This window comes from Eleutherodactylus coqui, chromosome 4, assembly GCF_035609145.1.
Source record: "Eleutherodactylus coqui strain aEleCoq1 chromosome 4, aEleCoq1.hap1, whole genome shotgun sequence".
NCBI classification, from domain to species: domain Eukaryota; kingdom Metazoa; phylum Chordata; class Amphibia; order Anura; family Eleutherodactylidae; genus Eleutherodactylus; species Eleutherodactylus coqui.
In genome coordinates, this window is record NC_089840.1 from 93,796,751 (window position 1) to 93,940,929 (window position 144,179).

The window sequence follows — 144,179 nt, forward strand, 5'->3', positions numbered from 1 at the left end:
CCAGCGCTGACTCCCAGAGATGCGTGTGTTTATCAGGCCTAAACCAATCCGGCTGTTTACCACTCAGGGCATTATACGTCAGCGGACATCCAAAACAGGCAGTGTACAATGAGTTGTCCTCTTATACAGCCAGGATGCTTGGAAATGCCTTGTGCGCACTAGTGGTTCCAGGTAGCCAAACCGCTGATGCACACAATGAGAGGAGTAGTAGTCCTAGAAAGGACTGATGGGTTACAATTATTCGAATCCCGTGCCACCTCCGTCACAAATTTGTCAAGAGACACAAATGTGGGCATAAAGCAGATGCTAGTACTTTTAACCATCAGCACAATTCAACAACCCATTCTTAAACAAAAGATTGCCTTGAAGCAGGAGGTGTCGCAAAAGTTGCCACCACAGGTATACAGTGAACCTGTGAAAGTCTCATTAAATCAGTTACGGTTACTTTGATCGCTACGAGGTCAGCATGAACCATGAAGAAATTGCAGTGGGCAAAGCAGGACAATTCATTCTGTGTATGTGTCAGATAGATGAACCCCGCGCTGGGAAACCTTTGTGTACCCAGAGTATAGGCAAACCCCTGAAACATTTGTGTACCCAGAGTATAGGCAATGCCCTGAAGCATTTGTGAACCAAGAGTATAGCCGACTCCTGGAAAAAGTGGTGTACCAAGAGTATAGGTGAACCCCTGAAAAATTGGTGTACCAAAAGTACAGGTGTACCCCAGAAAAATTTGTTTACCCAGAGTGCAGTTGAAACCTAGAAACATTTTTTAAAGATAGAGCTTGTAGTTGCTTAATTTGCTAACAGAGCCTGGAGGCAGCCCTCCAAAAAAATTAGTTTTAACAGAGCCTTTTGGCCCTCTGAAAAATTGGCTGTTCAGCATGATTACATGCTGGTTTAGGAAGAGGAGGAGGAAGATCAGAGAGGGATAGACCAAGCTACTTCTCCCCTTTTTGGGGTGATAGAGGGTGCATGGTTCTTCTTTTCCAGCTTAAAGAATCTTTAGGTTCCGCTGCTTTTCACCAGTGGGGAATAAAAGTCAGGGGAAATCCAGCCTTTGTTCATCTTAATGAGTGTAAGCCTGTCGGCACTGTCAGTTGACAGGAAGGTACGCTTATCCGTGATGATCCCCCTCCAGCAGCACTAAACACCCTCTCTGATAAGACGCTAGCAGTAGGGCAGGCCAGCACCTCCAAGGCGTACAGCGCAAGTCCATGCCACCTGTCCAGCTTTGACACCCAATAGTTGTATAGAGCAGAGGGATCACGGAGGACGTTGGTACGGTCGGCTATGTACTCCCTGACCGTCTTTTTACAGTGTTCCCTCTGACTCAGCCTAGACTGTGGAGTGGTGACACAGTCTGGCTGGGGAGCCATAAAACTGGCAAAGGCCTTGGAGAGTGTTCCCCTGCCTGCACTGGATATGCTGGCTGATCCCCACGCCTCCCCTGCTAGTTGGCCCACTGAACTACATCCTCTACCGCTACTGTTGTCAAATGGGAACTTTATCATCAGCTTTTCCACAGGGCCTTGTGGTATTGCATCACTCTCGTACTCCTTTCCTCTTCGGGAATAAGAGTGGAAAGGTTCTCCTTATACCATGGGTCAAGAAGGCTGAACACCCAGTAATCCATGTTGGCCAGAATGCGTCTAACGCGAGGATCACGGGAAAGGCAGCTTAACATAAAGTTAGCCATGTGTGCCAGAGTCCCAGTACGCAACACATCGCTGTCCTCACTAGGAGCATGACTTTCATGCTCCCTCCTCTTCCTCTTCAGCCCATACACCCTGAACAGATGTGAGGGAAGTAGCATGGGTACCCTCTGCAGTGTGGGCAGCAGTCTCTTCCCCCTCCTCCTCCCCCTTCTCCTCCTCCAATACGCGCTGAGAGACAGGCGTGAGGGTGGTCTGGCTATCAAGCAACATATTGTCATCCCCCATCTCCTGTTCTAACCACAAAGCATCGGCCTTTATGCCTTGTAGCGAACTTCTCAGCAGGCAAAGCAGCGGGATGGTTATGCTAATAATGGCCACATCGCCGCTCACCATTTGTGTAGACTCCTCAAAGTTTGCTAGGACCTGACAGATATCTGCCATCCAAGCCCACTCCTCAGTAAAGAATTGCGGAGGCTGACTACCACTCCAATGGCCATGTTGCAGCTGGTATTCTACAATGGCTCTACGCTGCTCGTAAAGCATGGCCAACATGTGCAACGTAGAATTTCAGCGCGTGGGCACGTCGCACAACAGTCAGTGCATTGGCAGCTGGAAGTGATCTTGCAGTGTCCTGAGGGTGGCAGCATCTGTGGTGGACTTCTTGAAATGTGCGCACACGCAACACACCTTGCTGAGCAGGTCAGACAAATGGGGGTAGTTTTTCAGAAAGCGCTAAACCACAAGATTGAACACGTGGGCCAGGCATGGCACGTGTGTTAGTCTGCCAAGCTGCAGAAATGCCACCAGCTTACGCCCATTGTCACACACAACCATGCCTGGTTGGAGGTTCAGCGGCGAAAGCCACAGATCGGTCTGCTCCGTCAAACCCTGTAACAGCTCTTGGGTGGTGTGCCTCTTGTTTCCCAAGCTGAGTAGTTTCAGCCAGCCTGCTGACGCTTCCCCACTGCAGTGCTGCAGCGCTTCGAGCTACCGACTGCAGGCGACGTGCTCACATGTGGTAATTGAGAGGTGGAAGTGGTGGAGGAGGAGTGGTGGTGTTTGGAGGAGGTGGCATAATACGCTGGAGAATAGCGCCAATTCAAAGAGCCCCAGAGACTGGTGTATACTATACGCTCTCAACAGGCCCAGAAAAATGTATAAGTGTTGTTTACTGCTGTTGAATTACGCTAATGCACAGACCCCCAGAGACTGGTATATATTGTACGCTCTCCACAGGCACAGAAAAATTTAACAGTGTTTACTGCTGTTGAATAGCATCATTTCAAAGGGCCCCAGAGACTGGTGTATACTGTACACTCTCAACAGGCCCAGAAATATTTAAAAGTGTATACGGCTGTCGAATAGTGCCGATTCACATACCCCCAGAGACTGGTATATACTGTACGCTCTCAACAGGCCCAGAAAAATGTATAAGTGTTGTTTACTGCTGTTGAACTTGATCTGTCCGGTCAGATCGCGGTTGCTAGGCAGCCGGGGGCCTTCTGAAAGGCCCTATGGCTGTCTATGCAGAGCGCCTATCAAGCTGTGCGCTTGATGGGCACTCTGCATAGGCAGCCCTGGGGCCTTTCAGGAGATCCCCGGCTGCCTAGCAACTGCACAGTGTCCCGCTATCTCAGCGTGGGATGCTGTACGGGCCCCCTGAACGTCGGGTGCAGGCTGTTTCTTCCAGCGGGCACCCGGCGGCAGCAGTTCCGACGAGCCGCGCCGCTTGTCAGAACTGTTAACACTTTAAATACCGCTGTCAGAGCGGTATTTAAAGTGTTAACAGTTCAGCCGAGCGGTGCGGCTCGTCGGAACTGCTGCCGCCGGGTGCCCGCTGTAAGAACAGCCGGCACCCGACATTGTGTGGAGCAGGATCCACCCGCGATCCCGCTCCATACAAGCATTTGTTCGACTTGCGAACAAAATGGACTTGCGAACAGGCTCCTGGAACCGAACCTGTTCGCAAGTCGGGGACTACCTGTATACTGTATGCTCCTAACAGGCACAGAGAAATTTAAAAGTGTATTTTGCTGTTGAATAGTTCCAATTCACAGACCCCAGAGACAGGTGTAAACCGTACGATCTCAACAGGCACAGAAAAAATTTAGGAGTGTATACTGCTGTTGAATAGTGCTTCCAAGGTATGCCCAGGCTTCACAAATCCTGTAAGTAGATCTAGCTGTGGACTTGATATTGGTGCTGTTGTGACTATTAGTAGCTGATGGTGATGGTACAGTCCTTATGTTTTGTCTGTGACACCATACTCCCTGTCTTAGCATGGTGCTGCTTTGCAATGTCCATCTCTTCCTCATCACTTTGCGAGCTGCTATGGTGGCTCTTCCTGTCTGTCCATCTTAGATCAACTGCCTCATCATCTTCCACCTCCTCTTCCTCTTCATTGTCCTACTTCTCTTGAGTAGACTCTATGTCACAGTGTGCATCGGGAGTTGACACATCTGTTTCCACATCTCTCTGAGTGCACATTGCCTATGGAGGGTTGATTGCATGCATTAACCCACCCTCCTCTGCATCTTCAGAGGAAAAAAAGGTAGGGGGAGGAAAACATGAGTGCATTCAATGTTCTCCTTCTGGTTGTTTGGACTATTCTGTTGACATCCATGACACTGAATGATCAAACAGCTTCTCAGACTGATCCATGCTGACTGCTTTGGAGGGTACTGGGTATTTAGCATGAGGTGAAGTAGAGGTGGAATGGTCATGGCCGACTGCTGCAGACTGACTGCTGTGTGCATGTGACTGGGAGGATGAGGAGGTGGTTGTACTTGAGGCATGCTGTGTTATCCACTCTGTTCTGCATGCTGCGGATGTAACACATGGACAGAACCAATTCTCGGGAATGGCAAGTTCTCTGCTGGTATACAAGCTTTAATATCCAGCAGCAATATATCTTCCATGTAGATATATATATATATATATATATATAATTAGGCATATAAACATTATGTAGCCTCTCTGTCCTGTGCTCAATAATAAAATGGCTGCTGGTTACACTGTGCCTATTGTGAGACAGTGACCGGCAAAGTGCTGGAGGGCCGATACATTTCGCCTAGGATGCTCTCCTATGCGGCTTTAGGGAGCACTTGGGCAGATACGTGCCACCGAGCAGCCTGGGCTCGGTGGAGGAAGTCGGAAGCCGCATAATCCGGGCCGGTTTTTCCTGGAGTGGTCAAAGCAAAGGGTGGGATGGCCACTCCCACGTACCAGGTGAGGCTGGTACCAGGCCTTATAAAGCCTGGGCCTACAGGTCCTGGGAGGAAAGCTGATACCTCTACAGGTCTGAGAGCCTGGCTGGTTGTACGCAATAAGTATTTGTTTTGCAAGTGAGTAGACAGGGTTGATCTATGTCTAGTCAGTGCTCAGACGAGCAGGAGTTATTTTATGTTGGCCTGATATTAAGGCCTGTGTTTTTGCTTTGCTTGTACTGAAATAAACCCAGGCGAAGCCTGGGCCACAGACTGTATCCCGTATGTCACTGTCTCTGACTGCTTATGCCCAGGTTGCTACCGATCTTAACGTTAATCCCTCACACTATGTTAAAAGTAACTACAGACTTTTAATGAAACTGCTGCCCATATGCAAGATGGAGGACACATTTAGTGACATCAGCAAAGTGCCCTGGCTGTTTGGCTGAATACTGACCTTACAGCAGGCATTATGGGAAATTCTATTTTCCCACGAGTTTCACCAAAAATTGGTACGGATTTACCCGATTTGAGACAAGCAGCAGTACTTATAACTTTATCTGCACTTATTTGATTTTCAAGAAAAGTTCCAAAGCATATCTTTTAGGTATAAATTCAGTTCTGCTGTGGTTTTAAGGGGGCCTGTATATTAGACATCCACATAATCACCCCATTTTAAAAACTGCACCCCTCTATTTTAGAAACTAAAGAAAAACACAACTCAGTATTTATTATGCTAATTTTGCAGTTTATAGAAATATTCCATACAGTATATTACCTTTGTGTGCAACTTGACACATGCCTCAAAAAGAAGGAGCACCTTCTGCATTTTGGGGCTTTTTCATCAAAAAAGGCGTTGATTTAGGGATGCAGTGAGCATTTAGTGTCCAATATGTGCACAGCTTGTGCCATCAGAGATACACACATCACTGTTAAGAATATTCCCCTGGGTATGGCAATGCAATGTATGTGGACATGAACTGTTGTTTGAGCAAAGTCTATACTTTTGAAGCATGGACCTTGCTGGAATGGTTGTGGTTGACATGTTACCTTTGCATAGGTACCAGTAGAGTGGAAAACCCTGAGAAGTTACCCCAATGTTGAAAATTACATCTCTCAATGTATTAACAAAGTTTTTCAGAAATTAATGTACAGTGGTTAGTGCAAGGTTAAATTTGCAATTTTTCCACAAATATGCCAGTATGCTAGACCCAGCTTACACCACCGGAAGAAAAAAAAACTATAAATTTTTAAGCAGGCTGTCCTGGGATTACACTACCATATAAGTGGCCATTAAAAAAAGGTGTTGGCATACTACAAGGCAGGGATGAAGAATTCCTTTGCTGCATCTGTCACAGATGTTGCAGGTGCAGCAGGGAATTCTTTTTCCTCACGGGGATGAAGAAAACATCTGCCGCATGCGGCAGATGTGTTCTTCATCCATGCGGGGACACAGCAGCGGCGGATAGGTATATTTTTTTTTACACTAAAATTCTTGGTTTCCAGGGAAGAGCTTATATGTAAAGCTCTTCCCTGAAAAACAATTCAGGGGTTCCGGTAGACTATTGTCTTCAATGGAGTTGGCGGCAGCAGCCACAGCTCCATTGAAGACAATGTGTGCATTTCCTATGGTGCATGCATGTCCTATCTTTACAGGCACGCACCTGTAAAACACGGACATGTGAACACACCATAGGGAATACATTGGTTCTAATAGAAGAGTGTTTTTGTGCACACATATGCACACACAAAAACACGCTCATGTGAAGCCTCCCTTAGAAGGTAAAGAGCACCATTTGTTTTTTGGAGCCTAGACAATGCTTGATTGCTTACACTTATTAGGCTCTATTTTTCAGAGGTACCAGTATTGTGGAAATCCATTATATGTAACAGCATTTTAGAAAGTACACCCCTGAAGGCATTCAGGGATATAATAAATAGTTTTGTTTGGGGTTTACTGGTCTTTTAATTTATAATTCGAGGATATATTAAGCTGTGTAAAGTATATTAAGTTATAATAAGGGGATATAGTGATGTGATAGGTATATAAAAAAAATAATAATCCACGGTTGTATCATAGATTTTGAAGCAACATTTTATGTGAATGCTGTTTTTTCATGTCAGATAAAAAGGCACATACATTGGAAGAAAGCCCATTAGTGGCCATCATAAAAAGACATATGGGCAGTCACTAATGAATAATAGTTTTTTTCGGCATTAGAATTTTTTTGCTTAGCATTCGGCCATATTTACACAAACATATTATTCTTAATATTGAGACCTGAATAGGGTTTTCTGACCAAAGATATTAACCCTTTCCAATCCACTGTCTGACGTCTAAAGACATTCTGATTGAAGGCTGTACAGCTCCGATATCGGAAGACGTTCAGTAGGGTATTCTTACTGTATATTACTGGACGCTCTGTTGTCGGGGGCCTCACCAGCATGCCCCATACCGCAGTACAGGCTCTAGTCAGCAGATAGTGCCGTTGTATAATGGCAGAAAGAAAAAAAAACCGCTAGGAAACCCTGAATCCAAAATTGAATTGCAAAGGGTTAATATCAGAATTACAGGAAATACCATAGATATTCGACTGTGATCCTATCTATTCAGATAAAAGTAGATGTGGAGTCCTGGCCCTGCATATTTACTGCTTTTTCTATAAAAGTCTGTAGGAGTTCTGAAAACAAATGAGCAAGAGTCCCCGTCTGTTTTGGAAAATTCCATGGGCTTTTGCGGCTGCCATTGAGCATTGTATTGGCTTCAGACCCATTCTGATAAGTGGACATCCCAAAGGAAGGTAGAATATTTATCAAACATTAAATGGTATTAATTCTTGATATAATATGAGGGTATGACAACTGCAGCAGATTTCTGTTGCTAAATATTCAACATACTTTATTGTCACAATTAGCAAATATAAGGATTAGTAAAATTCTCTATATTTTCAAAGTCGTGAATAACTCGAAGTTTATTGTCCCAGTTCCAAGAACTGTTTAAAAGACAGATTTATGAGATAAATTGATTTGACAAAAGTAAGTGTGTATTTTCTCTTTCTGCATTAGATTGTCGGAATTATTCTTGATGGGCTGATTTCCTGTTACAAGGTTGTATCTTCTTTCTTTTTATGCTTTTAAAATCAAGGTCAAACAGTAGGCAAGAAGAGACCTTGAGAATGTCATTGACTGGAAAAGTATGGGCTCTCAAGCTACAGTACTAATTATTTACTGTTTATATTGTTACAGATATGAAAATAGATACAGGAGAAAGGAGATAAAATGTTTTCGGTGCATTGAACAGTCACTGCTACAAATATTATTTAGGCAGCATTCACACTTCTCTTATGGCTGTCAGCTCTTATTCCGTCACTCTGTTCCATTTTTGAAGTAGAGAAGTGGAATTAAAATGGAAATCAATGTTTTTCCTAATTTATTTCAATGGGTTTGTAAAAAAATGGAAAGCAAACACAAAAAGCTTTCAGTTTTGTTACTGCTCCATTCCATATTTTTAACAGAACACATAGCGCAGTCTGCAGCCTTATTTGTTCAGTTATAAAAACAGACCTCTAATGGAATGGAATCAAGCTGAAAGCTTTCCGTTTGCTTTCTTTTTTTTTTTAAACCATTGATATCAATGGAGAAACTATGGAAATGTTTATTTCCATCTTAATCTCCATTTCTCTGCTTCAAAAAAGGAACAAAGAGATGGAATTATAACTGGCAGCCATAACTGAGGTGTGAATGCATCCTTATTAGGGATAAGCGAGTATACTCGCTAAGGCACTACTCTCTCGAGTAATGTGCCTTAGTCGAGTATCTCCCCGCTCGTCCCGAAAGATTCGGGTGCCGCCGCGGGGCGGGGAGCTGCAGGGGAGAGCGGGGAGGAATGGAGGGGAGATCTCCCTCTCTCCCGCCCACTCTCCCCAACTCCCCGCCGCAACTCACCTGTCAGCTGCGGCGGCCCCCGAATCTTTAGGGACGAGCAGGGAGATACTTGGCTAAGGCACATTACTCGAGCGAGTAGTGCCTTAGCGAGTATACTCGCTCATCCCTAATCCTTATATAATACTTTAGGGAAGCAAATTTGAAAACAGTTTGATAATATAAAAGTAAACTCCAATGTCAAAGTGACCATTCACCCTTGACCACCAGTTTGTTTTTTTAACCCCTTAGTGACCATGCCTGTTTGCCCCTTAATGACCAGGCCAAAGTTTGTAAATCTAATATGTGTCACTTTAACATGGAATAACACTGTAAAGGTTTTGCATATCCAAGTGATTCTGCAATGTTTTGTCGCCACATATTGTAGTTCATTTAGGTGATAAAAATAGACTGATAGAATTTGTGCATATTTATTAAAAACGTCAAAATTGGGGAAATTTTGAAAAAATCATCATTTTTTCACATTTTCAACTGCAACATCTTAAATATGTGCAAACGTAATATAGAGATTTTTGATACGATATGTATTTCCATCTGTTTACTTCATTCTAGATGCACATTGGAAAAAACTTTTTTTTTAACCATTTAGCAGACATACAAATTTAACATTAATTATCAACATTTTGAGGAACACTTTGTTTTCCTGCACCAACCCAAGATTATAAAGGTGTCAGAATAATAGATACCCGCACAAATGACCCCATTTTTAAAAAAAAATACACTCCTCAATGTATCCACTGAGGGGTGTCATTAGTATTTTGACCCCACAGTTTCTGTTCAGGAATTAATGCAATTTAGAGGAGAAAAAAATAAAATTTCATATTTTTGCAAATATGTCATTTTAAAGACAGGAGTTTTTTTCTATAATGCACATGAAAATGAGGGTTTGCACCCCAAAAGGGATGCCTCTGTTTATCCTGTGTTCAGAAACATATCCATTAGGGACCTAATCTTCTGTTCGTATGCACAAAGGGGCCCAAAATGAAAGGAGTTATCGGTGGCTTTCAGAACAGACATTTTGCTTGAAGGCGGTTTAGGTCCCATTGCCTACTTGTATAGCCCTTGAGCGGCCAAAATGACAGAGAATCCCCACAAATGACCCCATTTTGGAAACTAGACACCTTAATGAATTTATCTGGGGGAAACTGCACATTTTGACCCCACATTTTTTGAATGAATCTAAGCAAAGCAGAAGGAAAAAAAATTAAGATTTTCATTTTTTTAGCAATTATGTAATTTTAAAAATAGGTTTTTTTGTACAGCACACATAAGAATGAAGACTTACAACTCAAAATGGATACCCCTCTTTGTCCCGTGTTCAGAAACATACCCATTGTGTCCCTAAACTTCTGTCTGGATGCACAACTAGGCCCAAACCAAAAGGAGCGTCAAACTTTAACTGTCTTTTAACTTTTACGTGACTGCCATTATCTGTTGGATAACGATGATCACGTGACCGGAGACCACTCACTGCAGCCCTCGAGTACTGTTTCAAGCTACCTTTAGTAGCCAAGAGCAAGGAGATCTTAAATTTCTGAGGCCCTTCTCAGCTTTTGCGCTGGCGTCTGCTATTCTGGCGACGCGCGCATGCGCCTAAGCTGGCGAAGGGTCCATGGTTAAGGATCCCATTGGGGGCATCGCTGCAGGCCTTAGCTGAGTAATTTCACCTCTGCTCAAGATTCAGATCCGTGATGGGAGGTGAAACTTTAGCTTTTTCTAACTTTTACGAGATTGCCGTTATCCATCGGCTAACGGTAATCACATGACCAAGAACCGTGTACTGCGGCCCCTCGTGAGATCTCCAGGCTCCCGGCTACATTTAGTAGCTATGTGTGGGGAGATTTTAAATTACCCTGGCGATTTGCGGCATTTGCGCATGCGTCCGCCATTTTGGTGATGGCCGCGTGTGCAAAAGCCTAGGTAAGGTCCGTGGATAAAACCGCGGGCCTTAGGTACCTAATTTTATCTTCCTTCATGGGTATGATCTGTAAGGGGAGATGAAACTAAAACTTTTTTTCTACACTTTTTAAAAACTTTTTTTTAACTTTTACATGATTGCTGTTATTGGGTAGCAGCAATCATGTGACCGTATACAGCATAGAGCTCACGGTGACAGCTCCCTGTTCTTGGCTACTTATAGCCGGGAGCAAGGAGTTTTAAAATTTCCCGAGCTCCTGGGCCCTGTGCGCGAGATACAATGACATCTGGCACGTATGCGCTAATGCCGGCGTCCGGTCCTGAATGCCGGGGGATATCGCAGAGGACAGGGGTGAGTATTTTCAGTTCCCCTTACGGATCAGATCTTTTATCTTTTATTTACATCTCCTTGACTTTAACACGATCGCCAATATCCAATGGATGACAGCTCCAGGATGTTGGCTACCTCCGATAACTTGCAACATGCAGCTGTCACGTTCACAGCCTACAGGGTTTTAATCCCTAGAGCACGCATGTTTTTACATCCTTGGTAGAGATGAGCGAGCATACTCGTCCGAGCTTGATGCTCGTTCGAGTATTAGGGTGCTCGAGATGCTCGTTACTCGAGACGAGCACCACGCGGTACTCGTCTTGATTAAACGAGCACTGACCATTGAATTCAATGGAGCCGGCAATACAGCCGGCTCCATTGAAAGCAATGGCCTGCCGGGGAGCGCGGGATGAATTGTCGGGAAGGGCTTAAATATATAAGCCCTTCCCTGCAATTCATCCAGAAATGTGTAAAAAAAAATATATATATATACTCACCTTGTCCCAGCAGAACGATGTTAGCCCATTGAATTCAATGGAGCCGGCAATACAGCCAGCTCCATTAAAACCAATGGGCTGCTGGCGATCGCGGGATGAATTGTCGGGAAGGGGGTTAAATATATAAGCCCTTCCCTGCAATTCATCCAGAAATGTGTAAAAAAAATATATATATATATACTCACCTGGTCCCGGCAGACGGAGTTCAGCGCGGCCAGCGGCAGTCCTCCTGAACTACTCTGAACAGCTGTGAGTAGTATTCAGCAGCCGGGGATTTAAAATCCCCGCCTGCTGAATGAGCTGCCTCTAATTGGTCACAGCCTGACCAATCAGAGGCAGATTCCACTCACACACCCATTCATGAATTTATGAATGGGTGTGTGACTGCGTCCTCTGATTGGCTCAGCGGGACCAATCAGATGAGAGGCAGCAGTCACTCACCCATTCATAAATTCACATGTGTAATTTGGCACAAGCATTCTTTAGGTCGTAAATAGGTAAAGTAAAGGACTCGCAACTTGATTATTTAATGCTAAGTGCAAAAGCAAGTGACCCCCTATGTTATGTTAGGTGAAATTTGGCACAACCATTCTTTAAATCCTAAGTTGGAAAAGTAAAGGGGTTGCAATTTGATAACTCAATTCTGAGTGCAAAAGTAAGTGACCCCCAATGTTATGTGCCTAATCTAATTCGCTAACTTCCCGATGTCGTACAAACTTGAAATTTGGCACAACCATTCTTTAGGTTATAAATGCGAAACGTAAAGGGGTTGCAACTTGACTTTTCAATTCTGAGTGCAAAAGTAAGTGATCCCCTATGTAATATAACTGATAACACACATCTGAACTGCACAAACATGAAATTTGCCACAGCCATTCTTTACATCCTAATAGGAAAAGTAAAGGAGTTGCAACTAAAATATTCAATTTTAAGTGGGAAAAACTGTAAAAATCTGTGATATATGACATAGTTATTTTCTCAGAAACCATAAAGCCTAGGGGAAATGATTTGTTGTATACTGCAAAGAATCTACCTCAGCTCTATGTGTATACACTGAGGAGAATCTAACACTCTTCTATGTGTATATACTGAGGAGAATTTAACACTCCTCTATGTGTATATACTAAGGAGAATAGAATATAAGTGACCTATGTGTGTATATACCGAGGATAATATAACTGAGCTCTGTGTTTATATACTGAGAACAATCTAACTGACCACTATGTGCATATACTGAAATGCTGTAAAGTATATAAGGAAGTGGCCATGGACTACATGGATTAAGCATGCCTTTAAGGCTAAGAAGGACCTTCAACCTCCAGTCTGGGTTTAAATTTGAATAAAAAGGGGTGTTACCTTCAAGGGTAAAAAGTGAGGAGAGTGGGGGGTGAGTGGCACATTCTGAAGAGGGACATTGGTACATGCAGTCTGAGGAGAATCTAATGCTCCTCTATGTGTATACATATTTTATTCCTCGGCTCCTCTGAAGTAACCATGACTTCATAAAATTTTCAGTGTGAACAACAGATAAACACCTGTACCAAATTAATTCAGGCGAAGCCAGCTATATCAGCTAGTGTATCAATATACCCATACTAGGTATAGCAATTGGACATATTAGTTTCTGCTACTAAGCTCCAAATCCAAAGACTAGTATTATGTCCAGTGAATTTTCAGGCAATGATTCCATTGAGAGCATCATACACAATAATGTCTTCGCCCTTGAACTGCTAAAAATAAAGTAATGTCATTGCATAAATATGCTCACCCTAAAACTACTACTTTGTTGTTGTACCCTTTGACTTTATGACAGCATTCAGTCATTTGGGTAAGAGTCTATCAGCGTAGCATATCTTGACTTGGCAATCGTTACCCATTCTTCCTTGCAAAATTGCTATAAATCTGTTAGATTGTGGGGGCATCTCATGTGTACTTCCCTCTTCAGGTCAGCCAAGAGATCTTCAATGTGAGGATTTAGGTCTAATTCTGACTGGAGCATTCCAAAACTTTGATCTTCTTCTGGCAAAATCATTCTCTTGTTGATTTGGAGGTATGATTTGGGTCATTGTCATGCTAATAGGTGAAATACTTCTTCATCTTCAGCTTTTTTAGAGGCCTAAAGGATTTGTGCCAAAATAGACTGATATTTGAAACTGTTCATAATTCCCTCTACCTTGGAAAAGTGCTGGTTCCATCAGCATAAAAATAGCTCCAACACATAATGCTGCCTCCAACATGCTTCTTTGTGGGTATAGTTTTCTTTTGGTGATGCACAATGTTGACTTTGTGCCAAAAATACCCTTTGGGATTATAGTAAAAAAGTTCAACCTTGGTTTCACCAGACCATAACATGTTCTCCCACTGTAGTGGATATCCGCCATATATATATATATTTAGAACAGTGGACATACATTTCATGTGTAGTGGACAGGAGACCTGTTTTCATAAAAGTTAGGCATTTTGTATACCAATGGCAGTATTATTCCATTTTGTTTTCTCTTCTACAAATATAGATATATTCTTCATGTATCCAATATATCTACTTCCTCATATATCATGAAACTTTCCGCTTACTAAACTCCTATAGGTACAAGCAGAAGCTAGCATTTAGCAAGAACGCTCTAGTTCCCGATTCTTAGTAACTTTAGCAGGGGTAAAATCAGACACAAGTAACCGCAGTCTGAAGCGCTACCGCAATAATAACCCACGCAGTTTTACTGGAAACTTAAGCAAATAATATGGGAAATTTATGCAATTAATAGTTCAAGCTGTAACCTCCAATCATATTGGTTCATCCACACGTGGGGTGCAAGACAACCCACTCATCTCGTCCTGCCCTCTCCGGACTGATATACCACGTGACGGGCAATAACAGATGACCGGATGATGGAAGAATTTCAAGATGCCTATCCAATAATTAAACAATACGTTGTATCTATGTAATCTTTGACCTGCCCAGATGGGCAGATATGTTAAACTCTTTATTTGTGGGCACACAGCCTCTTTTAAAGGAAGTAAGGAAGTTTTCATATGCTGAACTTGTGTCAGTGTGATTGCTTCAGGCTGTGTGCTCAGTCTCATAACAGTCCCATAACATTAATGCGGGAGGGTGTAAACACTCCTATTTGTAGGCCGTGGACCCACAAAGGATATCCACGACACCACATACTTTTGGTAGACTTGATGAAGGTTTTGGCAAAACATAGCTGGGCTTGGATGCTTTTCTTTGTTAGAAAAGGCTTTCATTTTACCACCCTACCCCATAGCTCAGACATATGAAGAATACAAGAGATGGCTGTCACATCCACTACACAACCAGTACTTGCCAGGAATTCCTGCAGCTCTTTTAATGTTGCTGTAGCCTTCTTGGCCACCTCCCAGACCCATTTCTTTCTGCTCTTTTATCACTTTTTGAGGGCCGTCCACTTTTTTATGACTATCCTCACTGTATTCCATAGTATATGTAATGTCTTGGAAATTTTTGGTACCCTTCTCTTGACTGATACCTTTCAATAATCAGATTCCTTTGACGTGCTGTAAGCTCTTCATGGACCATGGTTTTTGCTGAAAATGCAACTAAGAAAATGTCAGAAAAAGCCCTACTAGAATAGCCGAGCTTTATATGGGGAAAATAAGAATCATTTTAAATAATGGCAGCTGTGTACTGACTAATTGCAGCTAATGACCACAGTCACATACCTAAATATAAGAGGGTGTCCACACTTATTCAACCACATTATTTTTGTTTTGTTCTTTTCATTTTTCCACCCTAAAAGATTTCAGTTTGTTTTTCAATGGAATTGTACAGATAATGGGTCACATTGAAGATGGAAATTATTCATATTTGTCAGATTTTTTAACATGACAAAAACATGGAATTTTAACAGGGGCATGTAGACTTTTTATATCCACTGTATGCGAAGTATTGACCACACAGCTATCCTTGGCTGTCCATATGGCCTGTAATTTGCCCTCTTTATGTACTCAGCATCTGCAAGCCTAGTTGTGGATTAGTGATTGGGGATAAAGCTAAAGATAAAGGAGGTGAGTAAACAGTTGGATACCAGATACTTGACTTATTCACTTCGATAGACCATCAGGGATCTTACTTTTAACATATTACATACTAATAACCAGCCAAAAAGTATCACATACTTTGGAAGTTTACTTCTAAGGATAAGCCCCCAAAATCAGTGGTATAATTAGAATATGCTACCTGTTGGGTTTGCAATGCAGTGTTCCATAATTTTGTTGGCATTTTTGTCAACAGCACCAGTTTGGATACTCATATGGCTATTGCAGGCTCATTTGGAATTGGACAGAGATAGGAGATAAGTATGGGCATTTTAAGGGGCACTCTCATACACAGCCAGCTGCTATGTATTGTGTGTTCTGACATCTTTCTATAGAAGCCAGCATCAGACCACATTGACTAGCCTTGACTCTTCACATGCATAAGTGACCACACCTCTGTCACCAAATAACTGGTTGTCCTTCCCTGGACTGCTTTTAGTATTTTGGTAGTTACCAAACATGGCATGTCAGTGCTTCCAAAACATCAATTACAAGAACTGACTATGCACTTACCTAATACACAATTTATTTTGTAAGAATAGGTCATGCGGTCATGTATAGGAGAATAGGAGGATAGATTTCAAAGCAGCAGATGGCATGTTTTTTAAATGTAAATTAATGTACATTGCAATGATAGATGAGCAAATGCTTGATGATTTCTAGTAATAGAAGCCATTTTTTGCCCTTTTAGTACGTAACACACATTGGGGGAGGATAGAGTATCACTTAACATAATAACTAAGACTTTTTTGTTAAATGCAGCAAACATATGTAATATATTTGCAAACTGTTTATAATGTACTGTAAACATTTTCTGATTTAAAGAAATATTATATACTCAAATATGAAGAAAATGAAGTGTAAAAAGAGCTTAATATGCTTTTTCTTTAAAAAAAAGTATTCAAATAGTCATATAAAAGCATTAGAACAACTGGTGAAAGGTGGATTGCAACATTGTAAGGTCAGCAGCAAAAAAAAAGAAACATAAGCATACTGTAAAGCAAAAGGGTACAGGAATGCAAACAGCTGTCAGGTCATAGTGGGAACATTCAGAAAAATTTGGTAATTACCGAGTGAAAAGGGGTCCATGTAAAAAAAAGGACAATACACACTTTTTATATACAAAGTTGCTTTATACATATATATTTTTTTGCTTTAAGTAACAATTAGAACTGATATAATCACTAAATGTAAATAACATTCATCAATTGAGTTTAGTTCACATACTGGCTGAGGCATTCAGAGATCACCCATTTTTAGGGGGATACCTTGTATTTTTATATGACAGAGTGCAAATGGTGAGAGGAAGGAATGCCATTGTTTCTGAAATTTATCTGATCATCTCCTATTGTTATAAACAAGTTTTTCAAAGCATGGTTGTGTTGATCATGTTTTTCTCTGGGAAATGGGGGGGAACAGGGATGAGTTATTTATATCCTGGAAACTGCTAAGAAAAAGGTACTCCACAGGAATACTCTCTGGCGGTGCAACTGTGAGAGTGAGCGAAAGGGGTAAGTTCTAATGATAATGTCGACTAATACCATGTTTGAATACATATTCGTATGTACATACCCTGTTTCCCTGAAAATAAGACATACCCTGAAAATAAGACATAGCATGATTTTCCAGATTTTGTGAGGATGCAAAATGTTTTTTCAGGCTTTTTGAGGATGCTTGAAATATATGCCCTACTCCAAAATTAAGCCCTGCTAACAGTTAATTTAAAAAGTCAATTTAAATAGTGTCCAGGCAGCTATATATGTAAAAAAGTTAAACCTTTTTGAACAAACATTAATATAAGACACTGTCTTATTTTAGGGGAAACACGGTAATTGTTTTCTGACAACTTGTATGTAATGTTATGTTTATTGTCAAAATGATGTTTGTCTTGGGGACTGGCAGACCTTGGTTAGGGCCTGTCTCCTTAAAAAAAAGGTATGTGTTGGTGGAACTCGTTAGATGGGTGTAGCACGCAGGCATATAGATACTGTGCCATGGCACAGAAATATGGAGACTTCATGATACATGTAAATTAGTATTATTGGTATCTATATGGGTATACTAGAGCAGTGCAGTGTATACCGTCTGAGAGAGACCAAGGGGCCACAGTTGTGATAGAGGTTGTGGCTTGCAACTGAGACATACTGACAAGCCAGTGGAAATTGTGATAATTAGTCACTATCACTTGGAGCTGGACTCTAGTCAGAAAAGCTACATGAGAGGACCAGATCATAGCTGTTGTGAGGGAAACTTTAAGATTTCCTGTCCTTCATTTTATGTTTTGTAACCTGCTCTTCTTAAAGCTATTCACTGTCTTACTTTAGCTCATATTATTGTCCTGTTATAGGCATGCAAAGCCGTTTTTAAGACCATTTTACAGAAGTCTTATGAGAAATAGTTCCAATCAGCCTGAGAGAAGTCCTGCCTCTAACTAAAACGTCATTGTTCTTGTTGAGTTTTAATAACCAATGATAGTAAATAAATTATAATTATTACAAGTGATGCATCTTCTAGCCTAGTTTCAAATGTCTTTGTATATATACTTCTGCTTATTAAGTGAATAAACAGATGACTTCCAATCACATCTAATGTGTGTGATTTGTAAGCTTTTTCAATGCTTGAGCATAAACTATTAAATTGGATTTCTGAAAACATACTAATTAGCAAATAATCTCGCTGACAGTGTGATTAGGGATCACCTGCTAAAGATCAAGCAAAAGAGTTAAAGAAAAATGGTCCCCATTCACATTAGACTAAAGTTGATGGAAATGGACTATTTTAAGCAAAACGATTGCTTACCAGGTGAAATTTAACAATGAACAATCGTTTCAACCAACTGATGACAGACAGCATCGTCTGAAAAGAACACAGCAATGTTGGAAATTTATGTCCAACACTCAGGCCAAAATAGTTTTGTTCAGAAAAAGATATTTTGTGCACAAACTGTCTTCCATTCAAAGACAATTCTCTTTTTGTCTGTTGCTTGTTGTCATTGAACAGGTATTGCTTGTTTGGACGACTGTGATGGCCAATATGGACTAAGATGGCGTATGGCTGCATCTACAAAAAGAACATTCACTAGACTATTGTTTGTTTAATGATTGTTCAATGAACCTTTGTCTATCTAATACGTATGGCCAGCTTTATCTGGACTAGTGACTACAGCAGCACGGAGAATCAGAACAATTACAGCTTAGCTCTACCTTAATAGAAGTCTACAGACTGCATACTGGAGAAATAATTCAGGGCAGACTCCATTGGTAACCTTAATGGGACAGTGAGAATTGCAGTTGCTCTATTGAGTTGTTGCCCAGGAAGAATGTGTATGACTGTTCAAGTGTGTGCCATAGAAAAAAGAAAGTAATCATAAGCTTCTTGACTCATTTAGAAAACTAAAGATGTTCAGTTTGTTAAACTACAACTCATCTTGAACCATTCATGAAAAGGATTACATCCCTTGTTTTCTCTAAGACCTATACTAAGAGGCATACTTCTGAGCAGATGCGAACAGAGGCACCAACTACAGAACTTAACATATCAGTCACTTTCTTTTAAACATCTACTACTCAGATAAAACTACAATCTGCCTCGACTTATGTACACCTATTATATCCTTTACTCCGGATCCAATCCATTTTAAACAGGTAGATCCCTGTCAAAAGAAAGATATATGCAGCTTAAAATTATTAAATGAAGAAATAACTAAATGCACAAAGGTTTGGGGTTCTCTGAAAGTAAATGTTTTTGACTTCACTTTTATATTTAATTAGATTTTTTTTCGCTTTGATAGACTCCACATCAAATATCTAGATATGTTTTTAACTTTCTATTAGGTATATGACTGTATATTACTGGCTCATTGAGAAAACAAGTAATGAATATTTCAAGTATCTCCATAAAGACAACATTTTTGAAGCATGTTAAACATGTACATTAAGGCTTCCAATCACAGTCTGTAGTTTTTGTTACAATCTCTATTTCAGTAAGGGGGACAGACTGTTCATGTTGTGCTGCAATATTTGCCTGGAAAAGTGAAAAAAAACACATCATTTTAGTATATATATATCAGAAAATATGTGCATTATTTATCTACATGAAAATTCTTACCATTTTCCAAGTACACACAGCAAAGCCACAGCCATGCACAAAGTGAACTAGAGGCATATATTACATATAAGTATCAGTACATTTAAAAATATATATAAACTTGGTGTAACTGCCAGAATAAGGATAACATGTCATTTATATTGCAACAGGAATGTCATTAAAACAATTCTCCAACCAAAAAAGGCGAAATTGTGTTTTTTTTCCATTTCACCCAACTTAATAATCATTAAAGTTTTGCAATACAGTTTATGGTTAGAGATGAGCGAGCGTACTCATCGGAGCTTGATGCTCGTTCGAGTATTAGGGTACTCGAGATGCTCGTTACTCGAGACGAGCACCACGTGGTGTCCGAGTCACTTTCATTTTCTTCCCAGAAAATTTTGCGCAGTTTTCTGGCCAATAGAAACACAGGGAAGGCATTACAACTTCCTCCTTGAAGTCTTAGCCCTATCCCACCCCCCTGCAGTGAGTGGCTGGGGAGATCAGGTGACACCCGAGTATCTAAACTGGGGCCGGCCGCGGCTCGCCACAGATGCACGCTGAGAGACATTAGGGAAAGTGCCGTCCTGCTGTAGCTGCTATAGGGAGAGTGTTAGGCTGTTATCTCCGTCTTCAAGAACCCCAACGGTCCTTCTTAGGGCCACATCTGACTGAGTGCAGTACTGTTGAGGCTGCTTTTAGCAGTTTTGCAATTTTTTTTTTTTTGTATATCGGGCGTGCAGACCATAGCGTCCTCAGTCTGCAGTCATTTTACTGAGTACAGGGGCAGTACTGGTGAGGCAGGGACAGTGGTACAGGGAAAGAGATATACTGGCTATATAGGCAGTGGTCTTTTTCCAAAAAACTGGAAAAAAAAATCTTTGGGCTGCCTGTGACCGTGTTCAGTTTACTGCGTGTCTGCTGGGGGTAGTAGTCGCTCATTAATACCCTAGACTGCTACTACTACTGAAATGGAACTAATACTGTGCTCCCCATATACTGCTGCTTTGGAATTGTTACTGGGGCCTGTCGTGACTGCTACTATTACTGAAATGGAACTAATACTGTGCTCCCCCTATACTGCTGCTAGTGATATGTTACTGGGGCCTGTCTAGACTGCTAATACTACTGAAATGGAACTAATACTGTGCTCCCCCTATACTGCTGCTTTGGAATTGTTACTGGGGCATGTCTTGACTGCTACTATTACTGAAATGGGCGGTTGGGCAGCATGTTACCCAGGAGAAGTGGCAGCGGAGTGTCATGCAGGCAGTGATTGTGCTTTGTTGGAGGTAGTGTGGTGCTTAGCGAAGGTGTGCCTTGCTAATGAGGGTTTTTCAGAAGTAAAAATTGTTGGGAGGGGGGGGCCACTCTTGCCGCTATTGTGGCTTAATAGTGGGACCTGGGAACTTGAGATGCAGCCCAACATGTAGCCCCTCGCCTGCCCTATCCGTTTCTGTGTCGTTCCCATCACTTTCTTGAATTTCCCAGATTTTCATAAATGAAAACCATAGCGGAGCATAGGTCCCATACAAAAATGCTTGGGTCGCCCATTGACTTCAATGGGGTTCGTTACTCGAAACGAACCCTCGAGCATCGCGGGAAGTCTGACTTGAGTAACGAGCACCCGAGCATTTTGGTGCTCGCTCATCTCTATTTATGGTACATTAAATAGTACCATTAAAAAATAAACTCATCCAGCAAAACATATGACCTCATGCAGCTATGTTGCTGGAAGAATAAAAAAGTGATGTTTTGGTTTTTTTTAAAGTGAGGATGAAAAAAATGAAAATGAAAAATAGCTGCAGCAGGAAGGTTGTTATTCATTACCATTTTTTGCTACTATTTGCAACATGCAATTTAAAGAAAATTCTAACCTCAGATGTTTAATGTTTTACATGACTAATGTATAAGTTAAAGTACTTTTGTAGGCCTTAGTCAGACGGGCATTTTTTCGCGCGATTTGCGCATGCGCATGTGTCCGGCGATTTTTTAAAACCATTGCTTTGCAATGGTATCGGACACATGAGCGCTTTTTATGCGCTCGTCCGATAAATTATAGAACAGAAATCGCAGATCGCACCTATCTGCAATCTGCGATTCTTGTTCTCTTCTCTATATGCGCTCAATGGGGCCGGTGGCAGCAGCGCCGACCCCATTGAGAACATATAGAAGACAAATGATTCTTCTCTGCCACAGCTGTATCAGCTGTGGCAGAGAAGAACGATGTTTGCCCATTGAATTCAGTGGAGCCGGCAATACAGCCGGCTCCATTGAAAGCAATGGGCTGCCGGACAGCGCTGGATGAATTGTCGGGAAGGGCTTAAATATATAAGCCCTTCCCTGCAATTCATCCAGAAATGTGTTAAAATAAAAAAATATATATACTCACCTTGTCCCGGCAGACGGAGTTCAGAGCGACCGGCCAGCAGTGGGTGTGAAGGGGGTGTGACTCAGACTTGCCCTCTGATTGGCTCAGCGCTGAGCCAATCAGAGGCATGTCTGAATCCCACACATTCATGAATTCATGAATGGGTGTGAGTGGGACCTGCCTCTGATTGTCTCAGCGCTGAGCCAATCAGGGGGCAGGTCTGACTCACACCCCCTTCACACCCACTGCAGGCCGGCCGCTCTGAACTCCGTCTGCCGGGACAAGGTGAGTATATATATTTTTTTATTTTAACACATTTCTGGATAAATTGCAGGGAAGGGCTTATATATTTAAGCCCTTCCCGACAATTCATCCCACACTCGCCCGCAGCGCATTGCTTTCAAGGGAGCCGGCTGTATTGCCGGCTCCATTGAATGCAATGCGCTGGACAGCTCCGGCCCATTTCTAATGAAACACGGCTAGGAGCAGATTTTTGGGCGATTTTCGGGCACCGGTCATGCGATTTGTGGATGCGCATCCGTCATGCGATCCGCAAATCGCGCGAAAAAACGCCCGTCTGACTAAGGCCATAGTGTTACCTTTGTAGGAGTTCCTAAAGTATAATTCTTTAATGTTTTTTTTTTTTCTTTTTTATTTGGATTAACCATTGCTAGATGTCCAAAAAACTAGAGTAAGGCCTCATGTACATGACTGTTATAGAGTACCCAGAGAAGTGTGTGGCGCTCTAGCTGTAACTCCATATCCTTCTTATTTCATACAAAACCTAAATTTGAAAAAAACTGATGCCGCATCCATTGGATGTCATATTTATGGAGCTTCTATAAAAGAACATCTCCATACATATGGCACCTCACAGAACAATGTTCCAGACTTCATGTATTATCATTCAGGCCATATAGTTAGAATTGGCATTTCAAGGGGATATTCCCAGAATCATATCATGTGTAGTATTGTTTTCTCAAAATCAAATTGGCTTAGCCTGAACCGATATTTGAAGAAAATTGCTGGAAAATTAAATTTCCCATAATTTCTGCTGCAGAGGTCAGTGTGCGTCCAAAAAGGGAGCATTTCGAGCAGCCACCATGGTTGTATTCCCATGCAATTTGGGGGGCTTTGACTGCTTTGGATACCTTCTGGATGGCGATTTAGTGAACCCGATTTTAAGTCCAATTGACTTTAATGGGAGCAGGAATTGGATATCCCAAATCACAATGATTTTTGTGAAATTGGCCAAATACAGACACAAACTGATCATTCCACTAATCGTGTTTTCAGTGTCTCCTATTTGTGCAGCGTGCTATGTATTTTCATCTAATAGCAGTCAATAACAGACATATAAAACTGTATAGTTGTAGAGTTTCATATGTCTGGTCATATGTCTACAAGTATACTGGCAACTGTAGTTACAATGTAACCTAACAGGAATAAAAAATCTAATTAGCTAACCAAGTGTTATACATGCTTACAATATAGATAATTAATTTTAATATCTGTGTAAGGGTGGACACCCTCAAGCATTTTTTTTCTTGCACTGCGAGAGAGAGAGTGAAAACACTTGCCTCGCAGTGCAAAAAAAATGCTGCGATATTGCAAAATGCTTTCAATGTGGCCGGCAGCAGCAGCGCCAGCCCCATTGAAAGCATACCGCAGACTTTTGTCACAGCTGTCACTGTGGGCTTGAAATATAAGCCCTTCCCTGAAAATCATCCCTAGCTGGTGAAAAAAAAAATTATATACTCACCTCTCCTCGGTCTGGCTCCCCTGCACTGCTGTCAAGCTCTTTCAGCAGCCAGGGATTTAAAAATCCCCACCTCCTGAAAGGGCTGTGCTGATTGGCTGAGTGCTCAGCCAATTACAGGCAGCGCTTAGCCATTCATTGATAAATAGCTAAGTGCTGCATGTAATTGGCTGAGTGCTCAGCCAATAAGCACAGCCCTTTCAGCAGTGGGGATTTTTAAAGCCCTGCTGCTGAAAGAGATTCAGAGCAGTGTGGGGGAGCCAGCTGGAGGACGCACCTGAGCGGCGGAGAGGTGTGTATATATTATTTTTTTTTTTTACCAGCTAGGGATGTTTTTCAGGGAAGGACTTATATTTCAAGCCCTTCCCCGGAAATCATGCTGCGGGGATTGCCTAAAACCCACTGCTTTCAATGGGGCCAGCAGCGCCAACCCCATTAAAAGCAATGGGATTGCATCCTGGACTTCTGCCACGCGGGGATGAAGGAAACTCCTGCCACAGCTGTCAAAACTGTGGCAGAAGTCCGCAATATATTCCCTATATTTTCAATGGGGCTAGTGCTGCTGCTGCTGGCCCCATTGAAAGCAATGAGCGATATCGCAAATTTATTTTCTGCGATGCTAAGCTCTCCTTAAAAATCGCAAATAAGTATGAAACCATTGAAAATCATTGTTTCATAATCATCGCTGTCGCATCGCAGGGAAAAATATCGCTAGTGGGTGTCCACCCTAAATGTAATCTGTTCATGTCTTGATGTTTTTTGCAGTTGAAAAAATGTAATAATTCTGGCATTTTTCACATTTCAATGTGAATTTACCTGCATTCTTATATCAGTTGATTCATTCATGTGCAACCAATTTTTGATATTTTGAGATGGATGTGGAATTGATGTAATAAGCAGTTTTTTCATATATCTGCAAAATAGCAATTATAAAGATTTTACATGTAAATGACATATATAGTAACCAGATCATTTTATTTTGATGTATCTAAAAGTATTAGGAAAAACAAAAATATGAATAATATTTCTTATAATGATACACTGCTACAAAAATGATAGATTTTGGCATATGACATAGGGAAAGCACAGGGATAAAATCTTATGCAATAGGGCCTAATGCACTAATTTGGGCAAAATAATCTACTGAAAACCTATATCTTTTTAGTTTCACATCTAAAAGTGCAACTAAACCCAGAGACTCTAAAAAAAAGTTTCAATTCTAATTGAAAGTTATAGATATTATAATTTTACTGAAGAATCTCATAAGTAAAAATAATTGTAATGAGGAAAAGACAGGCTTTAATGTCCTACTAAAGTGGTTGTCTTACTATGATGACCTTTTCCATATGCTTTATTCGTGTATATAAATGTCAAAGAGTTCCATTCACTGCTTGAATCAACTTCTAATAAAGGGCGTCTCTTAGCCTGGCAGAACCAGCTCATCCATGTGTTATGTGGTTGGTCACTTATTTCACTGTTTAGCATGTACACTAATACTATATTTTTCCCTGTAAGGGCAGATATAAGCTGCTAATAAGTGGTTATGTGAATTAAACATGCCCTTTGCAGCTTTTTTTTTTTCTAAAATGATATGCATGCAGAATTTGCAAACAGATGACAGCCAAGTAGCAAAATGTAAATGTCCTCCTCTGGACCAAGATATAAAAAATAAAATGTAGTACCATCCAAGTACTACAAGCCCCACGTCTATTTGAGACATATACTGCAATATACATACAATTCGCAAACGTGAAAAGCTCTCCTAGTCATTTTTCCCCAGCCACCTGGAAGGTTGTGTAGTGCTTAACAACACAGTTTATGTTGTGTTAAAGGCTATGGAGACCTTTGACATGAAAAATCAACAGACACATATCTTATTAGGTCTCTGCAGAAAAATATTATGCAGTTTTCCGATTTTTTTTCCATTGAGTTTCTCCTCGTGCATTTAGAAAACATCATACTTGGATTGCAGTCTCCCCTATATTCAAGTTTAAGGCTAGGGGGCATTCCCAGCACTGATCAGCTGTTCTTTCTCATGAATGCGCACAAGTTCGATTCCCCTTCCCCTCTTTCAGAGGCTGTGAAGCATAACCATGCCCACTCAATACTAAACAGCTGTCTCTCATAATGTCTCTGAGTAGTTGCTGGTCCCATTCCTTATCCCTGCTAGTGAGAGCAGAAAATTCACCTGGAGTTATTTATAGCCCTCTGTAATAGTAGCTTTTTCTAATCTCTGTTTTCCTGATCTCCATTATCTCATGGCACCATCATACATCCCTCTGTAATAGTTCAGTGGAAAGGCAGTGAATGCATGTTTACAATGGTGGAGCATGTTGGTGGAGAATTTAGTCAGTTTATTCTGACATGGTTTACTAAGATTTCAGTCCTGCAGTCTACATTGCCTTGGAAAAACAATACAAGCATGGAAATCAAACAATCAGAAAATTTTAATGAAAACCAATTATAATAAGAAGTCTTCATTTCTAGAAACACATTGATTAAAAGAAAAAAGAAAAAGAGAACAAAGGTGTACATAGCTTTTAAATGTGCAGCAACGTGTGCATTACAGTGTGTAGAGCTTTTGTAAATGAAATTAATAAAGAATGTTTTACCTTTTACATAAGAAAAAAGTAATAGTGGCAAACATAGCAGGTGCAATCATGATTAAAATCCAATCTGGAAAGGCGTAATTGTCTGATGAAGAAAATGGAATTATATGAAAACAAACAAACAAAATTATGAAAAGACAAATATAATTGTTCACTAAGTTTATTTTACTTATATTTTAAATTTGAATCTATTATATCATGTCAAGCTTTAAAGTATACAGTATCTCCACGTATTTGTCCAAGATTGTCCAATGTACTATACTTATAGGGCAGTATTAAAACACTGCGGCGGAGTTTTAATAAGACTGGCGTGTCATATGTCTGTTGGAGTAAAATACTCCAAATTTATTAAAAGGCATGCTTCTTTTAACCCCTTAATGACGCGGCCATTTTTCGTTTTCCATTTTCGTTTTTTCCTCCCCCCTTTAAAAAAATCGTAACTCCTTTATTTATCCATCGATGTCGCTGTATGAGGGCTTGTTTTTTGCGGGATGAGTTGTATTTTTCAATGGTGCTATTTAAAGTACCATATAATGTACTGAAAAACTTTTAAAAAATTCTAAGTGGAGTAAAATGGAAAAAAAACGACATTTTGCCATCTTTTAGTACGTCTTGCTTCTACGGCGCACAAATGGCAACAAAAACGACATGATAACTTTATTCTATGGGTCGGTACGATTACTACGATGCCAAACTTGTTTAGGTTTTTTTTTACTATACTCCTCTTTTTTTTTTTTAAAGACATAAAAATTTTTTCAATTATTTTCTGTCATTTTGTGCGCGCGATAACTTTTTTATTTTTCCGTCGACGTAGTTGAGCAAGGTCTCATTTTTTGCAGGATGTCCTGTAGTTTCTGATAGTACCATTTTGGAATACATATGACTTTTTGATCGCTTTTTATTGCGTTTTTTCTTGGAGACAGGGTAACTAAAAAAGTGCATTTCTGGCGTTCTTCATTTTTTGTTTCGGACGACGTTCACCGTGCGGGAAAAATTATGTGCTACTTTGATAGATCGGACTTTTACGGACGCGGCGATATCAAATACATATTTTTAATTTATTATTTAGATTTTTTAATAATAGATATGGCAAAAGGGGGGTGATTTAAACTTTTACAACTTTTTTTTTTTTTCAATTAAAAAAAAACTTTATTGATTCTTTTTTTTACTTTACTTTGAAGTCCCCCTGGGGGACTTTAAGATGCGATGCTTTGATCGCTCCTGCAGTATGACGTAATGCTATAGCATTACGTCATACTGCTTTTTGACAGGCAGCCTATGAAGCCACCCCACGGGGACGGCTTGATAGGCAGTCTGCTAAGGCAGCCCTGGGGCCTTTCATTAGGCCCCCGGCTGCCATGATACGTGCAAGGCTCCCCCGATCTCACCGCGGGGGGGCCGCGCGGGACCCCCGAACATCGTTCGGGGGATTTAAATGCCGCTGTCAGAATTGACAGCGGCGTATAAATGGTTAATAGCCGCGATCGGCCGCGCGGCCGCTCGCGGCTATTGCCCGCGGGTGTCAGCTGTTATAAACAGCTGATGCCCGCACTGTATGAAGAGAGGTTGCCACGCAACCTCTCTTCATACATACCCCGACGCTCCATGACGTACCAGGTACGTCATTGGTCGTTAAGGGGTTAATAGATTTGGAGCAACTTTAGGTGCAGTTATAGATTTGTGCTATAGGCCGAATGCACATGGCTGGGTTGGATTCCATATGCGGGATCCCGCAGCAGAATTCGACACTGTGCCTGACTGTTGACCCCTGCATACCTGTCTGCAGTCGTCTTTTCTGTATTGCGGATGTGACGCCTGTTTTCAATGCACAGTACAGAAAATGCCACACCTTTGCTAGGCGGTGATGCAGAATCCACGACCCTTCTGCAATGTCATTGCGGAAAGGGCCGTGCATCGGATGGCTTCCATTGACTTCAATGGAAGTCATCTGCGCTGGAATAGGACATGCTGCGATCTTCCCTCTGCGAGCTGAAAATTGCACTTGATTTCCGCTTGTGGACATGGAAAAGCGATTTACCATAGCATGGCTATGGACAGTATTTGCTGCGGAATCCAGAGGCGGACATCCACTCCGGATTTTGCAATGCAAATATGCCCGTGTGCATTGGGTCATAATTGTAGTAAATTATAGCAAGTCTTTCAGTCCTCCCACTAAACCACTTTTATTCCCAATTTCAAAAGTGATGAGAGAAGCACGCAAATTATTACAGAATACCAGCGTAAATTCTTCAATAAACTTCTACTATATTTTTTTTAGTAAAAGCTTCTATAGGAATAAAAGCTATAAATGCTCACCATGTTCATGGTGTCAAAATCAACATGGATACAGCCTGATATTGAGGTGAATGGGCAAATGTCTGTATATGCCATTGGAGGTGTCGGCTCCAATGGCATATACAGTATAGAAAAAATTCTATATCCTTTATTAGAAAATTTGCAATAAAATTGGGCAACAGATCGCAGCTAACGAAATGCACTATGCTGTATTACGTGGGCTGTGATCAGTTGCAAGGTTTTATTATAAATTTTCTTAATGAATCTTGGATTTGACTTTCCAGGTGTTAGACATTTAACTACTATAAAAGCTTTTATGTCTTACAATATTGTCTAGCTGTAGTCTCCAAGACTGTGGTCTCTATTGAAGTATATACAACTCCCCCCCACACACACACACGAAAATTAAGAACCTGCATTGCTTGCTCCCAAGGTACATGTAGACTGACATGTGGGTAATTCTTATTGTAGAAGTGTCTCCCCTTCTTAACTAAGGGTGTCTTTACATGGGATGGCTCTCAAGTGCGTAAGTGCCTGACACTTATTCCACAACTATTGCTCTTGTGCATACAGGTGTGATAGTCATTCAGTGAATGTAGTTGCAGCCCGCTGCAGATCTCTTCCTGCCAACCGCCTCCATTCACTGTGAACAGGCAGTCATTCAAAGATGAACTTGCTTACACTGAATGAGAATTCGCTCACTAACTGATTTGTTTCAGAGAGCTGAAATAATGCAACTAGAGAGTATTGAGTGATTTATTGCTCACTACCCTGCTAGATCAAGTGTTCACATGCGAAAACTATGGCTGAAAATTGCCTGTTTGAGCAATTTTATGACCGATAGTTTTCTTGTGTAAAGCCACCCTTGTAGGCATGAAGAAGGCATTGGGGAGAGATCTGGAAAGCACTTGTTTATACTTCTATTCAGACTGGGGCCTCGATCAGACAAGTGTGGTTTACACGCTGCTATAGCAACATGTAAACCACGCTTCTATAGCAACCAACGGGTTGCTATGGAAGCGCTCACAGGGAGCTTTTTTACCAGCGCAGAATCTGCGGTGGTAAAAAAGATAGGACAGTGAGTGCCGACTCACCTGTCAGCTTCGTGCTGTGCCGCTGTCCATGGTGCTGACCACAGGCTCCTATGGGAGTCACAGCAACACTCTGCTCGCAGCATGGACATGTGAACGGGCTGCTCCGTGGAGTACGGAGCAGCTCGTTTACCACAGAATTCCTGCATGTCAGCAGCGTGTAAACCACGTTCGTCTGAACGAGGCCTGAGAGAATAGCTAAAAGGCATCCTCACTGGCCTGTAGAATGGCTAATTATTATATTTCATCTAATTTTCATTATTTGGACTACTAATTTTACCAGTAATACCCTGTTTACACATAACGATTGTTGCTCAAAATTCGCTCAAACCAATGAAAATGAGCAATTATTGTTACATCTAAACGCGAGCTAACAACTGAATAACTAACAAGAATTGTGCACTTCTCGAAAGTTGTTCAGTTTCAGTCTGCATAAAAAATCACTGGCGGCTCGTTCACTTCTCCTTCCACTTAAACACTCCTCGATCAGTGTTTGACATAGAATGTGAAGCACTGAACGACAAGTGAATGATTCTCAATGATGATCTACCTGTCTAAACAGGCTGCAAAATTGTAAGTGATTGTGAATGAGTTAGTAGTAGAGATGAGCGAGCAACAAAATGCTCAGGTGCTCGTTGCTCGAGTCGAACTTTCCGCGATGCTCGAGGGTTCGTTTCGAGTAACGAACCACATTGAAGTCAATGGGCGACTCGAGCATTTTTGTATATCGCCGATGCTCTCTAAGATTTTCATTGGGGAAAATCTGCAAAACCCAAGCAAGTGATGGAAACAACACAGAAACGGATAGGGCAGGCGGGGGGCAGCATGCTGGGCTGCATTTCAGGTTCCCAGGTCCCACTATTAAGCCACAATTGTGGCAAGAGTGGCCCCCCCTAACAATTTTTACTTCGGACAAACCCTCATTAGTAAGCCACACCTTAGCTAAGCACCACACTACCTCCAACTAAGCACAAGCACTGCCTGCGGGACACACCCCTGCCTCTTCTCCTAGGTTACATGCTGCCCAACCCCCCCCCCCCCCCCTGCACGACCCAGTGTCCACAGTGCACACCAAAGTCTCCCTGCGCAGCCTTCAGCTGCCCTCATGCCACACGCTGGCCTCATAACCACACCACCCTCATGTCTATTTATAAGTGTGTCTGCCATGAGGAGGAACCGGAGGCACACACTGCAGAGGGTTGGCAGGGCCAGGCAGCGACCCTCTTTAAAAGGGGCGGGGCGATAGCCCACAATGCTGTACAGAAGCAATGAGACATCCAATCCTGTGCCACCTCCGTCAGGAGCTGCAAACGTGGGCATAGCAATGGGGAATCCGTGTGCCACACAGTATTCATTCTGTCAAGGTTTCGCATAGCCCAATCCACACTGCAAGGGGAAAGCCATCTGCGCTCTGCTCCTATACGCAAGTCAGTCAGTGCCTTTGTGCCAGACAGGTCAAACACCGCAATGGGAACTAAGTTTGCACCAACAGCGTAGGTGGGTCCTAGGAAACCCAAGACATGAACAAAAATTGATCTGAGCAGCCAAACATGGCAGACTTGCACCGCGCCCACGGCATAGGCCTCGGCCCACAGATTCAGCAATCCTAGGCAGGAAGCGGACTTTCACTGCACCCAGGACATAGGCCTCTGCACAAACCCTCAGCAATCGCGTGCCTACAGCGGACTCCAATGCTAGCGTAGCTGTGCACGTCTCATTAGCGCTGTATTGCTCCTGTAGTTTGTCCCAATGCAGTGCCCTGGATAGTAGAGCTAACGTCATATTAAATACAGGTGGGCTTCGGCTCACACTGCATGCCCCAGTCAGACTGGGGTTCTTTATAAGTAGACACAGGCAGGTACAACTCTGTGTGGACCGACAGCATGGCTGGGTCCCAGGAAGCCACCGGCGGTACATAAACAAATCCCATTGCAGTGCCCTGCTCAGCAGAGCTAATGTCAGATACAATACAGGTGGGCTTCGGCCCACACTGCATGCCCCAGTCAGACTGGTAATATGTACCTTAACAGTAACCGTGTTGGTGGGAAAGTGGTCGCGACTGCGGACCTAGTAGCATGGTTTTATTTAGTTGGTTTTCATAATGTGGCCAGGATTAAGTGGGCCGTGGCAGGTGGATGGTGGGGGGCTCTCTTATTGTGTCGTTAAAGGTGAAATTCTTGGACTGCCACCAGACGGACCAATGCAAAGGCATTTGCCAAGAATGTTTTCATTGTTGGAGGAGGAGGAGGGGGATGTTTTTGAGGCAGTACATGTCCTCTCCACGTGTCCGTGGTTATATGCACCTTAACAGTAACCGCGTTGGTGGGAAATGGCCTCGCTGCCATCATGTCTTTGGGAAGCCTCCGTTTCCACACCCCAGTGACATAGCATTAGCAGCGGTATAGGCAGAGCCCAGAATTAGTAACATTTCAGCGGTAGCATTAGGGACAGACCCCAGTAACATTTCAGTTCCAGAAGTGCAGACAGACCCCAGTCACATTTCATTGGCAGCAGTGCAGACAGACCCCAGTAACATTTCATTGGCAGCAGTGCAGACAGACCCCAGTAACATTTCATTGGCAGCAGTGCAGACAGACCCCAGTAACATTTCATTGGCAGCAGTGCAGACAGACCCCAGTGACATTTCATTGGCAGCAGTGCAGACAGACCCAGTAACATTTCAGTTCCAGAAGTGCAGACAGACCCCAGTCACATTTCATTGGCAGCAGTGCAGACAGACCCCAGTCACATTTCATTGGCAGCAGTGCAGACAGACCCCAGTAACATTTCATTGGCAGCATTAGAGACAGGCCCCAGTAATATTTCAGTAGCAACAGTATAGACAGACCCCTGTAACATTTCAGTTCCAGCAGTGCAGACAGACCCCAGTAACTTTTCATTGGCAGCAGTGAAGACAGACCCCAGTAACATTTCAGTAGCAACAGTATAGACAGACCCCAGTAAAACTTCAGTTCCAGAAGTGCAGACAGACCCCAGTGACATTTCATTGGCAGCAGTGCAGACAGACCCCAGTAACATTAACATAGAAGCAGTATGGGTAAAGCAGCAGATTCACATTTCCCTGGCAGCAGTGTAGGGAGAGCACAGCATTTGTAACATTTCAGTAGTAGCAGTATAGACAGGCCCCAGTAACATTTTCGTCAAAGCAGTATGGGCAAAGCAGCAGATAAACATTTCCCTGGCAGCAGTGTAGGGAGAGCATAGTATTTGTAACATTTCAGTAGTAGCAGTATAGACAGGCCCCAGTAACATTTACGTAGAAGCAGTATGGGCAGAGCCCACTATTTGTTACATTTCTGTTATAGCAGTATAGACATGCCCCAGTAACATTTCCGTTGAAGCATTATAGGCAGAGCCCAGTATTAGTTGAATTACAGTAGTAACAGTATACACCAACCAAGGTAAAATTTCAGGAGCAGAAGTATCGGCAGACCGAAGTAACATTTCTGTTGCAGAAGTCTAATCAGACCCCTCAAGCGTTACAGTGGCAAAAGTGTAATTAGGCAGAACAGAGTTACATTTCTGTAGCACAAGTGTAGGCCAACCCCAGACACAGTGGTGTACCATGAGTGCAGGCGAAGCCCATAAAAATGACTTGGATTACATTGTAGGTGAGGGCCCGAAAAATTGGTGTACCGACAGTACAAATGTACCCCAGAAAAATTGCCCATGCCCAACCCAGAGGGCAGGTGAAACCCATTAATCGCTTAGCGTACTGTGGCTTAATTTTTAACTAGGCCTGGAGGCAGCCCAGTCTAAAAAACAATTGGTTCAGGTGGAAGTTTCAATGCTTTAATGAGAATTGAAACAGATAAATATTATTTAGAAAAGTTATATGAGCCTTTTGGCCCACAGAAAAATTGCCCATTCGCGGTAATTACGAGAGGTTTCAGGAGGAGGAGGACGAATATCATACACAGATTGACAAAGCGCTGCTGTCCGCTGGTGGAGAAGAGAAGTCTGGGGAAATCCAGGCTTTGTTCATCTTTATGAGTGTAAGCCTGTCGGCGCTGTCAGTTGACAGGCGGGTACGCTTGTCCGTGATGATTCCCCCAGCTGCACTAAACACCCTCTCTGACAAGACACTAGCCGCAGGGCACGCCAACACCTTCAGGGCATACAGCGCGAGTTCAGGCCACGTGTCCAGCTTTGACACCCAGTAGTTGTACGGAGCAGAGGCGTCACGGAGGACGGTAGTACGATCGGCTGCGTACTCCCTCACCATCTTCTTACAGTGCTCCCTCCGACTCAGCCTTGACTGGGGAGGTGTGAGACAGTCTTGCTGGGGAGCCATAAAGCTGGCAAAGGCCTTGGAGAGTGTTCCCCTGCCTGCGCTGAACATGCTGCCTGATCTCCGCGCCTCCCCTTCTACGTGGCCCTCGGAACTGCGCCTTCTGCCACTAGCGCTGTCAGATGGGAAGTTTACCATCAGTTTGTCTGCCAGGGCCCTGTGGTATTGCATCACTCCCAAACCCCTTTCCTCTTCGAGAATGAGAGTGGAAAGGTTCTCCTTATACCGTGGGCCAAGCAGTGTGTACACCCAGTAATCCGTAGTGGCCAGAATGCGTCTAACACGAGGGTCACAAGAAAGACATGCTAACATAAAGTCAGCCATGTGTGCCAGGGTACCTGTACGCAACATATGGCTGTCCTCACTTGGAAGATCACTTTTAGTGTCCTCCTCCTCCTCCTCAGGCCATACACGCTGAATGGATGAGAGGCAAGCTGCATGGGCACCCTCTGCAGTGGGCCCAGCTGTCTCTTCCTCCTCAGGCTCCTCCCCCTCCTCCTCCTCCTCCTCCACGCGCTGAGATATAGGCATGAGGGTGCTCTGACTATCCAGCGACATACTGTCTTCCCCCGCCTCTGTTTCCGCCCGCAAAGCATCAGCCTTCATGCTTTGCAGGGAACTTCTCAACAGGCATAGCAGGGGAATGGTGACGCTAATGATTGCAGCATCGCCGCTCACCATCAGGGTGGACTCCTCAAAGTTTCCAAGGACCTGGCAGATATCTGCCATCCAGGCCCACTCCTCTGTAAAGAATTGAGGAGGCTGACTCCCACTTCGCCGCCCATGTTGGAGTTGGTATTCCACTATAGCTCTACGCTGCTCATACAACATGTGAAGCATAGAGTTCCACCGTGTGGGCACGTTGCAAAGCAGTCAGTGCACTGGCAGATTAAACCAATGTTGCAGGGTGCGCAGGGTGGCAGCGTCCGTGTGGGACTTGCGGAAATGTGCGCTGAGCCGGCGCACCTTGCCGAGGAGGTCTGACAAGTGTGGGTAGCTTTTCAGAAACCGTTGAACCACCAAATTAAAGACGTGGGCCAGGCATGGCACGTGCGTGAGGCTGAAGAGCCACCACCAGGTTACGGCCATTGTCACACACGACCATGCCCGGTTGGAGGCTCAGTGGCGAAAGCCAGCGGTCGGTCTGCTCTGTCAGACCCTGCAGCAGTTCGTGGGCATTGTGCCTCTTCTCTCTTAAGCTGAGTAGTTTCAGCACGGCCTGCTGACGCTTGCCCACCGCTGTGCTGCCACGCCGCGTGACACCGACTGCTGGCGACGTGCTGCTGCTCACAAGTCTTGATTGGGAGGTAGAGGTTGCGTTGGAGGAGGAGGAGGAGGAAGGTTTAGTGGAGGTGGCATACACTGCCGCAGATACCAGCACCGATCTGGGGCCCACAATTCTGGGGGTGGGTAGTACATGAGCGGTCCCAGGCTCTGACTCAGTCCCAGCCTCCACTAAATTCACCCAATGTGCCGTCAGGGAGATATAGTGGCCCTACCCGCCTGTGCTTGTCCACGTGTCCGTTGTAAAGTGGACCTTGCCAGTAACCGAGTTGGTGAGGGCGTGTACGATGTTGCGTGAGACGTGGTCGTGCAGGGCTGGGACGGCACACCATGAAAAATAGTAGTGACTGAGACAGAGTAGCGCGGGGCTGCCACCGCCATCATGTTTTTGAACGCCTCAGTTTCCACCAGCCTGTAGGGGAGCATCTCCAGGCTGATCAATTTGGCTATGTGGACATTTAAAGCTTGAGCGTGCGGGTGCGTGGCGGCGTATTTGCGCTTTCGCTTCAACGATTCTCTTAGCGACAGCTGGACGCTGCGTTGAGAGACATTGCTGGATGGGGCGGAGGACAGCGGAAGTGAGGGTGTGGGTCCAGGCCAAGAGACGGTCGTGCCTGTGTCCTGAGAGGGGGGTTGGATCTCAGTTTCAGGTTGGGGCCCAGGGGGGGAGGCAGTGGCGAAAGCTGGAGGCGGTGAACGGCCTTCGTCCCACCTTGTGGGGTGCTTGACCATCATATGCCTGCGCATGCTGGTGGTGGTGAGGCTGGTGGTGGTGGCTCCCCGGCTGATCTTGGCGCGACAAAGGTTGCACACCACTGTTCGTCGGTCGTCCGCCGTCTCAGTGAAAAACTGCCACACCTTAGAGCACCTTGGCTTCTGCACGGTGGCTTGGCGCGAGGGGGTGCTTTGGGAAACAGCTGGTGGATTATTTGCTCTTGCCCTGCCTCTACCCGAGGCCACCCCACTGCCTCTTCCAACCTGTCCTGCGGCTGCAATTGCCTCCCCCTCTGAAGACCTGTCCTCAGTTGACTTATCACACCAGGTGGGGTCAGTCACCTCATCGTCCAGCGGCCCTTCCTCCGAATCCTCTGTGCGCTCCTCCCTCGGACTTACTGCCCTCACTACTACCTCACTGATAGACAACTGTGTCTCATCGTCATTGTCCTCCTCACCCACTGAAAGCTCTTGAGACAGTTGCCGGACGTCCCCAGCCTCATCCCCCGGACCCCGGGAACTTTCTAAAGGTTGGCCATCAGTCACGACAAACTCCTCCGGTGGGAGAGGAACCATTACTGCCCAATCTGGGCAGGGGCCCAAAAACAGTTCCTGGGAGTCGGCCTGCTCCTCAGAATGTGTCATTTTCATGGAGTGAGGAGGCTGGGAGGAAGGAGGAGCAGCAGCCAGAGGATTCAGAGTTGCAGCAGTGGACGGCATAGAAGACTGGGTGGTCGATAGATTGCTGGATGGACTTTCTGCCATCCACGACAGGAGCTGCTCACACTGCTCATTTTTTTAATAAAGGTCTACGACGTGGACCCAAAAATTGCGATATGAAGCTGGGGACCCCAGAAACTGTCCTCTCTCCTACTCCCGCAGCAGCCGGCTGCGATTCACCTGGACCAGGAACTCGTCCTATGCCCACACCCTCACTTGGGACTCCGCGTCCTCGACCGCGACCGCGTCCACGTCCTCTGCCCCTACTCCTACCCCTCAGCATGCTGGATAAAGAATTGAGCAGAGACAGAGCGGTGTAAAAATGTTTGTGAATTTTTGCCGCGCAGTTGGTGGCTGCCAGCAGTAATATAACGCTAAATGAAGCCAGAGATAAATTATAAGGAAGGCTGCACACAGGCTAGGCTGTGAACTATGCAGTTTGGATGGGCGTGAAGTCCCACAGGCCACGCAGGCAAATGCACTGGGTAAGCGTTAGCCGTAAAAACGTATTTTTAAAAAAATCTCCTTATTTTATTCTGCAATGCAGGCTGAGGCTAGGCAGTGTGTATTGCACATTCAATCTATGGGCGTCGGGCAGACCGTGAACTTCTGAGACAGCACACGTATAACAGAGCGTTGTAGAAAATGTATGGTTTCTTGGCGTACACTTAGAGGCAGACTGCAGTGAGGCTACGCGAAGTGCGGACAGAAATATGCTTAAATGAAGGCTGCACACAGGCTAGGCTGTGAACTATGCAGTTTGGATGGGCGTGAAGTCCCACAGGCCACGCAGGCACATGCACTGGGTAACCGTTAGCCGTAAAAAGGAATTTTTTAAAAAATCTCCTTATTTTACTCTGCAATGCAGGCTGAGGCTATGCAGTGTGTATTGCACTTTCAATCTACGGGCGTCGGGCAGACCGTGAACTTCTGAGACAGCACACGTATAACACAGAGCGTTGTAGAAAATGTGTGGTTTCTTGGCGTACACTTAGAGGCAGAGTGAACTGAGGCGACGCAAAGTGCGGACAGAAAAATGTTTAAATAAAGGCTGCACGCAGGCTAGGCTGTGCAATACAAAGGTACTACAACTCCCAGCAACCACGGAGTTGAATGCACACGGTCGCAGGTTGCCCTAAGAAGAACCGTTGGGGCTCTTGTAGACAGGATTTTACACTACCACTGTCCCTGCCTGACCAATACTGCCCCTATACTCAAGTACAGACTGCAGCCTGAGAACGCTACAGCCTGCACGCCCGATATACATAAAAAAAAAAAAAATTGTGCAAAACTGCTCACAGCAGCCACTACAGGTACTACAACTCCCAGCAACCATGGAGTTAAATGCACACGGTCGCAGGTTGCCCTAAGAGGAACCGTTGGGGTACTTGTAGACAGGATTCTATACTACCACTGTCCCTGCCTGACCAATACTGCCCCTATACTCAAGTACAGACTGCAGCCTGAGAACGCTACAGCCTGCACGCCCGATATACATAAAAAAAAAAAAAATTGTGCAAAACTGCTCACAGCAGCCACAACAGTAATGCACTAGGTGAGCTGTGGCCATAAGAAGGGCCGTTGTGGTTCTTGAAGACGCTAAAACTGTCCCTATAGCAGCAGAAGCATCAGCAGCACTTTGCCTGATCTCTCTTAGCGTGTGTCTGTGGCAAGCCACGGGTGGGGCAGATTTAAATACTCGGGTGTCACTTGATCTCGCCAGCCACTCACTGCAGGGGGGTGGGATAGGGCTGGAACGTCACAGGAGAAAGTTGTAATGCCTTCCCTGTGTTTCTATTGGCCAGAAAAGGGCGCAAATTTCTCAGGGAAGGAAATGTAATGGAGTCGAGTGCCGCGTGGTGCTCGCCTCGAGTAACGAGCATCTCGAACACCCTAATGCTCGAACGAGCATCAAGCTCGGACGAGTGCGCTCGCTCATCTCTAGTTAGTAGTGATGTCACTCGCTCGTGCACTCATTCAAAGAGAATCTGCTTGTGTACAGGGGGCATAAGTCCTAAAATTCATCTAACTTAATATGATTTTTAATCAATGACTGTTTCAGCAATGATGATAGGCTTGATTCCTATGGGAATACAGATACTGGCAAGCACTGAAACTGATATATGCTACAAAAAGCATCAGTGATTTTTCCATCATAAGCATGGGAGAGCATTTTGGCTCAATTTTATATAAAAAAATCTGTGGTTATCTTCCATAGTGATCATCTTTGGCTGGTGCTGGCTTTAACAAGGCATCTTTTTCTGCTTCTGGCTCTAAGAGTATCTTAGGCTGACCAGCCTATAAGGGGACATCTGTGACTGGCATCTGGGGCTGGAACACTGGGAATCTTGATGACAAAATGTCAAAAATACTGAGGCCAATAATAAGGTAAGTGGAAAAAACTTTTCTGGTGTTCACACACAACATAATTTCATGATACCACTTCTAGTTGCATTGCTTCTTTTACTCCTGGCATTGGCTGACCAGTTTATCAATTGCTCTGGCTTTTCAAAAGTAGCTTGCATACCATAAACATTTTCCAGCAGGATAATGCTCATCTGCGCACAGCAAGTGTGTCACAGGAATGCCTGCATAACATTGCCACACTTCTATTGCCTAACCGCTTGCCAGCTTTAACGTTAACAAAACATGTATGGGAGCATCTGTAATGCCAACTTTGACAGCTCAGATGTTGGGTTACAGCAAATGTGAACCAATATGGGACAGGAGACCAAAAATACCCTGTATGCCTCCATGCCCTCCCGTATTGCTTCTTGTATCCAAGCTAGAGGCGGTACAACAGGGTACTAGAGCCTCCATGCCTACCTGTATCACATCTTGTATCCAAGGTACAGGCAGTACAACAGAGTACTAGAGCCTCCATGCCTATCCGTATCACATCTTGTATCCAGGCTAGAGGCGGTACAACTGGGTACTAGAGCCTCCATGCCCACCTGTATCATATCTTGTATCCAAGCTAGAGGCGGTACAAGAGAATACTTGAGCCTCCATGCCTATCCGTATAACATCTTGTATCCAAGCTAGAGGCGGTACAATAGAGTACTAGAGCCTCCATGCCCACCTGTATCACATCTTGTATGGAAGCTAGAGGCGGTACAACAGGGTACTAGAGCCTCCACACCCACCTGTATCCCATCTTTTATCCAAGTTAGAGGCGGTACAACAGGGTACTAGAGCCTTTATGCCTGCTCGTATCACATCTTGTATTCAAGCTAGAGGTGGTACAACTGGGTACTAGAGCCTCCATGCCCACATGTATCACATCTTTTATCCAAGCTAGAGGCGGTACAACAGAGTACTAGAGCCTGAATACCTGCCCATATCACATCTTGCATCCAAGCTAGAGGTGGTACAACAGGGTACTAGAGCCTCCATGCCTGCCCGTATCACATCTTGTATACAAGCTAGAGGCGGTACAACAGGTTACTAGAGCCTCCATGCTCACCTGTATCACATCTTGTATCCAGGCTAGAGGCGGCACAACCGGGTACTAGAGCCTCCATGCCTGTATCACATCTTGTATCCAGGCTAGAGGCGGCACAACTGGGTACTAGAGCCTCCTTTCAAGTGTTTTCCTCAATAAATGATCATTTTGCTCTGATATTGTAATCACTTACTTTTATCAACATTACAATCACACAGAGAAAGTTTAATTTGATTCCAACTCCTCCTTCTAGGTGCTTGAATTTTTTTGACAATGAGTGTATATTGACACTTTTTCTCTGCAGAGCTCTAAGATTTACACTGAATGATCGAGTAAACATCAAATTGCAGTTTTAGTTTCTCAAATAGGATTATAGAATAATCCGTTGACAAGATCAGTTCACTGTATCACATACAGACATTTGCTGTTTCCTTTGATATATGGAATAATTTGAAAAGGGTAAAATTTTGGAATGCAACCTAAAATACCTTCATTTATAAAAATTGGTATACTCCATTCTCCCCAAAACTTGCTAAGATCGCGCCGCTTGTGCCGTGCTCTTATTTGCAAATAATATTTTTTATCCTTCTCCAGATCAGTAAATACTTGTTCCTGTTCTTCAATTGGCGTTTGCTGTAACATGGAAAAAATCATATATTTTTAGCATTGCCTGTTACTTCTCATCTGTATACAAGATCTCTGTGTAGCTACAGTGCTGTGAAAAACTATTCATCCCACACAATATTCTCCTTTTTATTGAACACTTGCTGTGCCAAATGTTTTTACATATATAACCTCTTTCTGCGCTAGGCTGTAATAGTATAGCATGGGGAGCAATAGGTTCATACTATTATGATGCAATGGTGCGAGAATTGCAATAACTCAGGATTCCAGTACCATCAACAGCAGGTGTCAGCAGTATGGGCCTATTAGACTGCCTGTAACTGTTATGCTAACAGACAAAATGCACTGCAATACTGAATTTACTACATTGCAATAATATATTATACACTGCAAAACTGAAGTATTCCAGTGCATTATTTAAGGGCACAATCAAACGAGCATTTCTTGCTGCGCATTTACTTGTGTGAAACGCACGGAAAACGCATGCAGCAAAAAATCATATGACCGGAGCAGGCATCACAGTTTAAAAATTGCACTTGGGTGCGTTCAAAATTTGCGCATAAATTGCGGTGCCATCGCTATCCCCTACTGTGACAAGGGATTCCTTGGATGGGAAACCTCTGTATGCTGTCACAACATACAGAGAAGATTGCGATCATCTGCCACAGCTGTGACAGCTGTGGGCGAGGATTTCTTGATCTCCGTGGGGAGTCCCCTCATCACTGAACAGCAGTGTCATAGTGTCCAGTGACAAGGGGACTCCCCGTGGGGAGGAAGAATTCCCCTGCCACAGCTGTGGCACAGGAGCGTAATGTTCTCACGTTGCTTTTAATTGGGCAGGGGCTTCTGCAGCCCCATTGAAAGCAATGGACTGCCGGCAACCCCTGCAGTGATTTTCAGGGAAGGGCTTTAAATATAAGTAAACAAGAGAAAGTATGGGCTCACCTAACCAGCAGTGCCTCCAAAGTAGCAGGGAGAGATAAAGTCCAACGGGAGCTCTGTCCTCAAACAGCCGATGGCAAGCGGCTAAATTCCATAGGAGAAAGACAAAGATGGAGGGGAGCTGCTACCATTAAAAGTACATTATTTATTATTTAAAAAAGCATACAGCTCACAGGATCGTGCTGTGACAGCGTGATCCTGTGAGCTGTATGCTTTTTTAAATAATAATGTTTTTTTAACAGTAGCAGCTCCCGTCCATCTTTGTCTTTCTCCCTTATATATAAGTCCTTTTCTGAAAATCATCCCTAGAATGTGTTAAAAAATAAAAAAATATATACTCACCTCTTCGCTGCTGCCGGGCTCAGGTGTGTCTAGCCACTTGTTCTCCTGGAATGTTATGAAGTTCTTTCAGCAGGGGGGGATTTTAAGTCCCCGCCTGCTGAGAGGGTTGCCTCAGATTGATGCGCTGTGACTAATCAGAGGCAGCACTCAGCCATTCATTGAATTCACTGAATGGCTGAATTCAATGAACTGCCTATCGCTGCCTCTGATTGGCTGAATGCAGGGACCAATCACAGGCAGTGCTTAGGTGTAATTCAATGGCTGAACACTGCCTGTGATTGGTCAGCCAATCAGAGGCAGTCCTTTCAGGAGGTGGGGATTTTAGATCTCTGCCTGCTGAAAAGCTTCAGAGCAGTTCAGGAGGACAAGCGGCTAGATGCGCCTGAGCCCCGGCAGCAGCGGAGAGGTGAGTATATATATATATATTTTTTTTTTTACAGATTCTAGGGATGATTTTCAGGGAAGGGCTTATATTTAAAGCCCTTCCCCGAAAATCACTGCAGGGGTTGCTGGTAGCCCATTGCTGTCAATGGGGCTGTAGAAGTGCCACAACTGTGACAGCTGTGGCAGGTGAATTCTTCATCCCTATGGGCAGTCCCCTTATCACTGTCTACTGTGACAGTGCCATCACAGTGTTTAGTGATGAGGGGACTCCCCACGGAGATGGAGAAATCCACGGCCACAGCTTTGGCAGAGGATCGTGATCTTCTCTGTATGTTGTCAATGGTGCTGCTGCCACCGGCCCCATTGACCACAAGGTGAAACCCCTGGGTGTGACAGCATCCAGGGGTTTCACATGCAAGGAATCCTGATGCTGCAGTCCCTTGCCTTTTGCGATTTGCTGTCTTATTTTTTACCAGTGTATTTAATTTTTTGCACAGGTAAAAATTGGACATGTGACTGCTGCCATTGAAAAGCATTAGTTCTAATACATGTGAATCGTAAATTCAAAAAACATGCGCAACACAGAACGCTTGTCTAACTGAACCCTAAGGAATCAAGGAATCACATGTTCAAGTTAGATGGCAGGATTACAAAAATGTAGATCAATAAAGTTTACAAAAAATCCTAAATTAAAGAAATTCTAATAAAATAAAATATTTTGATAACATTTAATATATTTTTATAAAATATTTTTATTATGGAATATAAGGTAAAAAAAAGTAACCAAAAGCTAGACATATGGTACAGAAACTCGTGTTACCACATTCGTAATGATGTGTTTTAAAATGGTTATTTATCCCACATAGTTAATGCTGTACACAAATTGTCAGAATTGCTGTTTCTATTTTTTTAAAAATCTTTTATTGAGCAAAAGTGGTAAAATATAAAAAAAATATAAATTCAGCATTACCACAGCAGTAATGATACACGATGTATCATGTCAATGTGCATAGAAAATGCCATAAAATAATTCTAGAATTGCTTTTTCTTCTATTCCCAGCAGCAAAATTAATGAAAGTTTTTCGATAGAGATCTGTACTCCAAAATGATGCATATAATAATACAGCCACTTCTGTAGAAAAAAAAGCTGTTGCACAGCTATAAAAAGAGCTTTAATTTTTGGAATGTAGTGATGAAAAAACAAAAAAGCACTGCTTCCACACTAAGCTGTGTAGGTCAATAAAATGGAACCTGAGTATACACATAGGAGTGTGTTTAATTCATTATTGTATTTGTATAGAAAAAAGTAACTGCCCCTTATGACCCTCCACAAAAAAGTGAGAAGTCTGCTGAACCCACAGATTTCAATGGAACCTGACAACTCTCTTACATGTATGGGGACCTTCCAACTGTTCCTTAACTTCTTCCCTCCATATGACGTAACGGTACATCATGGCAGGGTGGTACTTCCCGCAACATGACGTACTCTTACATTATAGGGATAGCACAAGATCATGACAGATCTGGCAGCGGAAGCTGGCTGTCACTGTGCATCGGAGATGTGAACCCCGCTGTTAACCTCTTTCCTGCCGCGATCTATGTAGATCGCGGCAGGGAAAGGGTTTACAGAGGGAGCGTGCTACCTCTGTGACGTCAGTGGGCTCTCGCGATGTAATCGCAGATTGCCCGGCTGGTTGCCATGGTAACAGGATGCCACCTACAGGCATCCTGTACTACCATTGCCTATGATCGCTGTAATAGGCGATAAGGCATTGCAGGAGAGAAGTCTTGCAATGCCTTATCATAGCAATCATCGGTGGTATGGTGTTAATTCACCAAAAGTACACAAATAGTGTAAAAAAAAAGATCAAAATAATGTACCAAAAATAAAAATGCTTTTTCTCATATTAGCATAAAAAAATTCTACACATTTGGTATCGTCGTGTCTGTAAAGACATGTGCAATAAGTTGCACATGCTTTTTTATCCTGCGCGGCAAAAAGCGTAAAAAAACGCTAAAAAACTGAGGCAAAATGCCTCCCAAAAAACAGAATGAAAGTGATCAAAAAAGCCGTATGTACCCCAAAATGGTACCAATAAAAACTACAGCTCGTCTCACAAAAAATAAGCCCTCATAGAGCTCTGTCCATGGAAAAATAAAAAAGTTATAGGACTTTGAATGCGGTGATTTAGAAAAAAAATGATTTCCAAAAAAAGGGTTTTTATTGCAGAAAAATGTAAAAGCCTAAAAAAAAACCAAGAATTTTGGTATCATTGTAATCATACCGGCCCACAGAAAAAAATGTATTGTGTCATTTATGCTGTATAATTAGCACTTTAAAAAAAATTATGGCAGAATCGATGCATTTTCTCTCCCTGCGATCATAAAAAAAAAAAAATTAAAGTTTTACAATATTGTCTATGTACCAAAAATGGCACCAATAAAAACTACAGTCTGCCACGCAACAAACAAGCCCTGATACGGCTGCGTCGATGGAAAAATAAAAATGTTATGGCTTTTGAAAAATGAAGATTAAAATCCACCAAAAAAAAGTTTGGTCCTTAAGCCCAAAATAGGCCATGTCCTTAAGGGGTTAATAGTTGAGGTTGAGTTAAAAAAGGATTAGGCATGTCAAATTTTTTATCCCTTTTTCAGGGGAGATCAGCTGTCACTAGAGGTTTCTGACAGAGACTTACTCCCCTTTGAAAAACCTTAAATGCTCAGCTGAGCTAAATGTGCATGTTGACTGGGGAGTCAGAGCCTTCATAAGGCTCCCTCTTCTGCTGACATTACAGCCTATCATAAGTCTGTGATTATGATTATGGGGTGCTGAGGGAGGTGACAGTGCCTCTGTCACACCTGTAAAATGGTGCTGTTATTAGAAATAACATCCACGTGGTAAAACAGCCAAGATCTGTGTTATCTCTAATCCTGTCTAACACAACAGAGAAAAGAATAGCTATCCAGATGTACTTACCCTGAATTCTTTTTTTGATTTGTTCTCTATAAGTCTTATTTCATATAGAAAAAAATTGGCCTCTTCATCAGAATCATATGTAGACGACGTGTCATCTTCAAAGCTATTAATTGCTATACTTGTTGGCGGAAGCCATTTTATTATAGTATTCCCATTATCGGATGACACTTGAATATTTCTTGGAGGGGTAAGTATTTCTACAATTACCATATTAGAGATAAGAATAAATACATGATTCATTTTACAATGTCATATACGAAGAATACATGATGCAGTTTACTACTAAGCTTATAATTATATTCAGGGTGGACAGAGGATGCATTTTAACTGGAGATGAGCAAGCATACTCGCTAAGGGCAATAACTCGAGCGAGCATTGCCCTTAGCGAGTACCTGCCCGCTTGGAAGAAAAGATTCGGGTGCCGGTGGGGGCGGGGGAGAGCGGGGAGGAATGGATGGGAGATCTCTCTCCATCTCTCCCCCCGCTCCCTCTTGTTCACTCCCACAACTCACCACTCCCCCGTGCTGGCACACCTGAACACTATTACTATGAAGTGGGTACAAAAATAGGTACTATTACTTCGTGGGTAATACAAAGAGGTCAGTATAACTGTGGCACACTAAGGGTGCAGTAACACATTATGGGCACAAAGGGAGATATGCAGGATCACAACGAAGGGCACTGTAACTGTGATGTATAAAGAGGCACTTTTATTCTGTAGTGGGCACAATTGGAAGATTGTTACCATGTGGGGGCATGATTACCTTATGGTGCACAGTCAGGTGCATTAGTACTGTATAAGGGGCACTGGGAGGGCTGATGGCAGCAGAAGAATAAGGAGAGTGTGCAAAGACTAATTAAGGCTAAAAAAAAGGTCTTGACCCAGATAAAGAAAAAATTAAAATTTGCCAATATTCAAGAAGGGCTCAAAAAGTGAACCTGAGAAATACAGGCCAGTAAGTCTTACTTCTATTGCGGGTAAAATGTTTGAAGGGTTTCTAAGAGATGCCATCCTGGAGTACGAAGGAAAATAGCTGTATAACTCCATATCAGCATGGGTTTATGAGGGATTGCTCCTGGCAAACCAATCTGATCAGCTTCTATGAGGAAGCAAGTTCTAGACTGGACTGGGGACTGTCATTGGATCTTGAATATCTGGACATTTCCAAAGTGTTTGATACTGTGCCGCATAAAAGGTTGGTATATAAAATGAAAATGCTTGGTCAGGGTGAGAATGTGTGTAAGTGGGTAAGTAACTGGTTAGTGACAGAAAGCAGAGTTAGAAATGGTAAATACTCTGATTGGGTCACCGTTACTAGTGGGGTACCACAGGGGTCAGTTTTGAGCCCTATTCTTTTTAATGTATTTATTAATGACCTGGTAGAAGGATTGTGCAGTAAAATATCAATATTTGGAGATGACACAAAACTACAGTATGTAAAGAAATTAACACTAGAGAGGATACAATGAAGTTACAAGAGGATCTGGATAAGTTGGAGCTTGGGTAGAAAATTGGCAAATGAGATTTAAGACTTATAAATGTAAAGTTATGCACATGGACAGAGGGAAATACATGTCACCATTACACACTAAATGGGAAACCACTGGGTAATACTGACATGGAAAAGGGCATGGGGGATTTTAGTTATCTGTAAGCTTAACTGGAGCAACCAGTGTCAGGCAGCTACTGTGAAAGCAAATACGATCATAGGGTGCATCAAAAGAGGTCTATGGCACACAACGAGAGCATTGTTCTTCATCTTTACAAGTCACCGGCCAGATCACACATGGAATATTGAGTACTGTTTTGGGCACCAGTACTTAAGAAGGATATATCAGAGCTTGAGCTGGTACAAAGGCGGGCAACTAAAATAATAAATAGAGTTGGTGCACTACAATACCCAGATAGGTTATCAAAATTGGGATTATTTAGTTTTAAAAAAAGATGACTGAGAGGGGACCTAATAACTATGTATAAATATATCAGTAGACAATACAGAGATCTCTCCCATTTTCTGTTTATATCAATTACTGTGGCTGTAACAAGGGGTCATCCTCTATGTCTAGATGAAAGAAGGTTTCTACACCAACATAGAAGAGGGTTCTTTACTGTAAGAGCAGTGAGACTATGGAGCCTCAGCCTGAGGATGTGGGGATAACAAATTTGACTAAAGCATTTAAGAGGCGCCTGGATGTCTTTCTTGGGATGGACAATATTACATGTTATAGTCATTATTAACTTCAAGGGTTGTTGATCCAGGGATTATTTCATTTGCCAGATTGGAGTCAGGAAGGATTTTTCCCCATAAATGAGGAAAATTGGCTTCTACCTCATTGTGGTTTTTTTTTCCCTTTCCCTGGATCAACATTGGGGGTAATAGGCTGAACTGGAATAGCATATGTATTTTTTCTGCTTTACATACTATGTTACCATGTCAATCGGAGGAAATGACACTTTTGATCACTGTAATCACTAATACTGTGCAGAACTGGTATCTGACCTGACTATTATTTAATGACTGCATTATTTAGAGGTACACCAGAACTGAGCTGCTGTATCTGAGCCTGCCATGTTTTCAAAGTTGCCTTATGTTGCTGCGAATATGTGCATTATATATATATATATATATATATATATATATATATATATATATATATATGACTCTAGTGATACACTCTGATTGTTAGTGCTGCATTATTGATGGCTAATTCAAGAGACCCAGCATTGCAGCTAAAAGTCGTACACAAGCTGTGGTTGATGGCCTAAAGTGAAGGTGCATTCTTGCTAAGGAGGGGCCCAAGCCGAACCTTTGTACTAGAGCCTATGAGAGCCCTTAGCTATGCTCATAGGTGTAGTCAAAAAGACTGATCCAGCGCTATACCTCAATACTAGTGCCCTATATTGAGTTAACAATAGTGTGTTTAAATAAGAAGGTATCAAAACTCAAAAGATTCATTTGCAGAAAGCAAAGTTAAATCAGCAAGTGCATCTCACCTATAGCTTCTGTTTTGAATGTTTTTGAGAAATTATATATACTACTGAAGAATCCAGTCTTTATCTTACTCAAAGGATTGCCATCTTTATAGTCTGAAAAAACATTCTGCATATAACAACCAACATTCTTTTTCTGTCTTTTAAAATAGTGTGGGCAAGGCAACCATTTAGAGTTTAACCTGTGCAGAGAAGAATATGACCAGAGTTAGTGCTTTTCACAGTTTTTCAAGCATCTCAGAAAAAGAGATAATATAACGCTATAATATTATACCTCAATGCAAAGGAGTAGTTGATGTCATCAGGGGCATCTGCTCTAACGTTCCAGGAACAATTTAGATTGGTTATGTTGAGTAATACGCAAGATACAATGTCAATGTAAACTGAAACAAGAAATACATATCTTTATGAGACAGCAAGAGGATTTTTTCGCATTTTTATAATATAAGGCAAATTCACTACACTAATATACAATAATTGGCACCAGAACACCGGAAAATATTTTTATGTACAAACACAAAGCAATTGTTATACAAAAGCAAGAATTACATTTAAATGGATCTATAGGTGGGAGTATAGTACGGATTAGAATTATTACGTATTTCTACAACTTCATCTTACTATGCAGCAGTTTGCAATACAAGGTCATTTCTGTATAGTAAATACTGATAAAGAACCCAAGTCATTTCTTGTATAAAGATTAGAAAAGAGGAGAGAATTACAAAAGATTAAGAGGTTATCTGGGGTTTGTACTGTGGATAAACACTCAATATGCTCAAAAAAGAGACATGACCAACACATCTTGTATGTTCTTTCTTTAGTTAGACTGTGTTTGTCTAATTCTGTCTTGGATAAGAATCAGACCACATTTTATTAGTAATCAATTCAGAAATCCTTGAAATTTCAAGCAGTTTCCTTACTACTTCTTGTTGTTATTCCCAAAAGCAGCAATTTGTGATTTTAACATTAGAAAGTCCCATTAAAAAAAACTAAGCGATATTGCAGCATTAAAAAAACGCTAGTGGGTAAAAGTCCTAATACTGTCAGCCTCACTACCAAGATCTGCCTAACTTAGGGTCCATTTACAACAGTGGTTCCCAAAGTGGTCTCTATGGACCCTCATGCATAGATTTTGACTTGCTGGGGTCCATGTCGGCAAGAAAAATTTTGGGGGTACATGAGATGTAAATGGGGGTCCACGTGAGCGGACTCCATTTAGGCAGGTCATCATCAACATTTAGGCATTCTGTAATGACATAATACACCTTACACAGATTGTGTATATAATACTTATAATAGACAGAAATTACTTACCTCTTTGATATTTAATACAATTGTTATGCAGAGTTCGCGCAAACCGTCTTGGGCTCTGGCGGCAGACAAAACAGACCTGCGCAGTAGCTAATTAAAGCTCTAAAGATTCTACTGCGCATCGTTTTCACGCGATCCAACAGAGCCCAGGACGTTTTGTGGAAACTATACCTATCTGCTTTGTGGCATGGTATGTTCATGTGCATACTGGCTGCAACGCATTGTGCGCGTACTTGTTGCTTATCCTGCATTATGCACTACCGCAAGAAAGCTTTTGATAGCTTTTTGATCTTCATATCTCATGGAAAAGGGTTTTATCGCAAACACCAATTTTCTTATGAAAAAAAGAAATCAATTGCAAATCACTGGATGTGGAGATGTGAGACTATACCTCACTAATTTGACGCCAAATATTGAACATTTGCTATCAGAGCATCAGGCTCATCCATCCCATTAACAGCATTATTTGTGTGTTCATTTTATGTAAGAGTTTTACTAGGGTCTGATTTGTTTCGGCCCAAATCCAAAGATTTACTTGCATTTTGTGTCTTTTCAATAAAGATCTGAATAAAAATTATACATTTTTTTTTTACAATTGTCCACTCTAGAAAAACACCCTAGGATCTCATTCAGATAAGCGTGTATATGTCTGCACAAAACCGTGCATCTATTAGAACCATTGGCTCCCTATAGTGTGTTCACATGTCCATGTTTTACAGACATGCAAACGCACGTACCTGCAAAAGATAGGACATGCATGTGTTGAAGAAATGTAATCCCCTTCAACAGGGGCTGATACCTTTAATACTTCAGCATTGTCAAGCTGATCTTTAAGGTGGCTTTACACAAGCATGTTTTCGTGCGTGCATGTGTCCGTGCTTTACAAAGATAGGACATGCGTGCACCATGGGAATGCACGCAATGTCTTCAATGGAGCAGCAGTAGGGGATCCTGCCGGCATCCTGTAATTGTTTTTCAGGGAAGGGCTTTAAATATAAGCCCTTTCCTGAAAAACAAGAAAAAGTGGTGTTGAAAATTAAAAAATAATCATACTCGCCTTTCTTCAGCTGTCGGGGGTTAAGCCGCGTCCTCTCTGCACTGTCCCCGGCTCTGTAATGCAGTTCTTTTAGCAGCCAGGGATTTAAAATCCCCGCCTCTTGAAAGAGCTGCTTCTGATTGCCTGAGGCGCTCAGCCAATCACAGGCAGCTCTCGCTTATCAGTTATTTAGTAAGAGCTGCCTGTGATTGGCTGAGGTGCTCGGCCAATCACAGACAGCTGCTTCTGATTGGCTGTGACAGATGCAGCAAAGGAATTCTTCATCCCTGCAGCATGGTGCTGTTGGTGCGTGGCACGGTGCGTGAGCTCGTGGGTCCAGGCAGCATCGTGCGTGCATGCACCTGTAGTCAGCCCCGTGCATTAGCACCTTTTAAATTGGTGCTGTGGCAGTGAGTGTCTCCCTCTCTCCGCCCCCAGCAGTTATATGGTTTCCTTCAGCGTGCTAGCATCCTGCCTTTGTTGGTCTCCAGCGTTGTCAGCTTGTTCTGTCATATATGCCAGGTTCTCCCATCTGCCTTGGTCTGCTTGTATTTTTCTGTTGGTTGTATCATCTGCGGATCCTGTTGGTATTCTACCTTGTTACATCTTGGTACGCCAGTGTCCCCTCTTGGTCCCTAGTGAGAGTAAGAACCGCCTCCCAGTTGCCCGCCTGAATTCTCAGCGCTAAAGTCCCCCATACACTTCACTAGCATTGACTCCACCCCTCTGTCTGGTCAGGTGTTGTTCAATGGAGGACTCCCATTCTGCAGGTAACTATGGGTGTTCTCCACTCTGAGAATCTGTCCTTCCTGGTTATGGAAAGGATGTCCGTAGATGTGAAGCTTGGTATTCCCTGGTTGGCATTGCACAAACCCCAAATTGATTGGTCCACCCAGGAATTGACACATTGGGGGTTGTCCTGTCGTAATAACGTAACTACTGTATCCTTGTGCTCAGCAGATACTGTGCTTATCCCAGAATATTTGTCTGATTTTCAGGACATATTCTCCAAGAAACTGTCTGAGACTTTGCCTCCTCATAGGGAGTGTGACTGTGGTATTGATTTGATCCCTGACAGTCTCATCCCTAAGGGTGACTACTCACTACAGTTTTTTTTCACTGTGAAATTCGCAGCGTTTTTTTTTTCTACAGGGGTCTATGGGACTTGTAATGTTAAAATCGCGATCGCGCAAAATTGCGATTTTTGCGATAAATTGTGATTTTGCGCAATTGCGATTTAAACATTACAAGTCCTATAGACCCCTGCAGAAAAAAAAAACGCTGCGAATTTCGCAGTGAAAAAAAACTGTAGTGGGTAGTCACCCTAAGGGAGCCATTTTCAATTTGTCTGGGCGTGAGCACGAAGCTGTTAAGTTCTATATCTCAGAGTCTCTCGCCAAACGACATATTAGGCCGTCCAGGTTCCCTGCCGGGTCAGGTCTCTTCTTTGTGGAGAAGAAGGATGGGACATTGAGGACTTGTGTGGATTATCGGGCTTTGAATAAAATCACAGTGAAGAACCAGTGCTCCTTGCCCCTGATTCCTGACTTATTGAAGCAGGTTGTAGGAGCCCACTGGTTTTCCCAATTGGACTTAAGGGGCACTTACAATCTAATTCGCATTCGAGAGGGAGATGAGTGGAAGACCATGTTCAACACCCCGTTAGGACATTTTGAATGTCTGGTCATGCCCTTTGGACTTTGTAACGCCCCCGCTGTGTTCCAGGGATTTATGAATGCGGTCTTCCATGACTTCCTGGGGGTATTCTTGGTCATATATCTGGATGACATTCTGGTGTACTCCCCCGACTGGGATTCCCATGTGCAGCACCTGAGGTTGGTTCTGACCTGTTTGCATGAATACCAACTTTTTGTCAAGTTGGAAAAATGCATATTTGGTACTAAAGTGTCTTTCCTGGGTTATGTGATTTCACCCACGGATATTAAAATGGAATCTGATACGGTGGCTGCAATCTCCCAATGGGTCAGACCAGACAACCTAAAAGCTCTCCAGCGATTTTTGGTTTCGCAAATTTTTACCACAAATTCATTAAAAATTACTCAGTTATTGCCCAACCAGAGGCCCTAGAGGCTTTTAGTCGTCTAAAAAGGGCGTTTTCCACTGCCCCGGTGTTAGTACAGCCAGATGCACGGCAACCATTTTTTATTGAAGTCGATGCGTCCGAAGTGCGGACAGGGGTGGTTTTGTTTCAGGAGGTCAGCGGGAGATTCGGGTATAGTCCATGTGCCTTCTTGTCACTGAAGTTTAATTCGGCGGAACGTAATTACGACGTGGGGAACAGTGAGTTATTGGCAATCAAATGGGCTATAGAAGAGTGGTGACACCATCTTGAGGGGGCTAGACACACTATTACCATGTACACTGATCACAAGAACTTTGTATATTTCGCCAATACTAAAAAACTCACTGCTCGGCAAGCCCGGTGGGTGGTTTTTTTTAACCAGATTTAATTTCGTCGTGACATATATCCCGGGACCGAAGAACGTGAAGGCGGACGCCCTGTCACAGAGTTTTGGGGTACCGGAAAGTGAGACTATGACTCCCGAGAATATCTTGGCACCTGGGGTGGTGGGGGCAGCTGTAGAATCCAACCTCGTCCCTCAACTACAGAACGGTCAGCAGGACGCTCCCTCGGGGGTTCCGGAGGGCAGATGGTTTGTGCCAGAGACCTTGCGTCTCAGAGTCATTGAAGAATCTCACTCATCGGTTTTCGCAGGCCATCCGGGGGTTCAGGGTACTCTGGATCCTTGTTCTAGACACTTCTGGTGGCCAGGCATGTCTCAGGAGATCCACGACTTTGTTAAGAGATGCTCTGTCTGTTCACGCAGTAAAAGTCAGCGTTGTCGTCCGGAGGGGCCTCTGAGACCGTTACTGGTACCTTTTTGTCTCAGAAGTGCACCACTATTTTAGTGGTTGTAGACCGGTTCTCAAAAATGGCACATTTTGTGGAGTTAAAAAAGCTACCTTCGGCAATAGAATTTTCCAAGATTTTTGTGAAAGAAATCATTCATCTACATGGGGTTCCCGAGTACATTGTATCAGATTGCGGGGTTCAGTTTGTTGCACAGTTTTGGCGAGCCTTCTGCAAAAACCTAGGGCCATTGCTGTCCTTCTAGTCAGCCTTCCACCCGCAAACTAATAGTCAGACTGAGCGGAAGAACCAGGATTTAGTGCAATATTTACGGTTGTTATACAAACAGATAAGAACATGCTGGAAAATACATAGGGTATATAAGAAATAAATACATAAAAGACATTGACCCTGTATTACGAAATTAAGAACAGAGAAGTATTACGGATATATTTAAAAGAGTTTGATATACTGAAACTTAAAGGAGATGTCCCGAGGCAGCAAGTGGGTCTATACACTTCTGTATGGCCATAATAATGCACTTTGTAATGTACATTGTGCATTAATTATGAGCCATACAGAAGTTATAAAAAGTTTTATACTTACCTGCTCCGTTGCTGGCGTCCTCGTCTCCATGGTGCCGACTAATTTTCGCCCTCCGATGGCCAAATTAGCCGCGCTTGCGCAGTCCGGGTCTTCTCCTCTTCTCTATGGGGCTCCGTGTAGCTCCGTGTAGCTCCGCCCCGTCACGTGCCGATTCCAGCCAATCAGGAGGCTGGAATCGGCAATGGACCGCACAGAAGCCCTGCGGTCCATGAAGACAGAGGATCCCGGCGGCCATCTTCAGCAGGTGAGTATGAAGACGCCGGACCGCCGGGATTCAGGTAAGCGCTGTGCGGGTGGTTTTTTTAACCCCTGCATCGGGGTTGTCTCGCGCCGAACGGGGGGGGGGTTTAAAAAAAAAAAAACCCGTTTCGGCGCGGGACATCTCCTTTAAAGCTCAGCTGATGTTTGTGATTTTAATTGCACTTCTTATTTAAGGAGGTGACTTGTATACGGCATTTAGGTGATCAAGGCTCCATGTAAGGAGCTGAAACGCGTCCTCCAGCTGTTTTTTGGGATATGTAATGGCATTATTGGATTAATAAAGAAAAGCATATCCTTTTAAAGAGAATCACCGGCTTCATTTTCCTTTCTTGGAGAAAATACATGTGATTACTACTAGAGATGAGCGAACGTACTCGTCCGAGCTTGATACTCATTCGAGTATTAGCGTGTTCGAGATGCTCGTTATTCGAAACGAGCACCACGCGATGTTCGAGTTACTTTCACTTTCGTCTCTGAGACATTAGCGCGCTTTTCTGGCCAATAGAAAGACAGGGAAGGCATTACAACTTCCCCCTGCGACGTTCAAGCCCTATACCACCCCCCTGAAGTGAGTGGCTGGCGAGATCAGGTGTCACCCGAGTATTTAAATCGGCCCCTCCCGTGGCTCGCCACAGATGCATTCTGACATAGCTCAGGGAAAGTGCTGGTGATGCTGGAGCTGCTATAGGGAGAGTGTTAGCAGTGATTTTAGGCTTCAAGAACCCCAACGGTCCTTCTTAGGGCCACATCTGACCATGTGCAGTACTGTTGAAGCTGCTTTTAGCAGTGTTGCACATTTTTTTTTTTTTGTATATCGGCCGTGCGGTCCTCAGTCTGCACTCATTGTACATAGTATAGGGCCAGTACTGGTGAGGCAGGGACAGTGGGAAAGGTGAAAGAGATATACAGGCTATATAGGCAGTGGGCTTTTTCAAACAAATTTTGGGGAAAAAACTATATTTGGGCTGCCTGTGACCGTCCTCAGTGTACTGCGTGTCTGCTGGGGGTAGTAGTCCTAATTAATACGCAGCTAAGCGTTACAGCAGGCGTGCGCAAAAGTGTTTCCTAGCTCTGCGGTGCCCGTTACATCACCGTCGTCATCCTGTCCACATTGAAACAGTATACATATATACGCTGCCTACAGTATCTGTCTACTGTCTGAGCTCTGCCGTTCCAAAAATAGAAGCAAAATACTTAAGGCCTACTAGTGGCGTCTGGCCACTTGACTGCTTCTGTGCTGTGAATTCCACTATCTCAGTCCTATGCACCTACGTCTCACTGCAGGCGTGCGCAAAAGTGTTTCCTGGCTCTGCGGTGCCCGTAACATCACCGTCGTCATCCTGTCCACAATGAAACAGTATACATATATACGCTGCCTACAGGATCTGTCTACTGTCTGAGCTCTGCCGTTCACAAAATAGAAGCAAAATACTTAAGGCCTACTAGTGGCGTTTGGCCACTTGACTGCTTCTGCGCTGTGAATTCCACTATCTCAGTAATACGCACCTACGTCTCACTGCAGGCTTGCGCAAAATTCTTTCCTGGCTCTGCTGTGCGTTCCGTAAGCGAAGTCAGCCTCCAAGCACAGGCCAATAAGCGGCACATTTTATTACAGCGTTCTGTTTCTGCTCTACTCGTAATACACAATGCTGAGGGGTAGGGGTAGGCCTAGAGGACGTGGACGCGGGCGAGGACGCGGAGGCCCAAGTCAGGCTGTGGGCACAGGCCAAGCTCCTGATCCAGGTGTTTCGCAGCCGACTGCTGCGGGCTTACGAGAGAGGCAGTTTCTGGGGTCCCCCGATTAATCTCACAATTAATGGGTCCACGCGGTAGACCTTTATTAGAAAATGAGCAGTGTGAGCAGGTCCTGTCATGGATGGCAGAAAGTGCATCCAGCAATCTATCGACAACCCAGAATTCTACGCCGTCCACTGCTGCAACTCTGAATTCTCTGGCTGCTGCTCCTCCTTCCTCCCAGCCTCATCACTCCATTACAATGACACATCCTGAGGAGCAGGCAGACTCCCAGGAACTGTTCTCGGGCCCCTGCCCAGAATGGGCAGCAATGGTTCCTCTCCCACCGGAGGAGCTTGTCGTGACCGATGCCCAACCTTTGGAAAGTTCCCGGGGTCCGGGGGATGAGGCTGGGGATTTCCGGCAAATGTCTCAAGAGCTTTCAGTGGGTGAGGAGGACGATGACGATGAGACACAGTTGTCTATCACTCACATAGCAGTAATTGCAGTAAGTCCGAGGGAGGAGCGCACAGAGGATTCGGAGGAAGAGCAGCAGGACGATGAGGTGACTGACCCCACCTGGTTTGCTAAGCCTACTGAGGATAGGTCTTCAGAGGGGGAGGCAAGTGCAGCAGCAGGGCAGGTTGGAAAAGGCTGTGCGGTGGCCAGGGGTAGAGGCAGGGCCAGACCGAATAATCTACCAACTGTATCCCAAAGCGCCCCCTCGCGCCATGCCACCCTGCAGAGGCCGAGGTGCTCAAAGGTCTGGCAGTTTTTCACTGAGAGTGCAGACGACCGACGAACAGTGGTGTGCAACCTTTGTCACGCCAAGATCAGCCGGGGAGCCACCACCACCAGCATGCGCAGGCATATGATGGCCAAGCACCCCACAAGGTGGGACGAAGGCCGTTCACCGCCTCCGGTTTGCACCACTGCCTCTCCCCCTGTGCCCCAACCTGCCACTGAGATCCAACCCCCCTCTCAGGACACAGGCACTACCGTCTCCTGGCCTGCACCCACACCCTCACCTCCGCTGTCCTCGGCCCCATCCAGCAATGTCTCTCAGCGCAGCGTCCAGCCGTCGCTAGCGCAACTGTTTGAGCGCAAGCGCAAGTACGCCGCCACGCACCCACACGCTCAAGCGTTAAACGTGCACATAGCCAAATTGATCAGCCTAGAGATGCTGCCGTATAGGCTTGTGGAAACGGAGGCTTTCAAAAGCATGATGGCAGCGGCGGCCCTGCGCTACTCGGTTCCCAGTCGCCACTACTTTTCCCGATGTGCCGTCCCAGCCCTGCACGACCATGTCTCCCGCAACATTGTACGCGCCCTCACCAACGCGGTTACTGCCAAGGTCCACTTAACAACGGACACGTGGACAAGCACAGGCGGGCAGGGCCACTATATCTCCCTGACGGCACATTGGGTGAACTTAGTGGAGGCTGGGACAGAGTCAGAGCCTGGGACCGCTCACGTCCTACCCACCCCCAGAATTGCGGGCCCCAGCTCGGTGGTGGTATCTGCGGCGGTGTATGCTTCCTCCACTAAACCACCCTCCTCCTCCTCCAACGCAACCTCTGTCTCGCAATCAAGATGTGTCAGCAGCAGCAGCACGTCGCCAGCAGTCGGTGTCGCGCGTCGTGGCAGCACAGCGGTGGGCAAGCGTCAGCAGGCCGTGTTGAAACTACTCAGCTTAGGAGATAAGAGGCACACGGCCCACGAATTGCTGCAGGGTCTGACAGAGCAGACCGACCGCTGGCTTTTGCCGCTGAGCCTACAACCGGGCATGGTCGTGTGTGACAATGGCCGTAACCTGGTGGCAGCTCTGCAGCTCGGCAGCCTCACGCACGTGCCATGCCTGGCCCACATCTTAATTTGGTGGTTCAGCCGTTTCTGAAAAGCTACCCACGCTTGTCACACCTGCTCGGAAAGGTGCGCCGGGTCAGCGCACATTTTCGCAAGTCCAAGACGGACGCTGCCACCCTGCGGACCCTGCAACATTGGTTTAATCTGCCAGTGCACTGACTGCTGTGCGACGTGCCCACACGGTGGAACTCTACGCTTCACATGTTGGCCAGACTCTATGAGCAGCGTAGAGCTATAGTGGAATACCAACTCCAACATGGGCGGCGTAGTGGGAGTCAGCCTCCTCAATTCTTTACAGAAGAGTGGGCCTGGATGGCAGACATCTGCCAGGTCCTTGAAAACTTTGAGGAGTCTACCCAGATGGTGAGCGGGGATGCTGCAATCATTATCGTCACCCTTCCTCTGCTATGCCTCTTGAGAAGCTCCCTGCAAAACATAAAGGCAGACGCTTTGCGCTCGGAAACGGAGGCGGGTGAAGACAGTATGTCGCTGGATAGTCAGAGCACCCTCATGTCTATATCTCAGCGCGTTGAGGGGGAGGAGTAGGAGGAGGGGGAGGAGCATGAGGAGGAGGGGGAAGAGACAGCTTGGCCCACTGCTGAGGGTACCCATGCTGCTTGCCTGTCATCCTTTCAGCGTGTATGGCCTGAGGAGGAGGATCCTGAAAGTGATCTTCCTAGTGAGGACAGCCATGTGTTGCGTACAGGTACCCTGGCACACATGGCTGACTTCATGTTAGGATGCCTTTCTCGTGACCCTCGCGTTACACGCATTCTGGCCACTACGGATTACTGGGTGTACACACTGCTCGACCCACGGTATAAGGAGAACCTTTCCACTCTTATACCCGAAGAGGAAAGGGGTTCGAGAGTGATGCTATACCACAGGACCCTGGCGGACAAACTGATGGTAAAAGTCCCATCCGACAGCGCTAGTGGCAGAAGGCGCAGTTCCGAGGGCCAGGTAGCAGGGGAGGCGCGGAGATCAGGCAGCCTGTACAGCGCAGGCAGGGGAACACTCTCCAAGGCCTTTGCCAGCTTTATGGCTCCCCAGCAAGACTGTGTCACCGCTCCCCAGTCAAGGCTGAGTCGGCGGGAGCACTGTTAAAGGATGGTGAGGGAGTACGTAGCCAATCGCACGACCGTCCTCGGTGACGCCTCTGCCTCCTACAACTACTGGGTGTCGAAGCTGGACACGTGGCCTGAACTCGCGCTGTATGCCCTGGAGGTGCTTGCTTGTCCTGCGGCTAGCGTCTTGTCAGAGAGGGTGTTTAGTGCGGCTGGGGGAATCATCACGGATAAGCGTACCCGCCTGTCAACCGACAGTGCCGACAGGCTTGCACTCATCAAGATGAACAAAGCCTGGATTTCTCCAGACTTCTCTTCACCAGCGGACAGCAGCGATACCTAAACAATACGTAGGCTGCACCCGCGGATGGAAGCATCGTTCTCTATCACCATCAAAAACGGGGACCTTTTAGCTTCATCAATCTGTGTATTATATTCATCCTCCTCCTCCTGCTCCTCCTCCTGAAACCTCACGTAATCACGCCGAACGGGAAATTTTTCTTAGGCCCACAAGGCTCAGTCATATAACTCTTGTAAACAATGTTTATACGTTTCAATGCTCATTGAAGCATTGAAACTTGCACCTGAACCAATTTTTATTTTAACTGGGCTGCCTCCAGGCCTAGTTACCACTTAAGCCACATTAACCAAAGCGATTAATGGGTTTCACCTGGCCTCTTGGTTGGGCATGGGCATTTTTTGTGAGGTACATTAGTACTGTTGGTACACCAATTTTTTGGGGCCCTCGCCTACAGTGTAATCCTAGTAATTTTTAGCCCACCTGCATTAAACCTGACATTACCTCAGCTGTGCTGGGCACTGCAATGGGATATATTTATGTACCGCCGGTGGCTTCCTGGGACCCACCCATGCTGTTGGTCCACACGGAGTTGTAACTGCATGTGTCCACTTCTAAAGAACCCTTGTCTGACTGGGGCATGCAGTGTGGGCCCAAGCCCACTTGCATTAAACCTGACATTAGCTTTGCTGTCCAGGGCACTGCAATGGGATATATTTATGTACCGCCGGTGGGTTCCAGGGAGCCACCCATGCTGTCGGTCCACACGGAGTTGTAACTGCATGTGTCCACTTCTAAAGAACCCTAGTCTGACTGGGGCATGCAGTGTGGGCCGAAGCCCACCTGCATTAAACATCACATTACCTCAACTGTGCTGGGCACTGCAATGGGATATATTTATGTACCGCCGGTGGGTTCCAGGGAGCCAACCATGCTGTGGGTGCACACGGAATTCCCATTGCGGAGTTGTACCTGCCTGTGACTATTTATAACTATTTTAAAACCCCGGTCTAACCCAGGAGAAGTGGCAGCGGAGTGTTATGCAGGCAGTGACTGTGCTTTGTTGGAGGTAGTGTGGTGCTTAGCTAAGGTATGCCTTGCTAATGAGGGCTTTTCAGAAGTAAAAATTGTTGGGAGGGGGGGCCCACTCTTGCCGCTATTGTGGCTTAATAGTGGGACCTGGGAACTTGAGATGCAGCCCAACATGTAGCCCCTCGCCTGCCCTATCCGTTGCTGTGTCGTTCCCATCACTTTCTTGAATTGCCCAGATTTTCACAAATGGAAACCTTAGCGAGCATCGGTGATATACAAAAATGCTCGGGTCGCCCATTGACTTCAATGGGGTTCGTTATTCGAAACGAACCCTTGAGCATCGCGAAAATTTCGTCCCGAGTAACGAGCACCCGAGCATTTTGGTGCTCGCTCATCTCTAATTACTACGTTGCCGCTTGGGTCTGGACGGTGAATCGGGTCTCTCACCTAGGCTGAGGTAAAGCATTTATGCAAGAGCAAAGACTATGAGGGAAGCAGCCATAACAGCAAGTATATGAATTTCTGTCTTTTATATGTTACAGCCGCAGTGCAGGGAGAACAAGCAGCTAGACGCGCCAGAGCCCCAGCAGTGGCGAACAAGTGAGTATATATTTTTTTTATTTTTTACTACAGCTATGGATGATTTTCAGGGAAGGACTAATATTTTAAGCCCTTCCCACCAAATCACTGCAGGGGTTGTCCGTAGGCCATTGCTTTCGATGGAGTCACAGGCAGCCCATTGAATGGCCAAGTGCTGTCTGTGATTGGCTGAGCGCTGTAACCAATCACAGGCAGCGTTAAGCTGTCATTCAATGAATGGCTGAGTGCTGCTTGTGACTGGCTGAGCGCTCAGCCAATTAGACATAGCCCTTTCAGCCTGCGGACATTTTTAATCCCCCGCCTGCCTGAAAAGTTTCAGAACAGTGTAGAGAGAAACAAACATCTAGACGAGCCTGAGCTCCGACAGCGGCGGAGAGGTGAGTATATGTTTTTAGGACTTTTTTACTACAGCCAGGGATGATTTTTCATGGAAGGGCTTATATTTAAAGCCCTTCCCCGAAAATCACTGCAGGGGTTGCCAGCAGGCCATTGCTTTCAATGGGGCTGCTGGCAGCAGCGGCGGTCCCATTGAGAGCAATGCTGCATGAAGCTTCGTTCACGTGTGTTTTGGCACATCCGTGGATGCACGGATTTGTGCGCACCAACGTGTGAAGCTGGCCTTAGTGAGCAGCATGTGTCAGCTGGGAAAAACCCATTTGACTTTAATAAGGTAAGGAAAATTCAATATTAGGGTGCATTCACACAAGTGTGTTTTTGTGCGTACTTAGGTGCAAACATACGTTCGCACCTAGGTACAAGCAAAAACATGCGTGAACACAGCTGTGTGCTTGTTGTCAATGGAGCCGCGGCTGTTGCCAGTGGTTCCATTAAAAACAATGCTCTGCCAGCCCTCTGCATTCTTTTTCAGGGAAGGGCTTTATATATAAGCCCTTCCCTGAAAAAGAAACACTTTAGTGCAAAACAAAAAAAAAACGTACCTATCCGCAGCTGCCGTGACCCCCGCGGGCATGAAGAACACATCTGCCGCATGCGGCAGATGTTTCCTTCATCCCCGCTAGTTAAAAGAATTCCCTGTTGCTACATCTGCCACATCTGTGGCAGATGCAGCAGAGGAATTCTTTAATTCTTTACCGCAGCTGTCACACATGTCAGCTGCGGTAGAGGATTCTGCTGCCGGCAATTGATTTCAGGGAAGGGCTATAAATATAAGTCCTTCCCTGAAAATCAAGTAAAAGTGGTTTAAAAACAAAAAAACATAGATACTCACCTTCCTTCAGCTGCCAGGGCACACCGTGTCTTCTCCTGCTGTCCCCTGCACTGTGGTGCTGATCTATCAGCAGACAGGGATTTAAATCACAGGCAGCTCTCACCCGTCATTTATTTCACTCAGTAACAGCCATACAAGATACTGAGCTGCTCTCCATTTGCCTAATCGGTTGTCAATAGAGTAATGATGTTTGCATGGACCAAAGCATAACAGTGCTAAATATATTAAGTATATGTTTTCACATTTTTCATAGCATATGTTAAAGATATGTAAAACTCACTTTGTGGGGAATTGTAAACAAATTCTGTAGGCTTGCTTTTAACAAGTATGTGATCCAATTTGCAAAGTGCATTCGATACTGATCCTTCCACTCTAGAATGCATACGTAGGTTTATTTTGTGATAGTTTGTAGACAATTTTAGCTAAAAAAAAGAAAGAAAACTGATAAATGTTTGCCATCAAATATTACTTATTTGTAATCAATGTTGTCTCATGAGAAAACGGCTATATATGGAGGTAGTTTACACTTGACTTATCTTTTTCCACTTCTGTGGAGATATCAGAAGATAAATAAAAAAGAAAAGAGCCTAATCTTTGGAGGCATAAAAGTTTAAGAAACTTAAAGGCATCTTTGTTTATCTTAAACTTTAATTGTAGCACCATTTTCTTCATCAAACTCAAGCTTTTTCTCTGCAGAATATAGCCTATGCAGATGCCAGAGCTGCAGGCTATGTGATGGCACAACAACTGAACAGAGATGGAGGCAGTATTTTCTTTAAGCCAAATAAATTTAACCTAACATGAAAAAAACTTTAGCTGCATTGTATAGGGGGGCCTAGTTTACTTAAACATTGCAGGTGTTAATGGAACTTCACATTTATAATAAAGTTCTATATCAGAATGACAAGGCACTTTGTGTTTTGGACTTCACTCTTACCTAGCCATCCTCATTTTCCATAACTCAGCCTACTGTCATTTCGGAGTCCCATGGCATGGTGCTAACAATGTGGACTCAATGCACCGTAGGTGCAAGAGTACATTATCAATGCATCACTACCATCTCACATACACTTTCATCAGCGCATAAAGTTACTACTACAGAGTGTCTTGTCTTCCCACTACAACATGTTTTACATAAGTATTAGTATTAATAACTAATGTGTTAACCCCCACACATCGCATTATCTTCTACCATTAATATTCAACTAACCATAAGGGCACAGTCACACGGGCGCATCGGCACCCATACACAGGCGCCGATGCGCCCGTGTGACTGAGCCCTTCCTGCAGGAAGAAGACGGCCATACTTCAAGACAGACGACTCCCCACAGCACTGAAGAAAGAACACATGACCGGCAATGAAGTCGGTCATATGTTCTTTCTCCCGACGCTGCAGAGAGACGTCCGTCTTGAGGTACGGCCGTCTTCCTCCTGCAGTCACACTGAGCCCTAAGAGTGCATCTTACTACCTCAGGTATCCTTAGACATTATTTTTGAATCACCTTTTTACCACAATAACTTTTGGGGAGGTATTCCCCCAGTCAACATCTTTTAAACAATCAATATCCCTAGTGTGTGCACACTAAATTGTTGCTGGAGACTGGTCTCTCATGTTTGGCAGCTCAATCCTAATCCCAGTTTGTAGGGTCATCCTTCACTCCTGGGACCAACCCCTTTTAGAATGGTAGACTCCCTTTCTTTCCATACAGTGTGTCCATTTGCTTGGGTCTCAATAACACTGTTATCTGTGGCCATCCTCCTCTGTGCTCTAGCATGGGGATGCGGCCTGCTGTAGTTCCACTTCGGAATGGCCTCCACCACTTTAAGATCTAGTGCTGTTGTGGTTCCAGTGTTCTGAGTCACTTCAGCCTGTGGTGCAACTTCTTAACCTTTTATATGGTGCCCAATGCACCTTTAGAATGTTTCTGCCCATTCAGGAAGGGATCAGGGTTAAACCTCTTTCTTCTTCTCTTTATGGGGGTTATCTCTCAGAAGTGACACATTAGCCATGTCATTATAAGAGTAGAGCCTCCTCCCTTTAGTGCTGGCAAGTGCTAACAATTTATGCCACTTGCAGCACAAAATCCACTGCTGTGCATCTATCTTCTGATACTTGGCTGGTGCTCCTTCTCCACTGTCCCTGCCATATCTGACAGGAGATGAAGCTAAGCGTGGCCTTTGGGATGCTTGTCAGAGCGGCTTAGCCATTTCAGTAAGAGGGGTAGCAGAGTGCTGATCACCCCTCTAACATAGAAGAACTATTACTTCATCTAAAATTCACTAATGACTTCATTAGTTTTGTGCTGCCATGAGACTGACTAAAGTGCCTCTTAGCATGTAGACCACAGTATATTTAGAGCCATTCACTGCCTCACAACTTGGGGTTCAATTTACTAATTGCCTTAGGTACTTCAGTGATCAAACTGGGGCAGACTGATTATTCTGGCAGTCAACACTTCTTAAAGATCTAAAGTCTTAGTGGTCCTCAGCCTGCCACCCTAGATACCACATATTATATCTTTATGTGGGTTACAGCTTAAAATTATCTTCTTCCTGTGAAAATCATTAACAGGCCACTCCAAGTATTACTTGCAATGGGCCTGAGAGGCTCGGTGAATGACCAAGGGATTCTTTTTTTAGAGTCCCAGCAGTTAGCTATATAAGACTGCTCTGTAAATTTTGTTGGAGGAATTTCAGAATAATTGTGATGTAATGATGATATACCATCATCAGGTAATTATCAGTTTTATCAATAAGCTGCAATATCCTATGATAGCACAGTACGGCTTATCTGTAAGCATTATGTAATATACAACTGGGTAATTGTGATGTCCTCTCTAAAGCTAAATATATGGAATATCGAAGTGAAGATTAAAGCTAAGAATAATACTTTTATCTTTTCAACTCATTTTATTGATGAATATTCAATTTAGGAAAACAGCAGAATAATGCTTTTAAATGAATACAGATAAGAATAACATACTCACCCATTTTTTTTCTTTATTCAGAAATCCATAGGAAAAATTATAGCAAACACTAAAATGTCCCTTTTCAATGATTTCTTCCGGTTCCCAGGAAATATTGACAAAATTGAAGCCAACACTTGATATTGTTATGTTGGGCTGTTTAAGAATAACTGCAAACAGGTTATGATTAGTATCATGACAAAGATAAACATGATAATAAACATGATCATTACAACACTAAGAAGAAATATTAATAGAGCAAAAATAAAAGGAATCATGACCAGTTTTTAATTGCTAACTATGAAGATAATTTGATACATTATATAAACAAACAGTAGCAAAGATGACTTCTTATTAGAGATGAGCGAACATACTCGCTAAGGACAATTGCTCGATCGAGCATTGTCCTTAGCGAGTACCTGCCCGCTCGGAAGAAAAGGTTCGGCTGCCGCCGCCGCGGGTGAGTTGTGACAGTGAGCAGGGGGGAGAGAGGGAGAGAGAGATCTCCCCACCGTTCCTCCCTGCTCTCCCCCACTGCTCCCTGCCCGCCGCCGGCAGCCGAATCTTTGCTCCCGAGCGGGCAGGTACTCGCTAAGGGCAATGCTCGATCGACTAATTGCCCTTAGCGAGTATACTCGCTCATCTCTACTTCTTATCCCTTTCTCACCTGGAATGTTTTGAAAATTATTTTTCTTACTTAGTCTACCCTAATCTTTTTCTGTTGGACATGAAGGGGTTCTTATTATTTACAGTTGTAGACTTTTAAAATATTTTATATTTATAATTTAATTTTGTAGGTCTTATTTACAGAAAATGGTTAGAAGCAGGAAAGAAATCTTTTTATTTTCTAATCCCTTCCCACCACCACAGTTATTTGTTGTTTTTTCATTGTTGTTTTTCAGTCCTCATGTTCCAAGAGCAATGGCACATTTATTATGTTGACACAGCCACATGGGGACTTTTTCTCACCAAATTCTGTTTGTTTACTAAATAAGTTTTAATCCAAAAATGAATCCACTGATCATAGATGCAGAGTGCTAAGGCAGCAGGAATGCCGTCCTAAGCTCCCACTCATGACCTGAAGGTTGCAAATTCAATCCCAGCATGGTTCAGGTAGCCAGCTCAGGGTTGACTTGGCCTTCCATCATCCAAGGTCGGTAAAATGAGTACCCAGCTTGGTGGGGGGAGCGATAAAAAAATTACTTGAAAGCGCTGCAGAATAATTTGGGCTATACAAATAACAAGATTAATTTTTATTTTATATTTAATGTATTGTATGCTGTTGCTATAGCCTTGAGAATGAAGAACCTATTTTAGTTTTACATGTTCTATATATCCCTCCTTTAACTTCAGACAGTCATTCTTTTTCATCTATCAGGGATTAGTAGGGGACAGATGAAAGGAAATATGACTGAAGGATCAGACTATGCAGAGTTTATTATTTGCTACAATGGAGATGCATATTTCAGCATAAATGATGCACAAATAAAATGATAGGAAAGCATCAATCAAGATGAATTGCAGAATTGGTTCATTTTTCATTTTATATTGATTGCAATTGGCTGCCAATGTATACATATCCTTTATTCACTAATTCTATATTTTGATACTGAGAAAAAAGAGTGATTGCAAATTTGATGAATTCATTTAGCATGCTGTTTCTTCCATAGATTTCAATACATTTAAATATCTTTGTACAATATCTAAGGTTAGAGCTAGATTATGAATAGAGATGAGCGAGCCTACTCGGCCACGCCCCTTTTTCGCTCAAGTACTGCGATTTTCGAGTACTTCCGTACTCGGGCAAAAAGATTCGGGGGGCGCCGTGGGTGAGTGGGGGGTTGCAGCGGGGAGTGGGGGGGGGGGAGAGAGGGCTCCCCCCTGTTCCCCGCTGCTACCCTCCGCTCCGCCATGCCTCCCCCCGCCCCCGGCGCCCCCCGAATCTTTTCACCCGAGTACGGAAGTACTCGAAAATAGCGGTACTCGATCGAGTAATTACTCGAAACGACTATGTTCGCTCATCTCTAATTATGAACCATTAAAGTACTCCCACATTTAAGATGACTTTTGGAAATAAGCTGTTGTATGGGTACATGAGTAATAACACTATATTTGGCCATGATATGACTTGTATCCTGCATATTTCACCATTTTCCCCTCTGCAGGCTGTGTTTCTAATTGTCAGTTGTCTCTGAGATGGTGAGAGGAGTCGCCTGTTATAGTGTGCTACATGCACAGTGCACAAAGAAACCTGAAGAATCTGTTTCTTAACTCACTGAAGCACACAAACAGAAATAACACCATCATGTTGGGCACTAGAGAAATACTGAGCAATAGAGATGTGACTAAAGTATGCATTTATAATTGAAAGAAATTCTGGATTATACATTCAGGACATCAAAAACTTAGACAAACAAATGAAGCAAATACCGAAAGCTAGTCTTTTTTAGATGACTTTCAACTTCTTTCTGGAAGTGGAGCAGTAGATGCTCTCTGCTGTGAAAGCGATAAGGATTGACTATAACACTATCTGATTCTAGTTGTGAATGAAATATTAATCCACAGAGCATTGCCAGTTTATATGAATGAAACTTGTATCTTTAGTATAATAATTAATATGGGCTGTGCCAGTTTTTCTTTTTTTAGTGCATTAATCCAAAATTAATACCAGGGTACCCTCTTGCTACATAAGGGCTAAAAAAAACATTAATCCATTGAAATGTGACAGTCTAGGTGAAATTGTATTGATGGACCATTTGCAGTTCCAACTTGGAGTATTGTAAATTTAGCTACACTTTATGGAAACTAGAAAAACATTCATGTCATCCACTTACAATTTCCACTGCCATCTGTTGCATATACTTGTTGGCTAAGCACCATTAATACCAGTTGTAATATCCAAGCTTTTTCATTTTCTTGAGAAACCATCATTCAAAGTGACCCTTAAAAAATAAAATGCATACATTTTTGACATTCATTCATTATATAGTGATATTAATTCCTACATAGCATTTTTCTATTGTATCATTATTTAAATAATGTTAACATTTCTAGTTTAAAGACATTTTTCATAATGAAATCATTGTCCTCATTTTAGGATCTAAACTCCTTTCTTCATTGTCATATACATACACATTACAGGAAGTACTCCTTTTGAACATCATGATGTATATGTAAATGATAGGGATCACGTGGGGCACAGGATTTGCTGCTGGGGCTATCATCCGCTGGAGGATGACTGTGATTGACAGCCACCCTCCAGCACTAACACTCAAGATCAGCTGTTAAATCCATTAAGTATCATTATCATTGCCGCTCTCAAGTGTGGATAGAATGAGGGAATTCCCTTTGTCTTGTCCCTGTCAGCCTTGGCCATGTTGGCAGAATTGGACGTAAAAGGCCTCTAGGGCTCTCTAGTCAAAAAGTGTATTACGGTATACTTCAAGATGCCCTGACAGGTGCCATACTTTTTAAATGAACAGCAAGCTGTGTGTTTTTCCATATAGGCATATGACTATACATTATGTTAAAAAATAGTTTAAAGTAAAATTCACCTAAGGGGACTAAAAAAATGGACAATCAAAAAAAATGCTGCAAACCCCCCCAAAAATACATTAAATGTAATGATTTTTTAAATTTCAATTTTATTCAATCAAAGTTATAAAAAACACATAAAGCAAGTACATATTATACATCTCCATGCTCTTTTTGATACATATTACATGTACAGTACTATAACATTCTGTCCTCTATTTATTTTGATGGTGAATGCCAGGAAAAAAACTATAGTGAAACTGATTTATTATGCATTCATCAATATTAAACAATTTCTGAAAATTAAATGCTACCATATATTTACCTGAAAATTATGCCTAGATAATGATTTCTCCTTTTTTTTAATTAACAAGGTCTGAAATAGCTATTTAGTCTAAAAAATAGAAAAGTTATGACTCATGGAATGTGAGGTGGCAAAAACTAAAAAAATCCCATGGGGGGCATGGCCTGCAGTGCATGCAGTAAGCTGCACATTCACTAGCTCCATTGCCCTGGGCTAAATATTGTATGTCCACGGCAATCTTTGTGGGTCCCAGGTAACATAATTAGATAATATATCTCTTCTAGTGCTCTTGCAACATGGAGAAAGCAAAAAAGAAGCTGAACTCTGCAAGACTCACAGCGTTCTTTCCTTCCATAAGGCCACAAAATGGAGTCAGCAGTATGCTCATTGAATTAGAGGGCAGTAGTGCTCCAGCTTCAAAAGTGTCTTCTAGGAAGCTATCAGCGATCGAACGCAGGACCTCCTGTGCTCCAGCTGGCAGCTCTCACTGCTGAGCCATCCAGCTCTTAGACAGCTTCTCTGCTAAAACATAGCAATGATCCCATATTTCCTGGCTTGTTCCTCCTTTGTACCGCAACTTAAGAACTACTGATACGACCTCTGGTTTTCCTCCTGACCACGATACCTGCCTCCTCCTTTTTACCGCCAGCTGAGACCACCTGTTGCTGACTCCTGGCTTTCCTCTGTCTATTCTCTGGTCCTGCATGGCTATTACACCTGCGACTCCAAACCTAGCACTTGAAACACCACAAAATGATCACACTCAAAACGGAGTCCATAGTGAGCACCCTACAGAAATAAGTGACAGAGCTTCAAGAATTCTGTGCCTCCTACCAAGAAAAGTTTTCTGGATTACAGATAGTAGTACTGGTCAACAGAAGGAGATAATTACCTTATAGAAGCAACTTCTGAATGTGCATCATTCAGGCTCAGATGCCAGCAAAATTCGGTACGGATTGTCATCGCTATTGATTGTTCCTCAACCAATGCCAAATCTATTTTCAGATGCAGCCCACTTTGTTTATCATTGACAGGAAGAAGGTTTTTTCTATCATCAACTTCCTCACTGATGCCTTGGCCATGCTTTATGTGAAGACCAATAGTAATCTTCTCGACAGCCTCAATAGAGAAACTAAAGACTTTTTTTTACTTTGACACCAATGTTGATCCACCCAAGACCAGAATTGCCATTTATTGTGGAGGTAGACTCCTTTGACTCTGCAGTAGGGGCTATCCTATCACAGTGAGTCAGAGATAGGATACAACTACATCCCTGTGGATTTTTTGTTTTATACCTTGTCACCCACAGAGAAGAACTATCATGTCGGAAACAAGGATCTTTTGGCCATCAAGGTCGCTTTCATCGAATGGAGACACCCCCTGGAAGGAGCCCATCACCCAGTAATAGTCCTTACTGATCATAAAAATATAGAATTTCTCTGTATAGCCAAGAGGTTATTGGCAATACAAGCACGATTGGCTCAGTTTTTCTCCAGGTTCAACGTTGTCATTTCCTACTGACTCGGTTCCAGAAATGGTAAGGCAGATGCCTTGTCAAAAAAAATTTCAGAACCTAAATGGTGGTCAAACATGGACTGCACTATTCTGTCCCAAAAGGTTTTTGAGCATTGTGCACTCAGAAAATCTACTAGCTAAGTTTTTAAAGAAGTTTACAAAAAGAACGCTTTCCTGAATTGTCACTCTAAAGATGTGGAGCTTTTTTTAAGAATGGACTGTGGATGCAAAAAGACTAACTATATGACTCAGAGGCTTGTCGAATAGAAGTTCTTAAACTGGTCCATGATTCCAAGCTTGCCAGCCCCTGTGGGGTCACAAAAACTTTGGAACTCTTGCTTCGTTCATTCTGCTGGCCCAACTGCAGGGAGGATATCAAGAGGTATATAAACTCTTGTGACACATGTGCCTGAAACAAGACACCACTTGCTCATCCTCTGTGTTTCCTACAACGGCTTCTAGTCCTATCCAGGCCATGGGGATCTGTAACTATGGACTTCATTGTGGATCTGCCCCCTCGAAAGGAATTACTACCATTCTTGTTGTTGTGGACCAACTCACAAAGATGACTCACTTCATTCCTATCAAAGAAATTCCCATCGCTGAGCACACTGCAGAGTTGATGATCCAGGAAATTTTCTGACTACATGGAATTCCTGATGATGTGGCCTCTCCAGAATTTTGACGTGAACTGAAACCCTCTGTCAAACACTCCTCCATGGCCCTGGGAACAAGGGAGTTCCACAAAAGATATAGAGGAAAACCAGCACCTGGGATATCCAGAGGCCATCCTCGAGGGAGGGGGCTACTTTCAAGGATTGAACACAGGACCTACTGTAATCCAGCTGGCAGCTCTCCCTGCTGAGCCATCCAGCCCTTAGACAGCTCCTCTGCTAGAGCATAACAACGATCCTGTGTTCCCTGGCCTGTTCTCCTGTTCTAGCTGCGTCTGGTTCCCAAATAGGCTAACTATAAAAGCCTGACCATGCCATTGTGCAAGTGTGCTCAATTGTGCTTCATAGCCTTAGTCAGGCTCCTCTCCTGCCTGCTCCTCTACAACCTAACTGAGAACTACCAATACCAACCTCTGGCTTTTCTCCTGACCACGATACCTGTCTCCTCCTTTGTATTGCATCTTGAAAACTACCAATACTGACCTCTGGCTTTCCTCCTGACCAGAATACCAACCTCTTCCTTTGCACCATGACCCAAGACCAAGACTCCAAACCTAGCACTGGAAATGCCACAGAAGCTCTGGTAATTCACCCTCTTACCATCCTACACCTTTGCTGGAGCTCAAAGTTCAGAAAGGAGAACCCAAACCTGTTAGACATGTAAGTGCTGCAACCAACTTTAAAATGGTGACTTCATATTGTATCTGAACAGCAACACATTATTTAGGAGAACATTGCTTCAGTTCAATCACTCTCTGTCTTCCACCCTCAAACCAGTGTCTAAGGGTGGATTCACACGAGCGTGTATTTTATGCATGCCTGCAAAGATAGGACATTCGTACACCATAGTGAATGTATGCATTGTATTCAATGGATCTGTGGGTGCTGCCAGCGGCTCCATTGAAGACAATGGTCTGCCGCCACCCCTGCATTGTGTTTCATGGAAGGGCTTTACATATAAGCCCTTCCCTGAAAAACAAAAATTTTAGTGTAAAAAAAACACAAAAATTTACCTGTCCCCCACGAGGATGAAAAACACATTTGCAGCAAAGGAATTTTTCAATTCCCTACCGCAGCTGTCACACATGACAGCTGGGGTAGAGTATCCTGCTGCCAGCACCCTGTCATTGGACTTCAGGCAAGGGCTTTAAATATAAGCCCTTCCCTGAAAAAACAGTAAATGTAGTGTAAAAAAATAAAAATATAGATACTCACCTTCCTTCAGCTGCCAGGGCTCAGCCCTTCCCTGAAATCCAATGACGGAGTGTGGGCAGCAGGATCCTCTACCTCATATGTGACAGCTGTGGTAGGGAATTGAAGAATTCCTTTGCTGCATCTGTCACAGATGTGGCAGATGGAGCAGCAGGTAATTATTTTTACTAGCAGGGATGAAGGAAACATCTGCCACATGTGGCAGATATGTTCTTCATCCCCGCAGGGGACACAGTGGTGGACAGGTAAGTTTTTTTTGCACTAAAATTTTAGATTTTCAGAGTAAATCTTATATGTAAAGCTCTTCCCTGAAAAAGAATGCAAGGGTGCCGGCAGACCATTGTCTTCAATGCAACCACACAAATGACTGTTAAAATTAGGTATGGAGGGTGCAATGCCTTACTAAAAATATTACACCGTTTTCACACATGCACAAGACCTACACTTGCATAGACAAGTTCTTCATTGATAATCTGTTGCTTGAACGTTTAGTAAGTTCCAAAATTGGTATAATTGCTTTGTCCAATTATGCACCAATCTCTCTAATTTCTGAAACATTTAATAATCCCCCTACAATTCCTTGCAAACTGAACAATTGCTTTTTACATTCCTCTAAATTAGAGATGAGCGAGCACCAAAATGCTCGGGTGCTCGTTACTCGGGACGAAATTATCGCGATGCTCGAGGGTTCGTTTCGAGTAACGAACCCCATTGAAGTCAATGGGCGACCCGAGCATTTTTGTATTTCGCCGATGCTCACTAAGGTTTCCATGTGTGAAAATCTGGGCAATTCAAGAAAGTGATGGGAACGACACAGCAACGGATAGGGCAGGCGAGGGGCTACATGTTGGGCTGCATCTCAAGTTCCCAGGTCCCACTATTAAGCCACAATACCGGCAAGAGTGGGCCCCCCCCCCCTCCCAACAACTTTTACTTCTGAAAAGCCCTCATTAGCAATGCATACCTTAGCTAAGCACCACACTACCTCCAACAAAGCACAATCACTGCCTGCATGACACTCTGCTGCCACTTCTCCTGGGTTGCATGCTGACCAACCCCCCCCCCCCCCCCCCCACAGCGCACACCAAAGTGTCCCTGCGCAGCCTTCAGCTGCCCTCATGCCACACCACCCTCATGTCTATTTATAAGTGCGTCTGCCATGAGGAGGAACCGCAGGCACACACTGCAGAGGGTTGGCACAGCTAGGCAGCGACCCTCTTTAAAAGGGGCGGGGCGATAGCCCACAATGCTGTACAGAAGCAATGAGAAATCCAATCCTGTGCCACCTCCATCAGGAGCTGCACACGTGGGCATAGCAATGGGAAACCTATGTGCCACACACTATTCATCCTGTCAAGGTGTCTGCATGCCCCAGTCAGACCGCGGTTTTTTATAAATAGTCACAGGCAGGTACAACTCCGCAATGGGAATTCCGTGTGCACCCACAGCATGGGTGGCTCCCTGGAACCCACCAGCGGTACATAAATGAATCCCATTGCATTGCCCATCACAGCTGAGGTAATGTCATGTTTAATGCAGGTGGGCTTCGGCCCACACTGCATGCCCCAGTCAGACTGGGGTTCTTTAGAAGTGGACACATGCAGTTGCAACTCATGTGGACCGACAGCATGGGTGGGTGCCAGGAAGCCACCGGCGGTACATAAATGTATCCCATTGCAGTGCCCAGCATAGCTGATGTAATGTCATGTTTAATGCAGGTGGGCTTCGGCCCACACTGCATGCCCCAGTCAGACTGGGGTTCTTTAGAAGTGGACACATGCAGTTACAACTGCGTGTGGACCGACGGCATGGGTGGGTGCCAGGAAGCCACCGGCGGTACATAAATATATCCCATTGCATTGCCCTGCACAGCTGAGGTAACGTCAGATAAAATACAGGTGGGCTTCGGCCCACACTGCATGCCCCAGTCAGAACGGGGTTTTTAATACATAGACACAGCCAGGTACAACTCCCTAATGTGAGGTCCGTGTGGACCGACAGCATGGGTGGCTCCCTGGAACCCACTGGCGGTACAAAAATATATCCCATTGCAGTGCCCTGGACAGCAGAGCTAACGTCTGATTAAATACAGGTGGGCTTCGGCCCAAACTGCATGCCCCAGTCAGGCTCGAGTTTTTTATAAGTATACACAGGCACGTACATCTCCTTAATGGGAAGTCCATGTGGACCGACAGCATGGGTGGGTCCCAGGAAGCCACCGGCGGTACATAAATATATCCCATTGCAGTGCCCAGCACAGCTGATGTAAAGTCGGCTTTAATGCAGGTGGGCAAAAAATTAATTGGATTACACTGTAGGCGAGGGCCCCAAAAAATTGGTGTACCAACAGTACTAATGTACCTCAGAAAAATTGCCCATGCCCAACCAAGAGGGCAGGTGAAACCCATTAATCGCTTTGGTTAATGTGGCTTAATTTGTAACTAGGCCTGGAGGCAGCCCAGTTAAAATAAAAATTGGTTCAGGTGCAAGTTTCAACGCTTTAATGAGCATTGAAACGTATAAAAATTGTTTACAAAAATTATATGACTGAGCCATGTGGGCCTAAGAAAAATTGCCCGTTCGCCGTGATTACGTGAGATTTCAGGAGGAGGAGCAGGAGGAGGAGGATGAATAGAATACACAGATTGATGAAGCTAAAAGGTCCACGTTTTTGATGGTGATAGAGAACGATGCTTCCATCCGCGGGTGCAGCCTACATATTGTTTAGGTATCGCTGCTGTCCGCTGGTGGAGAAGAGAAGTCTGGTGAAATCCAGGCTTTGTTCATCTTGATGAGTGTAAGCCTGTCGGCACTGTCGGTTGACAGGCGGGTACGCTTATCCGTGATGATTCCCCCAGCCGCACTAAACACTCTCTCTGACAAGACGCTAGCCGCAGGATAAGCAAGCACCTCCAGGGCATACAGCGCGAGTTCAGGCCACGTGTCCAGCTTCGACACCCAGTAGTTGTAGGGGGCAGAGGCGTCACCGAGGACGGTCGTGCGATCGGCTACGTACTCCCTCACCATCCTTTTACAGTACTCCCGCTGACTCAGCCTTGACTGGGGAGCGGTGACACAGTCTTGCTGGGGAGCCAGAAAGCTGTCAAAGGCCTTAGAGAGTGTTCCTCTGCCTGTGCTGTACATGCTGCCTGATCTCCGCGCCTGCCCTTCTACCTGGCCCTCGGAACTGCGCCTTCTGCCACTAGCGCTGTCGGATGGGAATTTTACCATCAGCTTGTCCACCAGGGTCCTGTAGTATAGCATCACTCTTGAACCCCTTTCCTCTTCGGGTATGAGAGTGGAAAGGTTCTCCTTATACCGTGGGTCGAGCAGTGTGTACACCCAGTAATCCGTAGTGGCCAGAATGCGTGTAACGCGAGGGTCACGAGAAAGGCATCCTAACATGAAGTCAGCCATGTGTGCCAGGGTACCTGTACGCAACACATGGCTGTCCTCACTAGGAAGATCACTTTCAGGATCCTCCTCCGGCCATACACGCTGAAAGGATGACCGGCAAGCAGCATGGGTACTCTCAGCAGTGGGCCAAGCTGTCTCTTCCCCCTCCTCCTCATCCTCCTCATGCTCCTCCTCCTCCTCAATGCGCTGAGATATAGACAGGAGGGTGCTCTGACTATCCAGCGACATACTGGCTTCCCCCGCCTCTGTTTCCGAGCGCAAAGCGTCTGCCATTATGCTTTGCAGGGAACTTCTCAAGAGGCATAGCAGAGGAATGGTGACGCTAATGATTGCAGCATCGCCGCGCACCATCTGGGTAGACTCCTCAAAGTTTCCAAGGACCTGGCAGATGTCTGCCAACCAGGCCCACTCTACTGTAAAGAATTGAGGAGGCTGACTCCCACTGCGCCGCCCATGTTGGAGTTGGTATTCCACTATAGCTCTACGCTGCTCATAGAGCCTGGCCAACATGTGGAGCGTAGAGTTCCACCGTGTGGGCACGTCGCACAGCAGTCGGTGCACTGGCAGATGAAACCGATGTTGCAGGGTGCGCAGGGTGGCAGCGTCCGTGTGGGACTTGCGGAAATGTGCGCTGAGCCGGCGCACCTTTCCGAGCAGGTCTGACAAGCGTGGGTAGCTTTTCAGAAAGCGCTGAACCACCAAATTAAAGACGTGGGCATGGCACGTGCGTGAGGCTGCCGAGCTGCAGAGCCGCCACCAGGTTACCGCCGTTGTCACACAGGACCATGCCCAGTTGAAGGCTCAGCGGCGCAAGCCAGCGGTCGGTCTGCTCTGTCAGACCCTGCAGCAGTTCGTGGGCCATGTGCCTCTTCTCTCCTAAGCTGAGTAGTTTTAGCACGGCCTGCTGACGCTTGCCCACCGCTGTGCTGCCACGCCGCGCGACACCGACTGCTGGCGACATGCTGCTGCTGATACATCTTGATTGCGAGACAGAGGTTGTGTAGGAGGAGGAGGAGGAGGAGGAGGGTGGTTTAGTGGAGGAAGCATACACCGCCGCAGATACCACCACCGAGCTGGGGCCCGCAATTCTGGGGGTGGGTAGGACGTGAGCGGTCCCAGGCTCTGACTCTGTCAAAGCCTCCACTAAATTCACCCAATGTGCCGTCAGGGAGATATAGTGGCCCTGCCCGCCTGTGCTTGTCCACATGTCCGTTGTTAAGTGGACCTTGGCAGTAACCGCGTTGGTGAGGGCGCGTACAATGTTGCGGGACACGTGGTCGTGCAGGGCTGGGACGGCACATCGGGAAAAGTAGTGCCGACTGGGAACTGAGTAGCGCGGGGCCGCCATCATACCTTTGAAAGCCTCTGTTTCCACAACCCTATACGGCAGCATCTCCAGGCTGATAAATTTGGCTATGTGCACGTTTAACGCTTGAGCGTGCGGGTGCGTAGCGGTGTACTTGCGCTTGCGCTCCAACACTTGCGCTAGCGACGGCTGGACGGTGCGCTGAGAGACATTGGTGGATGGGGCCGAGGACAGCGGAGGTGAGGGTGTGGGTGCAGGCCAGGAGACGATAGTGACTGTGTCCTGAGAGGGGGGTTGGATCTCAGTGGCAGGTTGGGGCACAGGGGAAGAGGCAGCGGTGCAAACTGGAGGCGGTGAACGGCCTTCGTCCAACCTTGTGGGGTGCTTGGCCATCATATGTCTGCGCATGCTGGTGGTGGTGAGGCTGGTGGTGGTGGCTTCCCGGCTGATCTTGGCACGACAAAGGTTGCACACCACTGTTCGTCGGTCGTCTGCACTCTCAGTGAAAAACTGCCAGACCTTTGAGCACCTCGGCCTCTGCAGGGTGGCATAGCGCGAGGGGGCGCTTTGGGAAACAGTTGGTGGATTATTTGGTCTGGCCCTGCCTCTACCCCTGGCCACCGCACTGCCTCTTCCAACCTGCCCTGCTGCTGCACTTGCCTCCCCCTCTGAAGACCTGTCCTCAGTAGGCGTAGAAAACCAGGTGGGGTCAGTCACCTCATCGTCCTGCTGCTCTTCCTCCGAATCCTCTGTGCGCTCCTCCCTCGGACTTACTCCAATTACTACTACCTGAGCATCGGTCACGACAAACTCCTCCAGTGGGAGAGGATTCGGAACTATTGCTGCCCACTCTGGGCAGTGGCCCGACAACAGTTCCTGGGAGTCTGCCTGCTCCTCAGAATGTGTCATTGTAATGGAGTGAGGAGGCTGGGAGGAAGGAGGAGCAGCAGCCAGAGGATTCAGAGTTGCAGCAGTGGACGGCGCAGAACTCTGGGTGGTCGATAGATTGCTGGATGCACTTTCTGCCATCCACGACAGGACCTGCTCACACTGCTCATTTTCTAATAAAGGTCTACCGCGTGGACCCATTAATTGTAAGATGAATGTGGGGACGCCAGAAACGTGCCTCTCTCCTAATCCCGCAAGTAGGCTGCGATACACCTGGATCAGGAGCTCAGCCTGTGCCCACACTCTGACTTGGGCCTCCGCGTCTTCGCCCGCGTCCACGTCCATGTTCTCTAGGCCTACCCCTACCCCTCAGCATGGTGTATTACCAGTAGTGCAGAAACAGAACGCTGTAATTAAATGTGCCGCTTATTGGCCTGTGGTTGGAGGCTGACTTCGCTTACGGAACGCATAGCAGAGCCAGGAAAGAATTTTGCGCAAGCCTGCTGTAACACTTAGCTGGCTGCGTATTAATTAGGACTACTACCCCCAGCAGAGACGCAGTACACTCAGGACGGTCGCAGGCAGCCCAAATAGAATGTTTTTTCCCAAATTTTTTTGGAAAAGCCAACTGCCTATATAGACAGTATATCTCTTTCACTGTCCCCGCCTCAGCACTACTGGCCCTGGACTATGTAAAATTACTGCAGACTGTTTCCCTCTGGACAGAATGACAGCGGTGATGTGATGGGCAACGCAGAGCCAGGAAAGAATTTTGCGCAAGCCTGCTGTAACACTTAGCTGGCTGCGTATTAATTAGGACTACTACCCCCAGCAGAGACGCAGTACACTCAGGACGGTCACAGGCAGCCCAAACAGAATGTTTTTTCCCAAATTTTTTTGGAAAAGCCCACTGCCTATATAGACAGTATATCTCTTTCACTGTCCCTGCCTCAGCACTACTGGCCCTGGACTATGTAAAATTACTGTAGACTGTTTCCCTCTGGACAGGATGACAGCGGTGATGTGACGGGCAACGCAGAGCCAGGAAAGAATTTTGCGCAAGCCTGCTGTAACACTTAGCTGGCTGCGTATTAATTAGGACTACTACCCCCAGCAGAGACGCAGTACACTCAGGACGGTCGCAGGCAGCCCAAATAGAATGTTTTTTCCCAAATTTTTTTGGAAAAGCCCACTGCCTATATAGACAGTATATCTCTTTCACTGTCCCCGCCTCAGCACTACTGGCCATGGACTATGTAAAATTACTGCAGACTGTTTCCCTCTGGACAGAATGACAGCGGTGATGTGATGGGCAACGCAGAGCCAGGAAAGAATTTTGCGCAAGCCTGCTGTAACACTTAGCTGGCTGCGTATTAATTAGGACTACTACCCCCAGCAGAGACGCAGTACACTCAGGACGGTCGCAGGCAGCCCAAATAGAATGTTTTTTCCCAAATTTTTTTGGAAAAGCCAACTGCCTATATAGACAGTATATCTCTTTCACTGTCCCCGCCTCAGCACTACTGGCCCTGGACTATGTAAAATTACTGCAGACTGTTTCCCTCTGGACAGAATGACAGCGGTGATGTGATGGGCAACGCAGAGCCAGGAAAGAATTTTGCGCAAGCCTGCTGTAACACTTAGCTGGCTGCGTATTAATTAGGACTACTACCCCCAGCAGAGACGCAGTACACTCAGGACGGTCACAGGCAGCCCAAACAGAATGTTTTTTCCCAAATTTTTTTGGAAAAGCCCACTGCCTATATAGACAGTATATCTCTTTCACTGTCCCTGCCTCAGCACTACTGGCCCTGGACTATGTAAAATTACTGTAGACTGTTTCCCTCTGGACAGGATGACAGCGGTGATGTGACGGGCAACGCAGAGCCAGGAAAGAATTTTGCGCAAGCCTGCTGTAACACTTAGCTGGCTGCGTATTAATTAGGACTACTACCCCCAGCAGAGACGCAGTACACTCAGGACGGTCGCAGGCAGCCCAAATAGAATGTTTTTTCCCAAATTTTTTTGGAAAAGCCAACTGCCTATATAGACAGTATATCTCTTTCACTGTCCCCGCCTCAGCACTACTGGCCCTGGACTATGTAAAATTACTGCAGACTGTTTCCCTCTGGACAGAATGACAGCGGTGATGTGATGGGCAACGCAGAGCCAGGAAAGAATTTTGCGCAAGCCTGCTGTAACACTTAGCTGGCTGCGTATTAATTAGGACTACTACCCCCAGCAGAGACGCAGTACACTCAGGACGGTCACAGGCAGCCCAAACAGAATGTTTTTTCCCAAATTTTTTTGGAAAAGCCCACTGCCTATATAGACAGTATATCTCTTTCACTGTCCCTGCCTCAGCACTACTGGCCCTGGACTATGTAAAATTACTGTAGACTGTTTCCCTCTGGACAGGATGACAGCGGTGATGTGACGGGCAACGCAGAGCCAGGAAAGAATTTTGCGCAAGCCTGCTGTAACACTTAGCTGGCTGCGTATTAATTAGGACTACTACCCCCAGCAGAGACGCAGTACACTCAGGACGGTCGCAGGCAGCCCAAATAGAATGTTTTTTCCCAAATTTTTTTGGAAAAGCCCACTGCCTATATAGACAGTATATCTCTTTCACTGTCCCCGCCTCAGCACTACTGGCCCTGGACTATGTAAAATTACTGCAGACTGTTTCCCTCTGGACAGAATGACAGCGGTGATGTGATGGGCAACGCAGAGCCAGGAAAGAATTTTGCGCAAGCCTGCTGTAACACTTAGCTGGCTGCGTATTAATTAGGACTACTACCCCCAGCAGAGACGCAGTACACTCAGGACGGTCACAGGCAGCCCAAACAGAATGTTTTTTCCCAAATTTTTTTGGAAAAGCCCACTGCCTATATAGACAGTATATCTCTTTCACTGTCCCTGCCTCAGCACTACTGGCCCTGGACTATGTAAAATTACTGTAGACTGTTTCCCTCTGGACAGGATGACAGCGGTGATGTGACGGGCAACGCAGAGCCAGGAAAGAATTTTGCGCAAGCCTGCTGTAACACTTAGCTGGCTGCGTATTAATTAGGACTACTACCCCCAGCAGAGACGCAGTACACTCAGGACGGTCACAGGCAGCCCAAATAGAATGTTTTTTCCCAAATTTTTTGGAAAAGCCCACTGCCTATATAGACAGTATATCTCTTTCACTGTCCCTGCCTCACCACTACTGGCCCTGGACTATGTAAAAGTACTGCAGACTGAGGACGCAATGCTCTGCACGGCCGATATACAAAAAAAAAAAAAAAAGTGCAACACTGCAAAAAGCTGCCTCAACAGTACTGCACACAGTCAGATGTGGCCCTAAGAAGGACCGTTGGGGTTCTTGAAGCCTAAAATAACTCCTAACACTCTCCCTATAGCAGCTCCACCATCAGCAGCACTTTCCCTGAGCTATGTCAGAATGCATCTGTGGCGAGCCGCGGGAGGGAACGATTTATATACTCGGGTGACACCTGATCTCGCCAGCCACTCACTGCAGGGGGGTGGTATAGGGCTTGAACGTCGCAGGGGGAAGTTGTAATGCCTTCCCTGTATTTCTATTGGCCAGAAAAGCGCGCTAACGTCTCAGAGATGAAAGTGAAAGTAACTCGAACATCGCGTGGTGCTCGCCTCTAGTAACGAGCATCTCGAACACGTTAATACTCGAACGAGTATCAAGCTCGGACGAGTACGTTCGCTCATCTCTATTTAAAAGCAATGTCCTAAGTTTTACAAGTAGAAATTCTGCCAACTGAAGCCAACACTCAAACTTGGGCCTCATATACCTCCTTTGAGAAAAAGCAATAGAGCTACAAAAATTATGCTAAGGGAGACAGCAGGTGTGGTGCTTGTTCTAAAAGCAATGTCATAAAGTTTGCAAAAGACACAATTCTACCAGTTGAACAGAAGAGCCAAGCATGGGCTTTCACCAAGAAAAAGCTATAGAGCTACAGCTGTTTCTTGTACTTTAGAAAATTTTCATTTTGGGAGAAGGAGGAGGGGGGGGGGGGGGAGGGAGGAGGGGACAGACTATGATAAAAGTCCAAGAACTCTGGGGGGTACCATGAAATCTGGACCACCACTTTCAGCTTCATGCTCCACCTGCAGGACATTGACCCATTGTGCTACTAAGGATATCATAGTACCATAGTATGTAAGGCTGAAAAAAGACATGTCCATCCAGTTCAACCTATTAACCCCCAATGTTGATCCAGAGGAAGGCAAAAAATCCCAATGAAGTAGAAGCCAGATATCTAACCCTCCTGACCATGCTTGCTGGAGCATGCGTCTGTGGTCAGGTGCACCCTGCCACTAACAGCATTCTTCAGTGCCAGGGAATCATTATCATTCATATGGCAGTAAAGGGCAGGGATAGCTTCTTGAGCAAAAAATTGGTGGCTAAGCATCTGGTTCTGTGGGTTAGCATTGTGCATTACATTGTGGAAGGCGTCTGCATACACTATCCTGAAAGACAGCATTTACATTGCAAGCAGCTGGCCAATGCTTATCTTCAGGCTCTGTGCTTGTGGATGGTTAGGATAGTATGTTTCGCCATTCCCATAGCTGGGGAATGGAGGGCTAGCTGCTGATCTGGGACCTGCTGGAATTTGGGGTAGATGTCAATGTCGGTGAAAGTGGTGCATGATGGTGGTGGCTCAACTTCTGCTTTCCATTCCCCACTATTGATTCTGAAGAATGCAGCCCAGTTACAGAGAAGAGACCTGAATTATTAATTCAATTCAACATCCTTATGTTTATTTGGAAGATGGAATAAAGGATCTGTTTTAAGCACCAGAGCTGTACTGCTGCCATTTATAACTTTAATTCAAGAGGAGAGGCATGCTACTCCTGAATTAGAAGTGCTACTGGCCCTACACTAAACTGGCTATGCTCAGAGGCTACCACATGAACAAGGAGGGAGATGGAGGAAGAGGCAGTTACAGCAAGAGAAGAGGGAGCAGGATGAGGTTGACTCTTTGGCTAACGTCCCAGGTAAGCTCACCAAGGCAGCGGGTGATGTGGGAGTTTATGTGACTGTTCATACACATTGTGTTGAGGTTGTTTATGTTCTTGCCCCATTTAAAAATGCATAGCGCAGATCTTACAGAGGACTATTCTTCTGTTATTGCATGCAGTTTCAAGTGATGTCCAGGCTGCACAAGTCAAGTAAGCAGAACAGCTGTGGGCCTGATATTGATTCAGCTGTGACAAGTAGTAACTGATGCTGATGGTCTTATGTTGGTCTGCGACACCCTTCTCACTGTCACTGTCTTAGCATGGTGCTACCCACAACATCTGCCTATTCTTCCTCCCTCAGCGAGCTGCTATCATGACTTTCCCTGCCTGTCCATGTTGAGTCAAGCATCTCAGCGTCTTACATCTGGTTGTTTGGCCTGCCCAAATTGACATCCATGACACTGAATGATCAAACAGCTCCTCAGACGGAGCTGTTTGATCATTCAGTGGTCCATGCGGACTGCTTCTGAGGGTTCAGGGAATTTGGCATGGGGTGAAGTATGGAGGGGATGCTCCTAGTGCAGACTGAGTGCTATGTGCCTGCAACTGTATCCAAGGAGGCGGCAGCATCAACGGTGTAGAGATTGTAAAAAAAGGGTTTTATTGCTCCATAAAATGGCGACATTTCGACTTAATCTAAGTCTTTTTCAAGCCTGAAAAAGACTTAGATTAAGTCTAGAGATGAGCGAACACCAAAATGTTCGGGTGTTCGTTATTCGTAACGAACTTCCCGTGATGCTCGAGGGTTCGTTTCGAACAACGAACCCCATTGAAGTCAATGGGCGACCAGAACATTTTTGTATTTCGCCGATGCTCGCTAAGGTTTTCATGTGTGAAAATCTGGGCAATTCAGGAAAGTGATGGGAATGACACAGTGACAGATAGGGCAGGCGAGGGGCTACATGGTGGGCTGCATCTCAAGTTCACAGGTCCCACTATTAAGCCACAATAGCGGCAAGAGTGCCCCCCCCCCCCCCCCACTGTCAGCATAAAGATCGTTCTCCTCTGCCACAGCTGTAACAGCTGTAGCAGAGAAGAACGATGTTTGCCCATTGAATTCAATGGAGCCAGCAATACAGCAGGTTCCACTGAATGCAATGGGCTGCCCGCGATCGCAGGATGAATGGTCGGAAAGGGGTTAAATATATAACCCCTTTCCTGCAATTCATCCAGAAATGTGTTACACTAAAAATATATACCGGCGTATAAGGCGACCGGGCGTATAAGACGACCCCCCAACTGTCACCTTATACGCCGGTAATACAGTGGAGCAAAGAATAAAAAGCATTACTCACTTTTTCAGATGATCTGCGGCGCTCCTGCAGGCTGTCGCTCCTTCCTGGTTCCCAGCAGACTATTCCTTTCTCCACGAAAGGCTTTAAATCCCTGCCTCCAGAAACACAGCCAATCACAGCCAATGACAATGATGTCATTGAATGGCTGTGATTGGCTGTGTTTCTGGAGGCGGGGATTTCAAGCCAATCACAGCCATTCAATGACATCATTGTCATTGGCTGTGATTGGCTGTGTTTCTGGAGGCAGGGATTTCAAGCCTTTCGTGCAGAAAGGAATACTCTGCCGTGGATTAGGAGGGAGCGACAGCCTGCAGGAGCGCCGCAGATCATCTGAAAAAGTGAGTAATGCTTTTTATTCTTTGCTCCACTGTATTACCGGCGTATAAGGTGACAGTTGGGGGGTCGTCTTATACGCCCGGTCGCCTTATACGCCGGTATATATTTTTAGTGTAACACATTTCTGGATGAATTGCAGGAAAGGGGTTATATATTTAACCCCTTTCCGACCATTCATCCTGCGATCGCCGGCAGCCCATTGCATTCAGTGGAACATGCTGTATTGCTGGCTCCATTGAATTCAATGGGCAAACATCGTTCTTCTCTGCTACAGCTGTTACAGCTGTGCCAGAGAAGAAGGATTTCTCTTCTATATGTTCTCAATGGGGTCAGCGCTGCTGCCGCCGGCCCCATTGAGCGCATATAGAGAAGATTTATGGCCCTAAGAAGGACCGTTGGGGTTCTTGACACCTAAAATACTCCTAACACTCTCCCTATAGCAGCTCCAACACGATAGCACTTTCCCTAAACTCATGTCAGAATGCATCCATAGCGAGCCGCGGGAGGGGCAGATTTCAATACTCGGGTGACACCTCATCTCCCCAGCCACTCACAGCAGGGGGGTGGTATAGGGCTTAAACGTTGCAGGGGGAAGTTGTAATGCCTTCCCTGTCTTTATATTGGCCAAAAAAAGCGCTAACGTCTCAGGGAAGAAAGTTAAATTAACCAGAACACCGCATGGTGTTCGTTACGAATAACGAACATCCCGAACACCCTAATATTCGCACGATTATCAAGCTCGGACGAACGCGTTCGCTCATCTCTAATTAAGTCGAAACGCCGCCATTTTATGGAGCAATAAAACCCTTTTTTTACAATCTCTACACCGTTGATGCTGCCGCCTCCTTGGATACCATTGCATTTATTTGGGGTTGGGTTCATGACCCCACAGGTGGCTTGGCATATACAGACTGGAACCTCTGCACTGAAGTGCATGTGTTAGGTGTGCTGCGGGACTTTTCTATATGTGCCTGCAACTGGGAGAAAGAGAAGATGATGGTACATGAGGCATGCTGTGTTATCTACTCTATGGCCTGTTCTTTGTGCTGCAGATATAACACATGGGCAGAACCACTTCTAAGGAATGGCAGTGGGTTTGCCTCGTCTCACCGTGCTTCAGTAAGAGCTGCTTAAAGTGCAAAATTGGCCTGTCCTCTACAACTTTCACCACCGCTACCGACATGTCCTTTACCACTTGCTTTCTTCCTGTTTCCTTTTTACTTAGTTTTTTGTTTACTTTTTAGTGTAGTCGCATGTAACTTATTAGCTAACTTTGTAGTTTGCAGACAATTACTGCTAGCTGTATAAAGCCTGGAAATAATTCGTAGTGGCCAGGCTGGTGGCTTTGAACAACTTTCGATGCTGCTGACATGCACTATGTGTATTTACTGTTTTCCTCTTTGGTATTCTTATTGTTTTTTATATTAACAAAAAAAGCACAGCCAACTAAATAAACTGCCATCACTTGGAGACACCATATGAGAGAACAGAAGCCATAGAGTATTGCATGTATCTTTATGAGCTGTGCCTGTTTGGCACAGCTTAGCTGAATTCCCAAAACCCCATGTCACATCTTGTGTGACTAGTTACAGAACAAAAAGGGATTAGTAAAACTTGAACCAGATACAGCTAGAAGTGGAGAACTACAAGGACCAGAATGTAGAATGTCAGAGGCACCGAAACTTAACCGCATCCTCAAGCAGAGCACCCTTCCCTAAAAGGACGACCCAACTATGTGAGAGAGACCAGAACTGATCTCAGCTATCTAACAACCATCAACAAACACAAAAATCCTGGATCTGAATAACCAAGCTAACTAAGGCTATCTGAAACATTCCTATTCCTATACAAAGTACTATAACACAGGTTTCACTAGCATAGCTTATGGCATGTACAAAAACAGTATAATCAGCAGAGTGTCCCTGCTAGGTTGACTAAATTTCCCTAAGAAGAAACTGATTGGCTGGCTGGGCTATCAATAATCCCATCCAGCCCAATATCAAAACTAAACTAATTAGGAAAATGTCTGACTGAGCTATCAAACATCCCAGCCAGCCTAGCAACTAAAAAGCAAAAACCTGATGCTTAATCCTTTCCTACTTAGGCAGGGTGAAACATATCAGTGCCATGGGATGCAATATGAATCCAGAAGTCATGGCGCAATGAATGCCATATCACACCCCACCACTAGCTGTGTAATGTCTGTAAATGGTTCGTAGTGGCAGAAATTGTGTCTTTGAATGATATCTGAGGCCACAAACAGAAAACTACAATATTTCCCATGCCAAAACATAGTTTGCTGCTATATACATTGATAGCTGAGAAATACCCTCTCCCAATGTACAGACCACCTTTCATATGGACATACAAATGTGATGCAGCTTCTTTCTCTGCTCTTTTCAATAGAATCCCATTGAAGTTCTCTGTGGGTATACATACTTTAAAAAAAGCAGTAATGTATCCTCTGTAGAATATTTGTCCCTAAGAAGAGACCTTTGTTATATAGGCTTATAAATGTGATGCAGATTCTTTGTCCTGAGTTCAACTGTAAAATGGCTGCTGGTTACACTGTGCCTGTTGCGTCTTAGCCAAGCCAGTCACTGGAGAGTAGTCAGAATAGCTGGGAGTTGTTATCAGGAAGTCACTGTATGCAGTACAAATGGATGAGATGGAGGCCTAGTCATTGGAAGCCAAAGTTCAACAGCAGGAGGTATCGATATGTAGAACAAATGGAATGAGATAGAAGCGTAGTCAATGGAAGCCAAAGGTCAGCAGCAGGATGTATCAGTATGCAGTACAAATGGATAAGACGAAAGTGTAGTCAATGGAAGCCAAAGGTCAGCAGCCGTAGGTATTGGTATGCTTGTAGAGGAGCTGCAGGAAGAGGAGCTTGATTAAGGTAATGGAAGACAATAATCATCCACTAAAGGAGTGGCAGGGTTAGGCCTAGCAGAGAAAGATATGCTGACTGGAACACACGAGGTTGTGGGTTCGAGTCCTGACAGTTCCTATGTTACATGTAGCTAGGGCATGTGATGCAGGTGTCCAAAGAAACTGCTGCCAATATGCAAGATGAAGAACACATTTGGTAACATCAACAAGACACCCTGACTGATGATTAGCTGCATGCGGACCTTTGCAGAAGGCATTATGAGAAATTTAATTTTGCCAAAAATCAGTTTGGACTTGCTGAATATAATTTGGCTAAAAATAGGGAGATTTTATCGCTCGGCCGGTCAAGATGAGCAACACTATTTACCACCATTATAAAATGCAATGTCATGTACACTTATTTAGGACACAGTATTATAAATAACTTTTACAAATGCTGAGGGTAAAAATACTTTTACCTCTAGACAACCTGCCCGTGCAAGCCCCTACACTTTTACTGGAAATCTAACTGCCAGTACAGGGCCTTACACAACAGTCCAGCTATGGCATGTACTGCAACTTATGTGACATCCATGCAAGTCTGCATAATCATATGCAAGGCTGGATCAAAGTTTATTACTGCTATCACGATAAAGGTTGCATGAGTGAAGTCGATGTGTAAGCCCAGCTTGGTATAGTGCAACAGCTTTAATAGTAATTGTTGCAACACTTTTTTCCCCCTATTTTTTCATTCCTATAGTTTGCCACATAACAAATACATGAAATGGTCATATGTATGTGCCTTGTTATAGAACACACTGTATTCCTATGGACTATTCTGCTCCAAAATATCTGTGTTTAGCCTTGAGCTTAAAAGCGATGTATGGTTTTAAAAAAATCTTCAAATACTCAGTTAATAGATGGAAATCCCTCATTCAGGATCCTCTAGTAGCCAGAATAGAGAGCAGCTGGATTAAGCATCTCTCTGGAGGACCAAGGGCTTGTATAAAGAGTTTAACATTGACTTGCAGGAATGCTGCCTTCCAATAAGTGGTGCTAAACAGGTATTGTTCCATATCCCTTATTTGCATATTACCCAGAGGAGCATGAATGGCCTTATAAGATTCCTCACTCACTTTCTGTTCTCCCTAAGAAGAAAATATAGCATTCCTGACCCACATCACAGGACTCTTACTAGCCAAGCCAGAAACCTACCACATACTGATAAGGGCAAACACCCCAAAACAGCTGTCTGTGTATGGATTCTGGCTTGGCTTTCAATTCCTGGTCATTGTTACAAGGCTTGTATGAAGAGTCTAACATTGACTTGCAGGAATGCTGCCTTCCAATAGGTGGCGCTGCAGAGTTATTGTTCCATCTCACATATTTGCACGAATGGGCTTATACAGTAAATCTCCTCACTCACTCACCTTCTATTTGCGCTTTCTAAGTAGAAAAGATAGCGTTCCTGACTCTGGAGGACCTGACATGTTTTTCCATTACACAGTCAGCCTATTGATTTGAATGTAAACTGTGTAATGCTTCTTTCACCCTTTTGTGGAGCTCCAGGAAAATGAAACAGTTGCTGTTAGGTTCCCCAACAGATTACATCTCATCCTTTATGTGTGTCCTTTCCAATGTTTACAGAAGATAACCCATTTAAGTTTAAGTCAAAAATTGTATTAGTGTTTTTGCTTTAGTTGGGTTTTTGCTTTTCTGTGTTGTCAAAAAAAAAGGGAATCTATCAAATTCATCATGGTGTCCAAACTGCAGACATGTTATAGAGCAGAAGGAGCCAAGCAACTGGAGCATGTAAAAGGCTAACAGAGTGATTGTGCTCCCTCTGTCAACCATCAAACCCCCACAATCACATCGATGGGTTGCCATGGCAACTGGAGGCTTGAATACAGCCTTTGAGTCTGCCAGCTATGGTGGCCTATGAGGCTCAGCCTCTGGCTGAGCTTCATAGCCATTCTAATACACTGCAATACAGATAGTCCCCGACTTGCGAACGGGTTCCGTTCCGGGAGCCCGTTCGCAAGTCCGTTTTGTTCGCAAGTCGAACAAACGCTTGTATGGAGGGGATCTCGGGTGGATCCCGCTCCATACAACGTCGGGTGCCGGCTGTTCTTACAGCGGGCACCCCGCGGCAGAGCTCTGACAGTGGTATTTAAAGTGTTAACAGTTCTGACGAGCGGCGCGGCTCGTCAGAACTGCTGCCGTCGGGAGCCCGCTGTAAGAAACAGCCTGCACCCGACGTTCAGGGGGCCCGTGCAGCGTCCCACGATGAGATCGTGGGACGCTGTGTGGTTGCTAGGCAGCCGGGGACCTCCTGAAAGGCCCCAGGGCTGCCTATGCAGAGTGCCCATCAAGCGCACGGCTTGCTAGGCGCTCTGCATAGACAGCCCTAGAGCCTTTCAGAAGGCCCCCGGCTGCCTAGCAGCCGCGATGTGACCGGACAGGCATCTATCAGGCTTGATAGAAGCCTGTCCGGTCCCTGCACAGTATGATGTAATGCCATAGCATGACATCATACTGTGCAGGACAGATAGTTCGTATCTAGCGAAATTCGTAAGTCGAATGTTCGCAAGTCGGGGACTATCTGTACTGAAGTATAGTAGTGTATGGGAAGAATTATAAAATATGATGATATTCAAGTTCCCTAGTAGGACAAAAATGAAAAGTTAAAAAGTGTTTAAAAAAAAAAAAAGCCATAATAAATATACATACGTCAAAACTCCACCTTTCTCCCTTAATTATGTAAAAAAATAATAATAGAAATAATAACATGTGGCATTGCTGTGTTCATAATGATCCAGAGAAAAAAGTTAGTACATTTAACCCACACAGTGTATGCCATGAAAAAAAATACAAAAAACATGGCAAAAATAGCTAGTTTGTCTTATCTTGCCTTACAAAAAACAGAATAGAAAGTGATTAAAATGTCACATGGATCAACAAAACGATGTCATTTAAAAGTACAACTTATTCTGCAATAAAAAAAAACACATAGCACCGTTGACAGAAAAAGAAAAATGTTATAGGTCTTTGAATGCATTGATAAACAAAAAAAAAATCCTCTTTTAAAAAATTGTGAACAGCTATATAAATTTGGAGTTGACATTCTGGCCTGTTAACCCCTTAGTGACCACCCTATAGTGTTTTTACGTCCTGCGGCTGCAGGACGTGTATGGAGGGAGGTAGCGCTGCTATCTCCCTCCATACAGCGTGGGCGTCAGCTGTTTATTACAGCTGACACCCACGGGCAATAGCTGCGCTCGACCATTCGGCCGATCGCGGCTATTAACCCTTTAAATGCCGCTGTCAATTCTGACAGCGGCATTTAAATCCCCCGAACGCTGTTTGGGGGTCCTGCACGCCCGCCCCCCCCCCCCCCCCGCAGTGAGATCAGGGGGTCCATGCAGGTGTCATGGCAGCCGGGGGCCTAATGAATGGCCCCAGGGCTGCCTTAGCAGACTGCCTATCAAGCTATCCACACAGGGTGGCTTGATAGACTGCCTGTAAAAAAGCAGTATGACGTTACACTGCAGGAGCGATCAAAGCATCGCATATTAAAGTCCCCCAGGGGGACTTCAAATTAAAGTAAAAAAAAAAATCAATAAAGTTTTTTAAATTGTAAAAAAAAAAAAAAGTTATAAAAGTTTAAATCACCCCCCTTTTGCCATATCAATTACTGAAAAATCTAAATCATAAAATAAAAATATGTATTTGGTATCGCCGCGTCCGTAAAAGGCCGATCTATCAAAGTAGTGCATTATTTTTCCTGCACGGTGAACGTCGTCCAAAAAAAGTAAAAAAGAATGCCAGAAGTACACTTTTTTTAGTTACCCTGTCTTCCAGAAAAAATGCAATAAAAAGCGATCAAAAAGTTGTATGTATTCCAAATTGATACTATCGTAAATTACAGGATATCCCGCAAAAATTGAGCCCTTGCACAACTACGTCGACAGAAAAATAAAAGTTATTGCGCGCACAAAATGACCGCAGAAAATAATTGAAAAAAATGAAATATCTTAAAAAAAAAATACAAATACTACAGCAAGAAAAAAAAACTATATAAGTTTGGTATCGTAGTCATCGTACTGACCCATAGAATAACAATATCAGGTCGTTTTTGTTGCAGTTTGTGCGCCGTAGAAACAGGACGCACCGAAAGATGGTGGAATGTCGTTTTTCCATTTCTCTCCGCTAAGAATTTTTAAAAAGTTTTTCAGTATATTATATGGTACAATAAATAGTGCCATTGAAAAATACAACTCATCCTGCAAAAAACAAGCCCTCATACAGTGACGGCGATGGATAAATAAAGGAGCTACGATTTTTTAAAAGGGATTAGGAAAAAACAAAAATGGAAAAAAGCTCGGTCACTAAGGGGTTAATGGAAGAGGCACAGAACAGTTAGAGAGACATAACTGTTCTAGTATGTCTAAATTATATATCAAAGAGATAATTTGGCCCATCTAACAACAAGTGAGCCAGTAATAGCTATAGATCTGGAAGGATAGATGAAACTCTCTCAACTTTTTCAAACACCACCCTGCAGTTAGGATAATACAACTGCTAGCAGACTAGGTTCTAAACTAGGCTCTTGCAATTCTGCGCAGACTAAATAAGCTCTTCTATATACTGTTCTAAGCTCTTCTAGACTCTGATCTCTTAAGCTCCGCTCAAAAGAAATTCATCAGGAGAAATCCAATATAAATAGAGATGAGCGAACGTACTCGTCCGAGCTTGATACTCGTTCGAGTATTAGCGTGTTCGAGATGCTCGTTACTAGAGGCGAGCACCACGCGATGTTCGAGTTACTTTCACTTTCATCTCTGAGACGTTAGCGCGCTTTTCTGGCCAATAGAAAGACAGGGAAGGCATTACAACTTCCCCCTGCGACGATCAAGCCCTATACCACCCCCCTGCAGGGAGTGGCTGCCGAGATCAGGTGTCACCCGAGTATATAAATCGTCCCCTCCCGCGGCTCGCCACAGATGCATTCTGACAGAGATCAGGGAAAGTGCTGCTGATGCCGGAGCTGCTATAGGGAGAGTGTTAGGATTGATTTTAGGCTTCAAGAACCCCAACGGTCCTTCTTAGGGCCACATCTGACCGTGTGCAGTACTGTTAAGGCTGCTTTTTGCAGTGTTGCACTTTTTTTTTGTATATCGGCCGTGCAGAGCATTGCGTCCAGAGCATTGCGTCCTGCAGTAATTTTACATAGTCCAGGGCCAGTAGTGGTGAGGCAGGGACAGTGAAAGACATATACAGTCTATATAGGCAGTGGGCTTTTCCACAATAATTTGGGAAAAAAAATCTATTTGGTCTGCCTGTGACCGTCCTCAGTGTACTGCGTCTCTGCTGGGGGTAGTTGTCCTAATTCATACGCAGCCAGCTAAGTGTTACAGCAGGCTTGCGCAAAATTCTTTCCTGGCTCTGCTGTGCGTTCCATAAGCGAAGTCAGCCTCCAACCACAGGCCAATAAGCGGCACATTTAATTACAGCGTTCTGTTTCTGCACTACTGGTAATACACCATGCTGAGGGGTAGGGGTAGGCCTAGAGGACGTGGACGTGGACGCGGGCGAGGAAGCGGAGGCCCAAGTCAGGGTGTGGGCACAGGCCGAGCTCCTGATCCAGGTGTATCGCAGCCAACTGCTGCGGGATTAGGAGAGAGGCACGTTTATGGCGTCCCCACATTCATCTCACAATTAATGGGTCCACGCGGTAGACCTTTATTAGAAAATGAGCAGCGTGAGCAGGTCCTGTCGTGGATGGCAGAAAGTGCATCCAGCAATCTATCGACCACCCAGAGTTCTGCGCCGTCCACTGCTGCAACTCTGAATCCTCTGGCTGCTGCTCCTCCTTCCTCCCAGCCTCCTCACTCCATTACAATGACACATTCTGAGGAGCAGGCAGACTCTCAGGAACTGTTCTCGAGCCCCTGCCCAGAATGGGCAGCAATGGTTCCTCTCGCACCGGAGGAGTTTGTCGTGTACGATGCCCAACCTTTAGAAAGTTCCCGGGGCCCGGGCGATGAGGCTGGGGACTTCCGGCAAGTGTCTCAAGAGCTTTCAGTGGGTGAGGAGGACGATGACGATGAGACACAGTTGTCTATCAGTCAGATAGTAGTAAGGGCAGTAAGTCCGAGGGAGGAGCGCACAAAGGATTCGGAGGAAGAGCAGCTGGACGATGAGGTGACTGACCCCACCTGGTTTGCTAAGCCTACTGAGGACAGGTCTTCAGAGGGGAAGGCAAGTGCAGCAGCAGGGCAGGTTGTAAGAGACAGTGCGGTGGCCAGGGGTAGAGACAGGGCCAGACTGAATAATCCACCAACTGTTTCCCAAAGCGCCCCCTTGCGCCATGCCACCCTGCAGAGGCCGAGGTGCTCAAAGGTCTGGCAGTTTTTCAATGGGAGTGCAGACGAACAGTGGTGTGCAACCTTTGTCGCGCCAAGATCAGCCGGGGAGCCACCACCACCAGCCTCACCACCACCAGCATGCGCAGGCATATGATGGCCAAGCACCCCACAAGGTGGGACGAAGGCCGTTCAGCGCCTCCGGTTTGCACCACTGCCTCTCCCCCTGTGCCCCAACCTGCCACCGAGATCCAACCCCCCTCTCAGAACACAGGCACTACCGTCTCCTGGCCTGCACCCACACCCTCACCTCCGCTGTCCTCGGCCCCATCCACCAATGTCTGTCAGCGCACCGTCCAGCCGTCGCTAGTGCAAGTGTTTGAGCGCAAGCGCAAGTACGCCGCCATGCGCCCGCACGCTCAAGCGTTAAACGTGCACATAGCCAAATTTATCAGCCTAGAGATGCTGCCGTATAGGGTTGTGGAAACGGAGGCTTTGAAACACATGATGGCGGCGGCGGCCCCGCGCTACTCAGTTCCCAGTCGCCACTACTTTTCCCGATGTGCCGTCCCAGCCCTGCACGACCACGTCTCCCGCAACATTGTACGCGCCCTCACCAATGCGGTTACTGCCAAGGTCCACTTAACAACGGACATGTGGACAAGCACAGGCGGGCAGGGCCACTATATCTCCCTGACGGCACATTGGGTGAATTTAGTGGAGGCTGGGACCGAGTCAGAGCCTGGGACCACTCACGTCCTACCCACCCCCAGAATTGCGGGCCCCAGCTCGGTGCTGGTATCTGTGGCGGTGTATGCTTCCTCCACTAAACCACCCTCCTCCTCCTCCTCCAACGTAACCTCTGTCTCGCAATCAAGATGTGTCAGCAGCAGAACGTCGCCAGCAGTCGGTGTCGCGCAGCACGGCAGCACAGCGGTGGGCAAGCGTCAGTAGGCCGTGCTGAAACTACTCAGCTTAGGAGAGAAGAGGCACACGGCCCACGAACTGCTGCAGGGTCTGACAGAGCAGACCGACCGCTGGCTTGCGCCGCTGACCCTACAACCGGGCATGGTCGTGTGTGACAACGGCCGTAACCTGGTGGCGGCTCTGCAGCTTGGCAGCCTCACGCACGTGCCATGCCTGGCCCACGTCTTTAATTTGGTGGTTCAGCGCTTTCTGAAAAGCTACCCATGCTTGTCAGACCTGCTCGGAAAGGTGCGTCGGCTCTGCGCACGTTTCCGCAAGTCCCACACGGACGCTGCCACCCTGCGCACCCTGCAACATCGGTTTCATCTGCCAGTGCACCGACTGCTGTGCGACGTGCCCACACGGTGGAACTCTACGCTCCACATGTTGGCCAGGCTCTATGAGCAGCGTAGAGCTATAGTGGAATACCAACTCCAACATGGGTGGCGCAGTGGGAGTCAGCCTCCTCAATTCTTTACAGAAGAGTGGGCCTGGTTGGCAGACATCTGCCAGGTCCTTGGAAACTTTGAGAAGTCTACCCAGATGGTGAGCGTCGATGCTGCAATCATTAGCGTCACCATTCCTCTGCTATGCCTTTTGAGAAGTTCCCTGCAAAGCATAAAGGCAGACGCTTTGCGCTCAGAAACAGAGGCGGGGGAAGACAGTATGTCGCTGGATAGTCAGAGCACCCTCCTGTCTATATCTCAGCGCGTTGAGGAGGAGCATGAGGAGGATGAGGAGGAGGGGGAAGAGACAGCTTGGCCCACTGCTGAGGGTACCCATGCTACTTACCTGTCATCCTTTCAGCATGTATGGCCTGAGGAGGAGGAGGAGGATCCTGAAAGTGATCTTCCTAGTGAGGACAGCCATGTGTTGCGTACAGGTATCCTGGCACACATGGCTGACTTCATGTTAGGATGCCTTTCTCGTGACCCTCGCGTTACACGCATTCTGGCCACTACGGATTACTGGGTGTACACACTGCTCGACCCACAGTATAAGGAAAACCTTTCCACTCTCATACCCGAAGAGGAAAGGGGTTCGAGAGTGATGCTATACCACAGGAACCTGGTGGACAAGCTGATGGTAAAATTCCCATCCGACAGCGCTAGTGGCAGAAGGCACAGTTCCGAGGGCCAGGTAGCAGGGGAGGCGCGAAGATCAGGCAGCATGTACAGCACAGGCAGGGGAACACTCTCTAAGTCCTTTGACAGCTTTCTGGCTCCCCAGCAAGACTGTGTCACCATTCCCCAGTCAAGGCTGAGTCGGCGGGAGCACTGTAAAAGGATGGTGAGGGAGTACGTAGCCGATCGCACGACCGTCCTCCGTGACGCCTCTGCCCGCTACAACTACTGGGTGTCGAAGCTGGACACGTGGCCTGAACTCGCGCTGTATGCCCTGGAGGTGCTTGCTTGTCCTGCGGCTAGTGTCTTGTCAGAGAGGGTGTTCAGTGCGGCTCGGGGAATCATCACAGATAAGCGTACCCGCCTGTCAACCGACAGTGCCGACAGGCTTACACTCATCAAGATGAACAAAGCCTGGATTTCCCCAGACTTCTCTTCTCCACCAGCGGACAGCAGCGATACCTAAACAATACGTAGGCTGCACCCGCGGATGGAAGCATTGTTCTCTATCACCATCAAAAATGTGGACCTTTTAGCTTCATCAATCTGTGTATAATATTCATCCTCCTCCTCCTGCTCCTCCTCCTGAAACCTCACGTAATCACGCCGAACGGGCAATTTTTCTTGGGCCCACAAGGCTCAGTCATATAATTTTTGTAAACAATTTTTATACGTTTCAATGCTCATTAAAGCGTTGAAACTTGCACCTGAAACAATTTTTATTTTAACTGGGCTGCCTCCAGGCCTAGTTACAAATTAAGCCACATTAACCAAATCGATTAATGGGTTTCACCTGCCCTCTTGGTTGGGCATGGGCAATTTTTCTGACGTACATTAGTACTGTTGGTACACCAATTTTTTGGGGCCCTCGCCTACAGTGTAATCCAATTAATTTTTTGCCTACCCGCATTAAAGCTGACGTTACATCAGCTGTGCTGGGCACTGCAATGGATATATTTATTTACCGCCGGTGGTTTCCAGGGAGCCACCCATGCTGTCGGTCCACACGGAGTTGTAACTGCATGTGTCCACTTCTAAAGAACCCCAGTCTGACTGGGGCATGCAGTGTGGGCCGAAGCCCACCTGCATTAAACATGACATTACCTCAGCTGTGCTGGGCAATGCAATGGGATTTATTTATGTACCGCCGGTGGCTTCCTGGGACCCTCCCATGCTGTCGGTCCACACGGACTTCACAATAGGGAGTTGTACCTGTCTGTGTCTACTTATAAAGAACCCCAGTCTGACTGGGGTATGCAGTGTGGGCCGAAGCCCACCTGCATTTAATCTGACGTTAGCTTTGCTGTCCAGGGCACTGCAATGGGAAACATTTATGTACAGCCGGTGCGTTCCAGGGAGCCACCCATGCTGTCGGTCCACACGGAGTTGTAACTGCATGTGTCCACTTCTAAAAAACCCCAGTCTGACTGGGGCATGCAGTGTGGGCCGAAGCCCACCTGCATTAAACATGACATTACCTCAGCTGTGCTGGGTACTGCAATGGGATATATTTATGTACCGCCGGTGGCTTCCTGGCACCCACCCATGCTGTCGGTCCACACGGAGTTGTAACTGCATGTGTCCACTTCTAAAGAACCCCAGTCTGACTGGGGCATGCAGTGTGGGCCGAAGCCCACCTGCATTAAACATGACATTACCTCAGCTGTGCTGGGCACTGCAATGGGATATATTTATGTACCGCCGGTGGCTTCCTGGCACCCACCCATGCTGTCGGTCCACACGGAGTTGTAACTGCATGTGTCCACTTCTAAAGAACCCCAGTCTGACTGGGGCATGCAGTGTGGGCCGAAGCCCACCTGCATTAAACATGACATTACCTCAGCTGTGCTGGGCACTGCAATGGGATATATTTATGTACCGCCGGTGGCTTCCTGGCACCCACCCATGCTGTCGGTCCACAGGGACTTTACAATAGGGAGTTGTACCTGCCTGTGTCTATTTATAAAAAACCCCGGTCAGGTTGGGGCATGCAGTGTGGGCCGAAGCCCACCTGCATTTAATCTGACGTTAGCTCTGCTGTCCAGGGCACTGCAATGGGATACATTTATGTACAGCCGGTGGGTTCCAGGGAGCCACCCATGCTGTGGGTGCACACGGAATTCCCATTGCGGAGTTGTACCTGCCTGTGACTATTTATAAAAAACCGCGGTCTGACTGGGGCATGCAGACACCTTGACAGAATGAATAGTGTGTGGCACATAGGTTCCCCATTGCTATACCCACGTGTGCAGCTCCTGATGGCGGTGGCACAGGATAATATTTCTCATTGCTTCTGTACAGCATTGTGGGCTATCGCCCCGCCCCTTTTAAAGAGGGTCGCTGCCTAGCCATGCCAACCCTCTGCAGTGTGTGCCTGCGGTTCCTCCTCATGGCAGACGCACTTATAAATAGACATGAGGGTGGTGTGGCATGAGGGCAGCTGAAGGCTGTGTAGGGACACTTTGGTGTGCCCTGTGGACACTGGATCGTGCGGGGGGGGGGGGGCAGCATGTAACCCAGGAGAAGTGGCAGCGGAGTGTCATGCAGGCAGTGATTGTGCTTTGTTGGAGGTAGTGTGGTGCTTAGCTAAGGTATGCATTGCTAATGAGGGCTTTTCAGAAGTAAAAATTGTTGGGAGGGGGGGCACTCTTGCCGCTATTGTGGCTTAATAGTGGGACCTGGGAACTTGAGATGCAGCCCAACATGTAGCCCCTCGCCTGCCCTATCCGTTGCTGTGTCGTTCCCATCACTTTCTTGAATTGCCCAGATTTTCACAAATGGAAACCTTACCGAGCATCGGCGATATACAAAAATGCTCGGGTCGCCCATTGACTTCAATGGGGTTCGTTAATCGAAACGAACCCTCGAGCATCGCGAAAATTTCGTCCCGAGTAACGAGCACCCGAGCATTTTGGTGCTCGCTCATCTCTAAATATAAATGATAAATCAAAGAAAATAAAAGCTGAAAAGGCGCCAGCACTTTTAATGGTAAACTGGCAACAATGATGGAGATCATTCAGACATACTATAACACTTATGGATTTGTAAATGCCCTGTGCCTTTTCCATTCCTGGCTCTTTCCACTATATCAACTGTAGTAGAATATCAATAGTCATCCAATTTCTTCACTTCAATACCCCATTAGGGGTGCAGAGATCTCTCTGACAGTTCATTTTCTGATTTTGGGCATACTTTTTACATAAGGGGCCGATTGGATGCATGAGGGTGGTGTGAGTAAGTCATCATCCTCCTTACTTGTTCTATGACCCTTTATGACTAATTATTTTTAATATCTTCTTTCTGGAACCTACTACTGGGCGAACCCGGTTTACTAGCTGACCATTTACAAGTGCCTTTAGAAATAATTCTCCATTGCTTTTTATGTTTTTTGTTTATTTTATTTTTTTTGTTTATTATCTGGGGTTTATATAGGCTGGTGCTTCTTTTCCCCCCTTTTTTTTAGATTTTACTTTAATAAAAGTTATATTTTAGAAGGCTCCTCAGTGATATCCTATTAGATAGATTCTTCACTGCTGCTCTGTGAATTGCCCAATAAAACTATATATCAATCTGCTGAGCTCCTCTTGCTCTATAGCACAAAGCCTGCAGTTTGTCAGCTGAACACACTGTCCAGACTCCCTTTAAAGGGGTTGTCCACTTAAAAAAAACCCACCTGCAATGGAAACATGATTTTAATAAACTTACCAGTCTGCCTTTAACATAATTTCTGTGCCGTTTTCACTCATTCAGAAGCCATGCGCCCTTGTTATGATAGACATATTTTCTGACCACAAGCTGTTTCCATCCATCATATTCCCTCTAATGGAGCAGCACGTGATCAAACACATTATTCTGCATCCTCCATTGCAACACATTATGCCTCCTCCACAGTAGTTTCCAAGATGCAGTGTGTTACAATAAGGCACGTAGAGTGATGTGTTTTCTAAAAGTGCACAAATGGTTCAGAACTAGAGATGAGTGAGCGTACTTATCGCTAAGGCAAACTACTCAAACGAGTAGTGCCTTATGCGAGTACCTGCCCACTTGTCTCAAAAGATTCGGGTGCCGACGGGGGGCGGGGAGCAGCGGGGAAGAGAGGGGAGGAACGGGGGGGGGGGGGGGGGGGAGATCTCTCTCTCCCCCCCTCCCTCCGCTACCCCCTGCTCACTCCCGCAACTCACCGCTCTCCCCCGCCGGCACCCGAATCTTTTGAGACGAGCGGGCAGGTACTCGCATAAGGCACTACTCGCTCGAGTACTAGCTCATCTCTATTCAGAACTTCTGATAGAAACATATTAGTAAGTGTAATGAAATTATGTTTCCAATGCTTTTAGTTTTCCTAAAGTGACCAAACCTTTTAATTTTTATAGCTAGTGGATCAAAAATTATAATTACTAAAACTGTTTGTATCTTGTGTAGCTACACTGTCAGATGCAAAAAGCTATCCAAGACACAGAGAAACTAATTTTAAGAATTAACATCTTTAAGGAAATGCTTGAGTGATAATTTAAAGTGGTTGTTCCATCTGGACATATGAATGTCAAAGAGGGATTCCCCAGCTCTGGACCCCTCTCTGTGACTTGGAGTGAAAAGCCACTGTAAGTAGCACCTCCTATTGCACTGACACAACGTGATCAGGTATTATATATTGTAGGGTTGCCCACACATTTATTAAAATAAGTAGAAAACAGAGCTTCCCCCAGTCATTAACAATTTGTTTCCAGAAGCTATAAATTAATCTATGTTGGTCGCTGGAGTGGCTTCATTCTAAAAAAAAGTTGGTTCAGATGGGACAAAGTCTCTAAAAAGATAATACAATTATTTTTCAGAAGAAAAAAAAATCTAATAAAATAAATATTTCATCCAGAAATCCAGGGAAAACAGCAATTTATGGCACTTCTTTTATGGCCCTTGTGCTTGAGGTAATTAAATGAATGATCACATAATATAATACATGCCTGTTGCACGGGTCATCGTTATCATTTAATACTATAATCCACCAAAGTTCCTGAATCATTCAGTTGTTTAGGTCTACTTATCATACAATATTCATTATAAGATATTAATATATTTACAACAAGGGAAAACGTATTTATGAACAATTTGTAAAGTATTGCGAAATACTAAGAACTTTTAAGCATCCACAGTATCATATTACTTCTACATGAGATACAGTATCCTTTGCTTACCCTTTATTTCATACACAGTATTCCAGGCATCCCATCTCGAAAACTTGAATTAAATTCAACAAGCAGCACTGGACTTCAGACATGTTCTGTTACTTCTGTATATCTATGATGTACATTTGGACAACACAAAGCTGTTAACTAATGATTGCGCACAAATTCTTAGTTCCTTAAGAAAGGCTTGTGCAATTCAGACTAAAACAGAAAACGAGGAAGTAAGCAGAAAGGAAATGTGTCAGACATAGGAACGTACACATTATGGGGAGATGGTTATGTGGATGTCATAGAACAAATATAGACTTACCTGACATTCTGTGAATTCAGATTTTTGAAGTAATCATAGCGTGAAGTAAGGAACTGCAGGAGGTTTGGGGTTTTGGTTTTATAAGGAAATGTTCACACACAGCATATATGCTCCATAGTTTTAATCACAGATGGAAAATCTACAGAGGCCAAATGAATGAGATCTCAACAGATCTCATCCACACATTGTGGAAAAAAAACTCCACAATGTAAATTGACCTCTAGCAGATTTTAAATCCACCGCGGGTTAATTTGTATTACGAATTTCCATTGTGGATTTCACCCTATCAAATGAGTGGGTAAAATCTGCAGCAAATCAACTCTAAAATCCATGGCAAATCAACGTGTACCTTGTGGATTTTGCTGTGGATTTATTGAAGATTGTACACTGCTGACAGGAGGATGTATGTGGATGTACCCTAAGAGTATGTGGATGTACCCTTAGAGCACCTTCACATGAGCATCTTGCGCAAATGCCTATGCCTCGGCACAATGTATTGGCGCTATAAGCGAGGTTGATTTGCACGCATATTGGCACATTGTAATGTACTTTTTGCACATGCAGGGCATGATCATTTGCTTATTTCCCTATATATATATAATGTTTCCCCCAAAATAAGACACCGTTTTATATTAAGTTTTGCGCCAAAAGAGGCACGATGTCTTATTTTTTTTGAGGGGGTGGGGTGGGGGGTTATACTCACCTGATCTGCGGTGTCCGGATGCCTCCCGATGGCTATGAATGATTGAGAACCGGCTGTGATTTGCTGGCACTCAATTCAATCACAGCACTCGCTTTGCTGGAGGCGGGGTATTCAAAGCCCCATAACCAGAAAGAAACTGATATGCCAGCACGGAAGACACTGCAGCTTGCCGCATCTCAGACGGAGGCCATTGCGAGGCACCAGGACGCCGTGGACCATGTGAGTATTGACTTTTTTTTTCAAGTAGGTTAGCTAGGGCTTACTTTTTTAGGGAAGGGCTTATATTTCAAGCCTCGTGTGAAAACCAGGTTAGGGCTTATTATCGGGGTAGGTCTTATTATTGGGGAAAATGGTATCTATATACAATAAGTGTGCAATGTCTAAACAATACTACAGTACAATTAATATTAAGATGCGTGGGGGTCACAAACCTCAAGTGCTGCAATGGCAATTGGTGGTGCCCCCCAATCAATAGGGACAGCTGTTGCTCCCTGTGCAACCATGCAGGTGGCAAATTCTTGAGACCAACCATGACTCTGTTGAATAGCTCACAGTGGATAAGTTAAAGGGCTTTTCTGAGACTTTTACTGTTCATGACCCATAATGAAGTTCAGTAACTCAGAGGTCATGCCCACAACAGTGTTTTCCCCACATATTATGCATGCTTTACATGGCCACCTGATACGCGGTAAATGGAGTCAATGCAAGTCAATGGACTTTCATTGATCCATGCATATGTGCATGTAGACACTGCGTGTAGATATGCACGAGAAATAGATTGCAGCATGCTCTATTTATCTGTGTACTATGCAACATAAGCCCTATGCATTGGTATAGGCAGCTCATAAAGTGCTGTCCATACACAATACATTATTGCATATGGGCAGCGTTTTCATACACAGCCCTGCTCTAAAACAGAGTGGGGAATAACCTGTCCAAGTTATATGCAGGTATGTGCAGTGGACTCGCAGCCATACGCAGTCTGTCCCGAAAGAGCCAGTTTTTACAAATACCGGTAAAATGCTGCAGCTGGCATCAGCATTACTAATATATAGGGATGAGCGAGTATACTCGCTAAAGCACTACTAGCTCGAGTAATGTGCTTTAGCCGAGTATCTCCCTGCTCGTCCCTGAAGATTCGGGGAGCGCCGCGGCTGACAGGTGAGTTGCGGCGGGGAGCGGGGGAGAGAGGGAGAGAGAGATCTCCCCTCCATTCCTCCCCGCTCTCCCCCGCAGCTCCCCGCTCCGCGGTGGCCCCCGAATCTTTAAGGACGAGCGGGGAGATACTCAGCTAAAGCACATTACTCGGACGAGTAGTGCTTTAGCGAGTATGCTCGCTCATCCTTACTAATATACTTTGGGGGGAAAAAACAAAATGAACCCAAAGTAATACAGTTTTAGTTCAGGAACATCTAAAATTGAGAGTTTTCCTCTACTTTTCACGTGCCACTCTTACTTTATGTGTATAATGCACATCATACTACAAGTTCTGTTTATCGGTGTACGCTGCACAAAATGCTGACATGTATATGTCATTGTATCTTCACAACCAAACAAAAAGTCATCCTGGTACATAAGCTCTGCGCTTGAAGTTTGGACTTGAACTAGTCAATATTTTCTGTTGAAATTTTCTTCAACTGCCCACATTTACCGTAGGCTGGCGAATAGCCTTGAAAGCTTCATTGCAACCAATTATGATTTTTCTTTGTCACACATATTACATAATGGACCCTGTGCAGGCCATTAAATATGTGCATTCTGTACAAAGCGCAGTGAAGAGCTTATGATTTCTAATACTTTCAAGTTGAAAGCTTGTACCAAGCTCTTCTGTTTGCTGAATAGTGCTCTTGAGACAAGTTGCCAGTGTTTTACCTGCTACATACCTGCATGGAATATCAAGCATAATAGAACATCCATAACAAATCGATGGAGCTCTGTGAAGCATTTTTGTTTAGAGTACAAAACTAGACTTTGTCTTTTGAGAGATTTTCTATCGATGGAATTCCTGAGTAGGAAAATCTATAAAATAAATATGCCCTTGCCCTTCGCTTTCGATGGGAATGTATTTCATGTTATAGGAGTTTCACTCATTAGATTTGAATAAGTAGAAGATAAATATTGTGTACTACTTTGTCCTTCATTATAAAGGTATTTGTTTAATCTCACCTGGGGTGGCCATATTTGAGGCACACTATGTTAAAACATTGCAATTTTATGGCAAGCTTTTTGAAGAATTACGCAAACCCTGACACTTAAAAAAAATTGACTTAGCATTAGGGAGTAAAACTGCTCACAACACATCAGATTTAAAACAAAAACTGGTAGAAATTATAGTTGTAATTTACATCAGTTTATAGCTGGCATAGATTTTAGATTTGACCCACAGACAGCCTGAATAATGGGAGAAATGTATCTTAATATTTACGGTTTCAGGACATTTCATCCAATTTTTTTCGTCCAATCCGTAGATTATGTCCATTGCTTTCCTCATCCAGTAAGACATTTGACATTTCGACCATTGATACTTTATGCCATACTTAAAAAAAGAAACGTGTTCTCCTTTCGAACATATAGTCTATATGAAATCACTGTCCGAAGCATGACTTCGGACATCGGCACCTCTTGACCTAATGTAGTAGTAAAAAAGTTGTAATTTCAAAAAGTTTTAACTGATCACATGACGGTGATATCATCATGGGTCCTCCTCCCAAAATCGGCAGCGGCTTCCCTGCCTCTGAGTCTGCATCACGTGGTGCTGAAGTAGAGGCAAGGAAGACCGTGGCGGAATCCCCTCCCCCTCAGTGCTTGAGGGGGATTCCACAGCGGAGTCTTCATACAAATTATACCACCTAAATGAAGTACAATATGTATCGAAAAAACAATGTCAGAATTTGCACAGTTATTTTATGCTAAATTGACACGTCAGATTTCTAAAATTTAGCCTGGTCATTAAGCCACAAATAGGCTTGGTCACTAAGGAGCTACAACAAGTGGCTCAGAATCAGTTTGGCGTTTCCAATGCTAAGTGGATAAAATATAGGTTTGACATAATCCTACATAGATCAAATTGAAATTGGACAAATTGTCCGCTTGGACAAACTTATGAAAGCACAAGATATCTTGGACCAACTGCCTTTATGTCAGCGCAAACCTTGCTTAGACTGATGCATAGTCTAAGTAACAATATCCCACAGTGTGTACTTTTATGGCTACTGCAATGAATGTGAGTTAATTAACAGTGAGAGATCATAGATTATATTATAGTCTACAGGAAGTAATGTAATGTAGTATCCTTCCCTGGAGATCTTGGAGTGACAAGAGAGATGCAAATGTGGCCTTATCCCCATGTACAGTGTTTAATGCTGTTATCTCTTCTTATTTATTCGTCCAGCAGAGCCAACATCTGTCATGAACTCCACTGTCCTCTGCTGACCCTATGTTAAAGGGATTGTTCGCCACTTGGAATCCCCACCAATTAGCTGATCATCGGACCACCGTCAGTCAAGACAGCACTGGAAGGTCCTTATGCACAAGCCAATGATCAATCACAAACATTGGCTCAAAAGTTTGTTTCCTCTATCACTGGCTTGTGTAAAAGTGCACACAATCAATCGGCGAGTCAATAAGCAAGCTTATTCCTTGGCTAATCATATCTTTTATGCAAACATAAAGATGTTCATATTTTGACTGCACATCTGTCTGTGTAAATAGGGAGATGTGCTGCCAACAAATGGATTCTACATGGGAACAAGTGATCATAGTAATATTGCAAAGCTGACACTTGAGCTCATTAGAAATAAAACACCAACAAAAGTTTTCTTTAAAAAAAGTGTTTTTAATATGTAATATTTTAATAATAGATCATTTTCTGATTATACATTTAGTGTATATGAACCTTTTCTATAACATAACTCATATCATATAACTGTTGTTATATGAATATCATTGTGGACGGACTCAAAGGAGGGGGGGGGGGTTATCAAGTCTGGGCAGTAGTTTTCTGTTGGCAAAAAGTCTAAAAGCTTTTGCTCAAGTACAGCTGTGCTAAAAAATGTTGCAGCCTTTTGCTGTTATATGCTTTTCACTCCACTTTTCCAAGGTGTCTAGAAAAGGAGGCAGAGTTTGAGTGGAGTAAGGTTTTTAGACAGTTTTAGTAAATGTGACTTTTTAAAAAGTTGCAAAATTTTCACACTCTTGCTCTAGTACCTGATTGGCATAAAAACGCTCTATTTTTGTAGCCCTAATATTATAAGTGTTTTATTTATCAGCAGCATCTGACATTTGATAAATTTGTCACAAATAACAATAGCGTGACATCAAGCAAAACTGACTTAGGGCTCAGTCAGACCAGTCAGATTGCGTTTTAGATTTTCATCTATTAGAACCAATGCTTTTCAATTAAAAAAGTCACATGTCCATTTCTTACATGCAAATAAAATTCGCACCTACCAAAAGTAGGACAACGTTTCGCAATTCGCACACGATCCTCGAATTCGCACATATAGAGCGGCCCCATTGAAAGCAATGGGAGAGGATCACTATCCCTTGCTGTGGCTGTGACAGCTGCAGCAGGGGATTCTTTGGATGTGAAACCCCTGGATGCGCTCACATCTAGGGGCTTCACCTTGTTGTCAATGAGGCTCGCGGCAGCAGTGCCGGCCCCACTGAAAACATACAGAGAAGATTGTGGTTCAGTGAATGGCTGAGCTGTGCCTCTGATTGGTCACAGAGCTCAGCCAATCAGAGGCAGCACTTTCTGGAGGTGGGAATTTTTCAATCTCCAGCCACCAGACTACAGGGAACAGGGAGAAGAGTCAGACAGCGCTTCTAGGTGAGTTCATTATTATTTTTTTTCTTAACAGCTAGGCACAATTTTTGGGATAGGGCTTATATTTCCAGACCGCTTTACCCTGAAAATCAATGCTGCATGGGTGGCCTTCGAAGCCGCAGCAGGGGATAGCGATGTGCTGCTTTAGTCATGCAGTTTTTTTTACATGCGTTTGACAAATTATTTCCCGCACCTATACATGCAGGAAAAATTCGCTCATCTGACTTAGACTGGCTGCACACAAGCATATTTGAATAGCAAAATCCGGAGTGGGCATCCGCCTATGGATTCCGCAGCAAATACTACCCATAACAAGCTATTGAAAAACACTTTTTCCTGCACACAAGCTCAATTGCTCAGAGAAAAAATTGCAACATGTTCTATTTTTAAGCGGATTCCTCACGGACAGCTTCCATTGAAGTCAATGGAAGCTTTCCAACCTGTGACCCTTCCGCAATTGACATTGCAGAAAGGTTGCGGATTCCATATCATCGCTAGGTGATGACACTGGAAAAGCGAGGTTTAAAAAAAATCTGTACTGTGCATGTCCGATGGCTCACTGTGTGGACCAGCCGCAGTACAGAAAAGAAGAAGAAATGGCAGATACATGCAGAATCCAGCTGGGCGCAGGGTTAGATTTCACTACGGGCTCCCACATGTGGAATCTTGTGTAGCCTGCGTTTAACCCCTTGAGTGGCGGGTTTCCTACCACCCTGTCGTGCCCACCAGGGCAGGTTTTTTAAAATGGTCTAATCATTGAATTTCAACTAGTTTTGCAGTTGCGTCTCAAGAGCCATAACTTTTTCATTTTTCCATTGACATGGCCATATAAGGGCTTGTTTTTTGCGGGACAAGTTGTGATTTTTTAAACAGGGGGGAGGAAAAAAAGAAATGGGGAAAAAAGAAAAAAGGGGCCATGTCATTAAGGGGTTAAATAATGTATTAACTTCCTTCTCTGGGTCATTACGACGCACATGGATACCACATGTGTGATTGTATTTTTGATTTTTTACAAAGTAAAGGGAGACAAGTGTTTTTTCTATTTTTTTAATAATTTTTTTACTTTTTTTTTTTTTAATTTTTTAAAAATTTTTTTTTTTTTTTGTCCCTTTAGGGGACTTCCACAGGGACCCATCAGGACCCCTGATCACATTCCAGGGGTCCGATGGTGACAGCCCTTTACATGCTGCAGTGACAGCCCTTTACATGCTGCTGTCACATAGACTGCAGCATGTAAAGGGTTAACACAGCAGAGATCGGAGGTTTTCTCTGATCTCTGCTGTAAGAGCAGGTACCTATCTGTCCTCTGACAGCTAACAACCAGCTCTCCCTGCCACAGAGACCATCGGCTTGCTTCTGACAAGCCGATGGTCTCTATGGCAACCTGTAAACAAAGCAGGAGGTTGCCGACATGTCGGCAATATCTTCTGCTGGTTTTTCAAAGCCCTTGCTTTGTTCTCTCTGGGTCTGTGCAGGCAGAGCACACTGTCACAGCTTGTGGCATTGTGCTCTGCAGCTCCCATAGTGATACATAGCCCGGAAATCTTCCGGGCTATGTTGCTATGAGCAGTGGAGCTCGTCACGGAACTTTTCCGGGCGTGCCACTCAAGGGGTTAAAAGAAGTAGTGCATGATAAATTTCCCCCCATGGTACTTATTTAATTGTAACAATGTACTTCTATGTAGATCCTATACAGTACTCTAGTTACATTATAATTTTTTTGTTGGACTGCTTTTGAAAAACTGCAAATAAATGCTATATATGTAAGTGGATCACACAAGGTTAGATCCAATGGTTCTATAAATAAATTTAGCTTCTTGCCGTCCACTTTCAGAAGATGATGTGCTCTGCAGCAGCCAAGACAATGAAGTATTTATTTCCTAAATTTGTATCTTATGATGACTGGAAAGTCCCCAAGTAAAGGCATATGATCTTCTGTCTGCATGCAGTAACTCTGGAAATTCCAATGCCAGTCTTTGCAACTTCTTTAGTAAGAGACTGGACTTCTAAATGACCATAACTTTTTTAACATTTCAGGATTGTGATTCAGATTTGCTTCTGTAATTGATATAAGAAAATCCACAACATATTTTGGTTTTGAGAAAGGTGCATGTTTATGCACCGAAAAGCGTTGCCACCAAATAAAGTATCTGCTTCATTGTACACTTGGAAGTCTGTGTACTTTGATATTTGTGGATGACACTCAGAGGAGGGGGCTTCTGCATATCATATCCCCCTCCTTTCCAAGTAAGTGTCTATTTGCTATTATTGGTGTGGGATCTGCCCGCTCCTCTTTGATTTCATATTACTCTCTTCATGTGAGCGCAGAATCTTTTTCTTGACATTGTGCAACATATTTTGGTATCGTTCACAAAAGCGTGTTAAAGGTTCACTCTTGCAAAAGCACATTTTGCAGTCGCTGCCCCCCTCACCGGATTGCCCATTACACTTTGGATATTTCCTATGTATTTTGCTATTTTGCAGTCACATCCATGTTTTACAGCCTCCTTTCTGATACTTATCAGGCACCATCTTGATGTTGAGATTTCTCCATGCTTTATCTCCTCAATGCTATACTAGCTTTCCCATGATGCATCAGCAGAGAATCACATGACCAGCTAGAGCCAGTGCCATCTCTGCCTGCAGGGAGGAGCATGTGACTACCATTATTCACCTGTTTATTCACCTAAATAACCTCCAGATCTATAAGCATACAATCCGGAGAATGAGCTGTGAACTCCTTTATTATAAACGTGTGACAGGAGCTATGTGATCATTATCATCAGCAACTGTGATACCATATTACATAGCACATTACATGTTCATTACATGTTCTGCTAAAGGCATGATATATTATGCGGCTGCAGCCAGCGGCTCCATTAAATATAATGGTCTGCCGGCACCCCTTAATTGTTTTTCAGCAAAGAGCTTTAAATATAAGCTCTTCCCTGAAAATCAACCATTTTAGTGTAAAAAAAAAAATATATATATATACATATATACTTACCTGTGCGCCACTGCCGTGTCCCCTGCGGGGATGAAGAACATATCTGCCACATGCGCCAGATGTTTTCTTCATCCCCGCGGGGAATGAAGAATTCCCTGCTGCACCTGTCAGAGATGTCAAAGTAAGTGGATATTAATGATGATGTTTCCCAAGGGTTTTAGTGAGTCCTTTGGTTTTGTTGCTTCTTCTAACTCTCGACATCTATTTGTTAGTAATTTTTTTTCTATTATTAATTTCATGTTTGGAGGTTATATTGTGTTTTTAGTTATTTTTTGCTTTTTCCAAGCTATATTGCATCACACTGCGTTACTTTGTGGCGCCTTTGATGCAGTCTGCTACGTCTTCTCTATATTGCATCACATTGCAGTCATTTTGTGGTGTCTTTGGGTGGCTTCACATGAGCATGTGCTTGTGCGTACATAGATGCGTACATATTTGCGCACCCCTGAACTCACAAAAACATGCGTGCATGCAGATGCGCGCATTGCCCTTAATGGAGCCACAGGTGCTGCCGGCGGCTCCATTGAAGGTAATGGTCTGCCAGAACCCCTTAATTGTTTTTCAGGGAAGGGCTTTAAATATAAGCCCTTCCTTAAAAAAGAAGCCAAAGTAGTCTACAAAATAAAAAAACACATACTCGCCTTCCTTCAGCTGTTAAGCCTTAGCTGCATCCTGTCTGTGCTGTCCCCGACTCTGCAATGAAGTCCTTTGAGCAGCCGGGGAATTAAAATCCCAGCCTGCTGAAAGAGCTGATTCTGATTGGCTGAGGTGCTCAGCCAATCACAGGCAGCTCTCGCTGAATGAATGACAGGCTGAGCGCCTCAGCCAATCAGAAGAAGCTCTTTCAGCAGGCTGGGGTTTTAATTCCCTGGCTGCTGAAAGACCTTCAGTGCAGAAGCGGGGACAGTGCAGACAGAACGTGTCTGAGCCCCAGCAGCTGAAGAAAGGTGAGTGTGGTTTTTTTTTACACTACTTTGGCTTCTTTTTCAGGGAAGGGCTTATTTTTAAAGCCGTTCCCTAAAAAACTATTGTGGCAGCTGTGGTAGGGAATTCTTTATTCCCCACAGGGATGAAGAATTCCTTTGCTGCATCTGTCACATCTGTGACAAGTGCAGCAGGGAATTGTTTTTCCCACGGAGATGAAGAAAACATCCACTGCATGTGGAAGATGTGTTCTTCATCCCCGCGGGGGACATTGCAGCGGCGGACAAGTATGTATATATATATATATATATATATATATATATATATATATATATATATACACACACACATCCTTTTTTTTTTTACACTAAAATTGTTGATCTTCAGGTAAGAGCTTATATTTAAAGCTCTTCCCTGAAAAAAGAGTTAAGGGGTGCTGGCAGACCATTGCCTTATTTTGTTACAGATTACATCTGCGGGGTGTCTTTGTGATTGGGCAATGAATATTTAAATAGCTCGGTTTAGTGATAACCCACCACCCCCAGAGGAAGGCAGCTTTTTAGTCGAAACGTATGTCGGGTTTCTGACCATCTCCATTCTTCCCGATGGGTTAAAGGGGTATTCCAGGACATTTGTAACTTTTGCTATTGATGACTGACAGGTCATCAATAGATGTTCATGGAGATTTACCGCTCAGATTCCCACCGATCAGTTGATTCCCGGTACAGCTGTCGCTATGATCAGTAGAGAGAACAGAAAGCACTGACCACAACGCAGTAGCCTGGGTTGGTATTGCTGGTGCAACAGATGTTAAATTCAATGGAAGCTGTGCTGCAGTACCAACCCACGCCACTGTGCTATGGTTAGTGCTTGCTGCTTCGTCCACTGACCATTGCAACAGCGGCCCTAGGAGTAAACTGATTGTCAGGGATCCGAACGGCGTCTCCCCGACAATCATTTATTTATGACCTATCAGTCATCAATAGCAAAAGTTAAAAATGTACTAGATTTATTTACTTTTTATGAACTATTAATTAAAAATGAAATAAACATATATTTTTTTTCCCCCAGTTTTCAAATAAATGGAAAATAAACATAAAGCTTTCCATTTACCTCCGCTCCATTAGGCTTAAAAATTTTTCACAGGAACAAATGGCACATTCTGCAGCAAGTGTGAATGGGCTTTTAATAGTTACTTGCCAATAATAATCCATTAAGTTTCATAAACATTTTGATGGAAAACACGATAAAAGAACAATTCTAGTAGTGAAGGTCAGGACATCTGAAGGACTATTTTGTATGATATTTAAGAAAAAAAACATGTTTTTACTCCAATTATTTTTTTCTAATAAAGGTTGTGCATGTAAATAAATCCATATTGTTCAGCTGTAAAACTACTAAAAGCTACTCTTTTATTATCTTTTTATGGGGGTTGTTCAGTCCATTAAAGCAAGTGCAGTAAATCAGACTTTCAAGGATAGGTAAAAGCCTTGAACAGTGTCAAATTTTACAATACTGCCATGTTTAATTTGATAATATCCACATTTTGGCACTAAATGAACAGACCTATTAAGAATACTGTATTATCAAACAATAGTAAAGGTCAAATGCACCAAGGTGACTGGGAATATTCTTGCATTAATGCATATATTATGTGATAGAGCTAAAATTGTAGACTGCTACTCGTACACTATAATGGGATATGTTACGGCTTTTATGTCAGGGAAGGCTACGAATATTCAATGTGAGTACAACTTCTAAATGCTCTTGTTATGCAGTGGATGTCCTAGTTCTTAGCAAAGAAGAAATACATGTGCCAGTAAAGAGAAAATATGAAAATTGAGAGTCCTCAGTACTCAATTCTTTTTAATGGCTAACTGAAAAGATAGCAAATAGAAAATGTAATACTTTTCATCAGGTATTAGCACAATATACCTGAAGCATCACATGAGTATGCACAACAAGACATAGAATTAGAAATAGTATGGCCGCTAAGCCAGAGATATAAAGCAGAACTATCAATGTAAGGAGGGGAGTTAACAGTTGTAGCAGTACGGAGCGGGAGGATGTGTTCCCACAGTGCAGAAATGCTGCAGAATTCCGCTGCATTCCCGCATCCCAAACAGAATCAAAATCTGCACAATCTGTCTGAATTTTGACTCAAAGCTGTGAGCTGTGTATCTGCAGCTGATTTCAGAAGATACAGCACTCTTTTTCACCTCCTAAGGGCTCCTTCACACTGGTGATCGTGATTTTTGAGCGTCGGCTGCTTTTTCTCGCAAAAGCAACACTGCCACTTGCGATTTTTCTCATGCGTTTTTACGTGATTTAGCCGCGATTTTTTACTGCAAAAGTCAATAGGACTTTCTAATGTTAAAAAGGCATTGTATCGCATGAAAATCACAACTTCCTGCTCTGCAATGCAATAAAAAGAAGGCTCCATATGGAAACATAGGAGATTTAAAAAAAAACGCCAAACGCAGAAAGATAGGATATGCTGCAATTTTTTTTCTCACAACACTGCATGAGTGAAAACATCGCAAATGTCAAGGAAACCATTTAAAAAATAATTGGTTTTATAATTCTGCATTTTCACTCACTCTCACATTGAGCGATTTTATCGCCAGTGTGAAAGCGCCCGAGGTCTTCACGCTGTCAGTGCATCCTGGAATCTTGCGGCCTGCAGTGAGTGTCACTGGTCAGCTGATACAACGCTTACTAGAAGCCGACAAGTGCTGGGGAACACTGACAGCACGAAGATGTCAGAGGTGAAAAAGAGCACTGTATCTTCTGAAATCTAGGGGCAGGCAACACAGGAACTAAACGTACAATGTGGAGTCCGAAAGTCACGTAAATGTGGTCCAATATCTTGTCTACAACTGGCAAATTAATATGTCTTTCTCTGGCATTGGCTCAGGCTTGTGCATTTTTTAACTGGCAGGCCTGTTAAAGGGGTTGTCTCGCGAAATCAAGTGGGGTTATACACTTCTGTATGGCCATATTAATGCACTTTGTAATATACATCGTGCATTAAATATGAGCCATACAGAAGTTATTCACTTACCTGCTCCGTTGCTAGCGTCCTCGTCTCCATGGTTCCGTCTAAATTCGCTGGCAGCTCGCTTTTTTAGACGTGCTTGTGCAGTCCGGTCTTCTCCTTTCAGCACGAGCCGCTTCAGTGTGCTCCCCGCTACAGCCCTTCTGCGCATGCGCAGACGAGCTGTCACTGCTCGGGAGCGCGCTGTTAGAGGAAGGTGCAGATCCGCTCAGCTGTCCCGCCGTCCTGCCGTCCTGCCGCCCAGGTAAGTGATGGGCCGGGGGGGCTGCCGCTGTGCCAGGGAGGGGGGGGCTGCGCCGGGGGGGCTGCCGCTGTGCCGGGGGGGCTGCCGCTGTGATGGGGGGGCTGTCGCTGCGCCGAGGGGGGCTGCCGCTGTGCCGGGGGGGGCTGCCGCTGTGATGGGGGGGCTGTCGCTGTGATGGGGGGGCTGTCGCTGTACCGGGGGGGGGCTGCCGCTGTGATGAGGAGGCTGTCGCTGTGCCGGGGGGGGGGCTGCCGCTGTGATGGGGGGGCTGTCGCTGTGCCGGAGGGGGGCTGCCACTGTGATGGGGGGGCTGTCGCTGTGATGGGGGGGCTGTCGCTGTGCCGGGGGGGGGGGGCTGTCGCTGTGATGGGGGGGGGGGCTGCGCCGGTTACCTGCTGCCTGGCGGTGGGTGACTGTGTGCCGTGGTCGGCCGCGTTCAATCCAGGGGTCCGGTCGGCAGCTGCGGGGCATCTGGTTGTCAGGGAGACACAGCTGGTAGCGTCTCGGGAGCGCGCACGTCGGGCTACAGCAAGCGATGGGAAAAGAGGCGGCGGCCATCTTGGGAAAATTTTTATAAGTTGCTGAAACGCTGGAACTGTAAGTACAAACCAGCTAGAAAAGTCATTTACAGGGGGGCTTAGTAATGTATGCTTAATTAGGGGGACTGGGCAAAAAAAATAATTCACTGCTTCCTCGAGACAACCCCTTTAAGTCACCATACATGTGCACATGGCAGTTTTTTTTCTGAGAGCCCACCTCACTTACGTATCTCCAGCATGTTTGGTATCGTAGCATATGTGAAGCGTCTTTGAATATCTGGGGGTATCCCGGTGCACAGAGCTGCAAAATGATGGGGACTCTCTTTAGCAGTCTCTTTAGCTTTGTTCTCTGTGAGCTTAAAGGGGTTTTCCGGCCAGAAACATTGCATGTCATTACTTCTGTTTGCCCATTTCCATGCACTTTGTAATATACATTGTGCATGGAAAATGAAGCAAACAGAAGTTTTGGACAGAGACAGAGACAGAGACACAGAGACACAGAGAGAGAGAGAGAGAGACTTTTGGATGAGCTCTCTGATGGATTTTTCTGTGAAAGGTATTTAGCAGCTTGCCATATACTGTCATACATAGAAGGCCACAGAAGCCAAACAATACAAAACCTTTAAGAAAACCTCATAGAAGAAATTATTTTCAGCCAAAAATACATATATTTAACTTAAAAAAAGACAAATGACTCCATAGCTTTAAAACCCTTAAGGACAAAGCATTGTAAATTTACAGTGCTTGGTCCTGGGCTTTAATCCTGGCTGATAGCAAAAATATGCACCAGTATTAAAGCTTCTACTCCTTAAATGTAGCTGAAGCAGGTCAGATCTTCAGCCAAGGACCCGGAGGAGAAGGCAGAAATGTTTTTTTAACTTAGGGCCTTGTTAGAATTTATCTCTAGTAGGGTCAAAAGGAGGTTGTAGTCTCACATGCATATGCCTAGGGCATGGAGAAAGGAAAATGCAAATTGGGGCACTTTATATAAAATGGATTTAGAGGCTTGAGAAGTAAGTAAATCTCTAAGAGAACTTAAGATTTTCAGTCTATTAAAGCTTCATCAAAACAAATTGTCAGGGTGTGTCAGCCTGTCCTCCTGCTTATTGTGGTGCAATGTGCTGATGTAGGTTTCAAATGCCCGAAAAGCCATGGGATTGAATTTAAGAAAAAGCCCCAGCACTCTCTAGTGAGTGTTGTGACTTTTTCTTGGAAATATCTCCTTGACGTTATGCACATGCACTATAAGATGAGCCAGTGTTAAGGTTGGGCTTCTGGGACCTGTGGCTCTACAGGTTTCCTTGTGCGCACCTTCATAGGTGGGGGTTAGTTAAGCTGTCTGGGTGTGGTATTCTCCACTGGCCAATCCCTCTCATCTGCTGCAGATAAATACCAGCAAACTCATGAGAGATTGCTGATAATTTTAGTGCTTTACTCTGTGTTTATTCCACTCAGAGCTGGGTTATGCATACTAGTCTGTTGTGTGTCTGTCACTGATACCTGCTGTCCCTCCCCCCTTGTGGTTTCGGGGTGTATAAGCCCACAGGCTTCTCCCTGTCCCTGAGCAGGTGCGGCCTCCAGACATCTGATGCCTTCTGTGTGTCAAATGGGTGATGCCTGACGCTGTTCCCTATGTCAGCATGGTGGCTGACACTCTATTCCCCTGGTGTGAGGACACTTGTACTGCCTATGGATTACCATCTGTATGTGAGCTCTGGGTGGGGTTCCTGTTATATGTTGTATGCACAACCATGAGCGTTGATGTGAACAGTGATGTGTGCGGTATGCCTGTGCAAGTGACCAGACATGTGCTTTATGTGCAGTCCTGTTCTATGTTCAATGTGTGTGAATGGTGTCATGTCCTATGTCTGTCTAGTGCATCTCTCCTGGTTCCTAATCAGGGATAGCCAATTCCCAGATGAAGTCAATGGGGCCAACTTTACCCAGACGATTACCCTGCTTTTAGGCAGGGGTTCCAAACTTCCCCTGGTTAGTAAGTGACAGGGGTCCTTCTATCTTTGCCTCCAGAGGTGCAATTGGTCCTTGCAATACTATGTGTGTGATTGCGTTTTTAAAAGGACACGATCCTGTGTCCACATGGAGACATGGTGCTTTAATGCGCTGAGCAGATGTAACAGCTATTAAGAGTGTTTGCTAATCAACAGACTTCAGACATGATATATTTCAATTACTAGTAGTCAGACATGTTTGGCCATGCTGCTGGTGGGCCACATCTCCTGTGCAACCTATTTTCTAACTTTCTAAAACTGAGATATACAGAAGACAAGATTTACCACTGACAGATGCCTCTACCCTATATGATGAGTCAATGATGTCTCAGTTATTTTTACCTAGTAGTGCAAAAAAATTCTAAATCAATTCAAAGGCCATATCTATCCCTTCAGTCTTCATCACCATACTGTAAGAATGCATTTTTTGTGTAGTTTTCAAAGTACTGAGAGATCTTGACTATTTTGCAATCATTCTGAGAATAAATGTGGAAGTTAAATATATCGGGAAGTTCATTTCCTCTTCAACAAAACACACAAAAACCTGTATATAAAATAAAGCAACATAATTGTATAATAATTATTAATTACCACCCACTTGCCACAGCTCACTTAATAAATGCTTTTTCAATGAATTATGAATATTTTGGTCTACTGTTCTGAACTATTTACCTATTAACTATTTAACCACCAAATACAAGAAAAGACAAATTATTGTAGTAATAACAAAGGAAGTAATTTTGCTGTCCTGCAAACATTTGCATAGTAACAGTGAGAAAGGGCTCGGTCAGATGTGCATTGTTTTTGGGTGCGCAAAAAGAGCACTTCTAAAAGAACCAATGGGTTCCTATAGAAGTGTTCACATGGGAGAATGTAGTAGAGTGCAATGGCACCTAACAAAAATTGGCTATCTTTGGTGTGTGCTGTGCGGGAGTTTCCATTGACTCCGATGGGAACAGGAGTTTATGGAAACTCCTGCGTAGGGAATAGATTCCTTGCTGCTTACAACAGGGCATTTAAAAGGTGCTGCCCAGAGGCATATTTTAAATGTTCCGCTGTATACTCTTGTTAATCCCTGTGGGGATGAGGGGACTTCCCGAGGGTTTCCTTATTCCCAGCGGAGAATAACAGGAATTTACAACATGATATTTAAAATGTGCTTCTGGGCAGCACCTTTTAAATGCCCTGCTATAAACTGCAGGGTAATTCCACCTGTCCCCCTGCAGTGGGGGCCGTAAGGAATTCCTTCGCCCCCTCTCTCCCCAAGGGATTTCTTTATAGCTGGGGGAGAGGGGGGCGGGGTTACAGGGCTTTCCCCGAGGGCTTCCCTCGAGAGTGTGGGAGGAGGGGGTGGGGCTACAGGGATTACCCTTTTAAATGTGTGTCACACTCCTATGCTTCATACACTGTCTTTTCAAATGAGTGTAAACCATCTGTGACCATGAACTTGTTGATATTTTAGCAATGAGGCTCAATGTGGATTAAAGAGAGGTGAAAGAAAACTAAGGCTTTAGCACAAGCTGTTGGTATATGTCAATTAGAAGTTGATGAAATCAGTATTTTAGAAGTACACTTTATTTAGAAGCAACAGGTAATGCTTTTCAGGGTGTGCAGATCCCTTCATCAGACAGCTGGAATACGTATTAGTGTGCAGGAAATTAAAAATCCTCAGATTTCAGTTTGCGTTAAGAAATTGACACTCATTGGTGGCCAGCGGTATCAAACAAAACGGCCAGAAACATTTTCTAGAAAATGCTCTGAGCCATTCTGTCTGACACCTTTGACCACTGAATATTTTATAGTGAGTTATAAAGAAAAAAAAACAAGAAATGAGAAATTGCATGGCTGTGAAATTACAAAATTCCTTCCCCTTTCTGTAGACAAGAGGATTGAGACATTCAGCAATAGCTAAGCAGTGATGTAAAATGTCTTAAAAGCTAAATGAAAGACTTCTGTGGGAACAGCTCACCACCAATGGGGCCCAATATAGAAAAGGGTGGTTTACTGTAGATGAAAGTTAACGCAACAGGAGCCAGCTATGTCTGATAGCCAGCCTACCACAGCACCAGTTGGGATCGTTGAGAATACCGATCCCTGCTCTTAAGAACTTACATGCCACGATCATGTAAAGTGTACACAGAGAGAGTGCACAATGCAATATCATAGCGATCAGAACTTTTATGGTTTAAGTCCCAGGGACATAAATATTGTGTACAAAAAACTAAATAAATAAAAAAAAGCTTTTTTGCACACTTTGCCCTGTTTACATGAAAAAAAAACACATTTGGTATCATAGCATCCGTAACAACCTATACAATATATTGAACACATTATATTACAAAAACAATTTTTAAAAAAGCTAAAGAGGGGAGACAAAATGCTTATTTTGTTCATTTTGCTTCCCAAAATAATGCAGTAAAAGTTATCAAAAAAGCTGTATGTTCCCCACAATGGTACCAATAAAAACTATTGCTAGTCACGCAAAAAACAGCCCTCACGGAGCTTTGTCCATAAAAAAATCTTTAAATTGTAAGACTTGGAATGCAATGATATAAAAAAAATAACTTCCAAAATAAGGGTTTTTATTGTGCAAAAGTGGAAAAACCTAAAAAAGAAATTTTGTATCGTCGTTATCATACCAACCCGCAGAAAAAATATATCATGTCATTTATGTTGCATGATAAACACTAAAAATTAATGTAATCGTTAATTTGCTGATAACCATTACTTTGAATTTGGGAGCCTAAGCCTCATGCTACCCATGTTATACATCCTCATTTTATATTTTTTCTTCTAATAGAACCAATCGCTTTTTAACTGTAAGATATAAAAGCTATTAATAAAGTAATAACATTGTAAACTGGGACTTACTACGTTTTTTTAAAATCCAAAAATACTTGCTTTTACTTTGAACTGGTAATTCAATTACCCGACTCACCGCAGGAATCATGTACAAAGTTCCGGCAGTAGCCCCCTTCCCATAACCTCCCTCTGCTGCACTGAGTTTTAGAGCCACAAGATTTCACTAGCTATAATAATACAGTGGTGATCATCATCATCGACACTTATGTTATTAGTCCTGATGATCACTACTTACAATTAATCGTATACACATCCATCTACTGTGGGTACAAATGAGATATTTAGTAGCTGAATAATAATTGTATAATATTGCTTAATGAGTCACTATGAGTTATCAGAACTTTCAAAACTTTCAAATGGTGGGTTCAGAAAGATGATACCCCTATTAATCACTGGATCATTGGGGTATAAGTGCTCAGCTGAGTGTTGTACCCCTTTGGCTGTGATTGTCTCTCTTTGGCAGCTGATGACAACCTAATAGAGTCCCGTGTAGTGCAGAGTGCTAAGGCAGCAGAAATTCAGTGCTAAGCTCTCACTCATGACCTAAAGGTTGAGAGTTCAAACCCCACATAGTTCAGGTAGCCAGCTCAAGGTCAACTCAGCTTTCCATCCTTCTGAGGTTGGTAAAATGAGGACCTAGCTTGGTGGGGGATAATAAATAAATTATTTGAATGCACTATGGAATACATTGGCGCTATACAAATGACAAGATTTTTATATCTCAGTACCCTGAACCTCAGCAATCAAAACTTCTGTTATGTCACTGTGAAATCAGAAGTTTTCTTGAAATAACAGATACTCCTTAATAAACCATTGATAAGGATTTTATGGATTTTAGAAGCGAGTTTGTTGTTTGTGTTATTTCTTACTTAAAGAGGTTTGCCCACTATTAAATATCATATTCATTGTATGGACCATAAAAATCTTGAACAATGTTTGCAGTACATATACTTGTGGTTAAAAAACATATCAAGTGAAGACGTATGGCATTTTCTTATATAGTTTGGTGCCACCTGGTGTTCAAAGTTTTCTCTGTAGCGATTCCAGCTTCCTATATTGCTTGGTTTCTCCTGTGCTTGTCACACAATATATACTTTCACTGCTCTGAAACCCACATTACTTATGTGCAGGGAAAACAAGAAGGGACTATATAGTGAGATGCCAGAGGGTGAAGGAGACTGATTTTGGTCAGAGCCTATTCCCAGCAGCACAGGTAAGCAGAAGCACCAAAGTGGATACATAGAAGCAAAAATGAGGTGCTCAGGGCAAAAACGGCATGCCCAAGCTCTGTTTAAAAGTGAAATTTCATTAGCCACCATATATTAATGTATTCTGAAGCAAGATTTTCACATACATTGTGTTAAAGGGCCACTTTGGTGATTCTTGTTTCATTCATTAAGTACTAGAGATGAGCGAGTATACTCGCTAAGGCACATTACTCGAGCGAGTAGTGCCTTAGCCGAGTATCTCCCCGCTCGTCTCTAAAAATTCGGGGCCCGGCGGGGGAGCGGGGGAGAGCGGGGAGGAACGGAGGGGAGATATCTCTCTCTCCATCTCTCCCCCTGCTCCCCACCGCAACTCACCTGTCACCCGCGCCGGCCCCCGAATCTTTAGAGACAAGCAGGGAGATACTCGGCTAAGGCACTACTCGTTCAAGTAATGTGCCTTAGCGAGTATACTCACTCATCTCTATTAAGTACCTATCCACCAGTGTAAAGAAGTAAACAGCTATTAATTTGGTTAGTTTTTTCTTACTGTCTAAGACTCCAGGCCTCTTTATCCTCAGATGATCATGTGATTTCAGTTCTGACCTGCTCAGATTTACAGTTTTTAGCCAATTTATTAGTCTGTGTGATGCCATTACATGAACCTTAACATAGAAACTACCAGGAGAGGAACACAGACACTCCTGTCACAGATACTGATGATCACAAAGTTCCTGTCACACAGGTATAATTGAAGACATCAAGGCACTGATGCTGCAGTCATTGCAGCTTTTAAAGCGTTTTAAAGAAAATTTAAAAAAAATCCCCTTACACAAGGCTTTAAATATTCAAAAAAATAATAACAAAAGAAAAATGCACATAATTTATATTGCTGCACCCATTGCAACATATACTGTAAGATAGAACAATATCGATCCAGCACAGCAAATTCTGTAAAAAAAACAAAATGCCAAAATAGCTATTTTTTGTTAATCCTGCTCCCCCAAAACAGAATAGAAAATAAATAATGAGTCATGTATATACTGTACCTCAAAATGGTACCAATAGGAACTACAAATCATCACAAAAAATCCAAGCCCTCATATAGCTCTGTCAATGGAAAAACAAACATGTTTTGGTTTTAGAATGTGGTGACAGAAAAAGTCTATTTGTAAAAAAAAAATTTGTTTATATTGTGCAAAAGTGGTAAAACATAATAAAGCCTCTATAAATTTGGTTTTGTCGTAAATGTAATGACCCGTGGAATAAAGTTGACATAATATGTATACCACATAGTGAACTCCATGAAAATAAATCCCAGAAAACAATGGTGAAAATGCTTTTTTTTTTCTTTATTGACCCCCGGCAAAAAAATGAATAAGATGTATTCAATACATTATGTATACTTGAAGTTAGTTCTACTGAAAACAAGAACTATTCCATAAAATACAAGATCTCATACTGCTACATTGACAAAAATATAAGTTAGTTACGACTTTCGGAACACAAAAAGGTAAATGATTTACCAGTTCTAAAGGCTAAAATTAGTTATGTCATTAGGGGCTCAGTCAGACGGGCGTTTTTGCTGTTCACGTTTTTTGCGATTAGCATCTATATAGAACCAATGCTTTTCAATGGCAGCGGTCACATGTCCGATTTTTACATGTGCATAAAATTTGCACCTACAAAAGATAGAACATATGGGTGTCCATGGATGTGGTCACACAATTTTTTTTACATGCGCAGTGCGTTTTTTTTCATGTGCAAATAAATGCATGGAAAAAATGCCTGTCTGACTGACCCTTAAGGCCGCCTGCAGACGGGTGGAAATTCCACGGCGGGATTTCCGCTGCTGGAAGCCTGCATAGGATTGCATTAACAAACGCAATCCTATGCAGATGGCCTTGGTTTGGCCGCGCGAAATCTTGCACGGCAAACAAACAGCGTCATGTCCCGCACAGACACGTCACTCACCCACCGTTGACTCCGGTCTGCGCATGCGCCAGCTGCCCGGCAGCCGCCACATGAAAGATCCGGAGCTGCGGGGCGCCAGTGAGTACGCGCTGCTCTCTGCAGGTGCGCTGGTCGGGTCCCGCGGTGAGAAATCTTGCTGCCGGATCCGACCCGGCCGTCTGCAGGCAGCCTAAGGGTGGGTTCACACGAATGTGTGCGTATGCGTTAATACGCACGCAGAAATGCGCGCGTGCACGTACGTGCAAAACTACACATGAACGAAGGTCTGTGCTTATTATATGCGCATAAGACAGTTAAATTTTGGCTGAGGTGAGTGCACATAGATGCGCTCCATACCTTGCCCAGCTAGTTGTTCGTATTTTTGCAAGCGTGTCCCAAGCATGTTTTAACACGTTGAGTAGCAATGTGTTAAAACACACTTTTGTTAAAGACTAGGGATGAGCGAGTATACTCGCTAAGGCACTACTCGCTCGAGTAATGTGGCTTCGCCGAGTATCTCCCTGCTCGTCCCGAAAGATGCGGGTGCCGCCGCGGGGCGGGGGAGAGCAGGGAGGAACGGAGGGGAGATCTCTCTCTCCCTCTCTCCCGCCCGCTCTGCCCCGCTCCCCGCCGCAACTCACCTGTCAGCTGCGGCGGCCCCGGAATCTTTCGGGACGAGCAGGGAGATCCTCGGCTAAGGCACATTACTCGAGCGAGTAGTGCCTTAGCGAGTATACTCGCTCATCCCTATTAAAGACCCATCATTTCAAAAATGCCCTTCCTTTATACAATTACATGGCAAATTCAAATAGGATCATGGCCCAATATCATTTTTTTAAAGCGAATTGTATTTGTACCCAAAAATAAGTCTTCCTCAACAATGTTTCGGGTTACCAAGTCTTTTTATAATCAAACATAAAATATATTCAACACAAAATGCCTTCATTGGCCATATATTTATTAAGGAAAAGAAATTTTTATGGTTCTAGTGCAAAATTGAACGGAAAACACAAATTCAAATAAAAGCCCACGTCCATCACTTTCCTTGGCGACTCCGGGTTGCTGGAGGCTTGGATGGGCCTCGGGGATGACTCCTTTTACGTGGCTGACCTCGTGGCCTTCTACTAGGAGGGCTTCCCTGCCCCAACACCTCCTGGGACTGGCCTTCTCCAGGATGATTTTCTCCTGCCTCAACCACACATTCCTGGAGTGGTACTGGGGGTGGTGGAGGCTGTAGAGATGCCTCATCAGCCTCTCTTGCTTCTGGCCCGCCTTCTAAATCACTCACAATGTTGGGCCCAGCAAAAGCAGGTTCTGCCTCAGACTCCCTGTCTTGCTCTGGCTGGCTGCTTTCACAGGCCTCTTGGGGGGGGGGGGGGGGGCTAGCAGGGGCACAACCCCTGAAGGGCCAGGAACCGAGAAGGGCCAGGGGGTTGGCACAGGAGGTCCAGGGAGAGCACAGTCCTCTGTTGGAGGTGTTGCCCCAGTGGGTGGCTCTTGAGAGAGGAGTGTGTGGGTATCACTCTCCTCACTCAAAAAGCCAGGACCCTGACCTACAGGCCCCGGGGAGGCATATTCGGAGGGACTGCCACCAAAGGGTGGTGGGGTATATGCATCCTCACCATATAGGTCAGGAGAAAAATCTGTCCTTCGAGCCATTGCATCGCGGAGCCAGCGTTCATAGGCCTGTCCCTGGCGGTGCCTTCCCCTGCCATTGAGGCACCACAGGTCCAGCATCCAGAACACTTCATTTGCTCGTTCTGGTTGCAGGGCTGCCTCAAGGACGGCCTCAATGGACCTTTTCACTGTCCCCTGCAGCATTGGAGGGACCTTGTCTGCCTAATCCTCATCAGTCCGCATTCTCAGGTACTGCAACGCTCCCATCTCTACCTGAGCCTTGGAAAAAGGAGGATTGGGCGGACCTGCCAGGGGAGCCTGAGGGGGAACCCTGGATCTGCGATGCAAGGAACCCCACGGAGGCAGCATGTCCAACACAGGGCTCTGCCCTTCCCGGACAGCACCCTGTGTTCCCCCAGATTGCGACGGCAATTCCTGTCCAGAGTGTGGTTGCTCTGGCTTCTTCTTTTGCTCCTCCTTCAGTTCTTGATCTTCCCCCTCCTCCGGAGGCAGCTCCTCTAGATTACTGGATCGTCTTGTTAAAGAGATTGTAAATGTCAAACATTCGTTTCCAATCAACATTCTGTGCTAAACAATAAAACAATATGCAGTATGAAGTGAGGGCAAGGATCATGGTACATGGATAATTATAATGTTAGAACTGTAGTTTTTTTTAAATTGCCTATAAATATAAACAACCTGCGTGTGCATGGCAGTTTTGCAATTGGTTAGTCATGCATAATGATCATCACAAATGAAAGGTGAGAGCAGATATACAACCTTTGGTCAATTAATGTGAAAGTGCGAAATCCTCTGGCCTCTTACAGCGCACTGCCCCCTTGTGTGTTTATTCATTTTAGCTCTAGGCAATTAGCCTATGTATGCTGTTTGTCAACATTGAAAGCACACTAGAGTATACTCAACTGCTTTGTCTCTGGAGCCTGTGGCAATCCTCAAACATGCAATAGAGTAGGATATAGGAATGCAACATGCACACAAAAGACTGTGTATTTGTGCCTTAGCTCAATTTTTGCAAATGTATGCATCTCCATTATAAAAGATGGAGCAATGCCAATTTGAGACACACTTGCAAGAAGTGACGCTTCCACACAGTATTGAGACACACCTTTCTATGTGCCTCCACTGTTTGTAACGTATCTTCAAAATATATGTTAAACAGATCTGTCAATTATAAATTCACAAAGGAAAGCATATACTTACGTGTTTAACTCAAGGACTGGTCTTAGAAAGGCAAGCACATAGGCAAATTTGTACCGCACCAGGTCGTCAGGTGACATTCCAGCATTTATCTGTTAGCGCAGCACCCTGGTTAACTGGTCTCGTATCGAGCGCCATGAAGTACGCAGCGCTTTCACTAGGGGGGTAAATATTTGGGCCACAGAAGACCCAATAAAGCAATTAATACACATAAACATAGCATATAATGCGACATGCAGCATGTGCAAATTACACCGATCGGAGAGATAGTGTGTTTAGCAAGGCCATGCATCTGTAATTTGGCAAAACCAGACACAATTTTACCAAGGGCCATTAAAAAAGGCTAATATAGCTCAAATGTGTGTGTCATTCATAGGACATTTATTATTGTGTTAAAAGCTAGCTTTGTGCGAACTAAGGGCGCCCACCCACTGGCGATTTTTTTTCCCTGCGAAATTCGCAGCATTTTTTTCTCTGCAGGGGTCTATGGGACTTGTAATGTTAAAATCGCGATCGCGCAAAATCGCAATTTACCGCGATTTTAACATTACAAGTCCCATAGACCCCTGCAGAGAAAAAAATGCTGTGAATTTCGCAGGGAAAAAAAAAAATCGCCAGTGGGTGGGCGCCCTTATACAGAGACTGCTGCACAGAGTGGACATCACAAACAAGCAAAAAGAGGATCACAATTCACACTAGCAACACAAAGTAACACTTAGCGAGGAAACATATAAAAATGCTGCATCACAATTGCTGCATCATAAAATTACAAGTAAAAAACTCAAACACTTACATTTGGTCTTCTGCACACTATCAGGATAAGTTGCCCAATGCAGGTACGCTCTTTCCAACACCTGTATCCACAAAACGTTCTTTTGGCCCCTGTTCTTGTAGGCCTCGCAGCGTACATCCCATAGGGCTGGCCTGTTTTTAATGGCCCCAATCATGACCTATTTGATTATTTTCCTCAAGGTTCTGAGCACCACAAGAATAGGCAAAAAGCCTAGATAAATGTCAACCGCACCTTCCCCCTACACTTTTATATAGGGGCAGGCGATATGTCAAAGGTGTGTGCATAATTAATTTGCAATGAGAAACACCTTCAGGGTGCGTTCACACGAGCGCATAAACGGTGCGTTTTTGCGCCCAATCGTATAAACGTGACCATCTGAGGCAATGGTTTCGAATGTATTCGTTCACATGGGCGATTTTACGGCGCGTAAAAACAGCAACCCGAAAAAAAAAAACGGAACATATGCGACCGAAATACGCGCCAACGCATATTCGATGGCCGAAAAGATAGTTTGCAAAGTAGGAACAAACGAAAATACGCTTTCTAGCTCTGGTCGTGATCGGTGAAAAACATTCTCTCGGGCGATTATACGTTGCGCTCGTGCGAACGTAAATATGCCTACGCTCGTCTGCCCGCACCCTCAGCTGTCCCCAAGTGTTGGCCATGGTAGTCCAAATAGGAGATTTACATAATTAGAACTTCACAGTCAACTTCAATCACAAAACCTGAATAGCCCCAGGTGTCTTTAATTGCAGATTGTGTCCAGAAACCTTAGTTTTGGGCCCTTGATGAGCTCTCAAACAAATGTTATGATCAGGATAGCTTACACCATAATTTGTGAAACAGTGTAGGCACGATCATGCTGCACAAGCCTTTCTCTTAAAAAAAATACACCTGTAGAGCGGGCCAAAGCATGGCGCAACATACGCCACTAAAAAGTGACAGCCTCAGTAGCGCACACATTACACTGCTTAGCCGACAAAAGGCAGAACCATGTTCTGAGAGCATAGAACAATGCGAATACGTATTATGGAGCACATAGGCGTTTTGGCGTGGGACTATTGGTGTAACTTGCGCGTTGATAATCATGTATTTTTTAAAACGCGCTTGGAAGGTGCAGTTTACTAACATAACGATCTCCATAATTGTTGCCCTTTCAAATGTGTTGAGGAAAGGCGATGCAAGTTATTGACATAAATGCAGAACGTGACTTTCAAGTTCAAACAAATTGTCGCATATGCCTTTCTGCGTTTGAGGGTCATGGTTATTGTAATCCAGCGAAGATGTGCCCATTAAACAGTTGTGTGCTGATATGTGCGCATACTTCATTTCCCAGTTTTTCATTGTGGTTTAACAGTGTGTGAGCGAACACAAAATCGTTTTTCACAATAGTCCTATATTGTGCTTTAAATGTTCGTTATCGGCGCAGATAACATGATAACAGCGCATTAACATATATTTAGGGCCGGATGAGCTGCACATGAGTCTGGCACATGTGGCATGTTCGTGCCTGTGATGGGTGCATTGGACAAGGCTGCTTGCTGTTTCTATTTAGCTTGTAATCATTGTGGGTGTGCTGCATTCTTGCTCTGGTTATACCGGCATCTCAGAGATATTTACTGCCTTTGGAGATATGTCGTCTGGCGATGATGTTCTTTTTGGCTGGTTTCTCTCGAGTGTTACTGATGACTTGCCTGATACTTCGGAGGATGTGCCTAGTGACCTTCCTAGTGGTGATGCTACTACTAGTAATAGTGGTGGCCCACTCAGGAGGAGTCGTAGGACTAGGAGGCTCTGAGTGCATCCAATGTTGGCTCAGCAGGGCAGTCTGGGCCCGTTTCATACACTGTACACTGAATTGAGGCGATACCCTGAAAAAATTGTCTCTTTCTGTCGCTTGACCGTGCCAATGTTGGATGAGCTTCTTGAGCTGGTGCGTGATGCTATAACACACAGAGATGCCAACATGCAGGAGAGTGTCTGTGCTGAACAAAGACTTCTGTTAACTCTGCGGTAAGTATATGTATTGCTCTGAATAGACCATACTGTATATTTGCGTATATAATTGTAGCCCTATAATCAGCACAACACCTATTTTTAAATTGTTCAGTGTTGCGCTCCACGGTCCTGGGAGCATGTTAGCGCAGTTGGCGATAAGGCTGTTTGGGTGCTTCTATTTCTTTACGCACCTCGGTAGTTTGCCCTTTGAAGATTTAAATCAAACTTTTAAGGCGTTTGAGCGCCCGCTTTGTCCCAGGTGACCTTTGATTTAGTGGTGGTATGTGCAATGAAATACAGAGCTCATACAGCCTTTTGCCATGGATGCAGGGTAATTACAGCAAAATGCTTAAATGTCTGGCAGAGAAGTGGATGCACCAAGCCTGAGGTTCACGTTTGTTTATTAAGACACACTCATTAGCTGTTTGGCTGTGGGCCAATGCTGTGCAGCTTTTTTCAGTGAAACATCTAAACCCTTTATTTATTTATGTTTTTGGTTTAACATACAGCATGTTTGCCTTACATGATGAAAGATACCTAGTCCTCTCACACACAAACACACACACATACATGTTGTCTACATGTTTTTTTTTTTTTAAATTTTATTTAAAAAAAAAAAAAATTTCTCTCTTCCCTCTTAGATTCCTGGCCACTGGGAATTCGGATGCTTCTTTGTATCTTGTTTTTTTTGGTTGGCTAATCCACCATCAGTGGACTTGTCAGGGCTACCTGCAAGATCATCTGGCAGCGTCATGGCCCCGCCCTCAGTGCAAGGTTGGCTTGACATCGCTGAAGGCTTTATGGCTGCAGCCAACTTTCCTAATTGTTTCAGTGCTATGGATGGGAAGCATATTCGTGTCAGAAAGCCATTCAACTCTGGCTTACAGTACTTCAAGTATCGCCATTTTTTTCTGTAGTTCTATTGACAGTAGCTGATACTCAATATCACTTCCGGCTTGTGGATATTAGTGCCTTTGGGAGTGCTGCTCGAATTTTCAGCACTTCTATAATGGGTAGGCAGCGGATGGCCAGACAGCTCTCTTTGCCGGAGCCCAGGAACCTTCCTGGTTTGTCTGGTGCTGAGGCCCCATTTGTCCTAGTGGCGGATGAGGGCTTTGGCTTGGCCAATCATGTTATGTGTCCCTTTGCTCGCAGACACATGGACACCAGGAGGCAGGTGTTTAATTACCACCTGACACATGCCCGGCGTTATGTTGAGTGTGCATTTGGTATACTAGCCAACCGATGGAGAGTGTTTCACAGTGCCATTCAACTGGCTCCAGACAATGTGCAGGCAGTACTGCATGGTTCTTCATAATTTCTGTCAGCAACATAATATGGTTTTGAATGCTGATGCGGCTCAGCCAACTACTTTCAATCAGGAAGTATTGGATGAGCGTGCACAGCATGGTAGACCTACAAATTCTGCTCTCCAAATCTGGAACAACTTTGCTGACTACTTCCAGACACCTCAGGGAGCAGTGCCGTGGCAGATGGACCATGTGCAAGGAGGCAGACACTAGCTGGTCTCTCAAGATAATATATATTTTTTTAAGCCTGGCTGTGCCCTTTGTTGCTTTTAGTTATGAACCATTTGGCACTTTTTGTTAGTTAGGAACTCGCAAGCAAACCAGGACCCTTGACGTTGGGTTGCGAGCTTGTACCATCTTGCACACCTACCACTCCTTGATACAATTTAACACCCTTGGTTATGGGCTTTCATGATGTTCCATAAACGTGGTTGAAGGTGGACAATGTGGTAGACCAGTACCTCGTTGTTGGGGTCAGGACAGGGCACCTAAACAAAATAATTGTACAGGGTCAGGTTTCCTTGTCATCTTGGCATGCTCCATTGAATCACAGTATACATTATTCACACATCGTACTATTTTATTGTATTGTTTGGTGGTAAAAGTCTCCTTTTTAAAATTGCTATTGTATGCTTGCTGATAGTGTTGACGCGCCCACAGACATGAAATCTCCATGTAAAGAACTTGTTCCCTCAAGCTAAAAAATGGTCCCTAATATGACAACATGGATGTGTGGGGATGTGTACATTTTTGGATTACCTTTCCTTAACACATACACATGGATAGAAGCAACACTGTTTCAGTTAAACATGTTTACTTGTTCAAGTAATGAGCGTACACTGCTGCTTACCTCGTTTGCTTTTGGCTGAGCTAACACGTGGCTTTGAGCTGGCTCTGCTAACATGTAAAATGGTGCCTTAATAGTTTGGGTGTGTCTTCATTAAATAGCAAAATCTGTATCTCTAGAAATTTTCTAGTAAGCCATTACCTTGTCTTTTTGACCTGTGTTATGTGCGGTGTCCGTTTCTGCGTATGTAATTTTGGAAAATGTTGTGTTTGTGCCGTTGAACAACACATTAGTGTGAATGCGTTTCCACAGGACATCCTTGAGACGCTGTCCGGAGATTCTCCACAATCGTCTACAAGGTTTATGTGCATTGTCAGTTATGCACAATGCTGCAAACATGCACCAACAGCACGTTGTTCGGCTTTGCAGAAAAAGCCAGTGTAGCTTAATACCAGTGTTTTTTTCAGCTTAACAGGCACATCAAATGTCCTCAGCATTTTAAAGAGTCCAAACGCCCTATGTTGTGCTCACATTTCCCTTCTTACGTGTTTGCGCTGCTAATAAATGGGTATGCCATGCACCATAGTGAATGCACGCATTGTCTTCAATTGTGCAGCGGATGTGGGCGGAAGCTGGATTGAAGAAAATGTTCTGGTGCAAAACCATATTTGTATCGGTGTGACTGTTTTATTGGAATGCAAATTACAGTGTTGCAGCAGCACTATAGGCAGTGGCTGCTGTCATGACTTTAAGCTGTTTAAGTTTTTTTGGCCCCCCACAGGGATTAATAGCCTGCATCTGTAACATCTGTGACTGGTGCAGCTGTTTCTTAGTCCTTCCCTGCGGTGACAAAAAGAACATATGCCACATGTGGAAGATATGTTCTTCATCCTGGCAGGGTACACGGAATTGGCGCACATAGTGTAATGTAATGTTAGAACCAAACATTTTTCTACATTTTACCTAACATTAAAGAGCTTTCAGTTTTAGATCTTTAATGCAATGTAATTTGGCGGTGCCGTCACACCATTGCCTTCAATGGTGCCATCTCCTGCCGTCCCAACGCAATTCCATGCAAGGCGCACCAATGTACGCACATGCACTGGCTGGTGTGAAGGCACACTGACCCCTTGAAAGGCCACAGCCATAGTGGATGTGGCTGCTGTGTAATAATGAGTTTTTGGTAAAAACACATTGTTTTTTTGTGTGGTGTGTGATGTCGACTCTGTTCAGAAAGGAAACAGTTTTAGGGTTTTTTTTGTATATTTTTTATATAATTAGATTACGCACAATTTCCAACATGGAACATTATGCATATAAAAAGATATAAAATAAAAACCTCAGCAAAGGCTAACATCTTGTCCAACATGGACGGCGCAAAACACGGCTTGTAGTACAGATGATGGAACAGGAGACTACGACGGGAACGCAGGTCCCCATGGACATCCCAACAGTCAACGATTTGAATGAGGCATTGACAGATCAACGGGTGATGGCATGGCCTCTGCGGAGCTGCCAGCTGGCTGGAGCGACCCAGGATCCTAGTCGCCAAAATGCTGCTCCCCCCAACGGATCACATTGCTTATGCGATTACGGAGATGTGACACGGCAGTCTGCACTGCCTCCATATGTAGCTGGCATTGCCGCATCTCCGCAAAGAACCAAGCAATGCGCTCTCCGGGGGAGGGAGGGGGGGGGGGGGGGGGGGCATCTGGCTAGGCTGTGTGAGGGACAAACAAAATGAACATGTTAATTTACGGGTACCTTAAAAGCAACCAAGGATGAATAAATACACAAACATTGCTTCTGTATACGTTGACCTTTTACGGCTGACACTGCTTGACTCACATTTAGCTGACACACTTATACACTGGGTGACATCTAACCGTTAGGTATGTTTTACGGCTCAAGCACTGCACAGTAGGGTAGTGTGTGGCATGCAAAAATCTATAACAAATGATAATTTGAGGGTTTTGAAGCGCCTTGCTGCATGTGCCCCCAGTATTCTTTGTGTAAAACATTGCAGGTCTTTAAGTGCAGACTCTTCATCCTGTGGGCTCATATACCACAAGCCTTATGTAGTTCATTGGTGTGTAAGGCATCTTAAAGGGGTGGATTTAGATATTGAAAGGTGTGAAACAAGGACATAGCATGTAAGCATGGCAGATCATAAATGCTCAATGACTTTGCTGACAAAGCAGCACACAAGAATTCTGAATATAAGTTGTGGAGCATCCCCATATGTATCCTTTATTTCCCTGGGGAAACTACCTTAGGCCCATCCTGTTGCCTTTGGCATGCTTTACATTTGCCACATGATGGGGCACACATTGCTGTTAAATTTAGATTTAAGGATGCATCTTGTGATGATGAACATCTTTCAAGGCCAAAGAGCTGTGTGGTGCTTAATCCTCAAAGTAATGTAGCTGGTTAAGGTATCCTTGGAATCCTAAACCATTACTGAGCATGCTCCCCGCTGCCTTGACCAAGTTTGTATGTGTTGTTTGTCATCTGCTGTAAAAATCTGCTATTTACATTTCAGATCTTAAATGTAGTCTGACTATACAACCAACCAACGTGTTTCACCGAGCCATTGTTAGCAAACATATATGTGCACCTTCTAAGTACATGGTTTTTATCAAGCAAACATTTGAAATATGGACAAACAGGTACACAGTGCAACTGCAGCTTATATATTTTGGCCCCCTGTTGGAGAAATTTACCTGTAGCAGGGCGGTACTGGGTGAGCAGACGGGCTGTGGGGAGCACGGCCGAGGTACCTCCACTGGGGAAACCTCCGACTCTGGAGAAAAAATGAGTCGGGGTTTCCCAAGCTGCAAACAAGGCAACATACAGTTAGAAAACTGTAGCAGCAAACATTTTGCATTATTCATGTAAAGATTGTCATCCTTGCAGCATACTAGAGTGTCCCTCCAAGGCACTTGGTGGTGGGTTTGGGGGCTGGGTTGCGACCCTCTGTGCTGTTGGTGCTGCAGGGCGTCGCTCAGCCCTTCTTTGTGATGTTTTGCCTGGGTGGAGATAAACCGAGTAGACAATCAACTGTGTGGTTAAAGCATTATTTTTTGTTTTCACAGAATAACTAAGAATGGATTGATCCTAAAGGCAAAACGGTCTTTTGGGTGTTTAAAGGTAAAAACTTAAATTGGTAAAATAATTAAAAAGCACAGTTGTTACAGATGTCTTCTTTAATTACATGGCATAGCAAAAGCACATGGCCAAAAAAAATTAGGGCTGGTCAAGATAAAGGGAGGCCGGAACCAGAGCCCGCAGGGCTGTAGGTAGAGGCGGACATGACGGGGTTAACAGGGAGGAAGGGGTTAATGCTTTTTAAAAATATAACAAGGATAGGGTGATGCTAGAAGGGGAGGGGTTAAAGAGGGGGGAGTGAAGGATTATGGGATAGAAAGAGCGCGAAGGGAGGGGGAGGAGTCATTCCGGGTGCAGCAGAGGAAGAAGACGGACCTGGAGCCGGACGGGGAGAAGAGTGAAGAACGGTGAAAGAAAAGTGAAGACAGCGGAAGAAAATAGAAGCGAAGCGGGAAAAGAAAAAAGGGAGAAGACCTGAAGAAGAGGACTTTCGGGAGTAAACAGGAGGAAAAAGACTCACGGGAGAAGACCGGAGGAAGAAGATTGCCCAGGAGAAGACCGGAGGAAGAAGATTGTCCAGGAGAAGACCGGAGGGTGCAGCGAGTAGGAAGAGCCTGAAGAAGACGGTACCGGGGTAGAATGGAGGCATTAATGGAGCGGATCCGGGCGGCGGCGGCTGAGAGAGGCATCGGGTGGCTGGAGAGACTGGCAAGTGAGGGAGAGGGGGGAGTGGCGGCAGTTCCAGAGAGGGAGAGGAGGCCGCGTCGGGCGCGTGCGCCGGAGAGGCTTAGCCCCGAGCACGCACCTGTGCGTCGGCGCCGCACAAGGAGCCCAGTTATGGAACCTCCAGCTGGGTTAACCCCCGCAACGGCAGGCGGGGGGGGGCCAGGGCTGGGAGGAATCCTACCCGGCGGCGTAGCGCAGCGTGCAGCTCAGGTACCCGTGCTGGAAGGGGGGCGGGGCCTGCGGCTGCACAGTCGGCTCCAGGAGCAGTTAGAGGGGGGGCCGCTCCAGCGGTGAGGGTAGCAGAGAGGAGCGCCCCTGTCCCAGCTCGTCGGGAGGATCCGGAGCAGTAGGTAATAGAGGGTCCAGAGCTGCAGTAGGGGAGCAGTGTGGACTCAGTGGGGGGGCTGGCCAGGAGACCAGAGAGTGGGGGATGGAGCAGAGGATCGGGCAAAGAGGGGGACAGCATCAGGCTGGTCCGGAGAATGTTACTAATGCCGGTGTTTTGAGTTCCAGCGGGGCGGCTGCGCGCGCAGCGGAGAGACGGCAGTCGGCAGAGGAATCGGACGGACCGAGCGGGACATAGATGGATTCCAGGTCGAGACGCCAGGAAGACGGATCGGCGGCTGGTGGGCCCACAGCACCTGCGCAGCCCGGTGAGTTACCCATGCAAAACACTTTCAATTTAGTTGCTAGATCTGTGCCCGCTGGGGGGAATACGGGAATAGGTAGTGGTGCGGTCGGTTTTTCCGGTGCGCATGGGGGGGATAGCGAGATGAGGGCACTGTTAGGTTGTATGTGGGAATTTTTGCGGAGGCAGGAGATGGGGCCTGCCGGTTTGCCTGTTTCGGCATTTAATACGCCGTGTAGTGTGTCGTCTGGTAGGGAGGGCTCGCTAACGGGAGCCCTCGCCGGGGCGACTGGGGGAGAACAGGCAGGGGGATCTGGGGGGCCAGGCATTGGACCGTCGCCGGTTGCGGCCTGGAGTACTTCTATGCCAACACCATCCAGTAGGGTAAGTACTCTGGGGGGCAGCTCGGGAGGGGTAGAGGAGTCGGCGTCGGGTGTGGCGGTAGCCGTACAAACGGAAAAAGATGGGGAAGCGGTGCGGTTGGATGATAGGGCAAAAGGGGAAGTATATGTGTGCTTCGAGGGCCCCTTAGGGGCCCATCTTAAAAAGGAAGTTAAGGAAAAGATATGGAGGGACGAATTTGTAGAAATATTCTCCCTCTTGCCTTTGGAAAAATTAAATTTGGACAAAGGCAAAAGAACGGAGTACAAGAAGGAGGAGGAAGAAAAACGCAGGTGGCGTTTAATTCCTCAAACTTTCAATAATTGGTTGCAGGCGTTCGCTATCTTGGCAAGCGTGATAGGAGAGAAGGCGCCGGATAACTGTTCCGGCCTCTTCTGCTATTTAGATTCAATAGGCGAAGCATATCGTGTATACGGGGGCCAAACCTGGTTAAGATACGACGAACAATTTAGGCAACGGAAGGCGGTAAGGCCGTCAATCCGATGGGACCAAAAGGACATTGGTCTATGGCTTCGGGTTATGGCGCCAAGCCGCTATGGGCAGCCTTTTCACGGGGGAGCCGGGCCATCAGGCCTGGCCTCTACCTCGCATGGAGGAAACCAGGGAGGTCAACCGGGGGGTAACAGAGTCGGTTTGTGTTGGCAATTTAATGAGGGCCAATGCAAATTCAGGCCAGGTTGCAGATTTAAGCATATCTGCTCCCATTGTAATGCCGGGTCACACGGAGCAGCTAAATGCTTCAAGAAAGGGAAGGGTAAAGCCCCAGGGGGGGTGGAAAAAGGGAGGACGCCGGTGAGACTGGAAGAGATGGTCAGGTTCCTAAATAGGTATCCTGACAGGGAAAAGGCTAAATTACTATTGGAGGGTTTTCGGGACGGGTTTCATATTCCGCCCCCTTTGCACGAAATTCCATTCTCGACAAAGAATCTACTCTCGGCCATGAGGAAATCCGGAGGTGGTTTCGGAGAAACTCGCAAAAGAAATTAGCTTAGGTAGGATGGCAGGTCCCTTTCAGGAGCCTCCCTTCCCGAATTTCGTGGTGTCGTCCCTTGGGGTAGTCCCCAAGAGGGAACCGAATAAGTTTCGGTTAATACACCATCTTTCTTATCCAAAAGGGGCATCAGTGAACGATGGCATAGACCCTGAGTTTTGTTCGGTGGTTTACACATCGTTCGACGCGGCGGTAAGATGGGTGAGAAGGTACGGGAGAGGGGCGCTGTTAGCGAAAGCTGACATTGAGTCGGCGTTTCGCCTTTTGCCAGTTGCTCCGGGCAGTATTCGCTTACTGGGTTGTTTTTGGGGAGGAAAGTATTTCGCCGATAGGTGTTTGCCCATGGGATGCTCAATCTCGTGTGCATACTTTGAAGCCTTCAGCACATTTCTAGAATGGGTAGTAAAAGACACTGCAGAGCTGCAGTCAGTAATTCACTACCTTGATGACTTCCTGTGTATTGGACCAGCGGAGTCGCCAGTGTGTGCGACTTCGCTGGGTACATTACAGTGGGTAGCGGACCGGTTTGGGGTGCCATTGGCCCCCGATAAGACGGAGGGACCCGCAAATTTCCCTTCAGTTTTTGGGTATCTGGATTGATACTGAGGTGATGGTGTGCCAATTACCGGAGGATAAGTTGCGGGATTTAAAATACGAGGTGGAAAGGACACGGACCTTAAAAAAAAATTACGTTGAAGGGGCTTCAGTCATTATTGGGTAAGTTGAATTTTGCTTGCAGGATAATGCCTATGGGGCGAATTTTTTGTCGAAGAATGGCAGCGGCCACGGCGGGGATTCAAGCCCCGCATCACTACATCAGATTGGGGAGGAATGTAAAAGGGGACTTGGCAGTTTGGTCGTCCTTTTTAAAAAAAATACAACGGGCGGTCCATGATAATCTCGGAGGTGAGTGAGAACGTGGACTATGAGCTATTCACAGACGCGGCAGGGAGTGCAGGATTTGCAGCATATTGCAAGGGCAATGGTGCGTTGGGGAATGGCCAGAGAAATGGAGGGAGGAAGGTTGGACAAAGAATCTGGTGTTGTTGGAATTGTTTCCAATAGTGGTGGCCGTTGCGCTTTGCGGCGATCGCCTTTAGAACAGGAAGGTGAGGTTCCATTGCGACAATATGGGGGTGGTACAGGTGATCAATTCCCTGACTGCCTCCTCACCCCGGTGGTGAATTTGTTACGCCACCTGGTATTGGAAACCTTGAAGTTGAACATTTGGATAGTGGCGGTGCACGTACCAGGGATTAAGAATTCAATCGCGGATGCTCTTTCTCGGTTTCAGTGGGAGCGATTCAGGACCCTGGCCCCCGAGGCGGAGGACCGAGGGAGGACGTGCCCGTCTCATCTTTGGAGTGTGGTAAGAGAGCAGTGGGGCACCAGATCGAGAGGTCACTGGCTCAGGGTACTAGAGCTGCTTATATTGCAGCGTGGCAGGAGTGGGAAGGTTGGGTAGGACACCTTAGGGCAGGAGAGGCGGAGGAAGATAGAGTGGGGGCGTTATTGAGTTGGTTAGAAAAGGTAGAGCAGGACAATATTTCAGTGCCGCGTGTTAATCGGTTATGGCGGGGGTAGCGTTTGGGTGCAAGTTAAGGGGTGTGGGGGATATAACCAAGAATTTTTTAGTGAGACAAGCTTTAAAAGGCTTTAAGAAAGGAAAAGAGAGGGTTGATTTACGCAGGCCAGTCTCGTTTGAGTTGTTAGAGAAGATTGGGGGGTACTGGAAGGCATTTGTGAGGTATTATTTGAGAAAATGCTATTCTGGTTAGCTTTTTCATTGGCCTTTTTTGGGGCATTTAGGGTGGGGGAGTTGGTTTCTCCCAGTAAATCGGTTGGGGGAGGACTACAAGCGGGTGATGTAAGGAAAGTTGATGACCATTTAGAGTTGGTCATCCGCCGATCAAAAACAGATCAGGCAGGGCGGGGACAGTTGGTGAGGTTGGGAAGGGTTCATGGGTCAATAATGTGCCCCGTGAAGGCGTGGGAAAATTATACTGGGGTAACGGGCAAGATGTTAGGTCCTTTACTGCAGCATGAGGGGGGCCAGTTTTTGTCACGCTTCCAGTTTACAGCGATCTTTAAGAAGGCGCTGAGGAAGTTGGGCGTAGAGGAGTCACAATTTGGTACACACTCGTTCAGGGTGGGGGCGGCTACAGAGGCAATGGTGCAAGGGTTGTCAGGTGAGTCGATCAGGAGAATTGGCAGGTGGCAATCAGGGAGGTATAAATTGTATGTGCGCCCTCAGTTGTTGTAAAGGTTTGGGGGCGGGGCTAATTTAAAGGGGAGTTGGTGAATATTGTTTTTTCCTTTTGTTACAGGTCCACAATCGGTGTTAGTTTGGATTATGGGCCACTCTTATGTTTATTGGGGGGCGGAGAGAGCCAGCGTGAGGCAGTATGGGAGGCAGTTGAGGTTTCCCAGGTCGGAGGCGGTTTTGAGATGGATGGGAATTAGAGGGATGTCTTGGTGCAAGGTGTTACAGGAGTTTGAGAGGATGGAGGGCTTAGACAGGGCCCCGGACATAGTAGTAATACACGCAGGGGGTAATGATTTGGGGAAGAGGCCTTTCAGGGACTTATCAAGAGATATCAGGTATGATATCTTGAGATTATTAGCGGCGCATAAGAAAATGGTAGTGGTGTGGTCTGAGATTGTACCAAGACAGATTTGGAAGTTTGTGCGGACAGCAAGAGGTTTGGACAAGGCGAGAATAAAACTTAATAGAGAGGTTTCTCGCTTTGTGGGAAGGAACGGGGGGGGGGGGGGGGTAGCGGTGCGACATTTAGATTTGGAGGCTGGCACGGGGAATTATTGGAGACAGGATGGAGTTCATTTAAATGAAATAGGTTTGGATTTGTGGTTAGAAGCAGTGCAGGAGGGAGTGGAGCGCGCTTTGGTTTTGTGGAGGGCGGCGCAGGCTTGAGGGTTCAAGCCGTGCTGGCTGTGGCGGTTAGGGAGGGGTCCTTGGAGTCTATATATGAGGGGGTGGGGGGAGAGGCAGGGGTAGTAGAGTTACCTCCTCCCCCCTCCGGTTAGGTTTAAGTTGTAGGTGGGTCTCTTGGTTTGGCAGGGGGCTACCTGCTAAAGTTGTTGTTGTTGCTAGCCGGGGTATGGCTAGATAGCCTCGGGGTCGGGAGGTTGGTGACTCGAGGTGAAAGGGCGAGTCTCCTGAGTCAGGTGATTGGAGACGGGAGGCATGGTTTGGAAAATAGGGTCTCCTGAGTCAGGTTTTAGGAGACGGGAGACAGTGACACCTATTTTTCCTTGGTTGGTGAGGCGACAGATAGTTTTGTTGGGAACTCCAAGGATCTCTCCATAATAGTTTAGGAATAGGGTTTTAAAAAGTGTTATTCATGTTATATTGTTATATTTATAATAAATTGGCTGCTGTGGCCAAAAAATTAATCCAAAAAAGAAGTTGTCAGTGTTTATTTTAGATAAGCAGGGGTTAAAAAGGGGTGGGGGTAATAGGTCACAGCGAGGACTCCGTTGTACCTAGTCATGCTAACAAGCAGATTGTTTGTAAGGTTTTGTTTTGTGGACTTTCATTTTAAATGTCTAAAGGCATTAATGAGTAAATTACTGCCTCTAATTTGTGGAGCCAGCCATCAAACATCAGTTGTGTTTCTTGTGAGTGTTATGTGTTGCACTTTCGGTATAATGTGTATGTTCCTGCCCATTTAGCAAACTCGTGTTTGGAAGCGTGCGTTTGTAGGCATAATTAATGCGCCAAAACATCACTGGCAAAAGGCATTAAAGTTTAACAAAAGCAAGACACACCCACAAGGCAAATGCACCAATCACACTCCCATCTTAACACATGGAAGGCCTTACCATCTACCCTCCGCCTAAGCTCCCACCTAATGCGCCGCAGACGACTTGGATCCTTGGTTTTAAGGTCACTCCAGCGTTTCTGCAGTTGCTGCCGGCTTCGCATGGTGCTGAACTTGGCAGCCATCGCCCGTGAAATCTGCCTTAATATAGCACTCTTGTGACTGTTGGGATGTCTGTAGGGCCCATGCATCCCGTCATAGTCCATCTGGTCCATCATCTGGACCAAAAGCTGTGTTTCACGCCATTCAAGGGGAGATGCTCTTCCAGGCATGTCTGTTTTGTGCGTGCTTAGAAATCAAAATCGCGTCTGGGTGTGACTTTCGCGCCTAGTTCACATTCATGTTTTGTGTGCCTTTTGCGCAGGTCTGGGGCACACAATGATGACGCCATATGCACATCTGACTCCTCCTATGCACTTTCCTATATACAGTACATGCTTCATGCCGCAGTCCACTAACACAAGGTTGTTTCTTGCGCTGCGGTGCACGCCCAAGCGGTGCTTTGGGCGGCGAATCCATTTTATGGGCACCAATAAAATGAAAATAGATGTATGCCTATCTTCAGTATACAACACTTGTCTTCTCTTACTCATCTTTTAAACACCAGCTATACGCTATGAGCATGCTACACAGAAGACAAGCGGCCCCACTTGTCTTGTGCACCCTTTTTTTAAGGGAATTAAAAAATAGGTGGATAACACCTTAAGCACTATACACATCACAATCACAATGAGTAATTTACACACGGACCTGGCCAAATGGCTATCTGAAGAATTTAAGCAAGCTAGTCATGAACAGCGAAAAAAGAACGAACAACGCGCGTTTTAGTGATCTTTTTAAAATGGAAAATGAATGATTTAGCTCCCAGGATCGTGTCTGAAGGCCAATTTCCGCTCCCATTAAATAAACAAAATGCATTACACCATGTTGTTGGGGCTAGGAGCGAATGTGTGCTGTGGATGTGCGGTGAACAACTGGTAAAAGGAGTGTTGTGAGAGGCCATGTGGGCAATTTTTAGGATGCTGATACTTCATGAGAAGTTCTGAACGTCCAAAAGGTTTGCTAACGTTGTAAAAGCAGCAGCATTTATGCAGCTTCAGAAAACTGATGAGCCAAGCTATGCTGGGGCATTTATTAGTAACATCATGAATAGAGATCTTCAAGGAAGGAGTATATACTGCAGCCCAAGATAAGGTGTATAGACAGCACTATATAAACCATGCTGTGTGTTTAGGAGGATGCATCCAAACTACATAGCCAACGGCAGCTTGGCCCACATTACGTCTGCTAGCATGTGTTTTTGTAGGAAGAATACAGGGACTTATGTCTCCTGCGCCAAAAAACACAGCTTCATCAATCATGGGTGATGATGGAGGGTGGGTTAGGAAAGAGGTCACATTTTTCTAAATGCTTTGTGAACAGATCAGCCAAGAATGCAATGCCACTGTCTAGGACTCCTGCAAGGCAAAGTGCAAAGAGTCTGGTCCAAATTATGCTCTATGTTAAAGCCATGGCCTTGTGTAGCGGAAGACAATACTTTGTGCTTCAAATCTCCTAGTGTCAACACAATGCTCATGAAAGCTTTTAAAAATATGTACCACAAGATTTAAAGGGGTTGTCCCGTGGCAGCAAGTGGGTCTATACACTTCTGTATGGCCATATGAATGCACTTTGTAATGTACATTGTGCATTAATTATGAGCCATACAGAAGTTATAAAAAGTTTTTCACTTACCTGTTCCGTTGCTGGCGTCCTCGTCTCCATGGTGCCGTCTAATTTTCGCCGTTTAATTGCCAAATTAGACGCGCTTGCGCAGTCCAGGTCTTCTTATCTTCTCAATGGGGCTCCGTGTAGCTCCGTGTAGCTCCGCCCCGTCACGTGCCGATTCCAGCCAATCAGGAGGCTGGAATCGGCAATGGACCGCACAGAAGCCCTGCGGTCCACGGAGGGAGAAGATGCCGGCGGCCATCTTCACCGGGTAAGTAAGCAGTCACCGGAGCGCGGGGATTCAGGCAAGCGCTGTCCGGAGTTCTTTTTTAACCCCTGCATCGGGGTTGTCTCGCGCCGAAGGGGGGGGGGGGGGTTGAAAAAAAAAAAAACCGTTTCGGCGCGGGACAACCCCTTTAAGCCTAAAAAGCAATCTGTGTTGAATGTGACCTCTGCTACAATGTAGGCAGACTTTGGGATCAGACATCATTGAATGTGAGCCTTGGCTAAATGTGTGGACGCATCAAGTAGGGACCGAGGCATGAATGCAAACGAGAAGGATAGCAAGCTATAGACAGAGCTGCTTCCTTGAGCGCGTGTTTGGCTGTGAGCAAAAGACCTGTGCTAACCTTGAAAAAATGAATTTTAAAATGCTTGATAACATTCCAATATATACCAGAATGCTCATAGTAGATACAAAATATTTGTTTTAAAAAATTGCGCTAAAGTGCCAGCGTGGCACAATACCCCTCCACCATCTACAATATAAAGGAAAAAATGCTAGGGAATAACCGCACACACTATGCACCGTTTTGACCAAGACACTTAAAACAGGCTGAACAAAGTCCGCGGATGCACATTGTTTATTTTTGTTTACAAAAATACACTAGCGGAACACAGTATGGAGTGCTTCATGCCAAGGGAAGGACACCAAATCATTTAGGTGACAAAAAGAAAAACAAAACATTGCTGTATATTGGGTCGTTCACACGGCCGGACTCCCGTGCTGCGTGTCCCATAGGAGCCAATATAAAGATCAGCGCAGTACGGACCAAACAGCCACGCATGTCCTTTTTCCTGTGGTGTGCGCATTTGCATGTAGAAAAAACATGGACATATGAACACTTCACAGGAAAAACATGGTTTTAATAGGCGCGCGTTTTTCTGCACACGTATGTACGCACATTAACACGCCCGTGTGAAGCCACCCTTAGGGATTAAAAATACATATAAGGTGACTAAGTTGTGCAGCACATATATTTAGAAGAGATGTAAATTCAAAAATCTACAATTAAAAAGGGACATTTTCAGGAGGGTTTTCTTTTCCCAAATTTATTGTGACTGTTAGGGGGTAATGCTAATGCAGAAAGTCACCAGTAGATGTTGCTAGTAGTTTACAAGCAAATATCAACTGAGTTTGCGGTGACCATAAAATATGTATTAAAATGATCATTTCCGAGAGATTTTGAATAATATATTTTTCTTTAAGGCTGATCAGATGCTATCAGGTCTGAAAGTGGCCATCCTAAAGTATTCATCTACTCGCTTTTAGGGCTCCTTCAGATTATTGTAGTCCTGCAATGCCTTATCACTGCGATCAACAGTGCTGTGCTGTAAGTCCCCCAGAGGGACACAAATAGTGTAAAAAAAGACAATAAAAATGTACAAAAAAGAAATTTGTAAAAAAGAATGTTAAAAAAACAAACCTTTTTTGTGCTTTCTCATATTAGCATAAAAAAGGTAAAAAAAATTTAAAATCCCACATATTTGGTATTGACGCGTCCATAGCGACGCATACAATAAGTTGCACATGCTTTTTATTCTCCACAGAAAAAAACATTTTAAAAAACGCTAAAAAACTGAGGCAAAATGCTAATTTTTAGCATTTTGCCCCCCTAAAAACGCAATAAAAGCGATCAAAAAAGTAGTAT

General features: G+C 44.8%; 1 protein-coding gene across 2 annotated transcripts; it reads right to left on the reverse strand.

Moving 5' to 3' along the window:
* Positions 1-16,715: 16,715 nt before the first annotated feature.
* On the reverse strand, positions 16,716-101,644 carry LOC136625570 (interleukin-5 receptor subunit alpha-like). Of its 2 annotated transcripts, none has more exons than XM_066599861.1 (11): positions 101,489-101,644; positions 68,284-68,391; positions 65,471-65,619; positions 62,764-62,905; positions 48,847-48,955; positions 48,576-48,754; positions 45,581-45,777; positions 40,800-40,944; positions 26,454-26,535; positions 24,658-24,754; positions 16,716-19,648 (listed from the first exon to the last, which is right to left on the reverse strand). In XM_066599861.1, exons 2-11 carry the CDS (start codon positions 68,378-68,380, stop codon positions 19,559-19,561), a joined length of 1,287 nt encoding a protein of 428 aa, XP_066455958.1. In that variant the 5' UTR covers positions 68,381-68,391; positions 101,489-101,644; the 3' UTR covers positions 16,716-19,558. The 2 variants fall into 2 exon arrangements, with proteins under 2 accessions (XP_066455958.1, XP_066455959.1); XM_066599862.1 differs by lacking the exon at positions 101,489-101,644 and adding an exon at positions 100,005-100,120.
* Positions 101,645-144,179: the final 42,535 nt, after the last annotated feature.

Coding starts and splice junctions, on each gene's coding strand:
- LOC136625570 (XM_066599861.1), bottom strand. CDS start 68,380: ATGATGGTTTCTCAAGAAAATGAAAAAGCTTGGATATTACAACTGGTA. Junction 48,755..48,846: donor AACTACTCCTTTGCATTGAG/GTATAATATTAT, acceptor TTCTCTGCACAG/GTTAAACTCTAAATGGTTGC. Junction 26,536..40,799: donor ACCAATTTTTATAAATGAAG/GTATTTTAGGTT, acceptor TTTCTTCATCAG/ACAATTACGCCTTTCCAGAT.